The following is a 142,563-nucleotide window of genomic DNA, read 5'->3' on the forward strand; positions in this document are numbered from 1 at the left end:
TGATGCGCCAAAACTTCAGCCTACTTTGATGTCTTGCTATTTCTGAAATCCTGTATCTGTACCACACACTTTGCATTTAGCCTTACACTATTTTTCAGTGTTTTTAATTCAGTTCACACATTAATGAGTACCTTCAGTTGCCAGGAACTGTACCAGGCACTGGTTAACTATTCCATGTCCATTTGCCTATCTCTCACTTAAACTGTGCGTTCCTTGAGGCAGGGATTATAACTTATTTTGTTTTTCTGATCTTCACAGTGTCCAGAGCAACTTATTCTACATAGCAGATGTTCAATGGATCTCACTAAATGAATTGAATTGGTCTCAAACTTGGCAAGAGAAAAATGAGAAGATGAATTCCAAAGAAAACAAGGAGAGAATAGAAGGAAATTAGGAACCATCATTAGACATCTGATTGTCAGATTGATTCATACTGAACCTCAAGCAGAATAATAGCACATTATACCTTCATCACAGCAATTTTCTTCAATTTTGCCAGAGCACAGCTTTCCAGAGGGAAATAGATTTCTAAGCTATGCATGTGTGGAGAACTTAACAACACAAGGGCAGTTAAAATTCTTACACACTTAGTCCATAATATATAAAAGGTAATAGACCAAGGCTTAATTTTTAATTCTGGAAAATGCATCTATTTTTTCCCCTGTAACTGTTCGAGCTACAGGACCCTGACCTTTGACAAGCATTTAAACAATGAATTCTAAAACAGGGGGAACTTTCTCCTTCCTCAGTAGGTAACAGATGCTTTCTGTCTTTCTTTACTAGATCAATCAAAGATCTTTATTTATAGGCCTATTTCTGTTAAACCTTCTTTTAAGAATAAGAAAAAGAATATATTCTGAGAGCACCATAGAAATGTTCTGGGCCGGAGCATAATGAAATCCCTGAGGAATGGAAGAGATGCTGCATCTGATTGCCTAGCTTGTCGCTGAATCATTGCAAGATCCTAACTGACCAAGCTTAAGAGCAGGCTCAACATTTGATTTATTCAGCTCTGTCCAGGCAAAATTACCTTGAAGTAAAGCAGGAGAAATTATGCAAAGTTCTAATAAACTATTAATGACTAGACACTAGGGTTCATAAATTGCTCAGATGGTTAACAAAAAAAATGTCAGCAAAACTCAGGGCAGGACTGAGAACATCCAGTTCAAGTAGGAGAAAGGTAAGAAGTGAACCACAGTCCAAACAGGCCAGTAGAGACCTAGCCTATGGGAAATGGCGTTCAAACACTGTCAGAGCTTAAGACACCTCCTAAATTTCCTAGCATCCCCATGACAGTTTCCTCGTGCCCATTTTTATTCCCTCCCTCCATATCCTCTCAAAAGCAACCACCGATCTGCTTTTGTCACTACAGATTAATCTGCATTTTCTAGAGTTTTATATAAATTGAATCTCATAGTATGCACTATTTATAGTTTGGCCTCTTTCACTCAGAATAAGTCTTTTGATTATTACCGATATTGTTTTGAATATCCATAGGTACACAATAGGAAAAGGAATATACTTTGGTACCGTATCTAAGAAATTGCCTGATCTGGGGTTATGAATTTTTTCTATATTTTTCTTGTAGAAGTATTGTTTTAGTTGTATATTTATGTTTGTGATCAATTTTGAATTACTTCTGTTCATGGTCTGAGGTATGGAACAAAGTTGCAGGGTTGGGGGGAGGTTTTTTTGTTTCTGTGTATGGATATCTAAATTTTTCAGTGCTATTTGTTGAAAGGAAGGACCATCCTTTTACCACTAAATTGTCTTTGCACTTTGCCACTGAATTGCCTTTGCACTTTTGTCAGAAATTAGCTGTTCTTATATGTAGGGTTTATTTCTGGACTTTTCATTCTGTTTCATTGCTCTATTTGTCTGTTTTGACATGGGTACCACATAGTCTTAATAGCATTATAATATTTTTTGAAATCCTGTAGTATTCATCCTCGAACTTTGTTCTTATGCTTCAACTTTTAAAAAATATTTTAATTCTTTTGCATTTTCATATGAATTTGAGAATTAGCTTGTCAGTTTCTACAAAAACACCTTCTAGGATATTGATGGAGATTATATTGAATCAAGAGATCAATTGAGGGCAAATTATCGTCTTAACAATAATAATAAGTCTTCTGATTCATGAACGTGCTATATATCTTCATTTCCTTAGGTATTCCTTAATTTCTCTCAGAAATGTTTTATAGTTTTCAATGTATAGGTCTTTCACATCTTTTTTTATTCCAAGAAATATCTTTAACTTTTAGTATTTTAATGTAATTGTAAATGGTACTTGTAAATTTCAATTTCTGTATGTAGTATATAGAAAACAATTTAGTTTTTCATATTGACTTTGTATTTTGCATTCTTACTAAAATTGCTTATTACTTACTAAAATTGCTTATTAGTTCTAGTAGTTCTTCTGTAGATTCCATTGGATTTTCTACAGAGACAATCATGTGGTCAGCAAATAGAGTCTGGATTCCTTTTATTTCTTTTTCTTGTGGACACACACGTAATGATAAAATGTAATGATAAAAAAAAGTTCTTATATATTTACTCATGCAGTAGGCCCTCTATTATCCTTTGACATTTCTTGTAGTATGGTCTTCAGGCAATGGATTTTTTCAGCTTTTGTATGTCTGAAAAAGTCTTCATTTTATCACCATTGAAAAGATACTTTGTATGGGTAGAGAGTTCTAGTTTGATGATGTTTTCTTTCAACACCAGATATTGTTCCACTGCCATCTTGCATACATTGTTTTGTCAAGAACTTGACCGTCATGCTGATGCTTGTTCTTCTCTACATAAGACTGTTTACCTCTGGCTCCTTTCAAGATTCCCTATGTATCACTGGTTTTGAGCAAATTGATTATACTGTGCCTTGGTGTAGTTTTTTTCATGTTTTGGTTGAATATTAAGATTGGGGTCCTTTGATATTCTTGGATCTTTTAAAATCAAACTTGGGAATTTTTCTAACATTATTTCTTCAAATCCTGCTTTTGCCCCTTTCCTTTGAGGATGCCAGTTACATGTATGTTAGACCATTTGAACCGGTCACAGCTCGATGATGCACTTTTCACTGTTTTTGATTTTTTTTCCCTATCTCTGGCTTCCTTTTGGTGTAATTTATATTGCTATGTCTTGAAATGCATTAGTCTTTTCTTCTGCAGTGGCTAATCTGCTGTTAGTTCTAGCCAGCATATCTTTCATGTCACACTTTATAGTTTTCATCTCTATAAATTTGTCTTTATTAAAAATAACTTCCCTAGCTCTGCGTAATTTTTTAACACATGGACTACCACAATAATTTTTCTTTTAATATCTTTGCTAACTTTAACATATATTCTGGATCTATTTCAGTTTATGTTTTTCTCCTCATCAAGGGTCACATTTTCTTGCTTTTTAGCTGATAATCTTTGATTGAATATCAGATTTTATGAATGTTCCCTTGTTGAGTGCTCCAGCAAGGAAACGTTTATATTTCCTTAAATATTCTTGAGCTTTGTTTTAGATGTAGTTATATTATGTGGAAATAATATGATAATCCAGGGTCTTACTTTTTGCTGTGTTTGGTGCCAGTAGAGTCATATTTATTCGAAGGCTAATTATTCTCCACTACTGAGGTGAGACTTTCTGAGTACTCCACCCACTTCCCTGTGAATTATGAGGCTTTCTAGTCTGCTGGTGAAACAGCACAATTCCCAGTCCTATGTGGGCACCAGGCACCATTTACTCTAATTCTTTTGAATATGCTAAGCAGTACTCTTCTGAACACTCAAAGGGGACAGTCTACATATCCACTGAGCTTTTTGTTTGTGCATCTCCCTCTTCCACCACCCTGTCCTCCAAACTCTTACTGCCCTGGTCTCCTGGTATTCTGAGCTCCACCTTTTCTCATTATGGACTTCTCTAGGCTCTACTTAGATTCTCCCTTCTTTCACCACATCTTGGAAGCTCTCTCAAGGCAACGAGTTGGGAAAACCACAGGACTCACCTCATTTGTTACCAGTCTCTTATAGATCACTATCCTTTATTGCTTGATGTCCAGTGTTTTAAAAACCGTGTTTCAAATATTTCATTATTGTTATTTATTTCAGGCAGGAGGGTAAATTTGGTCCCTGTTATTCTATCTTGGCTGGAAGTGGAAGTCTTATTTTGCACTCTTAATGTTGATAGGGTTAGACTAAAGAATCTCTTTTCTTATAGAAACAAAGACAGTGTGTATACCTTCCAAATTTTTAAACTAAACTAAAAATTTAATTAAATACGTTTAAAGGACTCTAGCTTGTCCTTTAGATAATATCTATCAAAAAAGAATGTGTCAGGACTTCCCTGGTGGTGCAGTGGTTAAGAATCCGCCTGCCAATGTAGGGGACATGGGTTCGATCCCTGGTCCAGGAAGGTCCCACATGCTGCGGAGCAACTAAGCCCGTGTACCACAGCTACTGAGTCTGTGCTCTACAGCCTGCAAGCCACAACTACTGAGCCCCCGTGCCACAACTACTGAAGTCTGCGAGCTAAGGTTCATGCTCTGCAACAAGAGAAGCCACCACAATGAGAAGCCCACACACCACAACAAAGAGTAGCCCCCACTTGATGCCACTAAAGAAAGTCTGCGCACAGCATTGAAGACCCAATGCAGCCAAAAGTAAATTAAAAATTTTAAAAAATGAATATGTCACACATATACGAAACAAATGAGTATAACTTTTGAATATACACAGAAAATCAGGAATAAGTACAAGTTAGTAAAATTCAGCAATATATTAAACTGACAATATGTCATGACCAAGAAAGTAAAAATAATTTAGGAAATTTGTTAATACAATAGCTCTCTTGTAAAGTAGTTAACAGCATGGACTCTGAATTTAAACAAACCTGTTAAAATCTCAACAATCACTTACTGGTCATATTGGGTTGGCCAAAAATGTCGTTCAGGTTTTTCCGTAACATCTTACCCAGACAAACTTTTTGGCCAACCCAATATAATTCTGGGCATGTTCCTTAACATTGCTGATCCATACTTACTTTACCTTTATTATAAAACTGACTTCCTTGGAATTACGAGAAGAATAAATGAAACACTTTGACCCACTCAGCAAAAATGTTTTCGATACCACATAGTTTTTTAAAGTTACTTCCTGGAATATGCATGGAAATTGCAACGTTAGTAGTGATCTACTCCAATCTCCAACTCTCCAGAGATTTCTTCAGGGAGGTGTACTCAGCTTTTACTCTGCACACTCCCGGTTAAACAAATGTAGGTTTAAAAGTTCAAGGATTGCGGGTTAGGCATAAAAGCATTTTATAAATCGAAGACACTATTATATTATTAGGCCACAGGTACAATTTAATAGTTCACTCAGACATTTATAAGACTTGGCCAAGCTCTAAATGCATTCTGCATATCCAATCTACATCCATTTATAGCTAAAAAGTACCTAGCCTTTGATAACCCAGTGTCCTATCTCACTCAAGAACAGATGACCTCCTTTAGAGCAGTTCCTCCTTCTTGGAATCATTTTGGACAATAGCTTTTGATTCATTTAACCAACTCACAATTCATGCATATATTAAGTCGTGTACACAGTGAATAGATTTATAACATACATAAGAAACACTGTCTAGGCTTATGCAAAATGCTGAGTGGGATATGAAATGGCATAATATTTTCTCTCAAGAGAGACCAGATGTATAAAGATAAAATACTAATCCTATAAATGAAAAATAATAGAAAATAGAAAATGCAAGGACCAGACTAGCAACAAATAAATACTGAGCTCAGAGGAGGACAGATTGGTGTGGGGTGAAGTGGTAGAGGAAAGCTTCACATAGGAAGTAGCTGCTGAGCTAGGACCTAAAAGGTTGAGTGCAAGGTAAACTTGTGGAGATGAAGGCATGTCAGGGAAGCACCACAATGCAAGCAAAATCAAGGAGGCACGGGATGTGTGGGATGATAGAGGCAATGAGTGAACCAGGGTTGGCTCATCTGGCAGTGTATAGTGACAAGTGGGAAAGTTTTAGGGTATAGGTTTGGAAGAATAAGGTCAAGTGGAAGATTTTATCCTGCAGGTAATTAGGAATGCAGAAGAGATTGTTGGTTGACACAAATACCCACTTTCCCCTCTTTCTATTGTCATCCAATTTCCTGGTTTAACGGGTTACATGGGTATCTGGAACAAAGACTATTTCCCACCCACCCCTCCACCTATGAGATGTGAATGAAAGCCGTGTATGCTTCTGCTTCTGGGTATGTCCTCAAAGGGAAGAGACATGCCTCTTCCCCTTTCACATTCCACTTTTCTCCAGCCTGCTGCCTGAACTGTGAAAGTAGAGTGTGCCACCTGAGATCAGGTGAATGAGAGCGCCGTGGCACAGCCGAGTAGCCAGAGAGGACTCTGAGTCCTTGACACCCTTAGGCAACCAAGACTTGGGCTACTCACACACGTATGTTTTATTAAATATAAAGTCACTTCTATGTCGTGTAAGTCACTGTATATTACAGCCAACCCTGTGTGCTGAACTATTGCTTCCCTGTAGTCCTCCCTTAGCCAGGCAAGACCTAGGCTGGCCAGTCACCTCCGACCTTCATGTACCCGGAGTGTTATAGAAATGACTTCTACACTAACAAATTGAGAAGCTCTGTCTTAGTTAAAACAGGGAACCCCTGGAAGAGTCTGAGTAAGGGAGTGACTTGCTAAAAATTGTGTTTTACAAGAATTAATTTGAGTAACATATAGCAGATCAGTGTTGCCTGGGGCTAGAGGTGGGGATTGGAAGAATTTATAGCAAAGGGGCATGATGGAACTTTTTGAGATGATGAAATGTGCCATATCTTGATTGTGGTTTTGGTTATGAGTATATATATATATATATATATATATATATATTTGTCAAAACTAATACTTAAAATAGGTTATATATATGTGTATATATATATATAACCTCAATAAAATTTATTAAAGACCTTAAGTTGGCTGTGTGTGCAAAATAGGTCAATAGGAGGAGACAAGAGGTAGGGAGAACAATTTATGCCTTCAAACAAACCTTTAGATCGTTTAGACTTGTTCTGGGGAAATAGTGGGAAGAATGAAATTAATAGACAAAAGACTCATTTTGAGGGAAGAAGTAGCAGAATTTGGAGACAAATTTGCCCTGGAAATATTGATTCACATGTGGGAGGATCTGGCTTTTCTATGTAAGGCATGAGCTGAGCTTCCCCACAGGCTGGTGAAGATGCCGGATCACAAAACGGAGAGGGAGGAAGATTGAGCCCACTCACTAGTTAAATATACTTCCTCAGTCTCTCCAAGTCCCTCTTTTTCATTTGTAAAATGAGGTTAATGATGCCTATAGATTGCAAAAAAAAGTTGTGAAGAACATAGAAAAAAATGTGGAAAACACCTAGCACCCTCTGGCCTGGCACCTAGTAGGCACCCTGAATGCAAGAGATAAAGAATGGTTGTAGGGCTTCCCTGGTGGCGCAGTGGTTGAGAGTCCGCCTGCCGTTGCAGGGGACACGGGTTCGTGCCCCGGTCCGGGAAGATCCCACATGCTGGGCCCGTGAGCCATGGCTGCTGAGCCTGTGCATCCGGAGCCTGTGCTCTGCAACGGGAGAGGAGAGGCCACAACAGTGAGAGGCCCGCGTATCGCAAAAAAAAAAAAAAAAAAAAAGAATGGTTGTAATCACACATTATAATAGAAAATAAATGAGCTTCCAAGATGATACCAAACACTCTACCATTGTGGTTCTAGGAGGTGCTCGGACGTGAGAAAATAACTCAGTTAATAGGAAAGACAAATCCACTTGTAAATCATGGGATGATAGGAAGGGGCCTCGGGTGAGGCAACATGGCAGTTGGCAATATGTTTTCTAAAGGAGGAGGTTCCTTCTGCCACAGAAGTTTCAGTGGTGTATTCATTTCTCTTTACCTCCCTTGACTCACCTCCAGGAGTGGGAGTTGAGACGAAAAGAAGCTCTTGTAGCATGCTGCTTAAGATTCCCCTCATGTAAGATTTGGTTCTCAGCCCACTTTCTGTCAGGCTTCCTGAGATCTGAAAGCAATGCATAAAAATTCTCAGTCTCGGCAGTGAAGTCTCCTGAGCTCCAGACTGGAATTTACAGCCGCCTGTACACACCTCCGTCTGCACGTCCTGCAGGCAGGTCCAACCCAGCATGCCCCAAACCAAATTAATTACCCTCCCACACACCCACTCCCCCTCCCGTCTTCTGTCCACGTTAATGCCATCGCCAATTTCCCAGGTACAAAATCTAGACATTTCAGTTCTTTCGCTTCTCATCTCACACTCCCCAAGATCGATCTGCTATCATTTTTTGTGGATTCATCTGTGCTCTGCACTGTGTTTTTGACTTGTGCTGCCCTAGTGAGGATTCGTCTCTCTCCCGGACCACAGCAACAGCGATCTAGCCAGTCCCCCTCCAGAAGATCCAATGTCCTGCAACTCCAGAGTGCTCCTTACCTAGACTAGCCAAAGGATGGCCCACCCTGAAGAGCTGTGTAATGGATGTACCTGTGCCCCTGCCCCCAGCTTCTCACTTGGCTAATCCAGTTAAATTGCAGAAACACAAATCACTTCCCTTTCTGAAAATACTTCAATGACTCACCATTGAATTTACAGAACAAAGTCCCCAAAGCCAAATTTCACTCATTTCCTTTCCCATGGTATCTCTTCAAGCCTTCTATGCTCTGTCTAACCACATTGAATGGCAGGCCCTGCTCCCCAAATAATGTAACTTTTTAATCTCAGAGTCAGTGGCTCATGGAATACTCTGCACAAGCTAGCTAAGCTCTTCCTGACTCAGGTCTCCTCGATGTAGCTACCTTCATTCCACTGTCCTCCATCTCATATTCCTAGGCTGAGTGTTCCTACACTAATCTCATCGGTGGATAGCACGAGTGTCTCTCAATCAGATTTTACAGTGCTAGAGGACAAACACCGTCTCCTGTTGTCACCTCTGAATCTCCAAAGGCCCTTTGAATTGACTGAGTCAATTATTCTCACCAGTCTGAAAATAATTTATTACTTTAAGAAATGGTGATTTTTACAAAAGAAAGCTTTTAAAAGTATCAAAGAAACAGTTATTTGTTTGCAACGTACCCAAAAAGTGAATTCCCTCAACTCTACTATATTAAAGACACTTTTTAAAGTCCCTTGAAGTTTTATTATTCCAGGTGCACTGATACTATAAGAGGCCTTTGTAGTCCACTGCTATAAATGTCATTTGTTCCCATTAAGCGAGCGTATAAATGTATGAGATGGTTGTCTAAATTAATGTTAACTGTTTTAGACAGTATTAAGTCAGGTAATATATCAAAAATGTAGAAATTTATAGGCAACACCAGAAAATCTACAAACAACAATTGCTGGAGAGGGTGTGGAGAAAAGGGAACGCTCTTGCACTGTTGGTGGGAATGTAAACTGATACAGCCACTATGCAGAACAGTACGGAGGTTCCTTAAAAAACTAAAAATAGAACTACCAGACGACCCAGCAATCCCACTACTGGGCGTATACCCAGAGAAAACCATAATTCTAAAAGACACATGCACCCCAATGTTCACTGCAGCACTATTTACAATAGTCGGGTCATGGAAGCAAACTAAATGCCCATCGACAGATGAATGGATAAAGAAGATGTGGTACATATATACAATGGAATATTACTCAGCCGTAAAAAGGAACAAAATTGGGTCATTTGTAGAGACGTGGATGAACCTAGAGACTGTCATACAGAGTGAAGTAAGTCAGAAAGAGAAAACCAAATATTGTATATTAACGCATATATGTGGAATCTAGAAAAATGGTACAGATGAACCGGCTTGCAAGGCAGAAATTGAGACACAGTTGTAGAGGACAAACGTATGAACACCAAGGGGGGAAAGTGGCGGGGGTGGTGGTGGTGGTGGAATGAATTGGGAGATTGGGATTGACATATATACACTAATATGTATAAAATAGATAACTAATAAGAACCTGCTGTTTAAAAAATAAATAAAATAAAAATTTTTAAATGTAGACATTATTTATAATTTGGGCTTTTTTTTTTTTTTTACTGAGCTCAATACAATATATGCTTGTTCTTTCTGTGACTATATGTCAAAAGAGAAGCAGCCAAAGTTGACTAATTATTCAAATAATTCAAATAATACTCACAGCTGTCAATTACTTGGGCATTTTAGCGAAATTATGGGAAGCTGAGTTGTTAAGGAAATTAGAAAAAGAGATGCTTTTGGTTCCGACTGAGCAAGTTATCTACTCAATTTTTATTTAAATTATGGAAGAGATGAAATCTAGCAGTTGATTTCAAATATTGTATTCCTTAGACTCATTTTCTTTTAAAAATTACTTTAAGAAACTGGGATATGAAAACATTGAGAATATAAATTGACCTAAATGGGCATATGTTTATATTGTATCAGACAGCTACATTATCAATTAACTCAAAAACCAAACTTGAAGTGTAAATGGGCACTTTTTGTCATTTCTCAGTGAAGGCACATACTCTTTTTTTTCTGTACGCAGGTCTCTCACTGTTGTGGCCTCTCCCGTTGCAGAGCACAGGTTGCGGACGCGCAGGCTCAGCGGCCATGGCTCACGGGCCCAGCCGCTCCGCGGCATGTAGGATCCTCCCGGGCCGGGGCACGAACCCGTGTCCCCTGCATCGGCAGGTGGACTCTCAACCACTGTGCCACCAGGGAAGCCCAAGGCACATACTCTTATAGATTACTTTTGGATTTTGGAAATAGTTATTATTACTTTATTCAATCATTTCTTCTCATATTTTTCCCCTTGCTAATATTTTTGAACGGTGAAAGTGCTTACAATGTATAAAAATTAGACACAAATTTTTACTCTTTAGAAAATATTTATTGACACGTTTTAATTTTCTTTCCATTTTCTGAGAAATAAACATAATACACAAAATACAGTAAAATGCACTTTTCCCATTTCAAATAAATATAGTTTACTCTTATAAAAAATTTAATAATCTGTGTAATTCACCATAGTATCTTAATCAGTGAAATAAGGCAAAGAAAATCTCTAGCTAAATTGTCACTTATTTTTATGATTCTCTCAACTTTTTGCTGGGGAAAAGGAAAACTATTCTCTGTAGAATTATATTGAGACTTGGAGACTGCCACTTCTTGTTTGGAGAAAGCAAAGATAAGTTCCTTTACAAAGCGTTTAGTGTCAAAAAGAGTCTCAGTTTGGCAGAAAGATAATATCCAGGTCTTTGCTGAATGAACTAAGTTATATGTAAACTTTTTTGTTAATACTTCCTAGAGACCAGACTACATTCTGAATTATAATGATTCCTTTGTATCACACTAGTCATTTTTCAAAATTAGTGGTTAAGTATTTAAATTAATAGTTATGTATGTAATATAAACCCAAGACAGAATTTTAAAGCTCTATTAACAGGGAAGGTTAAAAACAATGCTTCTATACAGGACAAATGTATCCATTTCACAATTGTTATGCTTAAAGTTATAAGAACTGAAATCTACTGAATTATACAGACTTAACACAGACTCATATACACATATATCCCTGATCAATTTAAGACAATGTTTAAGTTTGCTCTTGTAAGTAGTAAGAATATTTTTATTAACCAGCAAAAATCACGTTTAGGTAGTCACCAATCTTCAGAGTGTACTTATGTAGAGCCTATTTACCCTCAAAAGAATATATCAAGTAATAAAAGTCATTAGTACTGTCTAACTTCCTATGTTAGCAGTTATTTGGAACTTTATATACTAGCAAGCTTATGGAAGTGAATCAAATTTACTGTAGCTCCAATCCCACAATAGCATGGCTCATTTACATGGATGCAGAAATGCTGGTCGAACTATGCCAAAGCATAAACCTCAAAGCATAACTGTGTCCAGTAAGAATCTTACACAGGCTATAAAGTGGGTATTAGATCAGTCCTCAGCATTATAAAGGGCATCAACTATTGTCCAGGTGGTGCCTTATAATATATATACTTTTCCCACTTTCTTTTAAAGGCTGGAACATTATGTGCTTGGGTATCCTTTTATGGCAACACTTTTATTTCTACACACTTCTGAAACAGTTAAGTGTGTGCTCAAAAAATTCACAAGTCCAATAAAATAAATTTGTGGTTTTCTTCTTTGACAGTCTTTATAATTCCTCCATCTCAAAGTGTGTGTTGAAGCTGTTTGCCATGGATGTGTGTTCAAAGATCCTTGACAGGCTTGGTTTCAACAGTTCCACTGAGTGGCAAGGCAGATGCTGAGTGGTGTCATTCTTCAGGGCCGTCATTTGGTCTGTCCCAGGCTCCCTTCTATCATAGTAGAGAGCCCAGAGCAGAGTAATGGTGAGAATCATGGCCAGGATCTGTGTCACTCCAATGGAGATCCCCAGAAACCTGAGCACCTGCAGTTGTTTGGTTCCTCTCAAAAAAGAATACATCTTCTTCCCACAACCCTGTAAAAGAAATAACACAGTCAATGTTACTTTGGATGTGTTACAGTGGGTCAAAATAGTGAAAGCAAGTCATCTGTATCAGTTAGTGGAACCAAATGACTTGAGTTATAAACTTGAAGACAGTGACTCTCAACAGGGAACCCCTATGAGCAGCTGGAGGAGAGATAGAGGTGTGCACTCTTTGAAAAGCCTGCCCATGTGATTCTGAAGAGTCTACTCCTTCTGCTGGCTTCCCCACAATCTGAAATTGAGACTGGTATAAAATACAACATCTAGAGCAGGGCTTGGCAAACTTCTTTTTGTAAAGGGCCAGACAGAAAATCGTTTAGGCTGTGCAGGTCACACGGTCTCTACTGCTATCACTTGTCTCTGCCACTGTAACAGGACACAGCTATAGACAGTATGTAAATGGATGGATGAGCCTGGGTTCCAATGAAACTTCACAGATAAAAAGACAGTAGGCCAGATTTGGGGCTTAGGCCATATAGATGGCTGACCCCCTGATACAGACCGATCTGAAATTTTTGAAAATAATGTGTCATTATTATTATTATTTGTATTCACTGTTTGATTATGGCTCATTTGGTCAGAGATTTTTCCTTAAAGATCAAGAATGTTTCCCCAGTCTGTTGCTGAAACTTGCCAGTGAATGGAAATCAATCTGTTGCCTTCCTCCTACTGCACGTGTGTGCACACACTTCTGTCCACTGCCTGTAGCAGAAGTACACATGGGGGAATTTCTATCATGACATCAAGTTTTAATTCTACCAGGTATGGGTTTGAAAGCTCCCCTTCAGGCTAGAGACAGCTGACTTCAAAAGATTAGCAAGGTTTCTGTTTGTGCTTAGTTTTAACTACAAAGGCTAAGGAGTGCCTATGGTAGATATAGAAGAGAATTCTGAAAGAAGAGGAGAGGAGGGGAAAAAAAGTAAGAGAAAGAAGAGCCATAACTGAGGAAAATGGGGGGCAGGAGGAAGCAAAGAAAAGAAGGTAGAATGGGTCTAACAATTGTCATAAGTTACATATTAGGTGACCAATGCATAGGCTACTTGCCCTGTCTCTAGTGAGCCCACAGCATAAAAAAGATAATTCACCCTTCAAAAGGGAAGCTGATTCTAAATTAAAGTGAAAAATCTAGAAAAAGTTAAAATTATAATAAAATTCACGAACTTTGAAGATTCTGAGATTTTTCTCTATTTGGATGATAACAAATTAGCCTGCCACAGTTTCATGGATGCTGCAGAAGACAGAGACAAAGGGCTTTATTACTTATAGCAATAGCAATAGCCAGGGTACATGCCAGTTCCTCAAGTCCCAAGGGCAACAAGAAGAAGGCCAGATGATGCCTGCACACACAGAGGATTACATTATGGGAAAGGAACCCCAAGCTTAGGGAGCCCTAATATTTTATAATGGGCAGTAAGTGCACCTGCCCCTCATATTGGAGAGAGACATTATCTTCATTATACTAGACAGTAAACAAACCTGCCCTCTTCTCTGAAGGGAGACACCGTCTATCTTCAAGGCTCTTTTCTATGCAAACACCCTTGAAAAGACAGTCCAGAACAAAGGCAGCCAGTGTCTCTACTTGTAAGACACATAGAAATGCAAGAGACCGATGGAAAATTATCTCCCAACAAGAACTCGACTTTTTGAAGCTTTTATTCTGAGTTTGGGGTAAAAGTGACTCAGTGCTTACCCTGCTGAGGCAGTCACATGAATAAAAGGAAACTGATAATTATTAAAATAACTGCCTTCTTGTTTTATTCCCCAGATTCCATAAGTAACTCAATCAAGGAAAGCAAGACTATTGAATCAGTTGCTAATTTGTGCATTATACTGGAGGAGAGGAATGAATAATATGTAATTCTTAGATTTCCAAAGACACTGGTCAGTAAGTGTACCCTAATAAGCCATTACTCTCAAGAAATAAAAATCATGTAGAATTAGTCACAGACCCATTTCAATAACTACCTTTTTGGTATACTATGTAATGCAAATTAACAGCAAAACATTAGCAAAGTTTCATCAATTTCACCAAAAAGGAACTTAAAATATTTATAATTAATACTACTTAACACTGGTTTCATAAAATCACTTCTCTGGTCTTCATACCTATTTAATACACACACACGTGTGTGCATGGGTGCACACGCACATGCGCGCACGCGCGCACACACACACACACACACACACACACACTGTGGGAAACCAAAATAGATGTCACAATCTCCGAAATTCAAATATTTTTCAAAGAGTTCCACTCAGGTAGTCTATCAGACCCCATTCACTCTTATGCTTATGTGTAATTCCAGCAAGCATCCTTACAGGACACCATATAGATCCTGATCTGCAGAGTCAGAATTGTGAATTCAGATCCCTCCTCTGCTACTTATAAACTATGTGACTTTGGGAATATTACTTAATCTCTCTGTGCTTCAGTTCTCTCATCTGAAAACATGAATGATAATAGTGCCTACCTGCTTGGGATGTTGGGAGAATTCAATGAACAAGCACATTTAAACACTTAGAATGTGATCTCACATATGGTAAGAGCTCAGTAGGAATCAGATGTAACTGGTACGTCAGCCCACAGAAGATTAGAAAGCACAAATTAAAAGAGAGGCAAAATCTATGAAAAGCAGGTGTTAATGGACAAGAAGGAGTACAACACCTTTTTAGAGTATAAAGTACCAAAAGCACAGCATTGTGTCACCACCGAGTATTAATGAAACAGTCCTTGCCCACAAGAGCCAAGGTGGCGGTCACTGTTTCTCAAGACAGCGATGTAACTATCCAAAATGATTTTTGCCACTGAGATGATGGATCATGAGCCTCGTCATGAAGCAGAGAAATCTTTAACATAGTTTGAAAAGAGACAACCCAAAATACTTAATTAAAAGGGTTTAGCTTCAGACATTTGGGAAATTAATTTATATTAACTTATCATTTAACATCATTGCTAAGTAATGCAGCACCAGATCATCAAATCCGTCTTTAAAGAAATTGATATAAAATGGCTTTGCATTGTTTAGTTGATTCCTTAACTATGTTTTCAGTATTTATTACAAAGTTGGTTCTTTAATGGATAAAGAATCAGCATGCGCATACCAATATGTTGGTAATAAAAATAAATTCCACAATTAAAGCTAAACTACTCACGAAATACATATGCTAATGATTCAACCCTGTGAAATGCTGTAAGTCAATTATTGTTTGATTTCCACCTTGGCAGTAGTCCCTGGTGCTTAAATTTTACCCATATAGTTCTTCCTATTGGTATAAGATCTCCCACCCCTTTAGACTAATTCACTCTAAGCTGAATGTGCAGAAAAGGTAATATTTTTTTTTAATCTGTGACTAAAACAAAGCAGAGATTGATAACTAGCTACAGTCTACTGTGTTTCATATTTTGGCATCAGGTAAAGTCTCTTTCAATTTTATTTTAAACAATCACATTTACCCAAAACAAAAGGTACAGTAAATAATATCACTAGGATGGTTTGGGAATGTGATATATTAGATAACACCGAATGTTCTAGAGTGGGAGGGGAACTTGGAAGTCAATAATTCAACTTTCTAACTTGTAAAAATATGGCTAAAAAGCACTTCTACAGTGCCATCCACAAAACGGGCAGAGAATAGTCTCTGAATAGTCTCTCCCCTACATAAACAATGAAATAGTCTCTCCCCTACGTAAACAATGAAAGCACTAGCAAAAATTCTGAGAATCAACTTTTTTAGAACTCTGGAAATTAACCAAACACTTGCAGCAATCTGGGGAGCATTTATTCAAGAAAAGCACCTGAACCTCAGTAAGAACAAAAAGCTTTGTGGCATTTCAATTTGCCTTATTCCCATCTCCCCTCCCCAGCTCTGCAGGAGCCTTGAAAACAAACAGCCGACGATTATGGTAAAAACCCGTGGTCTGGCAGCCACCAAAGGCAACAGAATAGGGTTGGAGCTCCTTCAAAGCCCCATTCTCAGAGAATTGTCATTATTTGTCCTATCTGGTGGTTCCCTGGAAGAGCTCACTTGCAAGGCTGTCTTTATTTGACTCGACTTGCAGCTCAACCAGGGCGACAGCCTTTTCCCCTGGGAATAGTTGTCAAAAGCATTTAGAGGTAACTGTTCAACACTGAGGCTGCCTGAGGTAGTGGATAACAGTTGCACACAATGGGCTAGTCAAAAGTTTAAAAGGAAAAACTGGAGAATGTGAAATCCATAGGGGGTTTGGCAGAGCTCTAACATATTTGTGGGGATCTAGAAAGTTACACATGTGAGTAGAGCTCTGCTCAAGCCCAGGGCTGTGCACAAGCTCAGGAAAGACCTAAAAAGGCCTTAAGATCTCACTTCTGGTTAACCTTGAGGCTCTGTACACCCTTGGCAAAGGCTGGGAGACTTACTGGTTCTAGGTATCTAAAGGAAACTTCAGTTCATTCATTAAGTGACCACTAAGCTGAGTGAGCCAAGATTTCAGTGGCCACACAGGACAGCGAGTACAGACTTTACAGAATTAGTTCAGAAAAGTAATTAATGAACAAACACAAACAACAAACTTTGGGGAGGGGGGAGAATCTGATTTCCAAAGTTGCCACATTATATTATTTTAAATGTCCAGTTATCAACAACAACAAGAATTATAACACATGCAAAGAAACAAAAATGTATGGCACACACACACACACACACACAAAAGCCATCAAAAAAAAAAAAAGCTCTTCTAAAGAAAAGGACTCCCTGCTCCACTAGACAGCCCTTTCCACACGTGGACAACACTAATTCTTAACAAGCATTTCCCTGTTGAAAACTGTCTTCCTAATAAGGATGCAGTAGTCCTAATTCTGCTCTTGTGACTTGTTTTCCATAAGGTAGAGAGCCATATTTGAAGTATCATCACTTTCCCTTTAACCACTCGCTTCCCTAGGCTAAATATTCCTATAGCTCTGTCATGTTTTCCAAATATAGACACTTCATCATCCTGATGATTTCTTTCTGGATGGTGTTGATTTTGTCAATGTTCCTTTGAAAATAAAACTGATTTCTAACTCTAAAAAACTAGAAAATGCAATGAAATATTAAGACAATCCAGTCTGTTGTGAATGGGTTTGGATGCCAGTGAAAAAAGCTTTTCAGTTCCACCAGAAGAGTGGACATGGGATTGTATCAATATTGCTCGGTCAGGACCTGGCCTCCTTAGAGATCGCTGGGCCCGAAGATTGTCTCCCTGTTGAGGTGGGCAAGGGTCGTTTATTCAAAGCAAAGGTTCTAGTGAGACTCCTCAGTTTTTATAAGTAAGTCAGTCTTATTACTTCCTCATTTAGTTTACAAAGATAACCCCCAAACAAGACAGAATTTTAGTATTTAGTTTAGTACTAGGTTTGTTATCGGAATTCATTACATTATATTTTATTATTCTCTATCAGGAAGTCCTCAGAAAGAGGTGTTATCTACAGATTATTTAAAATAAATGAAATCAATTGATGTCTCTAGGTACTCTAAATTGTATCCAAATGTCAAATCAGACCACCAAATTCTGCCACGCTGCAATGTATTAACCTGTGCCCCTGCATATTATTTTCCACTGAAGCGTATTTTAATGTTACTGAAGAACACCATAAGAAATTTCTCTACAAAATTTGTGAAAAATAATATTGAAGATATTTTCCTAGATAACTTAGAGTAGTAGATATAAAATCCCACTTGAAAAAAATACTTTTGGATTTTGCTCCCTTTGAAAAATTAGAATACTTGCCCTCCAAACATTAAAATGGTACAGGTGATTATGTGTCATTTCACCTGGGCTTTCAGAAAGCTCAGGGGCAAATACGAAAGTCAACCACAGTTATCCCACTTGCCTTCACATTAAGCATATCTAGCTACTCTTTCCTTAATCCTGACTTTCCATGGCTATTTATGTAGCTTTCCCTTCCAGTTTTATCAAGCTATAATTGACACACAGCACTGTATAAGTTTAGGGTGTACAGCATAATAATTTGATTTACATATATCATGAAATGATTATCACAATAAGTTTAGTGAGCATCCATCATCTCATACAGATACAAAATAAAAGAAAAAGAGGAAACATTTTTTCCTTGTGATGAGAACCCTTAGGATTACTCTCTTCACAACTTTCATACATAGCACACAGCAGCGTTAATTATATTAATCACGTGGTACATTACGTCCCTAGTACTTATTTATCTTATCCAATGCTACTTATTTGTATTATTCATCCATTGTATCCTTTTGTTGTATGTTGCATTAAATCCTTTAATAAAAACAGATACAAAGTATAAATATATAAATAAAAGCACAAATCTCTCTACATGGCACACAATTTGATATTTCTTTGGTAACTTAGGAGGCATTGTAGAAACTTGCAGCATACTAGGTATCATGCTGAATTCCAATGAACTATTTACACAATTACTTAAAGTTAAGGATTAACTTTCCAAAAGAATATTCCTCTTCCTGAGAAGACAGTATTTTTCCAGATTTCTGTGTATAAAATAATTGTCTGCCTCAGCCACTCTTTAAATTCTTCGTAGAAGCAGCTCCAGGGTTTACTGTCCATTCTGCATCACCCTCTTTGAAGTAATTCAGTCTGAACACAAGTTGTGAGCTTATTCTGAGCCAGTCAAATAATCACGCATAAGGTTTACACTTTTTCAGTGTAAACTCGGAAGTTTTTGTTGAAAAGCAAGACACTAAGTCTAGAGAAGAAAAAATGGAAATATGTCTCTGTAATCTATTGTACTGTTCATAGATATTTAGTTGCATAAACAAACATTTCTGTTGAGTGGGTCAAAAGGGGAAATAGAAATGTTAGAGTTCAAAACTGCATTCCATTTCACAAAGGTTTTTTTATTCAAAATAGGAAGGAACAGAATTGCATTTATTTGCTTTTCTCAAAATAAAATACTCTGAGGTGATTTATCCTGAATATGTTTTCTTCCTAGATAAAGCCACATTAATAACCTCAGATAATTCAAAGGTATGAATAAGACAAGTTAGCTACTTTACTTGCTGCAATATTAAGATTCTGGTCGACTGTAAATAACAACACTACCTTTTTATCAGAGAAAAATCACTAAACCCCATATTTCCTGGAATCTATTTGAAGGCATGTCAGGATGCCTCATTTCACTTGAGGAAATTATACACTTGAAATTATTCTCTGATCTGTCTCCAAAATGAGTTTCTAAAATTAGAAGAACCCCCGTGGCTTTTCGGTACTCAATATTCACAAGCCACATCAAAAAATTAGGCAGACCTCTAATGTGCTTATGAAGATAAAGTATAAATAAAATCTAGGTGCCAATACATGCCAGTATTGATATTCCTGTTGTTGATTTTTCATAATAAACATAACTCCCAAGTTTGAAACGACGTGTTAATTACCAGGTACAAATATATAATATTCAGACCTATTTATTTTAAAATTGAAAGCTGAGTGATAGCAGTTCATGAGTTCATGAGCTTTAAAGAGGTTGGAACAAAAGTTCTCCACTGATAATCATAAGCTCTGCAGGGAAATAAATCCTTCCTTAAAAAATAAAATTCAACAGCAAGTAATAAAATTTACTACAGGATTTTCTGTTCTCTTAAGAATAAAGTTAGCCAAACCCATACATAGGACATGCAGTAGAAAAAGTCTTCATGTATCTGAAAAAACAGCAGGCCCTCACATCTCATTTAATCCTCACAAGTTCCCCATTAGAGAAGCACAATCCTCAAGTTGAAATGACTGTGTTTATTGAACATTTATCATTTTCACCAGATATGTGGTTATAAAGAAACTAGCTTCAGCAAACTCAGAAGGTGGTATTCTCCCTAGGGAGGTGAGGTCCAGGGGCAGGCATTCCCTGTCTCACTGAGCAGAACATGTACAAAGCCCTCATCAGACGTCTCTCACTGGGCCCTTCTGTCCCCTAAATATTTGTCCTTAAGACGTGGGAAGGTGTGAAAACAAGCACAAGTGGGAAACCACATGAAGTCCCCAAAACTCTGACCTAAATTCTACCTTCAACCAACACAAATAGAACTAGAAAATGAGTATTTTCCTGTATTACTAGCAAAATTCTGGGCAATTTGGTTAGTTAAAAATCTAATCATAGATCACTAATTTTTCTATTTACTCTAATAAATATGTTAACAAGTTCCTGTTATTGTCATTAGCTACCACCACGCATTGAAGATTTTTGTTTATTATGTGCCTAGTGGTTTGCTAAGGGTTTCTTAAGTAGCTCTATTTATTTTTATAAAACCATAATGAGGTAGGTACTATTATTATCTCATTTAATAGACAAGAAAATTGAGGTTTAGAAGTGAAAAAAAATCTATAAACACTCAGCCTTCTCCTCACCATGTACTCCACATCTTGAAATTTTAGTGCCTAACTCAAGTATGGGCTTTGGAATCAAATAGATCTGAGTTTAGACACTTACTAGCTCTATGAAATTGGACTAGGTCACCGAGCCTCTTTGTGCCCCACATTTCTCATCTGTAAAATGGAAATAATAATACTGTACCTTCACAGAAATGTTTTAGGGCTGAAATGATGTAATGTATATAAAATGCTTGCTCACAGAGTTGTGTATGTGTCTCCTATTTGAAAAATCCAATGTGTACTTTTCAATCCCTAATTTACTTTGACTCTCAGCTATTACCGTAGTAGATACTACAAACCCGCACTATTCTAAGGGTTGTAAACATGCTAATTCACTCACCAGACAACTTGAGATGGGTACTCTGGTTATCCTCACTTTACAGGTAATAAAAATGAAGCACAGAGAGGTTTAAAACTTGCCCCAGGTCACACAGCTAATAAGGAGTAGAGGGAAGGTTTAACCCAAAGAGTCTAGTTTTGGAACCTAGCCTTAACATCTGAACCACGTTTCCTCACTAAGGAAAACTCATTCTTAGAATCCTCTCCTTCTTTGACTTTCAGGACACTGCTTTCCATTTCTTCTCTACCTACAATAGGTGCCTTCTCCACTGCCCTTATGGGTTTCCGTTTCCCAACTTCTGTCCTCTGCTGCATACCTTACGCCATCTCTTTGTGTGGTCTTACCTCCTCCTGTGCATGTATTGCCTCATACACACTGATAACACCTGTAAACTGACAGTCCCCCCCACCTGCTCTAGGCTGTTCTCTACTCTGCACGGTAGGTAGCATTTTCTAGGGGAACACAGCCTCCTAGCCAGAGACCACATTTCCCAGCTTCCCTTGCAGCTAAGCACAGACATGTGAGCCAAGAGAATGTGAGCAGAGGAGCTGAGGGCAGAGCTTCATGCACTGGACGTTCTCCTTCCTACTTCCTCCTCCTCCCGATTGACTGGAACTGGAGGAAAACAGGGGCAACTTTGGAAGACAGGTGTCATAAAAGGTGATGCTATCTCACCCCTGGGTCCCTGGGTGAACTTGTGCAGCAGGGCTGCCTGGCAGCCTGGACCAGCTGAGTGGTGCATGAGAGAGAAATACGAGTCCTACCTCATCCAAACCACTGTATCTGGAGTCAGCACTTTCCTAATTAGTGCACACAAATCCCAGATCTCTGGCTGAGTTCCGTCTCCTGAGCTTCATACTTTCTACTGGGTTTCTGCACATGGAGGACTTGACAGGAACCTTAAACCCAGCATTTTCAAAATGGAACTAATCAAATCCTATCACTCTCCTCAATGAACAGCTTTCTCATCTCTCTAGGGTCCAAGTCAATGTCAGGTGTCCTTGTCCTTGCACCTTCCCTGTCACTCACTCCCCACACCCACCCCAATCATCATTCAGTTCATTCTCCCTCTTAAATATCTTTCATATTCATCTCCTTGCCCTCCTCAGTGGCACACCTGAATTCCAGCCCTTACAATCCCTCACAGTGAATTACCTGCACAGTTTCCCACCTGATTTCCCCCCGTCAAGACCCAATTCTCACCTCAACTTCTGTTCCACAATGCCGACCTAATGATTTTTTTTTTTTTTTTTTTTTTTTTTGCGGTACGTGGGCCTCCCTCATTGCGGAGCACAGGCTCCGGATGCGCAGGCTCAGCGGCCATGGCTCACGGGCCCAGCCGCTCCACGGCATGTGGGATCTTCCCGGACCGGGGCACGAACCCGGTTCCCTGCATCGGCAGGTGGACTCTCAACCACTGCGCCACCAGGGAAGCCCAATGACCTAATGATTTTTTAAGCACATATCTAAAATTGTTACTTTGTGCAGTACTTTTTCAGGTCAAAATATTATAATGGCTTTCATATCGGTACCTTCTAAAGGCAAAGTTTGCAAGTCTCTACTAATAAAGCACAAGAGGAAAAGTTGCTTGAATACTGAATAGGTAACAGGAAGCTCACAACTGAACTATGTTGAGAAAGAGAATGAAAGAAAAGAAGAAGGCATTTGTATACCTGAAGCAAAACTGGCAGAATAGTTCAAGGCCTGATTAGATCAAGTGAAGCTTGAATATAAAAGGGATTCATCCCCCCTCCACCAAGACCAAACTCGTCCTACAGGGCTTCAGATGATAAAACAGATATCACCCCAAGTCCGAGTCAACCTGATCCCTGCCAGCAGTTACGGAGGAGATAATGAAGTCAGCAGAGAGGCACGAGGGAGGGTCTTTGCCTTTATACAAAAGAAAACTGAGAATGGAACTTCTTAGGTATATTCCATCTAAATAACCACTGGGCTTGAAAGCTGCCTATGGTTCACTATCTGGGCAGGAGATTCTTTGTGTGTTTATCTGAGAATAGAGCTTCATTATTAATAAATCAGAATCCCATGACAACTCTGTTCTCAGTTTTACTTTCCTAACAATGTCTCAAATTTGTGAACCTGTTTGTCACTTCATTCGGCAACTACTCACAGACTTCAGGATAAAATGCATGCGTTAGCAGGATATACAGGGCTCTTCATAAGCCAGCGTCTGCCCTGTCCAGCCCTCCTCACGCCTGTGCTCCCGCTGTGCTGTCTTGCTTCCAGCTCCAACTCTGCACCATTGCCTCTGCCTGAAATGCCCTTTTGGCCCCATACCCCCCAAATGATTTCTGCAACTGGCTAACACCTGCTTAGCTTTCAGATTGGAGGCCCGGTGAACTACTACCCGCTCTGTGGGCTCTCACTGCACATCTCAATCGCAAAGACAGTGGCAATGAAGGACTGCCCACCCAGTGTCAGGCTCCTTCCTGTGTCCCAATCAAGATCATCTCATTCCTACCTCTTCTTTTAGCCACTGATGCGAGGATCATTTCTATGCAGATGTGATCAACCTCACATCAGTGCAACTGGATGGTACCTGGCCAGGGGCCTAAGCTGTTACCTCTTGCTTCCTGCCTTGGGCTTCTCTTTCAACACTTGCCCCTAATTTTGTTTGGGGTGTGGAAATTTACTTGGTCCCAAGAAGAATCTCACTAGCAGCTTAAGAGCTGGATTCCCTGGGAGAAAAATAATCCATCCCACAACCAGGTAGAGATTGCCATAAGGCCACACCCCCATTTCCCCACCATGTCCTTTTGTACCCACAGTACTCTGTCATGTTTATTCCTCTGGCTCAGAAGTGCTGAGATAATATTTCTACGCATAGGATGCTGTGTGTGAAAATTATAAAAGTTGTTTCTATTAGTCAAAGCAGACATATAGTACTGACTCACCTTTCTAATTCTAACAAAGATGATGACAGGGGAAGAGTGTTAATAAAATGTGTTGAGAGCTGAGATACTTCCCCCCAAAACTGTACCTGGATTATAAAACAAATTTCATTTGCCAAGGACAGCAGCGTGCAAAGGAGGTGGGTGAGGAAGGACCTCCAGTCTGGGTGAGGGCTGAATTTTTAACTCTCAGCTCACAGAAAGGTTAATACACAGCTGAGAGAATAAAAACCTCAGACAAGCCATCCCACATGGTCACCATGAGCTGCCCCCAGCTTTAACCTGGGGGAGCACCCCTGCATGTCCATTTACTATCTGTGAGCATTGGAGACCTATACACACCATCACCATCTGGGTTCTTCATCTGGTAAGTCAGGACTCAGAAAGATCACATCCCCTTCACATTCATACCCCTGCCCTCTTCCATCTCTTTATTTTATGTAGAGGTTTTCTGTTACTCAGAAAAGAAATAAACAACCTTCTAAAGAGGCAGAAATGGCGTGGAGCAAAATCATTTGCCGCAAAGGAAATTATTAAGAGTATTTGATATTCAAACCCAATACGCCATGGAACATAGCAAGACTAAGCGTCCAAAGAAGAAGTGTCCCAAAGGCACACAGCTTCGTAGAAACCATCTTTCTGTCCGGCCCTTACATAACCTCTGTGAATAACTATTCTGAAGAAGCAGTCAATCTCTTTTAACAGTAGTTTTTCTCCTAACTACAAAACAAAGAAATGTGGTTTTGGAAGTATATTTTACTTGACTCTCTCCCTCTTGGTTTTACATTTTGAGTTGGTCCATTTGAAGTAGGGCCTGTTGTGAGCTTGTTTACATCCATTTATTTTTCTTGAGGTGGCATACAGAGGAGGAAAATGCCATTTCAGTTTCTTTGAGGAGGTGTTTTTTTCTTCCTTTCCTATCTGAGAACAAACACTGCAACTATTCCCTACAACTGTGGTTCTTCACACTTTTAGGTATGGAGCCCCAAGAAAAGCTGATGAAAGCTATAGATCCTACTCACTGAAAAATGCATATAAAATATCAAAAACAATTTCAACAATACCACTTTTCTCTTGAAGCCCATCCAAGAACACAGGTCCATGGGCAAGGGGTTAGAAGTCCCTGTTCTACCAAAACTTTTTTTCTACCAGCCTTCTTTATTCTCTCTCTCGTCTTATTCTCCAATCAAGTCTAGAACTTTAGTAACTGATATGATGGAAAACTCGGCAGGTGAAAGAAGGAAAAGACGCATCTCAGTCTTGTAGTTTACCAACTTAAACTCTGAGTCTGAGGTTTTGCTGAAGCCAAGTCTCACACCCACTATTTAGACAGTGTGGTTACACAAACGGTCCCAAATTGCAGGGTAGGAAGCAGTCAGGAATCATTGGTCCAGGCCACCTCCAGGGGGGCTTTTACACTGCAGTTCCCTAGGCTAAAAAAAATACTCTTCAATGGATCTTTGCATGGCTGGATCCTTCTCACCAACTGATCTCGGTTCAAATGCCACCTCCTAAGACAGCCTGTTCCTAAACATCCTGTCTTAAATAATTCCCTCACCAATAAAGCCATTCTTTAGCACATGACCCTGTTCAGAGTCTTCAAAGTGCTTACCGCCACCTGAAATGATTTTTTATTGCTGTTTTTTTCTTGTTAAATGTCTATATCCCTAACTAGAACATAAGTTATACTGGAGGAGAGTTTTTTGTCTGAAACATTTTCCATGGTATCTTCAGCGTTCACAATAGCACTTGGAACCCAGGAGGCACTCAAAACTGTTTGAATGAATGAATGGGATAGAACCAAATTGAGGGTCAGAGATAGTTTTATAGATTTTTAAATCTATACTTTTATACAAGATTTTATACAATCTATACTTTTAAATCTATACTTTTATACAAGTGGATAGCTCATTATGGATATTTGAGGGGCTGTGTGCCAAACCCAACAATACCACTGATGGAAATGTTTTTAAAATGTGCGATTGTTGCTATATTTCCGCTCTGTCATTTTTCACAGATTTCAAATATGACATATGGGTCAGGGACCATGCAGGCCACCAGATGGTTGAGAATGATTTATTTCCTTGATTTCAGACTACTGAAGAAAGACTACAGGAAGAAAGTCAGTTCTTATCTCTAAGCTTACAGAATATGAAAGATAAAAGGGACCTTGAAGTTCATCTAGTCCAGATTCACTCTTAATTTAAAAATCCATTCTACCCACCAATGACATAGTTATCTGACCTTGACTTTAATATTTTTAGTGATGAGACACTCACGACTTTACAAGAGAACCTTTCTCACAACTGGACGGATTTTGATGAGCAAGGTTTTCCGTCTATTGATTCAAAATTTCCTTCCTGTAACTTCTGGCCCTTGGAGCAACAATGAATAAGTCTAGTTCCTGTTCGGAATGATGAACTTTGAAGACCTCTAAAATATCTCCTTTCAGTACTTGCTACTTCAGAATAAATTTCCCAAATACCAACAGCTGTCCCTCACTTGTTCACACGTTCAGACCCCTCATCTTTCAGGTGGATGATCTCTGGGCACACTGCAACGAGGAAACGTATGTTCTCCTGGGCAAAGTGGAATTAAGTCTTATTTTTAATGATGGATTTAATTGTACTTTTGCCATAAAGCTACTTTTGTAAGTCAACTATGCATATAATTATGCACTATGTTACCAATAACAGCATCTGTTATTAACTGTAAAATGCAAAAGCAGATTACTCTCATAAAATGAACCTCTGTCTCTGCTGGAAGTCTGTCTAAAGAACGTCTCGTCACTGATAATGTCAGCTTGCTTTCCGAAGTCTTTTGATGAAAATATGAGAAAACTTTTAAAATAACACGGGCATCAATTTGCACTTGCACAATAGTGTGGTTTCTTTTAATCTTAAAATTCATGTAACAAGCAATTCTAGACATCCTGAAATTAAAGTGTCTCATTATGAATACTACTAGCAAAAGCGAATTGCATTTGTACACAAAAAAATTTTATTAAATGTTTAATTGACTGCCTTTCAACTAAATAATAAAACTGAAGTGAATCTGTCCATACTCAGACTTTGTGGGAAGATATGGTAAATTCATTCATGTTTTGTCATTCTCAGGATCAATATTGGTTATAATCATGTTACCGGTGTTGATCACTAAAGAAAGTAGAAATTATTACATATGTAGCCCAATAATTCCCCATATTGACTTGCTACTCCTAAAAACTAACAAATGGATTAAGTTCACACGAGGAAAGTGGATAGGTTTCAATTCACATGTCAACACTTACATCTATACTGTAATCCTCTGGGGTATTTTGGTTTTGGATTTTTCTGCAAAATGGTTTATTATCCCAGGAGGAGGCTCTCCCTGGGCCTTACATCTTAATAAATAAATGTCTGTTTGTAATCATCTGATTTTTAAAGCCTAGTGGTAAGTTATGTATTTGAATATCCACAATTACATCTGCACCTAATACTATCTTAGAAATATTAAGCTTGATTTCCTGTTTTATGAAATCAATAGGACTTTAACTGGTGAACTTGTTAGGTGACCATCCCTACTACAGACACCAACCAATATTTACCTTTCACTCAGAAAAAAAAATGTAACATAATCACTGAGGAACTCAGAGACACTGACTCAATAATTCTTCGTTTAATATACAATATCTTGTATATTCCTTTTCATTCAAAGCCAAAATGCTACTAAGCATAATATGTTTAAAATGATAACATCCAAACACAACACTTCCCAGTAGTGTGAGGCACGACTATAAGTATTTTGATTATCTTTTAACGTAAACACCTGAGTTATTCAGTTGCTTCAACAATTCTTGTTATGAGATAAATTTCATCCCCTCTAAATTCATATGTTAAGTCCCTAATCTCCAGTACCTCAGAACGTGATCTTATTTGGAAATAGAATCCTTGCAGATATAATTAGTTAAGATGAGGTCATACCGGAGAAGGGTGGGCCCCTAGTCTAATACGACTGGTGTCCTTATGAAAAAGGGAAATTTGGAGACAGATGCAAACAGGGAGAATGGCATGTAAAGACAAAGGCAGAGATCTGGGTGATGCTTCTACAAGCCAAGGAACACCAATGATTCCCAACAAACGGCCAGAAGCTGAGGGAGAGGCACAGGCATAGATTCTTCCTCATACGCCTCAGAAGGAACCAACCTTGCTGACACCTTGATCTCAGACTTACAGCCTTTAGAACTGTGAGACAATAAATATCTGTTGTTTAAGTTACTCACTTTGTGGTACTTTCCTGTCCTAGAAAGACTAACACAATTCTGAATCTCTTAAAGATATTTGGCACTCCTCTTTGTGGCCTGCCTTCAGAGGCCAAAGCACTTCATTTTGGGTATCCTTAAATGTGGCAAAGGCTTGTCCTCTAAGATGAACTTTTTAACAGTCAAAAGTTATTCATCTCTAAGACATGAATGAAATGAAACATTTGTGTGGGTAATCCAGCATCATTTTCAAATTCATTAATTTACACTATAAATTAATAAAACTGATTTTCGAGCATCTCTACAACTGACTTTGGCAGACAGCCTAAAAGATGTTTTGAACAAGGACAGTACTTCTAGGGAAAATCAGATGTGTGTGTGTGTGTATGTGTGTATTATATTATGAATGATATAAATTGTTACTTTATGTTAATATGATTTGTGGTACCCAGACACTTGACTGGTGATGTATCTGGGAAATGATCCCAGCCCATCAGCCTGAGCAGCTTCCCTTCCACCTGATTCACATTTTGAGCTTCCATTCTAGACCAAGACTACAATGAAAGCTTCTATAAAGATGGAACTGTCTTATATCTGTGTTGGCCTACACAGGAACTGCTAGTCCCAAGTGGCTGTTGAGCCCTTAAAATGTGGCTAGTGCAACTGAGGAAACGTAATTTTTATTTTATTTTGTTTTAATTGAAATAGCCACTTGTAGCTATTGGCTACTATACCGGAATGGTGTAGTTCTAGATTTTAATTTGAAAATAGGATTTCTCTGCTAACAAAGTTTGAAAATCACCATTAAAGATGAAGGAATAGGAAAGCTTCTGCTAACAAAGGAATAACAGATGATTCTGATGAATTCTCCCGGAAAACATAAATATGCGAGTTTCTTAGCCACTTGATAAGTGACTTTAATCCCACTGAGCATCTAACTTCATTAAATCAGCTAAAACTAACATCACTGATATTAGCCAGCAGGGGGACCTGAAGAGTCGAGGACAGCGTTTTCTCTGGAGAGTAGAAGGGTTTTGGGGGGTTTTTTGGGTTTTGTTTTTTTGGGGTTTTTTGTCCATCCCCCGCCCCCAAGTTTTAGTCTATATGGAAGCCCTAAATACACATTCTGCTCAAGAACTACAAACCTTGTCTTCCCCAATGTCCGGAGTTAGTCACACACTCTGCATGTCTGTTTTTAAAGCGCTCTTAGGAAGTGGCAATAGAGCTTGGTTCTAGACAATACAGTTCAAAATCCAATTAATTCTAAAGCCTAGTCTTTCCAAATTTCCTTTGTTAAAATGTGATTAGTATTCAGATTTTTATATTAACTTTTAGCTTTGTCTTCTTTCTCCACATTTCAGAGGAAAACAATTTTCGGGTCCCTCATATTTAGACAGAAGAGGAAAATTGCATTGGCATGTTGTTGATTCTTTACTTCCATGATAAGTTAATGACATATGGCCTTACCTCTTGATAAAGGTCACTGAGATCTTCCTGGTGGGCCTGTTTGGAACATCCTGGGAATTCCCTAACACAACAGGAATCTGGGGGCCAGTCCATTTCTGTCATTTCCAGCCAGTCGGTGAAATAGACAACGCCACAGCACTTGAACTGCAAAAGAATGACTGGTCAGGCTCAGAAACAACAAAAATATTTTCTTAACTTATGGGAGACTGAACGTTAGATTTCTTAAATATTTGCACCCAGAGCTAAAGTCACTTCTGTCATCGCCTAATGATATGTGCACATTTTATGTTGACAACAGAAATGTAATAGAGGACTCCATAATGGAACAATTCTGAACAATAATGCCCGTAACACATGAAGACAGATCAGGCATGACTGAGTCTTACCTCCCCCCAAATGTAAAATCCTCTACAAGTGATCATATAGCAGCAAAGTTAATACACACTAACAAAACAAATAGCTGAAATCTTACATTTAACATTAAACCTCTAGCTACTAGGGAATAGTTGATCAATCTATTTGCATATTGCCTAGTTACCAACTTAACTGCTTAACAAATTCAAATATTATATTAAAACTTTCCGCAATCTCTGTAGAAAGATTTTTGGCCAACAGCCCACATCACAGAGATTACCCAACTCGATTCATTAACCAGAAAATTTCCAAAAATTTCTGAGATGGAAACATAGGTTTGGTCATCAAATTTTTATTCAATTGAGTGAGAATCTTGAAAAAAACTGTCATATTCTATCACCATAATCTCAGAAGAAATGATGTGTCTTTAGTGTCAATAAAGTTGGATTTAAGACAAACTATGTTGTCTTTGTTTCTTTTTAGTCTCATTTCACCAACTGTTAACAAAAACCTTCTCTGGTCAAAGTTTAGAAATCCTGCTTAAGGACATATGTAGATTAGATTCAGAGTAATTAACTATGAAAACTTTCTGTCCTTGGGTAGAGGGCAGTTACTCTTCCATATAGTCAGAAACAAGGGTTATGTACAGGCAGTCACGGAGAAGGATTTTGCCAGGAGTGACTGGCTTTGAAAATTATGTAGCCCAACAAATCAACCTGTGCTCAGGATTAACACTGTATTGTAAAATATCACAATCCACCATTTCAAAATTTCAACTAAAATAAACTTTAAAGAATTCTGAATTTCTTACGTAAAATGAAACAAGGAAATACAAAAAATCATTTTACATTTTTTCACTTGCTTAAATATCTAATTTTTTTTTTTTTTTTTTGTGATACGTGGGCCTCTCACTGTTGCGGCCTCTCCCGCTGCGGAGCACAGGCTCCAGATGCAGAGGCTCAGCAGCCACGGCTCACGGGCCCAGCCGCTCCGCGGCATGTGGGATCTTCCCGGACCAGGGCATGAACCCGTGTCCCCTGCATCGGCAGGCGGACTCTCAACCACTGCACCACCAGGGAAGCCTAATATCTAATTTTTAAAGAGAAAAAAAAAAATGGTCATGAAGAACCTAGGGGCAAGACGGGAATAAAGAGACCTACTAGAGAATGGACTTGAGGATACGGGGAGAGGGAAGGGTAAGCTGAGACGAAGTGAGAGAGTGGCATGGACATATATACACTACCAAACGTAAAATAGATAGCTAGTGGGAAGCAGCCGCATAGCACAGGGAGATCAGCTTGGTGCTTTGTGACCACCTAGAGGGGTGGGATAGGGAGGGTGGGAGGGAGGGAGATGCAAGAGGGAAGAGATATGGGAACATATGTAAATGTATAACTGATTCACTTTGTTATAAAGCAGAAACTAACACACCATTGTAAAGCAATTATACTCCAATAAAGATGTTAAAAAATAAAAATAAATAAATAAAGAGAAAAAAATCATCCTGAGTACTATAAATGATGAAATACTGATGCTATGAGTAATACTAAAATTTTCCAAGAAACTTTAAAAATAATTTTAGTATTTCCCTCTTATAAATTTGTCCTAAAATCCACAAATATACCACAAACATCACCAATTAAGTCAAACATAAGTTAACATCATGTATTTTACGTAAGTCATTGAGTATCCATAAAAAATACATGTAGTAAAATGACCACTTTCTAAAAATCATAAACTACTACCTTTCCAAGTCAGTCTTTTTAAATCCTTGTACGCAGAAGAAACCTACTTCTCATTTCCTAATGTCATGTGTTCTTCTGTGTTGCTGACAGGAGGACAGTTCTTGGAACATGCTCACTCTGTCCACAATAGAACAGCCCATTTATCTGGCCTTCTCAGGAAGTGAGGTGCTCCACACAAATGACTTTTCCAAATAACTTATGCATAGCATGTTCTGTGCCAGATGCTTTTTTTTATTTTAATAAGTCACTGAGATATTGTTGCTTTTTACATGGTTGTTTTTCTTCATCAATAGAAGATACTGAATTGATACCGAAAATTTTCCTGGAAACTCCCTTAAGCAAACCCATTCTTAAGCCACACATGACTATGGTCTACATCTCCTTGGAGTCTTGCTGCCTCTTTTAGAGCCACATTGTGAGATGGGGCCACTCTTCTAACATGCTGTCAAACCAGAAAATTCCACCACCATTTTACATAAGCAGAACCTGAGGCTCTAAGGAACAGGACAAGTAAGTTGCCAAGATCACAGACCAGCCAGCGGTGGAGTCTGTTTGTTCTCAAGCCTATACTCCAACCTCTATGTTAGAATCAATAAATAAATACAGTTTTTAGCATCAGTTTTTTTAAAGGTATTAAATAAACATCACTAGGGCTTAAGTGAGAGTCCACTAAAGTGAAGTACATGCCCAGACCTGCACCGAATGAGGAGTCAGGAAAACTGCAGCCTGACAAGGTTGCTCTACAATTTATTTTGGGAGAAGGTGGTTAGCTGAATTGTGTCCTTCCGCCCCACCACCAAAATTCACGGTGAGGTTCTAACCTCCAGAATGTGACCATATTTGGGAAGGTCTTTACAGAAGGCATTAAAATAAGGTCATAAGGGTGGTCCTAATCCCATCTGACCTATGCCCTTGTAAGAAGAGGAAATTTAAACACAGACACAGAGGGAAGATGACGTGAAGACACAGGGAGATGACTTCGGCTGTCTACAAGCCCAGGAGAGAGGCCTCAGGAAAAAAGCAATCCTGCCGATGCCTTGATCTCAGACTTCCAGCCTCCAGAGTTGTGAGACAATAAATTTCTGTTGTTTAAGCCACCCAGCCTGTGGTACTTTGTTATGGCCGCAGCCCTAGCAAACTAATACAAGGGGCTTTTAAAAACTCTTTCAGGAGGCCCGGAGGTCTTCACCACCTCCTCTGGAGTGAAATAAGCCTATGATGTAAAGGAGGGAACTTACCATACAACAAATCTAAAAATATGTGGGCTATCATTTGTAGCGCTGTACATTATCTACCTAGGGTGGCGCCCTCTTTGTACCATTAGAAAAAAACTCATTTTGTTTTTTGACCTGGATTATCATGGTCCACATCACAATTGTCAGAAAATAAAGAGCTCTAGGAAGCTTCCACTCCGGGTAGTAGCTGAACACAGCTTATTATAAATTCCCTAACGCTTCACTTATTTTCCCTTCACGTTGTTTTTAGTACAAATGAAGAGTAAACAAACAAAGTCAGGAAGCAGTTAAATAAACAGGAAATCTGTGCTGCAGTGATAATTTTCACCATCTCAACAACTGTGACACAAAGAGCCAGATTTGGAGATTATCCTGGACTTGAACCTCTGCCTGTATCCAAGACAGAGTAACTGAGCAGGGAGCAGGACATCTATTGTGCAAGACCCTGATTCTCAAATGCTTTGGAGCCCAGCTTTAAATGCCAGTAAAAGAAAGAGATAGACTTGGTCATCTGGGAATGTCACTCCAATCGCAAGGAAACTGCTTGGGAGAAGAACTTAGTTTGAATCAATGGTTAACTTCAAGTCACCAGATTTTAAACATCTAAATATAGTCCCTGTCTGAGAGGATAATGGGATGCAGTGCTATATGGAAGGTAGGTAAGAAAAGCTAAAAGCACTTAACTTTGTAATGTTATTGTTAACAATAACTTATGATCCCATTTAATCTTCTCAGCACCTGGAGGAGGTAGGTACTTTTATTATCCCCATTTTATAGATGAGGAGACTGAAGCTTAAGGAAGTTAAGTAAATTACAGAAGCTCATGTAATAGTAAGCAGCAGCGCCAGAATTTGAACGAAGGTCATTCTGACTAGAAAGTTCGTGCTTTTAATGATATGCTGAGTCCTAATTTCCAAATAAGACCCATTATTTTAAACTTTCAAATGATGTTTAAATTACAGATAGCTCTAAAAATCATGAAAAATTATCCATTCAAATAGAGCTTGGGTAATTATCAAGGAATTCTCATTAAAAAAGGAAAATTTACTTTAGCAAAAGGGCTTTTAGAAGATTCTAAAATATATGTGAACCGTGGGAAATGAAGCGGAAATGGTGGAAGAAAAGCAGGGCATAGAGCTACTTAAAGTGTTTCTCAATAAAAAATTACACCAGTGGTAACCGAATCATCGGCTTAACTTTTCAGCACAGGGAAAGTGACCAAAGCCAAAGCTTTGAACACTTGTTTTGAAAGCGTGCCATTTATTCCATACCCTCTACCTCAGAAAAGGTAGCACTTACCTCTCTCTGAAAAAAATTCCAAGCATGAGTAAGCCAGCGGTATCTCGGTAAGCCATAATTTGTCATTCTGGCTTTCAAAGTGACCATGTCTGACCACTGTACTGGAACCTAGCGATAGAAAAGACAAAGTATCAACAACTGTAACGTGCAAACAGCCACATTCAGACACACATACATTCACAGATTCACACAAACACAATCACTCATAGACTCACCCACATACTCACACTTACTTGGAATGTACTGCCATTGCCCAACACTGCCTTAAATTTGTATTTGTTTGTGGCTTAAATTAAGCTCAGCGTTATTAAATACTTATCAAACAATCTCTACTTGTAGATTTTTGTACTAAATGAGGAAGTACTTCATATTAAGCAAAATAATGAGAAATCACTTAATGCCGATATCAAGTTCAAGGAAATCACAAGGAAAGCTGTGTGTTCTGTAGATACACCTATATGTTCTGTAGATACACCCGAGCTCCTCATAACAAGTGGTCCCTGCTGCAAAATGCCCTTTCATTTGAGTTCGTAATGCTATGAAATGGTTCTTTGAAGTGACTGCAGACTATGGTACTAAAATAAAGGGAGAAGAATTAAGGGAAAGAGTTCAGCTCAAGCCAAGCCTCACTCTAGAATAAGTCTGTAAACTTTTCAAAAAGTGGATTTTAGGGCTTCCCTGGTGGCGCAGTGATTGAGAGTCCGCCTGCCCATGCAGGGGACACAGGCTCGTGCCCCGGTCCGGGAAGATCCCACATGCCACGGAGCGGCTGGGCCCGTGAGCCATGGCCGCTGGGCCTGCGCGTCCGGAGCCTGTGCTCCGCAACGGGAGAGGCCACATCAGTGAGAGGCCCGCGTACCGCAAAAAAAAAAAAAAAAAAAAAGCAATATCAATAGTAGTTTAAAAATTCCTGGCCACAGAAAGTCTTCATTTTGTTCCTTTGTTAATTTTCTTTTTTATTACTTGGAAATGTACAATACAAAAGAAAACACCCCAACACCTGGGCACACAACTTTGTTCCCTAAATAATGGGCTGACTGGGTATACCGTGTGTTCATCTGGTTCCAACAAAGTTCAGAGAACTAACCAAAGTTCAAGCTATGCACTATAAATTCTTATTATCTCATATCCTTTTGAACATAAAATAAATAGAAGTGAAATAAACTCTCTAGAAATTTATAATCTGAAACAGTTAACATGATTGACAGATTTCCTCTAGAGAAGGAATGATGAATGGGAGGTGAACATGTATACAAAAAACAGAAATAATGGGAAAATAGGCTGCCTGATGCCCAATCTCTTGATTTGGTTATTAGAACAGTCTTATTTTTAAGTTATTTTCCAAAATAAATATAAGTTGTTTCCCACTTGTGACCACAATTGATCTGAAACCAAATATAGCAAGAAACACAGGCGGTCACTGAGGTTCGGGCACAAAATACAGTGCTCTGGCCATAAAGGAAAACACACATGTATTGGCTCCTTGTATGGAACAGAGAAGAGCACAAAGCCCATTCTATACAAAGTCTGGGTTCTGCAAAATTTCGCAGCTCATAAACTTTAACGGCACTTTTCATTCACGTTGCTATTAGTGCAAAGGCAATAACAAAAAAAAAAAAATTCTGACAAACGTTTTTCCTAAAGGACTACTTTCCACATTTCACTTTTAAACAGCCCTTGTTTTATCCTGGTGACTTAATGGGGGAAGATTTACACAAGCAAAACAGTGATGTATGCCTTCAGCGGGCACGGCAGTGTGCACCCATCTAGTACCATTGTGATACTAAAAAAATACTTGCAGATGGCCCCTTCACAGAATAGAAGCAAGTATCTAAAAAGTATCAATTCCTTTCTGTTTCCTCAAGTTCCTTAGAATTATACTAGAGTCAAAATATTTCCTTTCAAATACCTTAAATTAATTCATTTCAAACTTGTTATAATTTAGGAAATTTATCAAATATTAGTATGATATAAACACTGTTCAAGCCATTTTTTTAAATCCACTAGAAAGTAAACTCATTTTTAAAAACCTTTTAATTACCAAAAAGAACACAAAAGCTGAGATGAGGAGATCAAGAATTAATTATACAATTTACTACTCATTGCTTGAATGTTAAGGAGATCCATGTGTTTTTTGAAATTAGAAAAAATTAGTAAGACACCAAAACTGAGTCCCTGGAATCAATCACTTTTTCATTCCCTTAATATACCAAGTTTCTAGGGATGGTGTGAAAATACGATTCTCAAAGACAACAAGAGCATTCCTATTGTAAGAGGAGGTTTTGTTTTGAAGATAGTGTTTAACTTTATATTAAACTAGTTAGAACCTGCCCTGACTTTTCAATTTTTAATAGAGAAAAAAATAACCATAAATTCTCTCTTCTTACTAAGAGTTGTCACACATTGAAAGCATGAGTGTTTTCAGAGGGGTTCAGCTGTGTAGCAGTGCCAAAGCATCGTTTACATGTAGATTGAAGCATGTAGAGTACCCACTAGTCTGTAATTACCACTTAGCATTCAAAACAGTGTCACAGTACAGGAGCAGATTTACCATAGAATCTTTAATAACTGCATCAGTACCAGAGATGTCTTCAATTTTCTTACACAACTGCCAAAATGCCTCTCAGAAACAAATGTAAAAGAATCTGCTTCATGGGTGGTGGCGATGTGATGAATTGGGAGATTTTGATTGACATATATACACTACTATGTATAAAATAGATAACTAATAAGAACCTGCTGTATAAAAAATAAATTAAATTAAATTAAAAAAAAAAGAATCTGCTTCGCTTCTTAAGAGCTCTTAAATTTTAAAATGTTGAAGACTGACCTGGGGAACTTGCCACAAATGCAAATACTCAGTCGCTGCCTTTTCCTCTATTCCGATCTAGCAGCTTTGGCCTAGAGCCCTATAATGTGCATTTTAAAGAATCACCCTGGTGGACTCCTGCTGTAGACAGTCCAAAGACTACATGTTGGGGGAAAAAAAACATCATCTTCCTGAAACAGGATTACTCTACAAAGCTCACAGTGGAAGAATCTGACCTGCCACCACAAAAACAGCCAGACTTCACAGACATGCAAAGATGCTCAACCTCATTGATAATCAATGCACCAATTTTCACCAATGAAGTGAGCAAACATTAAATAAGTAATAATGCCCAATAGAGCAGAGCTGAAGTGTGAGTGGTATACCGAACATGACTGGTAAAATCTTAAGGCTAAGAAACTCTTATTCTCATTCATTCTAACACACACTTCTTAATTTGGAAGATGGTTTGGCTTGCTGCAAACAGAAGATACATGTTTCCTAGCCATCAGTGTACAGCTGCAGTCAGCATTTTATAAGGTTTTCATGTAGATTTTAAACTTTTCTCAAGTCCTGTTGCAAATGTGAATATTTCCTATTATACACTCAGAAGATGGTAAAATTATTTTAGAACATATATAATTTTCAGTCTATTATATCCATGTTTAAGCAATCTGTGGAATTAAAGATATATATAGGAATAGAGGAAATGAAAAATTACAAATTATGCTTTGGAACTATGCTTTAGACACAGAAAAGAAAATGCTACATTTCAGAAGTATTGGGAGTATTCATTGTTACCAGATAGCATGAACATTCAAATTAATAGTCATGTGCCTAACAACTCCAGAGTATCTGATTTAAAAGGCTGAACGAATATTGTTTCAGACTGTGGTTATATTCCATTTTGAACTCACCATAATTTCCTGCTCATATGTCCAAACACCACAAGCCAGTTCTACACAGAAAATGACAAGTAAACTTCCAAAATACTGTAGAAGAACAGAAAATGAATGCTGTTAGGATAGAATCAAAGTAAAATATGGTCATCAGAGACAAGCTAAATATTATTCAGTGTTGTTTATTCAAAGGACAAGAAAACGGAGGCACATGTTCAAGAAGCTCCCTCCCTTGGGAGCAGATGGGGAAAATTTCAGCAAATTTTGAGACATTGGCAGACAGCATTCAATACTCACCTAAGTGGGTCGTTTGGATGGTGCTTCATTTATCAAATGCTTTCATAATTAATTCACTCAATGGATAAGACTACCTCATTTTACAAATGAAGAAATTAATGTGAAAAGTATACAATAGGACTTGCTCAAGAACGTGCATAATAAAATAAATTTTGGAGCCCTAAAGGGACCACTGCAGCCATGTTCTTTGTGCTCTTCCTTGCCACTTCTCCAGTTGCGGAGGTCACTTTACAGAAGTAAACAGTAAAAGGGTGAGAAAGAATAGGTTCTCTGAAAGTTCACTAATTCCAGCAGAATTAAAACAACTCCACTGCTGTCATGAATCCTCCGCTCCATTTATGGTGCCAGTCAGGGTGGAAGGCTCGGGTAGTGATGATTATCGATTATTCCTCTTCACTGGAATGACAGCTCTATCAAGGGCAGAAATTTACCGTGTTCCTTGTCACAAAGTAGGTGCTCAATAAATTTTTTTTACATAATATATGAATAGATAAGAATATATGAAAACAAAGCAGAATGTGGTGTGGAGAAAAAGGAACCCTCCTACACTGTTGTGGGAATGTAAATTGGTGCAGCCACTATGGAGAGCAGTATGGAGGCTCCTTCAAAAACTAAAAATAGAGTTGCCATATGATCCTGCAATCCCATTCCTGGGCACATATCTGGAGAAAACCATAATTTGAAATGGTACATGCACCCCAAAGTTCATAGCAGTACTATTTACAACAGCCAAGACATGGAAGTAACCTAACCTGCCATCAACAGATAAATGGATAAAGAAATGTGATATATAATACAATGGAACATTAGCCACAAAAGAGAATGAAATAATTACACTTGCAGCAACATGAGTGGACCTAGAGATTATCATACTAAGTGAAGTAAGTCAGAAGTGAAGCATTTGTCTAAAGACAAATATCATATGCTTATATGTGGATTCTAAAAAAAAAATGATACAAATTAACTTATTTGCAAAACAGAACTAGACTTAGAGACATAGAAAACAAACATATGGGTACCAAAGAGGAAAGGGAGGGAGGGATAAATTAGGAGTTTGGAGTTAAAATATACATACTACTATATATAAAATAGATAACCAACAAGGACCTACTATATAGCACAGGGAACTCTACTCAATATTTTGCAATAACCTATAAGGGAAAAGAATCTGAAAAAGGATAGCTATATATATATGTATAACTGAATCACTTTGCTGTACACCTGAAACTAACACAACACTGTAAATCAACTATATTTCAATAAAAAAATTTAAAAAAAAGCAGAGTGATACAATGGAAAGAGACTGGGAGCTGCCTTGGACTGGGTGATCAGGAAAGGCCTCCATTTTTTTTTTTTTTTTTTTTTTGTGCAGTACGCGGGCCTCTCACTGTTGTGGCCTCTCCCGTTGCGGAGCACAGGCTCCGGACACATAGGCTCAGCCGCTCCGCGGCATGTGGGATCTTCCCGGACCGGGGCACGAACCCGTGTCCCCTGCATCAGCAGGCGGACCCTCAACCACTGCGCCACCAGGGAAGCCCTACGCCTACATTTTCTTTTTCAGGGAGCTCTGAGTCCTAGTCACCCTCGTGTTGATCACTGAACAGAGAATCACTCAGTCACTAGTTTAAGAGCTGGATCTGAGTGAGGCATCTATAAAACTTGGTGTTAATCCACAGTTTAAATAAAACAAAGCCAGCGAAGAATTAAGCAACAACTCCCGTTGAGCTCTGTTATGGCAGGTAGGGTACATACATATCACATTTCACTACAGAACCGTCTGCTGTCCTCAGCATTATTGAAACACGTGTATATCTCTCCTAATGACGTCAGTATGTGTCTGTCAAGTCCTTACTTTCCCAACACACGTGGTTGGCTGAGATGGTCTGTACCAAGCTAGTCTGCAGGGCAACTCACCCCTCTCCTCCATGAGTGCTGTCCTAGAACAGTGGAAAGAGCTCTGAATTTGGAGTCAGCAGACTGAAGTAACACACTGTGATCTCTGGAAAATCATTAAACTGCCCTGACTTCAGTTTGCTCATCTGTCTGATGAAGATAAAAATAAAGTCTTCTTCACTGTTATCATCTAGGCTGATTTGACACATGGGAAATTGTTTCGGAAAATTTAAAATTTTGAATTTGTAAAGCATTATACAAATGCAATTCTGAACTCATTTGTGAAATACAATTCAATATGGACTTGCCCTTTCTTCCTGGATTTGACCTTCATTCCCTACAGTGTGCCGCAGTTTCTTCTTCATCATTGTTTTCCAGTATCTCATCTCTTGTTCTTTACCATTTTACCCTTCTCCTTCCCCTTGTGTGTCAGGGTATCTCTGTCTCCTGTATATCAAGCTTCAGAGGCTTCAGCTTTTAAACCAGTCGGCTGCCTCACCCACAATTCACTGCGCTCACTAACCTGCCAGACCATCGGTTCTGGCTGGCAGGGATCTTGTTCGTAAACATTATTTTATTCCCAGTGCCGAAGCAGGACCTGTCACACAGCAGGTATTTAATAAATGTCAGTGGAAATAATGATCAGCTTACCAACTGAAAAAACCAATTTCAGGTTTCCCTGAATTTCTCTGACTAATTTGAGCTCTGAGTTTCTTGTTAACATTTGACTCCCCTTGACTTTGCTTACACATTTCTGTACTACATTGCCTCTCTGTTTTACTGTGTGTCTTTCTGGAGGATTATAGTATGATAGTCCAGTGTGCCTTTAAACATATAAGACAATTTACATAGTTAAGGATCCATATGCAGACTCTCCCCATCTTTCCTGAGCTACTATCAACTGAACATTTTAAATAAATAAAGCCTGAGAAAGTGTTTATACAAGGGACTTAGAATGCAATTATTTGCATTAACAAACTATTTTATTTGCTTTAAAAATTAGTTGATACAGACTTTCTTAAAACAGCTAAGTTCTTCTACTGTAATTAAACTAAAATTTGTGTTCTATGAATAAGTTTTATCCCTAAATATATGTTCATGCAAAAACTGCATCAAGTAAGGCAAGCTGATAATAAGATATACCCTCAAAATGATGCAATTAATTAGTGATTTTTTTTCACCAAATCTCTCAAGCCGAGAATAATTACCTTTCAGTTCAGAAATGAGTGTCCTTACTGATTTAGATAACAGAAGATTAGATAAAACACTGTAGGTGAAATTGCTTTGTTGACTTTTTTCAACTATACAAATGGAAGAACATGAGCTTTGAAATAAAATAGACCTGGCTTCAGATTCTGGCTCCTTTACATACCAGTTGGATGACCTTGAGCAAACCACTAAGCCTCAATTTCCTCATCTGTCAAATGAGAGTGTTAAAATTACCTTGCAGTGTTGCACTAAGGATTCAACCAGGTAGAGTGCTGTCCCACAGGAAGCATTACCTAAAGGGTAGCCACTATTAACCATATTGTAGTATCTATTAGAATATAAACTCCATGAGTACAAGAGATATTATGTTTTAAATACTTAACATACTGCCTGGCATAGAACATGTACTCAGTGAATATTTCTTGAATGGATGTAACTATGACTGGGGGATGACAACAAGTAAAACTGTTCATTTCCTCCTAAAGACTGTTAGCGTCACTCACTCTAAAGAGTCTTCTAAACCCACAAGTTATTTGGTAAAATCTTTAGTAAAATCCCTGTCCAGTGAGAAAATAGCTGGTATTTTTCAAAAGATCTTTATTAGGAAACGAGGGCAGGAAGGGCGTGGAGGGTGGGAAACCAAATTCTTTTTTAAAAATACTGAAATCAATTCGTCTGTTATTTTAAATAAAGCGTTGGCCACAGAATGGCAAGAATGGCACAGTTTAACTAGTCCCTTTGTCCCCTGGATGTATTTGAGGAGGAACGTAAAGGCATGAAATCCCACCTTCCTATTTAACCCTTGGTGACTTGTAAGTCAATGCATCCTCCAGTAGAAATAAGGGGGATTCATTTCCCGTATTAAAGATTATTTCATCTCATTATATGTGTACAGACAAAAGAATAAAATCTCCAGGAGGTCTTTTCTGAAAGAAACATTCATTTATAGAAATGAGCTGCTTCCCTGACACCTCCCCCACTCCCCAGGATCTCCCACTAAAGAAAGTAGATTAAACACACGCCCTTATCCCTTCTCCCTGTTGAAGTTTCACTAAAACAATAAAGGGATATTTTAAAAGACATAAACCCAGAGATAAAGGAAAAGGGAAAGAAGACAATAGCAAGTATATTTGGGAAGGTACAAAACAAACAGTTGAGTAGCAAATTTCTCAGCAGTCCCCCAAAAGCTGAATGCTTAATCGGTAGTGGAGAAAGTAGGGAACAACCTGATTCACGTACAGAGTCCCTCCAAATGCTTAGGTGCTGGAAGCCCTGGATACTTGCAGAAGTGGGTGAAAGTAGGGCTAAAAAAAGGATGATTTGTTGAAAACTTGTTTAGGAAGAAGTTAGAGCCCTCAGGTCCCCTCCCCTACATTATGTAGCTGGGTACTATCCACCCCTACCAGTAAAGAAGTTAGGGGTTATTCTGTGGAACCAGTAAAACAGTCTCAGGACTGGGGACACTAGGTATAGTTGAGGATAAAGCAGAATATGGGAAACAGAATTGGAGTTCAAATTTAAGTACCTTTTCCGCAGAGGTTCAAAACCAAAAGAGCATTGGATTTCTCAATAAAATATTGGAAGCTAGAGGCAGCAGGAGGATGTCTTCAAAATTCTGAGGAAAAAAAATGATTTCCAACCTATAATTCTATAGCCATTAGAATTAACATGGATGGACCCGGAGATTATCTTACTAAGTGAAGTTAAGTCAGACAGAGAAAGACATGTATGATATCACTCCTATGCGGAATCTAATTTTTAAGAAACGACACAAATGAACTTATTTAGAAAACAGAAACAGACTTGCAGATATTGAAAACAAGCTTATGGCTGCCCAACGGGAAATGTGGGGTGAAGGGGTAAATCAGGAGCTTGAGATTAACATACACATATATACGCTAATATGTATAAAATAGATAACTAATAAGAACCTGCTGTATAAAAAATAAAGAAATAAAATAAAATTCAAAAATAAATACACTACTTATATATAAGATGGATAACCAACAAGGACTTACTGTATAGCACAGGGAACTCTACTCAATATTCTGTGATAACCTGCATGAGAAAAGAATCTGAAAAAGAATGAATATATGTATATGTAGAAAGGAATCACTTTGCTGTACACCTGAAACGAACACAACATTGTAAATCAACTATACTCCAATAAGATTAAAATTTTTTAAAAAAAGGAATTAACCTGTAAGGGTATTTAAAGCCATTTTTAGGCATGCAGGCTTTTTAAAAAATGTATTTCCTATGTATGTTTTTCAGGAAACTACTGGAAGATATGCGACCTCAAATGAGAGACTAAACAGAGTAGGACAATGACTTGGATTCCAGGAAACAAGGGATCTAAAACAAAAGGGAGGCAAAGGAAATCTCAGAATGGTAGTAAAGGGGATATCTCGTGACGGCAGCAACTTCAGCAGTCTAGACTGGAGTGGGTCTAGAACGTGCTGAGAGATTTCTTAAAAAAAAAAAAAAATCATCGATAGAATACCCCAAGTATTTGAATATATGAAGAGAAAACGTACATCAGGGGAAGTTTAGAGTTGATTTAGACAGAAAAACATAGAAAACAAGGAGAGTTACGAATTCCAAAAAAAAAAAAACCCAAAGTATTATTCCAGAAAGAAAAAAGTAAACCTGGTAATTTACCTGGCCCATCTGTGAATAACATTTACATAGTCATGAGCATGTAAACACTGTTCTAACCAAAATGATAATATATCTGTGTCGAGCTGAGAGAGGAAGTATGCATGGGGCGGGGCTGGAGGGTGGTGCGGCACTGAGGGCAGGAAAAGATACCAGTTCCTCATCTTGCACAGACGTCAATGGATAGGGCTTAAAACTAAAAGAATGAGAAGAGTTAGATAAATATGTGATTTAGAGATATGGAAGTAAATTCCAAGGGAATCTGCAAAAAACAAAAATTGAAAGCAGTTGCCTCTTTCTTAGCAGTGGAAAATGATAAAGGTAGAGGACTACTATTTTTCATAAGAAGTATTTTGGAATTAAATTTACTCTACATTTTGTGTATGAAGCACTCTGATAAAAGTAAAAATAAAATTAAAACAAACAATAGCCCTGCCCCGAAGACTCGACAATCAAGAGGAAGACGCTGGTAGCTGGAGGATTTTATATGTTTTACACAGAAGAGGTTATTCAAAAAGGCTGAAAGTTATAAGTAGCCCAATTACACTTCATGGTTATTGGGAGTAAAGGAGGGGGTGGCAATTGGAAACTTATACTCAGGTGCTGTCATCCTTTTCCTAAATGTACCTTCAGTAGCTGGAAATAGGGATTCCGTAACAAAATGCAAAAAGTTTATATTTAAATGTGATTTACAGACCCGCCCCCCACCCCCACCCCAGAGGTCTCTTTCACTAGACCCTATTTGGAAATTTGAATGTCTCTTGCAGTATTGCTCATAAAACTACACAGGCAGTCTGCTCAAATCAATGTGAGCTGGATTATTTTCCAACTTGGAGAATTCACTTCAGTCACAAAATTTTGAAGTTTAGAACTCTATGTTATGGGCAATTTCGTTCAAGGAGGGAGGCTTGGATTTAGTTTATTTGCTCAAGAAACACACGTGTTTGTATATATAATCAAGTATTGTGAGTATACAAAATTAAAAGTATATAAAAAGTATGTAAAAATCAAGTATTCTTATAGGTATATATGTGTATGTGCAAATGTATGTATGTACATTTATTAGGTCAAAGGTATATATATACATTGTGTAAGTTATTCCCCAAAACATATTACAAAAATATCATTAGCTGTATGTTTGAAAAGAGAAAATGGAGCTAGGTACATTGAGAGGCAACAGAACACTAAGTTTGTCAGAGCATAGTTCCTGGATTCAGATCCCAGCTCTACCACTTCGTAGTTGGGCAAATCACTTAACCTTTCTGTGTCTCCGTGTCTTCATCTATAAAGTGGAGATAACAATCGTGGCAACCTTATAGTATAGTTGGGAGAATTTAATGATCCAATACACATAAAGCACATACAATAGTGGCTGGCACATAGTACATATTATATCACGGATGTTGGCAGTGGTGTTAGCAATACCTCACGATCCATCATCTATAGACTCCCCCACTACTGAACACAAATGCACACAAGTATATGTTCACACAGGTATTTACAAAACCTTTCTTGTCTTTGAATTAAAACACCTACATTCCCATCTCTGACCTTTTCCAGTAGGGAAAAAAAAAAAAAAAGACTACCAGTAATATCAAAATTTTAAGGATGGCAAAAAAATTCCTTTTTCCCTCCTCCAAATAATGCCTAATTAAAGGCACAAATGCTGCTTTAACTACTATATCAAATTCCTTGACACTTTATCTCAGTAATTCCAGCTCTTTTTATGTTTTGACCTTACATTAAATCAGTCAGATCAGCTTCTTTTAAAGTTAATAGTAAAATTAACTTTTGTTCTTATTCATATCTTACAATTTTCATAATGAAATATATTGAACTTTCATAAAAACACTAATAAATGAAATAAGTATTACTTATGTACTGTTAATAATTGATTTAATAAAATTTCAAAGAAAGTAATGTTTCTTTTGTACAAAATATTTCAAATAATTTTCACTTTGGGGAAAATAGATTTATTTAAAATTTTTCCTTTCTAACTTCTATCAATCTAATGAAAAGAAGAAAGCAATCTGCCCTAACAAAGCCAATCAATTTATTGAGAATATTAAACTTTATAAGCAGTTGAGAAGTATAGGAAAAGATACTTTCAATTACTAAGAGCTTTTTAATAGGAACTATGTTCTATTGATATAAAACTTATCCTCATCATATCCAGTCTTATGGATAGAGGACTCTGCGATATATACTATCTAAAGGAAACAAAAAATCCTATATCCAACCTACGATAAATAGACAAAACAGTTATTCTCCAAACTGTTTTCCTGTATAAATGCCATCTGGAAAAGAATTTTTACATTAACACAAAATTGTAATGTCTTCCACGAAACACTTACATATATAAATTTCTCTGTGTGAGCAAAGCAGATAATAAACCACATATCACAGAACCTCCTCAGTGAGAATATATTTCACTGGGTGAGAAGTAAAAAGTATAAACACTGTAAAAGTTATTTTAATCTGCTAGTCTCTTAATTCATAACTAAAAACTCAGATTGTTTTCTCATAAGTAACATTCAACATAATTTAAAACCACAAAAGTCAGATTTGCTTATCTTGGAACATTAATACAACCTGAGACTCACCTCTCCACAAATAAAAACTATTTCAAAATATAACATACTTTACTGGACATTTGAATATTTTAAAAACACGGTGCCTTTTGACTCCTACCTACGTGCTACATAACCAACTCTTTTAATAAACAAAAAGTTTGATGAAAGGCCTGCATTCACTAAATGATAAATGATAAACTCCAGTCTCTACCCTGTCAAATGCTAAACTCTGCAAGCTTTCAGTGCTAAGTATCTCTATGTCAGTTGTTTATTTTTCCTTTCCCAGTGATTGGAGGTTTAAAAATATTATATTACTTAAAGTTAGTAAATAAGAGAATTCCAGTGCCAAATATTTGTACAAGATAATGGAACGGCTGACATTCTGTTAAGAATCCACCGGGACTAAACTACTAACAGTCCAAGAGCACTTGTGCTTAGAACACACGTCCACACAAAGCCTCTGTTTTAGCCAAGTCTCAAAACGATGTCATAGCAGACACAGGCTTGGTACTTTCTGAAGGCCAACTATTCATCATGTTCTGTGTGTCTTTACAAAATTTTCCAAGAAAAGGCAGCATTAAATTTCCTTTCATTTAAGAATTATAAATGAGATGAGTTCAGTCTAATTTAGAAAAAGCTAGAACTATAAACCAGTTTTTGAAGAAACAAAGTCTTGGCATTCCTGAGCCCATGCAGAAAGGTGAGCTAAAGTAAGAAAGTATCGGTATGCTGTGGTCCTTTGTTCATGCTTACATTTGAATAAATACATAGAAGCATCTTTGTAATAATGTATCTTAATTTACTCCCCTTTTCCAATTTATTTACACGGGTAATTTGTTGAGCTAGTTTCTCTATCAAAGATGTTGGTGAAGTTCAGATTAATAAGCTTTTACTTCACACGCTGTTCAAACTCTGAGACAGAGAAACGTATTATGCCAAAATCAGAGGGACTTAGCCAGGGGCCACGGGTTCTCGGGGGCAGAGATGTATATTGTGACAGGTAACACGTTAAGGGTAAGGCAATAAAGCAACTGGACACGCTAGACAGGTCACCATGTATAAAGCTTCTGTTGCTTTGTAAGCCAGGTCAGCTAAAGTCTGCATGCTCGGCCCCATTGCAAAAGATTTACAGGGTGTTTCTGGTCTCGGAAGAGGTTGTTTCTATGTATTACTGGGCTATTCCTCAGAACGCAAGACAGGAGTCCCCATCACCAGAACCTCGGCAGGAAAGTACAGAGGAAGTACCCTAAGCAACACAGTCAAAGAACACCAGACTCAATTTTGATCCAACTCATGCCTCTCAGACGCAAACGCGGCCAGATACCTCACAAACACAAGAGGAGTGAGTTCATTACCACCGGCGTCTTTAGGACAACATCATTTACAAGACAACAGATTAGGAAATTGGAAATTTTAAAGGATTTTATTAGGTAGGAAGGGAATTCATACTTTAATATCTGCAATAACTTTTGAATCATTCTATAACTATATTTGTGAAAGTATCTTCTAAATCACTTTCTTTTGTTTTACCTTTATTTTCAGACAAGATATACATTTTAACTTACCTTTGTACATTCTCCAGAAAAACCTCAAACCTATTTGTTAAAAGAGTATTAAAGGGAAATCTTTCCATTAAATTTTATAAATCCACGAATACAAATATTTATTATAAGTGAAGAGGTTCATTCTTTTTTTTCTTCTTGATAAATCTATTCCAGCAAAAACACTTTCTTCCTGAACCAAAAATATGTATTTTCTTTTTTAAAATAATAAAGTAGAAGAACACAAGCTGATCCACAGTCATGCTTAATGTTCAAAGAAAGAAAACCATATGTGAATAATGATAAAATCACTAAATTGTCACCAAAGTTGCCCAAACATCAGTAATTCAGTCTAATTGGTAGAAGGAACAATTTGAATTAAATAGCATGAATTACAGATCAATTTTAGAGAAATGCTTGCTTGTTACAACAAATATTTTAGCTATAAGAATATTGAAAATTGATAAGCAGATCCTTAAAGACCTGCTTTTATAAACAGATTAATGATGATTTGAAAGGAGCATATCCATTATCTGTAGGTAAGTGCTTCTAACATGCTTAAAAAGTTTGTTCTCAAACAAGTTAAGCGGTTCTACAACAATCCTCTGCTACTAGTCAATTGTTTATGGAACGTTTTTTTCCCCTGAGCCTGGGAAATTGTGGCAGCATTCCAAAGAACTACTGTTCTAACCATTCCACAAGAGCCCTTGGCTGGCTGGTCTCCCTAAGGGCATCCTAGCCCCACACCCAGTTTCCTGGTGCCTACTTTAGCTTACTAACTATAATTTTGCTATTAAACCTGAATTAAATACATCCAGATTAATAAAATTTTGTTTACAACTGGGAAAAAAATTCTAAAGCATTAGCTAGACTGCCCCACCTGAAAACCTTTATTCCTTCATCAGTAAAGGCACATTGTTAGAATAAAATACGTCTTCCATTCTCTCTTCCATCATTAAAAAGGGTTCTCTAAATGTGAAGCCCCCTTAGCCCAGAATGGCAGGACCAGGTAGCTATCTTCTCCCAGGTAAATGAGAAAAAGGCCCAGAAGAAAGCAAGAACAGACACTGCTTCCTGGGTTATGTAGCAAAAGAGATATCCCATCACTCTGCAGCTCCCAAAACTTCACACTGCAGAGTATGTGCACAAGATATATTCAAGACATCTCCATAATTTGGCCCTAGGTCACACAGCCAAGTCTCAGCCTTGTAAGACTGGCACACGTCTATCCAATGACCTACACATGTCCTTTGCCAAGCACTCCATGAGCTTCTGAGTCTTTTCACAACTGCTCCCTCCACTAGCCTTTCAATTCCTCAAAGTCCCTTGCTTCCCCTGCAAAGGCCCTTCTCCCACCTCTGCCCATGAATCACCAGCCACCCAAATTCTGCCCTCCCCCTCAGATCTCAGTTCAAATGATTCCTCATGTCATTTTATTAAATGCTCTTGGTAGAACAAGGCTATCTATTGTTCCTTACAGTTCTTTTAAAGTACTTTAATAACACAAAAGAGAACTTTTAGAATTAAAATATTTTAATTACAAAAGGCAAACTTCTCCAAACTTGTTAAAAGTTATCAGTCTGTGTCTTCAACTCGGCTGTGTAAACCCTGCACAGAACCTGAAAATTTATAATATTTTAAATGCTTGTTTCCTAGAAGAGGCACTGAAAAGATTCATATTTTTACTTAACTAGCAACAATTCTTACATTGGCACGTATCATCTAATAAAATTCCAACTTTCTTAAAGATGTTTCTAAAATGTCTTCATGGTTGTAACCATATTGCGGAAATTTGTAGTTTCCAAATTTTAAAGATTTAAAACTAAAATAATGGTAACCTAAAGAAAGTTCAGGGATAATCACTTATTTCTGAATAATTCAAATATAGTGCTTAAGAGGAATACTAAGTGATACAACTACAGTGTTTATACATTTTAAATAAAATTTAAATTAGTGTTTCTGTCATGTGAGCTGAGAAGATTCATCTTAATCTGAGCACATAATTGGAGCCTGTAATAACCCTTTATCTGAATAAAGGGGGAAATGGGGACTTCCCTGTTGGTCCAGTGGTTAAGACTCCATGCTTCCACTGCAGGGGGCACAGGTTCAATCCCTGGTCAGGGAACTAAGATCCCACATGCCAGGCAGCGAGGCCAAAAAAAAAAAAAATCCCTGCTATGAATAAAGGGGGAAATATATGGATCACAATTCTGAAAAAGTAGGTGTTTTTAATTTAGGAAATTTCATGAAAAAAACCTTTAATTCATAAGCTATTATTTAGTCATCAAATTCATCAGATATTGCATATTAAGTAAATATTCAACATCATTTTTCTATACAGGTTTTCTGAAAGCTACTTTCCTCATTATAGCTTAAGCGACTTAATTCTCTCGTCTTCTACATGTGTCATTTGCTTGTCTATTGATTTAACTCTGTTTCCTGAGTCATCTAGACACTGATATGATTTTGAATGAATAGCTACTGTTTTACCTTGGCCAAAGGAAGTCAATAGGTGTTGGACCCAGATGTGAAAGCAAAAACTCTACACAATTGCTGAATTAACCTCAAGGTAGCATTTGCTGAACCTGTAACCAGCATCCACAGTAGAATCACCCCTTCAGAGCACGTGCTGCCTGAGAAATATCTGTCACTGAACTCTGAACAGACTAGGGATATTCACCAAATCAATGGGTATAGATTTATATGGCTTATATTTAACCAAAGCTATCGCAAATATATATAATAAGAAACAATATATAACAAAGCTTAAAATGCGTACCATGACAGAGTATACCTAAATTATACCAAAGTCAGAAATACAAAACCTTGAGCCATTCATACTTCAAACCCTAAAGGAAGCAAAAAGTCCAAAGAACACTCAAGATCCTGTCACAAAGACCCACCACTAAGGGCATGAATATCATGACATTTCCTTTTAGAGACGTCTGCTTGTGTGCTTTTCTGGGGTATAATTAGAGACAGTCAAACCAACATCACTGAAGAAACAGAAAGGTTAATGGAACTCTGTCCTGGGCTTTGTGTGCATACAAAACCGAGATGTGCAAGCTGAGCCTCCGGATGCAGAAATGCCTACATCATCTTCAGTTTCCTCTGATTGAAATTTTTGTGAGTTTAACAACTAAATTTTAAAGCTATAGCTCTAAAAGAATTCTAGTTAACATGTCAAAATAAAATGCTTATATTGAAGGGATATGTTTCTATTAGATGAAAAACGCATACATATTGAATAATACCCCGTTTCCTCATGTCAAGTAATACAAACATTACTATCATGTGCAAAAATTCTATCTCAGCAAAGTCTGCTGAATTCAGCTGCCTTCCACTCAGTCCTCAAACTCTAGTCTTAGTCTAGACCCCGTGCATGGCTTCCAAAGACTAGGGTATAACCACTAACCAGCCTTCCCAATGCCTCCAGCCCTTAATGTTACCATTTCATTAAATGCTGGAAACACCCATTGACTCTCTATAGTCCAAGGGATAACATCAGACTCTCCTACAAAGACCTTCATGGTTGGACTACTTCATGCGCTTTTCACTGACACCATAGTTACACGGAACTTCTAAGTTTTGCCTAAACTTGCCATGTTCTTTCACTCTTCTGTATCTTTGCACATACTCTTCATGTGGCTTCCCTCCTCCACCAGAAAACTCTTACACATTTTCAACATCCAGCTCAAATAAAGACTCTCCTGCCAAACCTACTGGAAATCTCCAACCGCTCCTTGTTCAGGGTTCCCACACTAATTTATTTATAACCTTAATACTGTATCATGCTGTGATATTTTCTTTGCAGTCGCCCATTTCATCTTTGTATCTCATGTCTATCACAGACTGAGTACTCAGTATATGTTTACAGAGGGAAAAAGGAAAGAGAGGGGAAGGACAGAGGGCAGAAAGGGAAAGAGAAGTTGTTTGATTCTTGGACGGGATAAGGGAGAACGATGGTCGAATTTTTAGAGTTCCTTCCTTAATAAGGACATTAAAAGATTATATTTTTAAAAGTTGAATGACTACTGAATACCTTGGATTACAGATGAAGCATATTTAAGTTTTATAGAAATAGTGCCAGTAATTAATTAAATGTATTCCAGTCACTGGGTGTTGGAATGAAACACGTATAGACACAGAGCATAAGTTGAATCTGAATGCTAATGAAATAAGCTAGCAGTGTGTATCTTCAGGCATCCTACTTCCCCTCAGGTGTAAAATAAGTCTAACCATATAAAGTTGCTATAAGTGTTTTCTGAGAAAACAGAGTGAAACTCTGGGTAGATGCTGAACATGCAATCAATGATATGATGGACTTTGATTTAGAAATAAAGGTGCTAGGCTATCAACCAAAACTATAAATAGCAAATAATAAAGATATTTAACTTAATAATTTAATTTTAACTTAATGGGTTATAAGGAGCTGTATAATTATTAAATGTATAACTACTTAAAAGAAAGACTTAAACAGAGTTAGTAGAAAATTAACTACTATTTAAAGATATTCCTGTTTTGCATTATGATTTTAAATAACAGAAAACTGAGGATGGTTAATTTCTCCATGGCCATTAAAAACGTACTTGATTTCTCTTAAGAGAATCATTTCAAATCTGGTTCAACCACTGGATATTTTAAGAAAGCTTTAAAAGTGCTTCCACACAATCACTAGCTATGTGCAAATTCTCTGGGATAATAAAAGTGAAAAAAAAGAAAAGAAAACCTTCCCTTTTAAATACAAGGTACTGATCTTAAACATGTAAGGCGCAGGCAACTTAATTTCTGACCAGTGGCTGACAAGTTGTGGTTTGCTGACAGCCGAGCATATATTAGCATCACTCTCTGACAAATGACGATCTCCTGATGGTGACATTCAGCTGTTGTCGATATTGTAAACATGTCTGTTCAATCTGTTTACATTCCCCCTGAGCTGGCACTGCTTTCCTAATGCCTCTGTTAATAGCAAGGTAGAACTGCAATAACAAATGAATTTCATTTAGTCTACAGCTAAAAGCCTTGGGAAGTACCCATCTAAAGCTTGAAACGAATTTCCATTTAGCTTTAATTTCTCTTGTAAAGAGAAAAGGAATTTCTGTTACCGAAATTACTTTGAAAGTCATGGCACATTCAAGCTTATCTTCCTATTCATTTTGGCTTGTTTTCCCAATATAATTAGAATTTAATTACTTGTAATATCCTCCTATATGTATATAAAAGTTGCTGTTCTGTGACAGTTTCATACTTATTAAGAACAAATCTGGTTAGAGTAGGGTTGCCAAATTCAGCAAGTAAAAATACAAGATGCTCATTTAAATCTGAGTTTCAGACAAAAAATAATGTTTTAGTAGATGTATATCCTAAATATTGCATGGGACAAACTTATACGAAACTATTATTTGTCATCTATCTGAAATACAAGTTTTATTGGATGTCCTGTAGTTTATTTAGGAAACTTAAATTAGGGTGTTTTAGCAATCTGCATCTATAATTCAATAAAAGGGTCGACTTCATGACCAAGGTTCACCAGAAATGTTTTCCTACAGGTGGTCTCTTAGCCTGCAGTTGTTTTGTTGGAGGGGTGAGCGTGGGAAGGCAGGTCGGTTATAAAGATCTGTTTTGAGCCTCTCTCACTTTTTCTTGATCAGTCTGATGAATAATGGCATTTTGACTTTTGCTTAAACAGCACCATAGCCCAGTTGCCAGACCTTTTCTTAGTAATCATTCAAGAGCTGTGGCAGCTCTCAGAGATACTGGTGGTCTTTTTTTTTTTTAAAAAAAAAAAAAAGCTTTTTTCTCTAATCTGGTTTTACAGGTCTTAAAAGTGAAGCACAATTTTGAGTACAAGGAAATGGACAAGTTGGATTGAATGCATTGGGCTTATTTAAACATTTGCATCCAAAATTAAGGAACCTCCTAATTAAAAAAAAAAAAAATTAGGATAAAAAGCTAAAGGATAAGAGGCCCGCATACCACAAAAAAAAAAGCTAAAGGACATAAAGGAAGAAATCACGTGAGTTTCGTTGCAAATATTTGCCAAAGACCTAACATCCTGTCATATCCTGCGTTAGTGCTCACCCCTTTAACAGGCCACTGTTGTCAAAACCTATGTAACAGCCAGGCTCCTCCCTTAAAATCTCATCCTCTTCACTGCCTTCCAGACACCATCCTCCCTATCTGATGTGCTGGCCACTTCGACTCACACTGTTCTAATTTCCTGTCTATTACTCGATTTCATAAAAAGTTATTAAAGCAATAGGCAAGATGAATGGTTCATATTATCAAGTTGTTTGTAGTCCGGCAGTTTGGGCTGGTTATAAAAAAAGGGAAATTTATAATAGGAGAAACGCACTGGACTTCAAAAGTTGAGACATATCTGTTGGAGACATCGGTAAAGGCCCAATGAGAATGGGCTTGGCAGTCAGAAACACAGAGGTCTGAATCAAAGCTTTACCTGCTAGTGCTGAGTGACCTTGGACATATTACTGAACCTCTCTGAACCTCATTTGTAGTCATCTCTCTTAGATGATTGTTGTTGAGTTTAAAATGAAAGATCATAGGGAAAATGTTTTATACAATGTGAGATGCCTAACCCTTAAGATATACTAAGTATTAATAATTAAATAATACTAAGATACTTAAGCATTTAAGAAAAGGCAGCAATTACAGAGTAAAATAGTGAAGTTGTTGCAAACATGTTGTTCAAACTAGACTGTGATGATCTGAATACCATATACTCCATTTACTAGCTATGCAAACAGGCAAATCACTGAGCCAACCTGTGCTTCCTTTCCTCATCTATATTATGGGAATAATTATAGTATCTGTCTCGAAATTGATTAATTAATGTAAAGCCCTTCATATAAAAATTTCATTTAAACCTCTATGAATCTGAAAGCATTACAGTTTGTCAACACATGAGAAATGTTAACTACTTTGATTATCATCATCATCTTTGTCATTATTACAATTTCAGGAGGTAGTATTTCAGGCAAATTGTAATGGGCTGGTAGTACTGAAACAAAAGCATTAAGAAGAAATTCCCAGCTAAGGGACAGCAGGAGTAAGAGCAGGAAAGAACAGTCAGAAAATGAAGTAGGTAAGAGAGCTAAAAATGGCAGATGGTTTGATTGCAGAAGAGCTTGTTGCAAGATTGAAGTGTCTCTAAACACTTCATTACCCAACCAGAAGTCTTTCAAGGTTTCGGAACAGAGGAGTAATGTGATCACTGTTGCACTGTATTAACGGGGAGTACTGGTTTGGGGTAAATTAGGAGACAACAGAGGCAGGAAGTTTAGTTAGGGGGCTCTGCACTGTTTCAGCAAGAAGTCAGGAGAGGGACCTCCCTGGTGGCACAATGGTTAAGAATCCGCCTGCCAGTGCCGGGGACACGGGTTCAATCCCTGGTCCAGGAAGATCCCACATGCCGCAGAGCAACTAAGCCCGTGTGTAACAACTACTGAGCCTGCGCTCTGGAGCCCGCAAGCCATAACTGCTGAAGCCCGCACACCTAGAGCTCGTGCCCCGCAACAAGAGAAGCCACTGCGATGAGAACCTTGCGCACTGCAATGAAGAGTAGCCCCCACTCACGGCAACTAGAGAAAGCCTGTGTGCAGCAACGAAGACTCAACGTAGCCAAAAATTTAAAAATAAGTAAAATAAAAAAAGTCAGGAGAGCCTGAACCTGGGCATTCCAAATAAGAAAAGAAGGGACGGGATCCTGAGATTGTAAAACTAGAACCTACAGGATTTGACAACTGTTTAGAGAAGGAGGCTATGGAAAGAAAGGCAGAGAAAAAACTGCCTGAGAAGCAGATCAGATGCAGATCAGTTACGAGCAACAGGTAATTGGGAGCTGAGACCACAAATCATTCTTCAAGCAAAGGAAAGGCTGTGCTGGGTTTAGACAGAGTAACATCTAGGAACTTGCTAAGAGGAGACAGGCAGCCCGATGGGAATGGGGAATAAACTGCCACAGATAGTCAACGGGAAGGAACAACCAAGAGCTGACGGCAGCCAGGGACATGTGGAACAGCAATGCACCAAAAGCTGCTTTGTGGACAAGAGTACATCCACCAAAAGGGGCGGGATGGGATAAAGCAGTATCAATCTACGCCAGTCATCCTCCTGGAGGAGAGGCTGACCCCTTGGGACTGAGCTTGGAGCTCTTCTCTAGCCTCAGTACTCAGAGTAAATCTTATTAGAGGTCTTGTCAGACAGTAGTGAAATTGCCTATCCACTGTGTATACACTGGTCTGATGGCAAAGGCTAATAGTGCCTATATTCTCCATAAATGTTAAATTCTCCATAAATATTCTCCATAAACTTAGAACCTCAGTCCTCCACGTCACCTGTGCAGCATAAGGTTCTTTCCAACATCACAAACTAGCTCCCATGCACAAGTCTCTATGACTCATCCTGCCCCAAGGAGAGCCCAAATTACCTCGTTATTTGTCAAATTGTTTTACTTGCATTCAAGTGATCTAATGGAATGCGTAAATGGTTTTCAAAATATGTTCCTAAAAGTCTTTGAAGTTCCATGAAATACGCTATCCTACCCCACCCCACCTCTACAGTCCAGGGACCATCCAGAATCATACCAGTTGGGAGGAGGAAGAACAGCAGCTATATTTAAATTGGTTGTATACATAGGACATCGTTGTAAGATTGTGGTTTTAAAAAAGGATTCTGAGGTTTTTTTTTTGAGTTTCAATACCTTATCCATCCCTTAAACTGTAAGTTTCATATAAAGTAAGTACTTTAGTTTGTTTAAATTATTGTCCAAATTTCTTGAATTGCAACATAGGTTCCAAACCCTTCCACCTCCTCTCCCCTGAGAGAAGAAAATTAATGACATATTATAAATAAAATACAGTCAAAAGCATTGTATACCAAAGTGAACAGAAGTAAGGCAATGGGCATGTCCCCTTTCTCTGCAGCATTTTCTGTTTTCCAATCATGGACCTAAAGAGTTATCCTCCACGAAGCCAAGTAATACATTAACACGGGTTGTTCTTGTGAAATGCAAAGCTTTAGTTCAGCTTCACACTAAGAGTCTGTTTTAATGGGCTTGGGACGGGAGCTAGTCAAGCCCTGGCGTGCGGGAGCTGTCTCCTGAGAGCCAATCTGTGCTCATCTCTCCCCAGCTCTGCATTCAGTAATGGCAAGTTGGTAGCCTGAAATCGACCATGCTGGGAGTATTTACATCACAGAAATCTTCAAATGCTACAAATCAGGGCTTTTTTTCTGCTCAGATATCCAGCTTATCAGCACACCATAAAAAAACCTTTTTTTAAGTTCCCTACAAGAAATGAGTGCACAGATACCATTGAGAACTACGGCAAAGAAAGGAATATACTCAATGAATTACTTTTTAGGAATCTGATATGTCTGCAATTACATGTTAGCAGCCTCAACCCCCTGGGGCCGTTAACATATAATATTTTATACAATCAATGAGCTTCAAAACTCTATCTGTAAACTGTATTTTTAATTGACTCAAGTTTTTAATGTTAAAAGAGGGTTTGCTAATTTTTGAATTAAAGGCATAATCATAGATTTTGGAATCATAGAGCTTGAGTGCTGAAGGGAATTTAAGAAGTAATTTAGTCCAACTGTTCCAGAATTTTAAAAAAAACAAAACACTAAAACTATAGAAACTGAGACTCATATCCATTAACCTATGTAAAGGCAGTGCCAGGATTATGATGTTTGTTTGCTACCTCACCACCTGAATTTCCACATGGGTTTAAGTGGCGGGTTTGCTTAAAACAAGAAAAGAGAGAAAGAAACAGAGTTCCATTATGACGTCTCAGTTCTAGTCCCGAGGGGCCTGTTGGAGTGGTAATAAGGCCTGTGACACTAGAAAAAATTTGTACTTTCAAATGAAAATGTCAACACATTGCCTGAGTGAAATAATTAAATAGTGTACATATTTCCACACCTCATCTTCTGAGTACAGCAAATACTTGTACTGAAATCGTCTCTCATGGAAAGAACGCTTCCCTTCTCACAGGATGTTGAACAATGAGCACAGATTAGGGAACCGCTATCACAGTTCCCTAAGCATGTAATCTTGTGCACTGATGAACCAATTATACATTACTGGTCTTTTTAACCACAATAAAGAATAGATATAAACACCGTACCCATGCAAGAAGCAAGAGATTTCTTTTTACTGTTCCACAGTATCCTAACATCCCCACGATGATCAGGAAACAGCAAACAGCAATCATGACCGGATGAACCACAGGAAAATAAGTCAAGATGACAGCCTCCTCTACCCTGAAAGAAGAACAATAATGTCATATTATAAATAAAATATAACCAAAATGCACCCAAGACATAGTACAAGACACAACTGACTTGTGTTAATAATCTTTAAATCATCATGCCTCAAAGCTGAAGACTGGATTTCTATTTCAGAATCACTGAACAATCACCAATTTGCTTGCTTGTTTTATTTTTTGTCTTGTTTGGTTTAGTTTTTTATACAAGTGGTAGCCTTCCTACCTCAGCTCATTTAAAATATAAGATAGAGGTTGTCAGTAAAAAGTCGATCTAATATTAGCTCTGAAGCCTTAACCTGAGGAAACCACATGAGACTTTTCACTATTTCTTTTTTTGTTTATAAATTTATTTATTTATTTATCTATTTATTTATTTTTGGCTGCATTGGGTCTTTGTTGTTGCGCACGGGCTTCCTCTAGTTGCGGCAAACAGGGACTACTCTTCGTTGCGGTGCACGGGCTTCTCATTTTGGTGGCTTCTCATTTTGGTGGCTTCTCTTGTTGCGGAGCACAGGCTATAGGTGTGTGGGCTTCCGTAGTTGTGGCACACAGGCTTAGTTGCTCTGTGGCATGTGGGATCTTCCTGGACCAGGGCTCAAACCCATGCCCCTGCACTGGCAGGCGGATTCTTAACCACCGTGCCACCAGGAAAACCCTTTTCAACATTTCTTAACTGAGAAGACTCCCCCTACTCTTCTCTGGTCTGGGACTCCATAGGCAGTGTGCACTTTCTCCCCAACAAATGACCTTTCCCAAAGATGTGAAACACTGCTATGGAAGGGAAATTGGTCTGAATTAAAAGGAAGGGAGGAAAATGCTTTCTGCTAAGACTATGAAAAAATTATTAACTAGAGCCATAACAGTACGAGTAATAATTAAGATAACAAAAAACGACCATTACAAAGTGCTTACTAAGCTCCATCGTGTTAAGGACTTTATAGAAATGTATCACAGTTAGTCCTTAGGAAAATTCAGAGTGGTATTTAATACAATCCCCATTCAGAAATGAAGAAACTGAGGCTCAGAGAAGTTAAGTAATTTGCCCTTTGAGATGTTAGTGAGTCAATCCTTGAAACTGGGTAAGAAAATGACATTTGGGGTTTGGTTTTCATTAGCTCAGGAATATGAAGGCAAGAAGAAGTTGGCAATCATTTTCTTAAGGAAAAGTAGCTGTGTCGTCCTTTATACACAAATATGACACGGCTGGCACACTGTCAGAAGGACAGGCGAGCGGTATTACCGTAACCAGAAGTGTCCTCTAGAACCAGTGGCACACCTTAATGAGATGCTAGAAAATGCAAGTGTTGCCATGGGCAGGAAAAACTTTCCAAACGATCGTGGATGAGCACTACCGTCTAAACACCCTAAGGCAATGTTACTTAGAAACTAGTGTCTGAGGAAACCCTAATGAAAGAAATCAATCTTTTTTTTTTTTTTTTTTTGCGGTACGTAGGCCTCTCACTGTTGTGGCCTCTCCCGTTGCGGAGCACAGGCTCCGGACGCGCAGGCTCAGCGGCCACGGCTCACGAAGCTAGCCGCTCCGCGGCATGTGGGATTTCCCAGACCGGGGCACGAACCCCTGTCCCCTGCATCGGCAGGCGGACTCTCAACAGCTGCGCCACCAGGGAAGCCCTAAAAATCAATCATTAATCATAAAGCCTACCTTGTTTCTGCAGTTAAAGTCAGAACATTATTTAGGTAGTCCCTCATCCAAGCGGAAACTGCCAACACGCTGATGGACATTAACTGGGGGAAAAAAAAATACAGACTGGTGACGAAGGATTTATGCACCATGCTCTGCAGGACTCATAATAAAAAATTAGGGATTTTATTTACATAATCATTATGTTTTTTCCTAATTACCATTTACCACCTGTTGAAATTTACTATTACTACAAGTATCTGCCATTCTGTTTTGTGATCATGTCACAGCTGCTAAATAGAATGTCACTAAACAGTATACAGACAGCGGAACTGTTAGATACGGTAGTTCAGGACAGGAATTGTACAGAACAACTGAATTATCCAATGTACAACATAAGCCTAAAACACGCCATATGTAAAAGCAAGGGAGCAATCAAATACTACTGATGTTGTCCAAAAACATCACAGGAGCTAACCTCAAAGGACTTCCACTGGCTAAAGTTAAACAATTTGAGCGTGAAAATAATAGTCATAATAATAATAATAAATGCAACGGTTTAAAACATCCAATATGCTAAAATCTATGAATTCACAATAATAGTTAAACAAAACTCATTAGCCAGCTTTGGAGGATGTTGGATATTCAACTCATTATTCAGAAAACTGATAAGAATCCAATATTTATCCAATCTTTCCTATACGAACTAAAGAAAAGAACCAAAGACTTAATGAAAGTTTTTAATGGGAGAATGTCTGCTAATAAGTACAGAAAGCATGACAGAATGTTACTATTGGATAATCTTTTCTGAAATAATGGCTCTCTTGGCAAAGATCCTCAACGACTGCCAAAATTATCAAGTCAGTGGCTCTCAGTCCTGTCTGTACATCAGAATCAACCAGGACTCTTAAAAAAATTACTGAGCCCAGATCCACCCTGAATCAATTCTTGGAAGTGGGGTCTGGGCATCAAAAGTGGATAAAGGCTCCACAGATATTCTAATGGGTAGTAAGGGCTGAGAACTACTGCATTAAGTGAAAGGCTGATGGGGACTTTTAGAATGGAGAGATAAGGTTGACATAAAATACCAGATGCCCTGATCAATCTTAGTATCATAAAAAGAGGCAACTGGATATAATAATGTCCCCAAAATGATGCAATCAGAAGTACTCAGAGATACCTTTGAGGTTAATTTAACCAAAAAGTCAAACCTGAATCTAATCAAGCCTCCAGCTCTATCAGTTTATAGGAAATACAGGGAACAGATTTAAACTTGTTAAATGTCACCATACAGATGCAATCAACAAAATCAAGAATATAAGAAATTTTACAGAACAAATGATCTGGTTTCTTCAATTTAAAAAGCTGGCAGGTGGAACAAAAAGAAGGAAGGAGAAACTGTTATAAATTAAAAGAGATTTAAGAGATTGTCCAAGGCAATGTCAGGATCTTGGTTTGGATCCTGATTTAAATGAACCAACCACAAAGAGCCATTTATGAGAAGACTGGCGATATTGGATATTTGAAAATATTTACAATAGCCAGGTCATGGAAGCAGCCTAAATGCCCATTGACAGACGAATGGATAAAGAAGATGTGGTACATATATACAATGGAATATTACTCAGCCATAAAAAGGAACAAAAATGGGTCATTTGTAGAGATGTGGATGGACCTAGAGACTGTCATACAGAGTGAAGTAAGTCAGAAAGAGAAAAACAAATATCATATATTAATGCATATATGTGGAATCTAGAAAAATGATACAGATGAACCGGTTTGCAAGGCAGAAATAGACACAGATGTTGAGAACAAACATATGGACACCAAGGGAGGAAAGCGGTGGGGAGGGGGTGGTGGAATGAATTGGGAGATTGGGATTGACATATATACACTAATATGCATAAAATAGATAACTAATAAGAACTTGCTGTATAAAAAAATAAATAAAATAAAAAACATTGATATCATAAAATAAATTATTGTTTATTATTTTAGATATGACAATAGTATTATATTTTTTTAAGAATCCTTACCTTTTACAGATACATGCTGAATGGTTTAATGAACAATCACGATGCATGGGGGTTAAGTGAGAAGTGGAGGCTGTGTTGGTAACTGGGGATTAATTATACTCTGCTTTCTACTTCTGTATGTTTTTAATTGTCCATAATTTTAAAAAAGATTTTTTTTTAAACAGCAACTATCTAGAACACATTCAAAATGAGTCTTCCTGGGAGGCTTTTCTAAAAGCTGAAGGTTAACCCTAAGTTCTGAAGGCCTTTCCTATTTTGATGGAAATTTTTCTCAAATTGTGCCTTATACTTATCTTCTTAAGTGCAGTATAATGAATTTCAGCTTAATTTGATTTTTAATAATTTCTGGCATCTTAATGAACATTGATTACTATTATGTTACAGGTTTTCTGTAAATGCTGAAATAATGAACATACAAGATAGGAATGAGTCTTTACTGACTCAAGGAGTGGCTGTAAACATGCTTTCTGGATAAGGGCTCCTAGGTCAGCAGAGCACGTGGAGCCCTGTGACCTCTTGTACAGTGAAGCATGGCCACCTGCTTGGAAAAGCAGCTAGCGAATTCACGCATCTTTCATCCAGTTGCAAATACAGTAGATCCCCGCCTTGTCCGAGGCGGATATTTTCCAAGAACCCCACTGGATGCCTGAAACCTTAGAGAGTACCAAACCCTATATATACTAATGTTTTTTTCTATAATAATGGGCGGGTAGCATCTACACCTTGGATACAGTGGACAAAGGGATGATTCACATCCTGGGCCTGACAGTGGGAGGTTTCATCACGCTTCTCAGAACCGCACACAATATAAAACTTATGAATTGTTGATTTCTGGAATTTTCCATTTTATATTTTTGGAACACTGTTGACCATGGGTAACTGAAACTACAGAAAGTGAAAGCGAGGATAAGGGGAACTACTGCATTTACTCAGCCCCAACCATCTGCCTTGTACTGTCTGTGCTAGAGTCACAGACCCAATAATGCATAAAAGAAGCAAGATGTCAGCCTTTGTGGGGCTTCTTACAGAACACAAGGAATAAATATGTAAACCAGATAATGACAGACTGTAAAAAGTGACATGAAGCACGGAAAAGTGAAGTAACCTTTTCAAGGTCTTGCAGATTCTAAATGGCAGGGCTGGATTCAAATCCAGGCCTTCATCTTTGAAGCTTCAGGGTTAGTCACTAAATGCCTTCCAAGTTTAGAAACGAGCCTTATATTCCCCAAACAGCGAGGAGATGCACCTGCATAGCATCTTAAAACAAGGGAGGGGTGGGGTTGCAGGGGGAGGTCCTCTGTAGGGGTCAGGCTCAGTCTGAATGTCTGAACTACTTTCTTTGCTGAACGAGGGCTCAGGGCTCAATGGCTTAAAACAGGTTAAGAACCCTGGGATCACAGTTCAGAGGAGAATTAGGCCACTTATTACTATCCTCGTTCCTGTTGGGAATGAAGAACAGATTGTAAACCTCATAAAAGTTACCCAGTGGATCAGCCACAGTGTATTAAACATGCTTCTAGCTTCGTAAACTTGATGCTTTAACATCTGTTCTACATGCTTATGCTGGACACACCTTGGTCTGGACAAACTGATAATATGCCTGAGTCACCTTGCCTTGGCCACCTTCCACCCGCCCTTGTGAGAAGTCCTTCTTCAGGGCCCACAGTTTTCATTTTCAAATACAAACCAACCAATCCGGAGCCCACACTCCCAACCACCCCTTTATTGAGCTCTCTCATTCCAGGCCACCCTACACATGCCCGAATCACCGCAAGGTCCAGATGCCAGACAACTAGGGACAGAGGCTGCTGAAATTATTCAAACTAGGCAAAACCTACTTATCCTGCCTTGCCAGTTCCTCCTTGAAGAAGCCCCAATGAAAGCACTTGCTCAGTCTCCCTCTCTCCCTGCCTCGCTATGGACCCCACCATGAGGAGACCTGTACTCTATCTCTTAGGATCTGTGAGTGTAATGGACTATCTTTTCAATGGCAGCTGTCTCCTGATCTGTCGATCTTACCAAACCTCAATAATCACAGTACCTATTACAACACACAGGGCTAGCAGGGGACCATGGACTGCTTGATTAAATCTGAGGCTAAGTGGTCTCCCTCTACTTGGCTATATGTGGGTCTTCAAATACCTTATATGTTTCAGGGGAACGGGAAAGTCTACTAATGTGCCATTTTATTTAATTACCTTAATTCTTTTGCAGTTATAAATAATTCTCCCCTCTCTTTATCATTCTTCGAAATAATAACCGATCTTGATTTCTCCATCCTTTAATTTCTCGCAGGCTGTTTAGCCAATTTTCAATATCATAGCTCTAAGACAGCTATCAATAAATTATCAGATTCTTCATTTTGCATGATATAGTATCAGTGGTTGTCATTATATACACAGTACTTCCATTCATAACAAAAATGTCATTTTTTAAAACGGCATATTCCAAAACATTTCTAGTACTGTAAAACAGTTAAGAGCATGGGTTCTGAAAACCCATGGGTTTCTGAAAAGAAAGTTATTCTTTCTTTCAAAAAATATGTATCGATCAGCTGCTCTTTGTCAGGTACTGTGCAATGTGCTAGAGGTATATACTGATCGGCAATAACAGGCACCAGCTCGATTCTATGATGAAATTTACTAAGTGAAGAGATCACGTGTTAGTCAACTCAGCAGAGACACAAATGTGTAACTGCAAAGTGTAATAAGTACTAGGAAGGAATAATACAAGTTGCTGTAAGAACTTCTTTTGGGGGACTTCCCTGGTGGTCCGGTGGCTAAGACTCCAGGCTCCCAATGCAGGGGGCCCAGGTTCTATCCCTGGTCAGGGAACTAGATCCCTTATGATGCAACTAAAAGATCCTGCATGCCACAACGAAGATCCCGCACATGCCATGAAGACCCCGCGTGCTGCAACTAAGACCCAGCTCAGCCAAATAAATAAATCAATTTAAAAAAAATAATAAATATTAAAACAAAATCCTTTTGGGGTGACTGACCTATTCCATGGGGTCAAGGGGACTTCTCCAGACAGCTAAGATCTGAAAGATAATTATCAAGTTCATTAGGGAAAGGGAGGTTGAAAATAACATTCCAGTCAGAAAGAACAGCAAAGGTCCCGGGGTGGAAGGCAGCATGATATGTGCAAGGAAGGGAAACCGGCAGGGAGCAAGAATGGAAAGCCAGGCAGGGGTCAGAGCACATGGTCTTAGAGGTCATCGTGAGGCATATGGTCTTGACCACAATGACCATAAGAAGCCATTGTATCAAAAAGCCTTGGTTTGGGCTTCCCTGGTGGCGCAGTGGTTGGGAGTCCGCCTGCCGATGCGGGGGAAGCGGGTTCGTGCCCCGGTCCGGGAGGATCCCACATGCCGCGGAGCGACTGGGCCCGTGGGCCATGGCCGCTGAGCCTGCGCGTCCGGAGCCTGTGCTCCGCAGCAGGAGAGGCCGCAGCAGTGGGAGGCCCGCGTACCGCAAAAAAAAAAAAAAGGCTTGGTTTGAATTTGAATTCCAGCTCTGCTCCTTTTCATCTATATGACTTCAGGTATGTCATTTAATCTTCCCTAAGCTTCAGTTTCCTCCTATATAAAATGTTATAATAGCAAGTCCAACTTCATAGAGCATTCATAGGATGAAAAAAGCGTAGGATTCTTACACATATTCCCTGTTACTATCTTATACATATTACCTATTCCTTTTGACCTCAGGCCTTTCTCTTAACCTTTCTCAGTTTAGGAGACAACTCTTAAATCAGTTCATAGATGTAATCTTCGGATATTTGAAGGTCTAACAAATGGACGGGAAAGGCCGCTCTGGATAGAACTGTCTATTGGACTTCCATAGCCATTCTTACTTTTGACATCTCTAAAACTGAACTCATTTTCATTCTTCTCGAAACCTGTGTGTCCCTCCCACTGTTTTTCCTGTCTCGGTATATGGTATAATCAATGCTTCAGTCACATCCACTGGCACCTTGGCAAGCAGCCTGAACCTCTCCCTCTTCCTCAGTCCTACATCTAATTGCTTTCAAGTCCAACGGATTGTTCCTGCAACACACCTGATAAATCTTCCCCCTTTCCTGCCATTCTGGCTAGTTCAAGCCCTCAGTCTCTTGCCAGGCAATTATAATCACCTTATAATAGAACTCTCCAGCTCACAGATTCCACCTCAAATTCACCCTTCAGTTAGCTTTATAAAACACAGATCGAGCGATTCTGCTTATAAAGCTCTAATAGCTGCCCCTCCCCATCTCTCACTTCCACTTCCCCCAACTCTCTCTTAGAGAATAAGTTTAAACTCTACAGCAGGACACACAGGCCCTCTTCAGTCACCCTTTGACCTATCTCTTCAACTTATTTCCTGCCAACTCCTTCCCACACACATTCTGTCCTTGGATGACAAAAGTCCTGCTTGTGCTTCTCTGATATGCACCACACAGACCTCCCAAACCTATGGCTTTGCCCATGCAGTTCCCTCTGCCTGGAATGCAATCCTGCCCCAGCCTTTCCATATCATGAGCAGAGCAACCTTATCCTTAAAGACCAGCTCAAACATCAGCTAGAATGTAAAGTTTTCCTCCCAGCTCCCTCCTTACCCAGAGTCAACACTCTTGTCTAGACTTCACAGAGCAGTTATCTACCGTCTCCTATTTTTACCCACCCATCTCATTCCACTAGAGGACACAGACCACTGCCTCTAGCCCCATCTCACAGTAGAGTACCAGGCCCAGTAGTAAGACCTGATACATATTAGATGAATGAATGAGAAAATAATTAAAGAAAGATGATTTCAACTTGCCAGATAAGCTAACTATTGGAGAACTTTAGCAAAATGAGGAGATGCTTTAAGTAGAACTGAGCTTTCTATCACTGGAAGTTTTCCAGTAGAGAGATGCTTGCTGAATTACATGATGAAAAATTTATATATCAGGTCAGAAGCTGGCTTAAGTGTTCTCAAAAGTCGTTTAAACTACAAATGTTGCATTCTACTTAGCCCCGCTGTTTTTTTCACTGTAGTCACCGAAGCATTGTAGCTGTGCAGAGAACATCAGTAGAAATAAATAATATCAACACAAAGCTTTATCTCACAGTAAACAAGCAATTCTGAAAATACACTGCTTTTTATTATGACCTTATTTCCAGCCGCATTAAATGGCTGAGAACAGTTCAATTCTCAAAGAGTGATTTTACTTACTGTTGAGAAAATAATAACAGTAACAACAAATACAGTGCATGCTATAGCAAGGAACTAAGCTAAAATGAGACAAGGTCGCTTCAATAACTAATCCTAATGCTATTAAATCTAGAAGGACAAATTATGCAACCAATTCAGGACTCCATACAAATAATGGTATTTTCTACTAACTTTCCAAATTAAAATAATTCTTCAACTGTCATTCATGATGATTAAATTATTAGGACACTGTAGTTATCGCATGTAACTAGGTTTATAGCTCCTTACATCTTCTCCAGTATTGCAAAATATTATCTGTAGTTCAAGGAAATATTTAGAAAATAATACAAAGATTACTTTAGAGAAATATATTTAATATACTACTTGGCAGGACCTCTGCCACCTTCTGTCTTGCAAAAAACATTCAGAAAATGCTAGCTCTCAACAAATATTTATAAAAATGAAATTTGCTGTGTTGCAGATATATTCTGGTTTTGCTTGAATTTAATCATGTAAAAAAAATAACAAGAATCAAGTTGTTTCCTATATCAGAATTTATTATGAAATGTATACCTATAGTTTCCAGGAAGTAAGGTTGCAGTCAAAAAATAGACATTTACATCCTTCAACTGTCTGGCATATATAATATATAGTCTTATATAAGGTGACAGTAACACTAATCATTTCTGCTCAAGGCAGACAGATGTCTAAAGCCAGCCACCTAAACTTTTCTTTTTATGTCAAATCTGTTAGCAAAGAGCAGAATGTGGAAGAGAGACCAGGAACTTAGTTACATTTCTGTCTCTACAGAGAACTTGGACGAGTAATTCAAACTTTTAGAAACTCTTTTCGCTCATGATGAAAATGGAAAAATTGAACTAGATGCTTTTAAAATTCCCTTTTTTTCTTAAAAACAAAAGGATTCCAATTATTATTTATTAAAATGTAAAGGTAAATCAATGTTTTTTGTTTTTTTTGCGGTACGCAGGCCTCTCACTGTCGTGCCCTCTCCCGTTGCGGAGCACAGGCTCCGGACACGCAGGCTCAGCGGCCATGGCTCACGGGTCCAGCCGCTCCGCGGCATGTGGGATCTTCCCGGACCGGGGCACGGACCCGTATCCCCTGCATCGGCGGGCGGACTCTCAACCACTGCGCCACCAAGGAAGCCCGGTAAATCAATTTTTGATAATTTGGAGGCTAGCAGCCCAAGGCAAGTACTTCCCAGGAACATGTCTGTCTCAGTTCCCAAGCCTGCTCCCATTCACCTTTTAATCAGTTCATGCCTCAACCAGCTTCCCTTCTGGGGGTCTGGGGGGGGAGCCGGGAGCAGCAGAAAAAAGCAAACAGATCAGACTATTTGCCTGAAAGCACGGGCACTGTAAATGATGGCTGAAACAAGTTCCGAAGATTCCTTGTGGGTATCATTTAAGCACGAATATCTACTAATTAAGGATGAATAAATCAATAGCACCTTGGAGCTGTGCTGACTAATAGTTTTTATAGATCATGTTGTCCTGCAGACAGGGTGACCATACATCCGGCTCTGACCAGGATGGTTCCACTTTAAGCCTCTGTTGTCCTGTCATCATTATTAATAGAGACAACCCCTTATAACTTCACTCTCAAAATTGTCCTGATTTCCACAATAAATGATCTGGTCACCCTATAGGCAATGCAGGCAAAAGAAGGGTGAAAGGCCTCATTCTACACCGTAGTTTCTGTGCAGCCCAATGGCCCAGCCTGTGACTGTCCTGAGTGGGGAACAATGCCTGAGGGGTCTGTGAGTCCAGTTGGCAGCAAGGCTGGGCCCCAAGGAAGCCTCCACGCCCTTCTCCTTCTCGAAATGCTTCCTTAAGAAGCATGCAGTGGCCTGTCTTTGCTCAGCTGAGCCAACCGCATTAAGAAAAGTGTATTAGCTTTGCCCCTGAGACTAAAGCTTATTTAATGTTTATTTTTAAAAAGCACTAACATTTCTCGAAGGGCTCTCCTTTATTCCTTAGGAAGAGTTAAAGTAAACTGGAATGCCTTTCATAGTACAAAATTGTGGGAGGGGTGGAGAGCAACAATTTAAAAAGTAGTATTTTAACATGAGTATATAAATGCTGTGTGAATGCAAATACCCACTTGCCAAGAATCTCTTCAGGGTCTACGGGGGTCAGACACCTAAGGTTCACTATAGAAAACCGGAGAAAAAGAAACAGAACATTGAGTCTTCTGTTTTCTTCATCTAGCTTGCATATGTCCCAAAAGTGTGAACCAGATTTCCTGTCTGCTTTTTAGGCTTTCTTTTATAAGCTTCTTTTCATATTTTGCCGAGGGTAGTTCCTCTCTCTTGCTACTCTTTGGTAATGGTAAGTGAAAGACAATGGCTCTTATCTGCTGGTGAGAAAAGAGAGTTTAAAACTACAGGTGGGATATTATACTTTTAGAAAATAATGAACAAACGTGATGAATGTTAAGTGTTCACCAATTTCAAGAATTTCCAAAAAGAACCATATGTATCCATTTTTCCATCAGCAGAAAATTATCATCTAAGAATGGCAAACACTCACATCATAAAGCCACAGGAGTTGTCTTTAAAATGGAGGAAAGCTTTCATTTATGAAATACTATGGCATTTAAAAAGTAAGTGTGATACATTTGAAGTAAAAATAACCCATTTCCTTGCTCTATCGTGGCCAGAATATGAATCATGGTCTCCAAAGAGCTCTCAGGGCAGTTTACTCACGTGCACTGTGTCTCATGTGCCTTTTCCCATTACAAATCCACAAAACTCATGACAAACCTCGAAGGTCCAGTATCTGTCTGCCAGCCCCAGTAGAGCTGAACTGGGATCATGCTTCTTTACAAGTGAAAGAGCCACTTCAACAGATGGCAAATCAAGGTGACCGGATCCACAGCAATGAAAGAATGCAGTGCATCTGTGATCTTGAATATTCTGTGGATTGTTTCCTCTTAGACAGGTCTATCCCTCCCACTTAAAAAAATTAAATATGCAAGATACACGTTTTTACTGAAAAAAAAAAAATCACTGTTTGATATTCAACTCCCAGAACAGAAAAACAAAATTGTATAAGTCCTCAGTGTTTTTCCAAATAAGATTTATTTTTCTTTCCCTAAAATCTTTGTTGGGTAGAGAAGGGGAGAGGGTACCAGTATAGTAGAAATAGATAAGAAAAAGTCTATTTCGGATGCTAGGAGAAGAGTAAAAGGATACAGCTTTTGATCCTGCAATTAATGAGTGCAGGTATCTCAATCCCACAAAACTAGAGGCCAGTACAGTCGCCCTCTCCACACTCAGGATGAGCTCAGGTTCACGCCACACTAGTTTGTTCTCCTTCTAATTCCAATGAGAACTAAAAGCAAGGACTAAAGCCTTGCTCCTCCAGATGGGGCACTCAGACCAGCAGCAACAGTGTCACAGAGGGGCTTTTGAGAAATGCAGACTCTCAGGCCCAGCCCCAGACATACTGAATCAGAATTTGCATTTTAACGAGATGCCCAGGTGATCTGTATGCACGTGGAGGTTTGAGAAGCACTGCTCTAGGGGACTTGGAATGAGCAGGTGGACAGCTAATCCCTTCCTACTGAAGATGTTTATTTCTCTGCTGCAAATAAATTCAGCACCGTTTCCAATAGTACAACTTCTGCCGCACTTAGAGAAAAAAAAATTGGACTTTGAATCCCTGTTCTGCTACTTACTGGCAAGTTAATGAGCTTCACTGAGTAACTTCTCTTTACCACCACCCGCCATTTTCCAGGCGGAAAATGAGAATTAGATGAAAGAGTAGTGTAAGGATGCCCAGGAATGTGTGAGGCACAAGTAAGGAAATATAGGATCTGCAAACACTGCTTTAACATTGAAAGAATAACACCAATGTCCCCAAAGTTAGCATATACATTTCATATAATTCCAAAAACTCCTGACAGATATTTTAATTTTATAAAATAATCTCAAAGAAAAAGAAACCTTAATCAAGACAAGAAAGGCAGGTGCTTTAAAAGAACAGAAGAATAAAAAAAGATTATATAAAATTCTAGAGAAAAATTCTACCAAAAAAACATATAAAAATTTGTTTATATAAAGTGATGCTCAAGCTCAGTGATAGTGGGGGAGGTAAAGAATAAAGTAACAGTGAAATAACACTTTAAACCTCTTAGATTGGTAAAAATTTTAAAGTTTCATAAGATGGCAGCAACATTATATGTATATGATGTACATATAATGAGGTATATTGGTGCTTCTATTTCTAGGGGATAGATTCCCAGGACAGGATTACTGGGTCAAAGGAATGGAGGAGTGGTAGCAATAGTAGCAGTATTAATCACAACAATAACCATTACTACTACAAGGATTCCTTTGACTCATCAATCCATCTCCTGGTAATCTACTTATTACAGTAAACTATTCGTGAGCATCATTATTGTAGTAGTAGTAACGACTGCGGGTACTACAGCTACTATTGCTACCGCTACGACATAGATAGTGCTTATTAAGTGCCACTGTTCAAGCACTTCACATATATTGAGTCTAATCCCCCAACAACTCTAAAAAACTCTAAAAAATAGGAACTACCATTCCTATTTTGCAGAATAGGAAACTGAGACACTTAAACGTGCCTGGCAAACATAGTAAGAACTACATAAATGTTCGCTATTTTGTTGTCATCATTACATATCCTCTGACATAGCAATCCCGCTCCTGCAACTCTAACCAAATGAGAAAAACAACCTAACAAAAAATGTCATGAATGTCTATATGAATGTACATGAATGGGTATACGTGGACAGGTATGAGTAAATACATCTTTGTATGAAATAAAGAAAAATAGGCCTTCCCTGGTGGCGCAGTGGTTGAGAGTCCACCTGCTGATGCAGGGGACACGGGTTCGTGCCCCAGTCCAGGAGGATCCCACATGCCGCGGAGCGGTTGGCCCTGTGAGCCATGGCCGCTGAGCCTGCGCGTCCGGAGCCTGTGCTCCGCAACGGGAGAGGCCACAACAGTGAGAGGCCCGCGTACAGCAAAATAAAAAAAATAATAATAATAATAATAAAATAAAGAAAAATACAGAGGGATGCTGAGTAGGCAGTAAACTCGGATTATTTTGTTGGTGGGGAGATGATATTTGGAGAAGAGGAGGGCTGGAGAAAGGGGGAAGCAATTTTAATAAATCAGAACACACAGAAAGTGAGAGTGTTGAAGCACAGGATAACAACAAAGAAATAACATTTTACATTCTTTGGGGACACAAAGAGCCCTGGAGGAGTTTAAGGAATAGGCATTTTTAAGCAAATGTCATTACTCAGAAGAGTAATATTTTTGTTAAGTGATTTGGGTTCCCCTCCACACACACACATAATACAAGTTATTGAGAAAATTTCCAAAACATTATTCTATGTTGCACAAAATAGTCCTAGTAATTCCAAGGTTCGAACACAGTAATCGTCCATGTTAAGGCACTGTCTAGGGGCAAGAAAGCTGAGTTCTGCTCCCGGCACTGTCACCATTGGGCCATCTGACCTTTGGCTTCCCGTCACTAACCTACACTTAGTTTTCTCATTCCCAAAGTAAGGAAGTTCGACCAGATCATCTTAAATCCCCTTTTAGTTATAAAAATGTGATGATTCTGTAATTAAAAACAATAAAGTAGAAAAGTGAAAAACTAATAAACAGAAGTGACAATTATCACACATTTTAAAGGAACAAAGTTCAAAATCTTAATACCCTATAGCTAAGCAGGTAATTTAATGACCTTAATTAAATTAAGTTTGTACATTTAAATTAAATGTACATTTAATTTGTACATTTTTAGAATTAAAAACTGCAATAAGATCAGTTAGGTATTTTATATTTCCAAGTGGTGAATATAACAACTCAATGCTTTAAGTTTCATGTTGAGAAAAAAAGTTGCCAGTTTAGATATCTTTCAGATTACTTCCTGACGTAAGGCTTAATTTGTCACCTTAAAATGGAGCCATCCATAAGGAGTAGTTCAACCAAAATGTCATTCTCTAGAGACCACATGTCATAACCCTACAAAAAAAAAGCTGGTAAATGCCAGCTAGTCAGCCAAATAAATAAATTACTCATTAAAAACTGTAACAGAATGTTTTGAATATAAATTATTAATAGAGCACAAATTTGGGGGAAAAAAACTAACTGCTTAAGCAGGACAGCTTCCTGAAGCAACATTCAACGTTTAAATTTTTAGAGTTTCCTCAAAAGTTTTGTAAATAACAATGTGATTATTAATAACACTTAATGAAAATTTATGCCTGGGTGCAATGCATAAAAAGTCACTAACTCACAGGGCATAAAGATTTCCATGAGCTTGCTTAAATTTTATGTATTTTATTTCCTTAAATGGTTATGGGATTTTCCAAAAGCATACACAAAATTCCTTAAAGCTTTGCCAACTTAGAAATAGTTACACGGAAACCACCTTTTCAGACTATATGGAATCTCCCAGAAAAATCTACTTAGTCTTTTGATAGGATATCTGGGTATGAATTCCTACAAAAACATAGTAAGACTTCTGCCCCCACCAGATTTTATAGGATGACGTAAGGAAACAATTTATGGCTTGCACAGTTATCTGAAATTCCTGAAAACAAGCAGTTCCCTAAGTAGTGTGTCAAAATTTTCTTATCTACAAGCACAAGCACGTGCATTTATTTATATCCCCAGATTAACTTCAAGTCTAATTTTACTGCCACTAGTATCCAGCGGTGGATTTCTTTTTTCTAATTACAAATGGAACTTGAGCTAGATCAAAGGCATTTTAAGGTCAAAATTTACTTCTCTGAAAAATAGAGGGTGTGATCCCATGTAATTAATTAATGCTTAGCCATGCCCTTTGGCGCATTATGTGGTGGCTATAGGAAACCGAGTCCAGCCGTCCCCACCTGTTGGTGCAGTGGACTGCTTGACTTACCCAAAAGAGCAGATTGAGCGCGTAGAGCAGGCAGCGCAAACACTTCACAGAATCTTCTCTGGCCATTGTGAGCCCCGGGAGGGAGAAGCCCCATCCTTTCACCACATCCTACCCCCACGGGCAAAACAGCAGCGATCTGCAGAGGGCGGGGGATAACAGGGGACTTCTCACCACCGCGCTCCTCACCCCCAGCCCATCCCTCCTCTGCCAGCCCTCAGCTGGGTGCAGGTCTGGTCCGAAGCCTAGTTCATTCGAGACATCGCTTCATCGAAAATCATTTGTTAAAGTTATAATAGTAACCTAAACTCCCCAAAGTTCCAAACAGGCTTCAGATAACACCTGCTGGGAAGAGAAAAGATTGTCTCCCCGGATGAATGAAGGCGCGCAGTAAACTCGGGTTCTCAGGGGACACGCGGCGGTGTCCTCTGAATTCTGATGAGACGCTCTTTAAAACCTCCCTCAGTCCACGCCCCTCCTCGGGGAGAGCTCTGCTCCGAACTGTCCCGAAGGTTGGAAACCACACTCCCGCCCCCCCCCCCGGAGATGTCACAGACGCCGCGGGCGACACCGAAGGTGAGAGTGTTCCTCTCACTGGGACAGTTCCTGGGCACCCCACCTCCGCACCCCCTTCGCCATCCCGCAGCTCGGGTGTGAACGCGGGGCACTGGAGGGGGCGCAGCGCTGAGCTGGGATTCCGCCCGGCGACTAGGGTTTCTCCGGGAGAACACGAGAAATGATGTTTGGGCCCCGGAATGATGGATTAGCCGGGGGCGGCGGGCGGGGAGCGGGGAGGGGCGCACGGGAATTAGGGCCGGTGCAGCTGTGCAGACGCCGGGTTAGTCATTCACGTCCCCCTCCCCCGGCCCCGGCCCCGGCCGCGACCCGGCTCGCCCAGCCGCCCGAGGAGCACAAAGCCGAGCGCGGTCAGCCGCCCCGCCACCGGGGCGCGCGCCCCCGGCAGGGCGCGCGGGGAAGCGCCGGCGGCGGGGAGCCCCGAAGCCAGCACTCTAAGTAGTTTAGCACACAGCGCCGGGGGCAGCCGCCGCCGGCGGGCTGGCGGGACAGCGGGCAGGAAGGACGAGAGACGCGCGGCCACTCACCGTCGGCGCTGGGCTCCGCGCCCCGATCCCGCCGGGGGACAGTCGGGGACGCACTGCGGGGGCTCATCGGGGCAGCGACGCTCCTCCTGGAAAGCCGCAGGGCTGCATTGACTCAAACTGGAGAAGCTTCCTTCTCTTCCTCTCCCCCCGCCGCCGCCGTCGCCGCCTCCTGGGAAAAGGGGGAAAAAAAAAGTCCTGGGCAGCAGTTGCTGGAAAGTCTCTGCTAAGCCACCTCCCAGCGCCGCTGTCCCTCCCAAGTCCTCGCCAAGTCCGGACGAGGCAGCGGCGGCAGCCAGGGCCAGCTGCACGAACTCTCAGCGCATGCTCGGGCCGCCGGCTGCCCGGGTTGGATCCTAATGGGTGTTTCTGGTCCCCTCACGCGGCGTGAGTCCCCGAAGGGACGCCTCACCTCTACAAGGGCCAGAGGGAGAAAAAACCTAGGGACTTTGGAGAAGTCCGTGCAGCAAGCCCCTTAAAAATGGTGGTGTCGGAGGAGGGGAGGCTGGGTTATAACCATAGGGAACAGGCTTTTATTATATGAAAATATTTGTGTTTGAGAAGGGGGGTGAAGGAGTGGCCCAACCCGATTCCTGCAATGAGAAACTAGTTTTCACAACCTTTCTAGAACCACCTCCTGCGATTTGTCACTAACATGGTGCCCTGTGCTCCTTCTTATTTCTTTGTTGCCCTCCCTGATTTAAAAAAAAACAGTTCTTTCCCACTTCCATGGTGCACTAATAGCATTTACTTACACCCCAGGGTAGACATGTGGAGATCTGACGGCCAGAATAGGAAGAACATGTTTAACTCTTTCACAAGTAATGCAAAGTTTCAAAAATTTTCTCCCAATAGGATTGTTTGAGCTTTAACAGGGTAATTTATCTTGAATTGTGTATATGGTAATGGGTTTTGAATTTTTTAAACAAAATTCAGGAAGTATTCATAGTAGGAGACTATACTTCTAAAAGTACCTTCCCTTTTGAAAGTAAGAAATTTCAGACATAAAATATGGTGGAATTTTGATGTTTTATGCCTTGTGATAGTCCACATTTATGACTACTTCTGTGTGCATTGTGTGGCAAATAAAACTTCACTAACAAATGTGAATTACTTGAAATATAAACATCTTTGAGAAAACCTAATAATAGGAGTCCTCCTTAAATTTCCTTGGGGGGTGGGGAATAAAATGGAGTCCTGTGTCCATCACCGCCTATCTAGAGTCAGTTGCTACAAGACCAGGGTGACGAAGAAACACACACTCTCATGTGGAGAGAAGTAAAATTAAGACCTAAAGAGAACTTGAGTGTCCTGGGTTATGGGAGGAAATGTCTTGGCAAGCAAGTCACTAAGCTGTGTGTAAGGCAGCAAGCTCCAAAGAGCACGAAAGCCATCAACTCCAAATACCAAGAAAAATGTCCAGTCATCCATCAAATGACACTACCTCTGGCAACAGAGTATCTTCTGGAGTCATAGAGAAGAGCAAAGAAACCCACTTTAATCCTCAGTTACTGCTCAAATTAGGGTGTATGCCAGTTACAAGCAGAGGGCTGCAGAAACCACCCACCATCTGAATGCTGTTGGTGCCACACATTCCTCTAAGTGATAGAAAAATCCCCACATTGAGGGCAGTCTATGACTGCCATTAAAACTGACAGAAAGAGTGCAAATCATTCCCAGGTCACCGAACAGAGATCCTCTTCTATTTCTAGAAAGCAGTGAAGTACCTTTTAAGTCATAAACCTTGAAGGGCCCTAGAATAATAAAATTTTAGAGGAAGATGCTTTAGAAGTACATCTCCCACCACCCCCACCCGCTTTTAGTAAATGAGGAATATAGAGCCACGAGAAGTTTTTAAAGTTGCTCATTTACACCTCTAGTTAAATCAGATCCCAAGCTAAAATCCAGAATCATACTCTCTAACTAGTTCAGTGATTCTCAAAATTGCTGTATATTAGAACCCCTTAGGGAGTTTTGGACAAATCCTAATGCTCAGGCTATCACCCACACTAATTAAATTGGAATCTCTGCAGATGTGGCCTGGGCGTCCAGATTTTTCAAAGTTTGCAGGGTAATTCTACTCTGCAGCAAAGTTTGAAAACCACTGCAACTAACACTTTACAGATGCCTTAAAACTAGCAAAGGAGTTTCTTCAGGTTTAGTTGGATCAAATCCCTCACCTGTGAATTGATACCTGGGATTATTCCTATGTTAGAAGTTAAGAAGAAAACAGAGCTGCAGTTACTGTTCTAATATTCCTGAAGCATGGTATATCAAAGTCTGTGATCAACATCTCAGCAGGGGAGACCTCACCACGTTTGAGGCATTGCAGAACTGGGTAGTTTTAATAGCTTAAACCTGACCATACCTCCCTATAACTGGTACCACTCAACTCTAGTTCTTCTGCCTTTTGGAATCCACAGCATGAGCAATCCTTCTCCCATATGACAGCCCTTCAACTCCCTGAGGGCAGCTTCTAGTCCCCTCCTCTCTAAGTCTTCTCTTCTCTAGGATCATAGAAGCGCAGTAAGACTTGACATCACAGCTGTCATTCCGTCGGCTCTACATTTTTCTCTGTGAGAATAACGTTTTTGTGCACAAAGGTAGGATAGAAAAATCCCCAAATGGGCATTACAGTTTGAATGTAGAATAACACATTAGGAAGGCGGAATGGTCTGTTCATTGCCCGTGAAGTAGGAACCCAGTTCTCTGGCCATGTATACTTCACTCAGTACCTTTGAGTGTGTGGCCACATGCTGAAGATATTAAGAATAAGATGGGTCCCTGTCCTTCAAGAAAAGGCAAAACTCTTCTTTTCAGTTTAGAAAACAATAGCAGCTACTATCTACGAGCAGTCTCATGTGTGTCATTCCTACAGTCAGGAGCAAAACTCAGCTAGCTAAGCAGTAATGTAATACAAGTTCTTCAGTCCACAAGGCAGCTCATTTGTCTACATCTTATTGCACTCATTCTGCTCAAGTTGTGCAGAGGGAAGGAGCTGCATAGGTATTTGGTAGGATGACTGAATTTCTGTTGCTTCTTGGTATAATACCCTTACAGTACACCTGCAACGGTCCTTCACAATCAAAACAGGAAAGATGTTTTGAGAAGTATTATGTTTTGAGAAGTATTATGTGTCTGACATAATAGATGCTTCTCATAAAATGTCTTATTAATTCCTCATAACGACACAGTTGGATACTGAGACTCGGAGAGTTGATTTCTCCAGGGCCATACTGGTAGTAAGAAAAGAAAGTGAGATTCTAAGATCGGTCTGACTCTTTCCACTGTTAATCTGCATTACAATAATATTTCAAATCTTGGTGGGAATTCACTGGCAAGCTTCAAGAATAAAAATATTCTAGGCAATTATTATTACTTCTTGAGCATATGAGGCTGAATTTCAAATATGTATACTCTAACTATGACTGGCGAATCTACTTTCACCTTTTACTTCTGAAAGAGTATACTCAGTCAGACCCGAGAAAAGCCTTTCGGCACTGAATGACGTAGACTTCACTCACTACAGGCTTAAGGTTGGCAAATATAAAATGCAGGATGCCCGTTTAGATTTGCATTTCAGGTCAACAACAAATAACTTTTCAGCATAAGGATGTCCCAAATATTACATGGGACAAGTATAACATTGGACAAACACATACTAAAAAATTATTCATTGTTTATCTGAAATTCAAATTTAACTGTGCATCCTACATTTTTATTTGCTAATTCTGACAATCCTATGCAAACTAGAAAATTCAACTCAAAGTACTACAATAAGGATATAAGTAAATATATAATTTCACATAACAGTGTGTGTTCAAAAATAGCAATCTATCCAGTCAGCAATGACATCAGTTCTTTTTCCAGCTTGCTCTTTTGATATATACAGTGTGTCAACTAATGTCCTTGGGCTACATCTTCTCATACTCACAAGATAACTGTGCAAATCCAGGCACTACGTACAGTTATCACTTCTTCTAGAGAAGGAAGAAACTCTTCCCACCTATGGCTCTCCCTTATGATCAAGGAACCCTCTCCCAGAAGTTTTGCAGCAGGTTATCTGTTATGATTCATTAGCTAGAACCCTGTCACATACTGATGTATGCATGGATTATTGGCAAGGCTATGGGTCAGCCATGACTGGTTTAAAGCAATCAAGATGCCTTCCTTGTGCCTGGAGCGACTCTTCTCTGAAGCGCACAGCCAAACAGAGGAGGGTAGATAATAGAAAATAATCAGATTTTTGAAACAACCCAGCTCTCAGCCAACAATTTCTGTGGCACTACTCAGCAAAGGCCCTTAGTTCCTGAGAGAACCACTGAAGCAGGAACCTCCTGGCAACAGCGAAGAACCCTAAGAAAACCCAGATCACATCATTTCCATCCCATGCCATCAGCTTACATCCTGTACCCACATTTGCCTTTGTACACCATATGATTGAATAGAGAACTGTCCAGGAGCGAGCATGACCATCTGAATGAGAAAGCAGGTTCTGGCAGCGGTGCCCCACTCTGCCCAGCCCGTCCCACGGGTTCTGCGGGCCGGTGTGGAGAAGTGCCCTTCTGGGGGCTTTTCTGCCCCTCGCCAGGTTTTGAAGTTGGAGTCACAGGGGCCAATAACTCATCACGCCAGCACTTTGGAGGCTGCTGCTCTGCTGGCGACTCCGTGGAGTCCTTCATCTCCCGAACGCTCAAAGCTGAGCAGGGAAGGAAACACGGCTGGGAAGAGTGTAGCCCTGGGACTGGGACAGTGGATTTGGGTCAGAAGACATGAATTTGCAAACTACTATTTTCTAGTAGCCTCTTTGAACTCATGCTTAATGATGTATGACTTATAGGGCTATTGTAAGGATCATTTTTTAAAGAAATACAAGATATAAATGGAGACAGACCTTCAAGATGGTGGAAGAGTAAGACGTGGAGATCGCGTTCCTCCCCACAAATACATCAGAAATACATCTACATGTGGAACAGCTCCTAGAGAATACCTGCTGAATGCTGGCAGAAGACCTCAGACCTCCCAAAAGGCAAGAAACTCCCCACGTACCTGGGTAGGGCCAAAGAAAAAAGAAAAATCAGAGACATAAGAATAGGGACGGGACCTGCACCAGTGGGAGGGAGCTGTGAAGGAGGAAAGGTTTCCACACACTAGGAAGCCCCTTCACGGGCGGAGACTGCAAGTGGTGGAGGGGGAAAGCTTCGGGGCCACGGAGGAGAGCGCAGCAACAGGGGTGCGGAGGGCAAAGCGGAGAGATTCCCGCACAGAGGATCGGTGCCGACCAGCACTCACCAGCCCAAGAGGCTTGTCTGCTCACCCGCTGGGACGGGTGGAGGCTGGGAGCTGAGGCTCGGGCTTTGGAGGTCGGATCCCAAGGAGAGGACTGGGGCTGGCTGCATGAACACAGCCTGCAGGGGGCTAGTGCGCCACGGCTAGCTGGGAGGGAGTCCGGGAAAAAGTCTGGAGCTGCCTAAGAGGCAACAGACCATTGTTTCAGGGTTCGTGAGGAGAGGGGTTTCAGAGCTCCGCCTAAACGAGCTCCAGAGACGGGCGCGAGCCGCGGCTACCAATGCGGACGCCAGAGACGGGCATGAGACGCTAAGGCTGCTGCTGCCGCCACCAAGAAGGCTGTGTGCAAGCATACGCCTCCCTTCCCAGGAGCCTGTGTAGCCCGCCACTGGGGTCCCGGGATCCAGGGACAACTTCTCCAGGAGAACACACGGCGTGCCTCACGCTGGTGCAACGTCACACCGGCCTCTGCCACCGCAGGCTCACCCCGCAACCATACCCCTCCCTCCCCCTGGCCTGAGTGAGCCAGAGCCCCCGAATCAGCTGCTCCTTTAACCCTATCCTGTCTGAGCGAAGAACAGATGCCCTCAGGCGACCTACATGCAGAGGCAGGTCCAAATCCAAAGCTGAGCCCCAGGAGCTGTGCGAACAAAGAAGAGAAAGGGAAATCTCTCCCAGCAGCCTCAGGAGAAGTGGATTAAATCTCCACAATCAACTTGATGTAACCTGCAACTGTGGAATACCTGAATAGACAACAAATCATCCCAAATTGAGGCGGTGGACTTTGGGAGCAATGATATACATTTTTTTTTCCTTTTTCTCTTTTTGTGAGTGTGTATGTGTATGCTACTTTGTGTGATTTTGTCTGTATAGCTTTGCTTTTACCATTTGTCCTAGGGTTCTGTCTGTCCGTTTTCTTGTTGGTGTTTTGTTTTGGTTTGTCTTTGTTTTTGTTTTTAGTATAGTTTTTAGTGCTTGTTATCATTGGTGGATTTGTTTTGGGTTTCTTTGCTCTCTTCTTTCTTCTTATGTTTTCTTTTTTAAATTACTTTTTTATTTCTTAAAATTATTTTGTAATTTTTATTTTAATAACTTTATTTTATTTTATTTATTTTTCTCTTCCTTTTCTTCTGAGCTGTGTGGCTGACAGGGTCTTGGTGCTCTGGCCAGGTGTCAGGCTTCTGCCTCTGAGGTAGGAGAGTCGAGTTCAGGACATGGTTCCACCAGAGACCTCCCAGCTCCACGTAATATCCAACAGTGAAAACTCTCCCAGAGATCTCCATCTCAACACTAAGACCCAGCTCCACTCAACGACCAGCAAGCTACAGTGCTGGTCCAGCTGGACCAGCAAGACAGAACGCAAAACCACCTATTAGCCGAGATGCTGCCTAAATTCATAAAAAAGGTCACAGACACCCCCAAACACACCACCGGATGCAGTCCTGCACACCAGAAAGACAAGATCCAGCCTCATCCACCACAACACAGGCAATAGTCCCCTCCACCAGGAAGCCTACACAGCCCACTGAACCAACCTTAGCCACTGGGGACAGACACAAAAAACAATGGGAACTATGAACCTGCAGCCTGCAAAAAGTAAGTTAAGCAAAATGAGAAGACAGAAAAACACACAGCAGATGAAGGAGCAAGGTAAAAACCCACCAGACCAAACAAATGAAGAGAAAATAGGCAGTCTACCTGAAAAACAATTCAGAGTAATGATACCAAAGATGATCCGAAATCTTGGAAATACAATGGAAAAAATACAAGAAACGTTTAACAAGGACCTAGAGACCTAAAGAGCAAACAAAAAATGATGAACAACACAATAAATGAAATTAGAAATTCTCTAGAAGGCATCAATAGCAGAATAACGGAGGCAGAAGGACGGATAAGTGACCTGGAAGATAAAATAGTGGAAATAACTACTGCAGAGCAGAATAAAGAAAAAAGAATGAAAAGAATTGAGGATAGTCTCAGAGACCTCTGGGAAAACATTAAACACACCAACATTCGAATTATAGGGGTCCCAGAAGAAGAGAAAAAGAAAGGGAAGGAGAAAATATTTGAAGAGATTATAGATGAAAATTTCCCTAATATGGGAAAGGAAATAGTTAAGTCCAGGAAGCACAGAGAGTCCCATACAGGATAAATCCAAGGAGAAACACGGCAAGACACATATTAATCAAACTATAAAAATTAACAACAAAGAAAAAATATTAAAAGCAGCAAGGGAAAAACAAGAAATAGCATACAAGGGAATGCCCATAAGGTTAAAAAGCTGATCTTTCAGCAGAAACTCTGCAAGCCAGAAGGGACTGGCAGGACATATTTGAAGTGATGAAAGGGAAAAACCTACAACAAAGATTACTCTACCCAGCAAGGATCTCACTCAGATTTGACAGAGAAATTAAAACCTTTACAGATAAGCAAAACTAAGAGAATTCAGCACCACCAAACCAGCTTTACCACAAATGATAAACGAACTTCTCTAGGCAGGAAACACAAGAGAAGGAAAAGACCTACAATAACAAACCCAAAACAATTAAGAAAATGGTAATAGGAACATACATATCGATAATTACCTTAAATTTAAATGGATTAAATGCTCCAACCAAAAGACCTAGACTGGCCTAAGACATAGACATAGACTGAAAGTGAGGGGATGGAAAAAGATATTCCATGCAAATGGAAATCAAAAGAAAGCTGGAGTACCAATTCTCATATCACACAAAATAGACTTTAAAATAAAGACTATTACAAGAGACAAAGAAGGACACTGCATAACGATCAAGGGATCAGTCCAAGAAGAAGATATAACAATTGTAAAATTTATGCATCCAACATAGGAGCACCTCAGTACCTAAGGCAAATGCTAACAGCCATAAAAGGGGAAATTGACAGTAACACAATCATAGTAGAGGACTTTAACACCCCATTTTCACCAATGGACAGATCATCAAAAATGTAAATAAATAAGGAATCACAAGCATTAAATGGCACATTAAGCAAGATGGACTTAATTGATATTTATAGGACAGTAAATCCAAAAACAACAGAACACACTTTCTTCTCAAGTGCTCAAGGGACATTCTCCAGGATAGATCATATCTTGGGTCACAAATCAAGCCTTGGTAAATTTAAGAAAATTGAAACCGTATCAAGTATCTTTTCCAAGCCTTGGTAAATTTAAGAAAATTGAAATCGTATCAAGTATCTTTTCCAACCACAACGCTATGAGACTAGATATCAATTACAGGGAAAAAATCTGTAAAAAATACAAACACATGGAGGCTAAACAATACACTACTTAATAACCAAGAGATCACTGAACAAATCAAAGAGGAAATTAAAAAATACCTAGAAACAAATGACAATGAAAACACAACAACCCAAAACCTGTGGGATGCAGTAGAAGCAGTTCTAAGAGGGAAGTTTATAGCAATACAATCCTACCTCAACAAACAAGAAACATCTCAAATAAACAACCTAACCTTACACCTAAAGCAATTAGAGAAAGAAGAAGAAAAAACCCCAAAGTTAGCAGAAGGAAAGAAATCATAAAGATCAGATCAGAAATAAATGAAAAAGAAATGAAGGAAACGATAGCAAAGATCAATAACACTAAAAGCTGTTTCTTTGGGAAGATAAACAAAATTGATAAACCATTAGCTAGTCTAATTAAGAAAAAAATGGAGAAGACTCAAATCAATAGAATTAGAAATGAAAAAGGAGAAGTAACAACTGACACTGCAGAAATTCAAAGGATCATGAGAGATTACTACAAGAAACTCTATGCCAATAAAATGGACAACCTGCAAGAAATGGACAAATTCTTAGAAAAGCACAACCTTCTGAGAATGAACCAGGAAGAAATAGAAAATATAAACAGACAAATCACAAGCAGTGAAATTGAGACTGTGATTAAAAATCTTCCAAAAAACAACAGCCCAGGACCAGATGGCTTCACAGGCAAATTCTATCAAACAGTTTGAGAAGAGCTAACACTTATCCTTCTCAAACTCTTCCAAAATATAGTAGAGGGATGAACACTCCCAAACTCATTCTACAAGGCCACCTTCACCCTGATACCAAAACCAGACAAAGATGTCACAAAGAAAACTACAGGCTGATGTCACTGATGAACATAGATGCAAAATCCTCAACAAAATACTAGCAAACAGAATCCAACAGCACATTAAAAGGATTGTATACCATGATCAAGTGGGGTTTATCCCAGGAATGCAAAGATTCTTCAATATACGCAAATCAATCAACGTGATACACCATATTAACAAATTGAAGGAGAAAAACCATATGATCATCTCAATAGATTCAGAAAAAGCTTTTAACAAAATCCAACACCTATTTATGATAAAAAAAACCCCAGAGAGTAGGCACAAAGAGAACTTACCTCAAAATAATAAAGCCCATATATGACAAACCCACAGCCAACATCGTTCTCAATGGTGAAAAACTGAAACCATTTCCACTAAGATCAGGAACAAGACAAGGTTGCCCACTCTCACCACTCTTATTCAACAGAGTTTTGGAAGTTTTAGCCACAGCAATCAGAGAAGAAAAAGAAATAAAAGGAATCCAAATCAGTAAAGAAGAAGTAAAGCTGTCACTGTTTGCAGATGACATGATACCATACATAGACAATCCTAAAGATGCTACCAGAAAACTACTAGAGCTAATCAATGAATTTGGTAAAGTAGCAGGATACAAAATTAATGCACAGAAATCTCTTGCACTCCTATACACTAATGATGAAATATCTGAAAGAGAAATAAAGGAAACACTCCCATTTGCCACTGCAACAAAAAGAATAAAATACCTAGGTATAAACCTACCTAAGGAGACAAAAGACCTGTATGCAGAACACTATAAGACACTGATGAAAGAAATTAAAGATGCTACAGATGGAGAGATATACCATGTTCTTGGATTGGAAGAACAACATTGTGAAAATGAGTGTAGTACCCAAAGCAATCTACAGATTCAATGCAATCCCTATCAAACTACCAATGGCATTTTTCATAGAACTAGAACAAAAAACTTCACAATCTGTATGGAAACACAAAAGACCCCGAATAGCCAAAGCAATCTTGAGAAAGAAAAATGGAGCTGGAGGAATCAGGCTGCCGGACTTCAGACTATACTACAAAGCTACAGTAACCAAGATAGTTTGGTACTGACACAAAAACAGAAATATAGATCAATGGAACAGGATAGAAAGCCAGGAGATAAACCTATGCACATATGGTCACCTTATCTTTAATAAATGAGGCAAGAATATACAAAGGAGAAAAGACATCATCTTCAGTAAGTAGTGCTGGGAAAACTGGACAGCTACATAAAAAAGAATGAAATTAAAACACTCCTTAACACCATACACAAAAATAAACTCAAAATGGATTAAAGACTTAAACGTAAGGCCAGACACTATAAAACTCTTAGAGGAAAACATAAGCAGAACACTCTATGACATAAATCACAGCAAGCTCCTTTTTGACCCACCTCTTAGAGAAATGGAAATAAAAACAAAGATAAACAAATGGGACCTAATGAAACTTAAAGCTTTTGCACAGCAAAGGAAACCATAAACAAGACGAAAAGACAACCCTCAGAATGGGAGAAAATATTTGAAAATGAAGCAACTGACAAAGAATTAATCTCCAAAGCTTACAAGCAGCTCATGCAGCTCAATATCAGAAAAACAAACAACCCAATCTAAAACTGGACAGAAGACATAAATAGATATTTCTCTAAAGAAGATATACGGATTGCCAACAAACACATGAAAGAATGCTCAACATCACTAATCATTAGAGAAATGCAAATCAAACTACAATGAGGTATCACCTCACACCAGTCAGAATGGCCATCAACAAAAAATCTACAAAAAATAAATGCTGGAGAGAGTGTGGAGAAAAGGGAACCCTCTTGCACTGTTGGTGGGAATGTAAATTGATACAGCCACTATGGAGAACAGTATGGAGGTTCCTTAAAAAACTAAAAATAGAACTACCATATGACCCAGCAATCCCACTACTGGTCATACACCCTGAGAAAACCATAATTCAAAAAGAGTCATGTGCCAAAATGTTCATTGCAGCTCTATTTACAATAGCCAGGACATGGAAGCAACCTAAGTGTCCATCAACAGATGAATGGATAAAGAAGATGTGGTGCATATATACAGTGGAATATTACTCAGCCATAAAAAGAAACGAAATTGAGTTATTTGTAGTGATGTGGATGGACCTAGAGTCTGTCATGCAGAGTGAAGTAAGTCAGAAAGAGAAAAACAAATAACGTATGGTAACACATATATATGGAATCTAAAAAAAAAAAAAATTGGTTATGAAGAACCTAGGGGCAGGACAAGAATAAGACGCAGACGTAGAGAATGGACTTGAGGACACGGGGAGGGGGAAGGGTAAGCTGGGATGAAGTGAGAGAGTGGCATGGACTTATATATACTACCAAATGTAAAATAGATAGCTAGTGGGAAGCAGCCACATAGCACAGGGAGATTAGCTCGGTGCTTTGTGACCACCTAGAGGGGCGGGATAGGGAGGGTGGAGGGAGATGCAAGAGGGAGGAGATATGGGGATATAGGTATAGGTGTAGCTGATTCACTTTGTTATAAAGCAGAAACTAACACACCATTGTAAAGCAATTATATTCCAATAAAGATGTTAAAAAAATTTTGTCCAAATTAGCACTCTGGTATAAAGTCCTAGAAGAATTTCCTCTTAACGTTTATCCAAACCCATCCTCTGTACAAATTTCAGAGATTTGGATTCATTTCACTGGCTAACATTTGTACAAATAATCCAGTCCTATTCAGTAAATATTTATTGAATTGTTACTACAAACTCAGAACTATGCTAGGAGATAGCAAAAGTTCTAACATAACTTTGCCTCTCAAAGAACTTATAACATCATCAGCATACTTTCTCTTCAGAAAGTGAAACTTACAGAACTTAAGAACTCTTTCCCCTTATAAAAAGTCTTAATTGACAGTTCTTTGAAACAAACTATAAAGAAAAGGAAGGAATATAGCTTCCATTTACAAACAGCTGCCAAACCCTACTTTTCTTAGAAAGATCCCTCAGGAGTTACTCCATTATCTGATGACATCAGCTTCTTATCATGTCCCCAATACAACAACTAGGAGAAATAAACCAATATTTACCATGAATATTAGACATTTGTCTTCATCTGCCGCCCCTTCAATTCACTTGCCATGTTTTAAAACTTTTAGTTTACTCCAACATGGCATTAATAAGACATTTATTTATTTATGCTAGATACAAATATTTAATTTTTAAAATTATTTGCAGTCAGCTAATCCAAACTCTCGAGTGTCCTCAACCTACCACATATAAACTATGTAACAAAAACAACTGTGATCTTGTGATTATAATTCAGCCTTTACAAAAGTTCTATCGTTGAAATTTAGACTTTCTATTTTTATGTTATTATTGTGTGTATGTGTATTAGCCACAACCACGGGTGGCAAACTAGAGATGTAGTGAATTTTCATTTCATATTTCATGGTATGAATGTGTGAAGGATTGACTGATGAATATGAAAAAAAGCTAGCATTCCTGCTTTCTTTCAGTGAGGGTACTGCTTTTTCTTTTTTCACTCCTAAGAACTATCAATTGCCATTATGTTTTACTATCTTTGTATTGTCACTATTCTTTCTTAGAAAGTAGTCTCAGAGGGTTAGTATTCACAGTAATAAAGAAAAAGATATCATGACAGGGACATAAGTCAACCATACATAACTCATACAGGTAGTTTTAATAACTTACAAGCATTTCTATTATCTTAATATATTTCTTAGCTTTATCAGGAATATTACTCACTGTAACTGACTAGAAAAAAAGACTTGGGATGTAATATGGTTGTTTTAGAAAACGTATACATATCTTCCAAAATGACTAGTAGGAACTGAATTATGTGTTTTCCTTGTGAGCTTTATACTGATGGTGTTTCATGAGCCCCAGTCACCTTAGCATTGGGTCACAGAAAGGAAACTTCTAAGTCTGCCAAGGTGGAAATGAGTTGGTTCTCACTTTAGAGAAAGTGGCTTCAAATGTGGCAGCAGCCAGCATGGGCTGCAAGACTGACCATATGTTAACTTAATTAACTAGGTCCCAAGATCCATTCCTTAGATCAGACATAAAAATGAGAATGTAACAACTGAAAGCTTATGTTACTTAAGTTTACTCTCTGTCTCGATCTTTTCTTTCTTTTACGGTCCCCAACTTGCATGCATACTAAGAACATTATAATCATTTCTCCTCTTCCCTCCCCTCCACAAAGTTCACTCTATTCAGGCCGGTGTCGCCAACTATCCCATGAACTTAACGTATTTGCTGTACATCCAAAGTTTCACAGACGTGCCTCATTCAGTTATGGGAGTGGACGGGGATGGCCAGAACCTGAAAATTAGACCAATCAATTAGAGTGTGACTGGAACTTGAGTGAAGAACCATCAAAGGGCAATGTAAATTCAGGCAGCCAAGCGGAACCAAGAATGAGGGGAATTATTGGCAAGGGCGAGGTGGAAATCTCAGCAGGAAGACAGATGGCAGCATCAGAGAGGTCCAGCAAATGGTAACAGGCAGGTGCCCTGGCAGACAGACAGAACCCAGTGGCACAGGAGTTGGGCAGCAAAAACACGAAAAGTTTCCCAGAACAAGAAGAGGACCTGCCTCCCCCACACACATCAAGGTGATTTAGCTACTCTCTGCCAAGTCCCAGTCGGTGAGGCTGGTCCACAGAGATGAACGCAGGTTCCTAGAAAAGCATGATTCAAGAACAAGAACCACAGTTCCAGAGAAATTCCTCTAGTTTCTACTTTTAAGAGTCATAATATTAAGATTACAAAAGTTTCTGGTTTCCAGATTAAGGAAGATCTTACATGCTGGGCTAAGGAGTTGGCCCTTTATTCAGAGGCAATGGCAGTCACTGAAGGGTTTTGACGTGATCAGAAGAATAATATAACCAACAACAGCAGGGGTTTAGAGTCAGACCCAGATTGGAATGCTGGCTTCTCACTCGCTGGGCTGGTAATGTGATAATGAGCAAATGACCTCACCTCCATAGGTCTCAGTTTCTTCATCTGTATACCTACCTCCTAAAGTGGTCATGAGTATTATGTCATATGTGAGGGGCCTAAATTTAGCCGGGGTCACACTGTCCTTTGAGGTTGAAGTAGAATAGGCTGAGCCTCTTTCCCGCAAGCAGTGGGTAAATTTGTTTTCCCCTTGTCATCCCTCTGGAGATTCTTGAGATGGGAAAAGAAGGGGAAACAGTCCTTCTAGAGTTCTGAATCAGTTTACAGGTCACCTTGTCACCCCATGTATTCTTTTCTCTAAGGGCGACGACCTTCAGAAAAAAGATCCCTTCTCTCTCAAAGTATCACCAGTACAAACCTCCATTCATAGCTGCCTTTGAAGTCTCAAAGAATCTGAGAGGATTTTTGTAGCAGCATCACATACAACTCAGAAACAAATATTAGAAATCCTGTGGCTATTCTAGTACTACTTATTTCTTCCTGGTTGACTTTTCCTGAAGTTTCCATGTTGACTGACTCCCTCTTCTCTATTCTGCTCTCCCTCTGTTTATACTCCAACCACAAATTCCTAGTCATTTCCCATGCAGACGACATAGCTATCTTTTTTGTCTTATAGTCTTCTATCAAACTCTGCTCTAGAGGTCTCAGCTTTCAGACAATTCTTTTCCTAAGAGAAATTCTGATGCAAGGAAATTAGCAAGAGATTAGCAGATCAGATTAAGATACAGCCTAGAGTATAGACAGCTAGTTTTCGGAAGAGAACCTGGGATTAAGATAGCTGCGAGGACGGTGTCCCTGATGGCGCAGTGGTTGAGAGTCCGCCTGCCGATGCAGGGGACACGGGTTCGTACCCCGGTCCAGGAAGATCCCACAGGCCGCGCCCGCGTACTGCAAAAAAAAAAAAAAAGATAGCTGGGAGGAGTCATTCTGGGATCAGAACAAATAGCAGACCCTAACCTTGGAAATTTCCTTCCAAGAAGCTACATTTTGATTGGATTAGGTTATAGAGGACTATTTGCCTGGTGGCATTACTGAAAACAGTATAGGCAACAGCAGCCAATTCGTGGAGTTTACCAGCTGTCTGTGGTCAAGGACAGAGCAGAAGAGAGCCCTACCCGTCCCACTGTCACCCCAGGCTGGCGGGGGCACACCCAGAGCTGTGCCATCCTGAGGAGCAACATGAGAGGCTTAACACCATGCCGGGAAATGGACTTCACTCAAATGATCCAGGCAATCCCTCAACAAATAAACAAGCAAATAACAATAACAAGCCCCAAAGTGGGAGGGAGTGACCAGAACCTAGAGTTGCACAGTGAATTATCTAAAATACCTAGTTTCCAACAACAAAAAAAAATGTTGAGGCCTGAAAAGAAACAGGAAAGTGTGACTCATACACCAGGGACAAAAAGCAGACAACAGAAACTGCTTGTGACAGTGACCTGATGTTGGGTCTAACAGAAAAAGATGTCAAAGTAGCCATTATAAATATGCTCACAGCACAAAAGGAAGTACGGCTAGAGAAGTACAGGAAGGAGTGACGGCAGTGTCACATCATATAGATAACATCAATCAAAAGATATAAATGATAAAAGCCAAATGTTTTTAAGTGCTCTAGTCTCAATGATACATTTTATATTTATACATATAAATACATTTCATATAAACAAAAAATATATATAAAACAACACATTATATCCATGAAATGTGTTGTTGGTCCCATGACATATAGAAATATTATTGTAATATGTTGGCCAATAACAGCAGAAGGAGGTGGGTGGGAGCAAAACTATAACAGGCTAAGGAAATGACTATAGGTGATAAAGTAATTATTTTACAAGATAGAAAGGAAAGAAGGAAGGGAGGAAGGGATTCCCCTGTCTATTTCATCAAAGATATTGACACCAGCCCCTATCTTCCTTAGCAGTTACTTGCTAAGTTCCTGATGCCCTTCTGAGTTCTCAACCCCACTCTGGTGCTGAAACAAGCCTGAAGTCACAGTGCAGATGGTATAACAGGAAGGCCAAGCCTATTTGCTACCAGAGCTTCTGAGATTCCCTTTGTCCCCCAGCTGTGGCCTGTCCCTATTGTCCCGACACTCCTGGTCCAGTACTAATTATGAGCTCCTGCCTACTTTCCCCACCTGACATTCCAATTTGGATTCTTATTTAGAGTCAGAAATCCTTCCCTAAACCCTATCTTCTTGGCTAGGCCCTAATACTATTCTTAATCTCTTTCTCTAGAGGCTAGACCTAGCTCCCTATATTTCATTTGCTTTCTTACTTTTCCGGGACCCATTGGGAACGGACCCTTAAACCACTACAGTGCTCCAACCTGCTCAACTTGGAATTTTCTTGATGTTCTTCAAGATCCCCCCACCCCCATCAGCTCCCCACCACCATCACCACCCTCCAACACACATACATACACACACTCACACACACACATTGTTTGACCTTCTTGGATACTAAAACCCGCAAGAAGCAAGTCTGGGTCTGCCTTGACCCCTCAGACATGTACCTCAACCCCTAGAGCTGGGGCACGTCCCCAGATCTTTCTGATATTGACCTGTAAAGATTTGATGGCTTCTGTGTCTCTGCGTTTGGCCCAAAGTTGCATGAGTTTAACAGTGAATATTTTAAAGTCTCTTTTCAGGACTGATCTCACAGCTTATGGAAGTAAGCAGGTTATTAGCTTCACTCCTGAGTGAGCTTGTGACATAACTGTCTCCTTACTGTCAGGCTGGTTTTTGTTGGTTTGTTTGTTATTTTTGCTGGTTGTAGCAGGCTTGCAACAAGCTACATAGCTCTCCCCTTGCCTATACCTTGCTCTCTTTCCTGTCAAAAGCAAAGGAAGAAATCTTCTAATCTACTTTGAGCAGAAAATCAGGAGAAGCAAGATGATAGAATGGAACTCAGAGTCAGAGGAAATATACTCCAATGGGAGTCTAGAAAAATGCATGAGCTTTAGTGTAAGGATTTCATGTTGTCTGTTTTTGCATAAGGAGTGTGTGAGTGCATGTGCACATGTATGTGTTTTATCCATCTATGTTCTGTGTAGTTAAGGTTCTAAAATCAGTAACTCTGGTCATGTCATGAAAGTATTACTGAACTAACCTTTTGAAAAAAGTCTCTGAGAAAATATTTGAAGGAAAATTTACTTTTCGCAGATTGTGATATTCCAAATCTAATTTTGTTCTGAGCTACTTCAAGCCTATCTGGTGAGTGAAATGACCAGTGAACTGGGAAGCAGAAGACTGAGGTTCTCATCCAGATTTTTTCTGAGCCAGGAAGCCTAGAATTGTTTAATGGCTCTCTACCTGGAGAGGTGGAAAGTTTTTCATCCCTAACATTCTATTAACTTCTTTCATTTTAATATTATAGTTCCAACATTGAGCGATTGGACCACATATTTTAAAATTCTGTCCTTTTGAGTTCTGACAAAAATTACTAGCAATGGTAGGTGTTTTAGAGGCAAAATATTCATGACCTAATATCCTTTACTTAAATCTAACACAAAGTGCTGATATGGAGAATGTCCTTCAATTCTATTGATAACAATAGTTCAGCGTTTTGATATTATTATGACAAATCACATCTCAATTGTTAAAGTTCAAAGTTACAACATTAGTTTACATGTTATCTTTGGTTAAAAAAACGAAAAACAATCTCCTGCTTCTCAGAGGCTTTAAAATGGTTCTCGTGTTACATAAATCAAATACTTATATCTGCTCTAGGTGTATCTAGAATTTTAAGTGTTAAATTTGCTTTCTTTCTATTCTTTTATCTTTCAAGTTTGAAGGTGGCTGTGAATTAAAACATACAATTGTATTATGCACCCACATTCATACTTAATCTTATAATTTTTTTGAACATTGGACATTCATAGAAGGCAAAATTGTAGTTTATTAATCTGTGCTAATTTGTAGTTACAAATTTCCTCTGTTCATTCAGATTCAAGACCATAAATCATGATTCATTTTAACCCATTATTATTTCATTTACAGGATAAAAGTGACAATATTATATGATTTTTATGACTTAATAATCATCACAAAATAATTAGTACAGCAGTAATCAATTATAGTTCAGTATAAGTACATTTGAGATTCTTAATTGAACAGAATGAGGGAAAGTTCTGATTTTCAAAAGATATGTTTTCTGCTAAAACGAATGGTAGTGCCAAATGTTTTAGAATTTTTTGCCATGCAGATAATAAAACTGCAGCGATTGGACTAGAAATGTCAAACTCATTTCAATAACTGGCTCATTCTTAAGACACACTTCCCACTTTGCGTTCTGCATCCTCTACATGAATACTGAAAAGGAAACACTTAACGAGCCCTGATGAATACAACAATTATAACACAAAAGAAATCATTAATGCATCAGAACAGAAGAGTATGGTTAAAATTAGGCTTTGGCTGTAATTATCCTCCATTTGAGAAATCTTCTTAATGTAAAAATGATTAAACAAATCATGAGTATTTACTTAGTCTAATTAGTTAGCAGCACTAAGGCACATTTAATTTAATCTGTGCCCTTTTTATATCCTCTGTTCTAATGATCTATAGAAGATCTGAATATTTTACCACTTTAAACCTTTTACAATACCCACATCATAAAATCTTTCTTCTACACCCTTAGCTCCGATGCCCACAAAACTCCCCCAGACCGATTTCCCACATTGTGCTTGGTTACTTGTGCTGAAGCGTTAAAAGAGGGAAAGGATTAAGGAAGCATTGTGTGACTGGAGTTAGAACCGAAGGGGAATGAGGGAGGGAAGGAAGCAGGAAAGGGGGAGGGACACGAGGAGGGAGGGGGAGAAGATGAAGAGATATTGAGGGGAGAAAGAAGAGAAGGAGAGGGGAAGGGAGGGTATGGGAAGAGGGGGAAGGGGAGAGAGGCGAGGAGGTTGAAATAAAAAAGAAAGAAAGAAGAATCAGAAAAGGAAGAGTTAATGAGATGGCTGAACTGGAGAGAAGCAGAAACACAAAGATGGTTTTGCACTCATATCACTCATCCATGAGCCAAGCCTATGTTTTAAAATTATCTGTCTATCTACTTATCTATCTGGCAGCAGATTTTTTTTTTTTAGTCATCCTTTTTTTCTCTGGGATAAAACACCTGAAGATAGGACTAAATTCTGCCAATAATTCTCCAAAACAGAAAATTCTCCAAGTTCCTTAATAATTTTTTCTGTCCTTCCATAACCAAGGAAAGTCCGGGCAACCCAGTTGGACTGAGAGTCTATCCTGTTTCTCAGGATCATGAGTTCTTGCTGCCCTCTGGAAATGTGGCCCTTAATCAACAGAGGGCTAGTAGGAGGGTTGGAACAAACAACCTGGGTGCTGGAAAGCAACTTAACGTGTGTACTCTCTGTTGGATATCCACTCCATTTAGATAGGCAGGCAGAGTTGACTCGTATCCAAATCAGTTTCTTCCCCTGGTCGCATCAATGGCAAAAAAAAAATTTTTAAATCAATCTTTCCTATTAGTACTTTAAAAAATAACTTATGGTCGGCAGTTTATTTGCTGATTACCTTTTTAAAAACCATGCTTAGAAAAGCTGTGCTAAATGAGTTCTTCCCGAATCTTTATGTATAATGATCCCGAGATAGTTCAAGTGCATGCGTACACTAAAACGTTGTTTCTATATACGAATGAAATCATGATTTGGATCTATAAAAACCATTTGACAATAATTCAATTTTGATTAGAGATCTGAGGTAGAAAGTAACTCTCAAAATAAGTAGCTCCAAAATCTTTTCTATCACCAAAATTAATGTGTAGTAAAATAAATACCTGATGATCAAGGAATCATGCTCAGATTCATTATTGAACCAAAATATTAAAAAAAAAATATGCTGCACACCATTGATTCAAGTTTTCAAGAGGGAGGAAACATTTGGGAACTCATCTAATTTCATCAGAGTTTATATTTATCTGGCAAGCATGGATATGGCTCTACTGGTCATTAACATATGAAATGCTTCTGAAATAGCTGCTGCTCTGAGCCCTTGGCTCCCCAGCTACCTGGCCCACACTCCCACAATCTTTGACCATCTAGAAAATAAAGCATTAAGGCTGGGGCAGCACTTGCCCTCCAGGAACTATGGAACAGCCATTCTAGTTTGTTGTCGTCTGGACAATAATGGTATTAAGTATTTTAAGTGCAATCTCTGAATGGAATACATGCTGCCATTTTTCATCAATAGGAGAGAATATGTTTGCAGGGGAAGGAGTGATATGATAACCGTAGTCTTCTGTCTGTTTGTTTTTAAACTGCAAGCTTTTACACACTTATTTCCTTCAACGAGGGCCAGCCTATCTCACCCTGTCCCTGGATATCATTAGAACTTGCTCTATATACAGGCACCAATACGGTGACTCAACTTCCATTGCCAATGCTGTGCTCCATTTCCGTACGCTGTTGCTCCTGGTGATGTAGGCATGACTGCACTGTCATTGTGCCTCCCTTCTTCTCACGGTTTTGTCCACTACTCCCTTGGTTGAAGTAGAAGAATGATATGCATGTGGAGGGCTGAGCCAGTCCTCCTCCATCCAGCGTAACAATTCTTTTAAGAGGTTCGCGATTAGAGCGGTTTGTGACCCCAGTATTTTCCTGTGCAAATTTTCATTTGCATATTTGAATATTCATTCGAATATTTTATTTAGTTTCCTGAGGCAAGCTTCCTTTGGCGCTGGGTTGAAGGTAGCACTTCTAACAGAGATCAACTCTCCTCACCAATAATTACACTGACAAGTCTAAAATGGGACAGCTTTGCTCTCTCCCCTTTTCAAATTGAGTTCCCTGGGATGAGGACCACTGTTGAGAGAAACCCCTCCTTCCTCCAGCGGTGCATCCCAAAGGCCTTGGTTCAGTTCCACAGTGTCAGGGCACCATATCGCTTCCAGAAGGTAAATGAAGCCTTCTTGGCGCCATCTAGGTGTGAGATGGTGTTCAGGAGATGAAAAGCCGTTTTCATCTCCACCGCATGCACACAATGGGTCAGGCTACAGGAATGTACTTCCTTTCCCTATCTTCCTTACTATCTTTAGCATCTTCTCAATTATTATTCTTAATTGTTCCATCCTAATCAAAAATATATCCAAAATAATTGTTTGAGTTTCTATTTTACATGAAACAGTACTGAGGTGCTGAATAAAATAGCACCATCTCTTCTTTCTCCATTTTGTGAAAAAAAAAATTTTTGCTGATGTAAACTCTCCTCATTTTGGATTCATTATTTTGTTTTCTCCCTCTTCTCTGAGGTAAAAGGGCTTTGGGTGAGAAGTGATCGAACATTGATGTGTCACATGAAACTTTCCCTTTTCCACTCAGCACTAATGAAAATATTTGCCTTCTACTTAACTAACAGGTCTTTTCTTTAAAACTTGCTGAACTTGTTTTTTAACGTAGTAACTTCGGTGCAGACCATAATAGGGATGCTTCAGATTTTCAACTCTTTCATTCCTTAGGGAAGAAAGAAAGAAAGGAAAAAAAATCCCCAAGCTTACAGGCTGAATAAGGAGAATGAAAAAAAGATTCTTAGTTCATAAAATAATCATTCAAAACTTTCATTGGCTTATTAAATTATTGCTTTCCATTAAATACCAAACAAAAAAAGCACTTACTGTCACAGACATAATAGATGCAAATTGCCAATATAATTTTATTTTATTTTATAATCATGTGGAAAGCACAAATAGAAATGATCATCCATCATTAACAGGTATATAGTGCTTTAGAATTTTAACGGTAATATTTACTGATTGGGCTAACTCAAACTGAACATACGGCATACCCAAGTTTTTTATACCTTTAAAATATCTCAATTCTACCTGGAAATGCCCTTCTGTAAATCTACCCATGCAATTTTTAAAAATTGGTAAGACATAAAGGTATATACAGTCAGCATAAGAATATTTTAAACTGTTTCATCTATTTCACAAAATTATTCCACTGAAGCTAAATAAATAGTCATCAAATTACTACCCAGAAGAGTCAGCAGCTGCTTCTATTTAAGGCTTTCATATATGTCTCTACTGTCCCCTCCCTGCTCCCCTAAATTAACCCTGGAAGGAGACAGCAGGATTCGTTTCAAGAGCTCTTTCTCCCTGCAGGGCACTGGGAGATGATGGAATGGGGAACAGCTGCATTTCCTGAGCCCACTTTGCCCCTTCTTGTTATTTTTCTTCCTTTTCTTTCCCGCCAGTCTCACCCTACCCTTGTACCATCTCAATTAGTTCTCAAGCTTTAAATTACATTGATATCTTGACGACTCCTATAAGTACATCTCTAGGCCAGAACGCTTCTACTGGGAACTCCAGATTCTAGCATCCAACCAGATACAGGTTATGTCAAGTTCATGTGTGCAAAATGGAACTCTTAGCAATGGAACACTACACCACTTCTGAACAAGTAGTAAGTGGGATCACCATTGATTCGAACCATTTTTCAACCAGAAATCTAGATTTTTATCCTTGATTCGTTCTTTTATATCGACACTGTATTCACTCTAATGGAAAGTTCTATCAATTCTACTGCAAAGCATACTGCAAATCCATCTCATTTTCTGTCCCCATTGCCACCAACCTAGTCAAACAAACTGCAGTCTCTCAACTGGACTACTCCCTCAGCCTTTGGCACATTAACATTTGCTCCCCTCAATCCATTCTCCATAAAAATACAGTAGGAATTACTGTCCTATTATGACAGAAAAGGGAAGTGAGGTTCCCGATGGTAAATAAATTTGCCCAAGGCTACATGGCAATAAAGGATAGAGCTAGAATTTTAAGCCAGGTGGATCACGCCAGAAGCTCAGCAATTTATCCCATTCCATATAACTACAAAATGGATCTAGCTAGTTCAGATTTTAAATTCTTTTTACTAAACTATATTGCTACTCTATATTTAAAGGAAGAGTGACCAGAGGGATACTTTTCATGTCTCTGAAATTAAAATGGGCCAGAAAACTCATACATGCGTATATACATATATATATATATATGTATACACATCTCTGTTATTCAATTTAAAAGGTGCTTTAGACAAAGACTTAATTGAAAAAGAGTGAATTTCAGTAAGACTGTCATTGGAGATCTTTTCCCTTTCATAGAGCTCTCTTTAAAAACCTCAGTCTTTTTGCATCCAAATGTTGTCACCATTTTTGACCTCTCTCTCTCTCTCTCTCTCTCTCTCTCACGCTCTCTCTCTCTCTCTCTCTCTCTCTCAGATCATCCTATTTGATTCTTTTAACATTGTTTAGAGTTGGAGCCTGATATAAAATGCCTCTTTCAGAATTTCAGCAGCCACAACAGTACGTAGAAGACAACCCTTTTTATAGTTTCCACAAGTTTTAAAGTCTGACCTTTTGCCTCAGATAATCATGGGGGGGGCGGTTAAAAAAATAAAAACAAGCATCTACTGGCTGTATGAAAAAAATGAACACTAGGGCATGTGGCTGGTGAGTGAAGGAGACCTTAAGGAATTAAATAGGCAACCCAAGATCTATAGGGACAATTGCTGGGCTTAGGGATTTTTCTCACTCCAATGGGGCATAGGATATGTGATCTCTGGGAGATTGTATGAGGGCAGAGCTTCAATCCCACGAAGTCTGAAGTTCGAGTTTTTGCAGGGTATCATTTACACTCTGCAGATCATCGCCTAACTTTGCACAAGGGTCTTTGGAGCCTCTGTTTGGCAGCCAGCCATGATTCACCGCAGCAGCATATTGTCAAGGCAGCTGGTCCTTGATCTGCACACACATCTACACACACACACAGCCCACTGCAGAAATTAACCCTTTCTCACCTAACAACACATACACACCCTTGTTTTTACACTACCTATAAAAATCACATCTGTTATTCCATTGAGGGCCAGTTGTGTACCAACTCTTTTCGTATAATATCTCTAAGCTTTTCAACAACCCTATAAGATAGATATCATCATTTTCAATTTATAGATGAGAAGACTAAGAGGTTGAATATCTTTCCCAAGGTCTCAGATCTAGTGTAAGGCTGAACTGTAATTCAAACCAAGATCTGTCTGGTTCCCAAACGCTCTTGCCATTGATAACTAGAGATCTATTCATGCATCACACAATAGGACTTAGAGAAGGGGCAAAAGCTCTTTTGAAGTGCAAACTCATGAAAAGTCATTAGGAAGTTAGGTAAATTCCATTATTAAGGTTACAAGTCTGTCTTCATTATTACCAGAGCTGACTTGCTTGAGAAACATAAAAACCAATGATTACTTAAAGTGTGTGCTTTAATCACAAGGATATGTCATATTTTAAATATTCAGTACTTTAAGGAAACAGCGTATTTTAATAAAGCACTAAAAAAGTTATAGATGTTCCAGAAAAGGAAGGGAATTGGCAATAATGTGGTCAGAATGTAGTAGATTCAAGGTCGGTTGCCTAACTCTCAACGGGCCATTCTAGGTTGGCATTCTCTAGTGAATTTACCTAATCTAGACACTGACATCGACTTTTTGATATCACAATTTTGATCTGTGTCTAATACTACAAGTGATTCCTACTAAATGAGAATTTGGGTTCCTCCAGATTGGTTTTCATGTGGAAAAAAATTCATTAATAGATTATTAGTTAAAAAAATATTCAATTTAGTATAGTTATATGTAAAAAAGGATTAGTTCTTTTCAGTTTTCAGTTATTTTATAAACCTATTATCCCATGTAGAAAGCTAACACATTTTCACAGTCCATTTAAAGGAGGTCTTTGGTTACTGTCTGGAACCAGTTATAAGTCTTGTTAATTAAACTCCTTTTAAACATTTTAAACTACACTAATGCATTTAATATGCTCAATTTTTTTCTATGCATATATGAATTATCTAACAAACTTAATCAAGTATTTGAGGAATACTTAGAAAATTAATAAATGAAACTTTAAAAATGGTTTAAAGTTTTCTTAAATCTTCAAATACTGCTGGGTTGGCCAAAAAGTTCTCTGGGGTTTTTCCATGTGGAAAAACCCCAACAAACTTTTTGGCTGACCCAATATTATAAAATTGATTATATTCAGTCTAGACACATGATTCTATATCACTTCTCATTTAGACATTTTAAAATAATATTACAAGCTTGAGCTGTTTTTCTAACACGTAATGCCTCTTAGGCATTACAGATACTTAATTTAGTGAGTATGCACACATTAATTAATGTAAAAAATTAATATTTCATTTTGGTTCTCTTGAATATTCCTACAATTAATTCCAAATCTTTCAGATATGAAAAATTCTTTCCCACAAAGGAAACATATCATCTCACAAAATTTTAAGGGTTATTTCCCCATATGACTTTTGGAGCTGTCTTCTAATCTGCTCAGTGACCTCAGGCAAGTCCTGGGATAAACCTGGATCCTGTCTGTGCAGGGCTGGAATGTACCGAACCCTGTAGATTATAGCAGCCTATAATAAGGACTTCCACTGTGAAAGAAGAAAACTTCATGTGGCTCATATCCATTAGAAGTGAATTACATCGTTATCTAATTTTCAAGTCAGGTTAGGGTCTCCAACTCCCACCCAGGTGGCCATACCTCTTAATTGGATTTTACTTTCCTGAGTTCTTAAGACAAGTAAATGTATTCACATCTAGGTATAATGACATTGGATTGTAAGGCAATCCTGCATTTTCTCACATTAATCAAACCACCCAACTCTTCCCAGTATTAAAACACATTAAATTGAATTCTGAAATGTCTTGGAGCCTTGTCTGACTCTACTGCTCACAATTTCCAAGGTCATTCTATTGACAGACTCACCTCTTAAGGGCAGATGCACATTAACCAGGCTCACAAAAGTAAAGTGTCAAAACAAAATGCCAATGTATTAATTTACAAGGAGAAACAGAACTGGTAAGGAAGCCGTGCACGTAAAATCCTCTGGTGCACACATTATTTTCCTATAAACAAGCCTCGTAAAGAGGTGAGCTTTTATCTGAAGGCTGCTTGGTGAGTACAGAATCAGAACAAGAGGAATTAAATATATGATTTGGATAACTAAGGACATCAGCACAAGACAATCTGATATACCTGCCAGGGTTTAAAGGAGCCTAATAGATAGCATCCCTTTCTACCCTGTAAGTTTGGTACCAACTGAAAGGCAAATATGCAGTCAAACAGATGGAGCTGTTACTGATAAAGGCTAGAGTGAAGACACAGCTTTAGCTATGCAACTAAACGCACTTGATAATATTTCTCCATTGAATTAGACCAACTGACATTGTCATTGGTACAGCTGCTCAATCCTAGGTACCACCACAGCCAGGTGTCTGACTACAAGGAAGTAGACAGACCAAAATTGCATGTATACTATGGGAAGGTTGGTTTCCATATAGGGAAGAGAGATATAGAAAGAGAGAGAGATGGGGACAAAGAGAGACATCTTTCTCTTCCAAATTTCACTTATTAGGTAAGACATTTCTTCTCCTGTGGGAAGAAGTAAACAAGGAAAAGAAGGGCCAACAGGGTTTCCCTTAGGGAATCCTTCTCAATTCTACATACAGAATAGGAGATAAGTGCCCTACAAGCCCTGGCAATACCCACCTCCATGTGAGGGATTGCTCTGCTCTGCTGAAGGGCCAGGAAAGGGTTGTATACCTGGATCAGGACAGCTTCTACCTCTGATGGAGTCAGGATGGGCACAGCCCATGAGAAAGATTCTCATTTTCCCATCCTTCTACTGAAGATCTATCACTTTTCTCACCTGTAGTTTTTTTTTTTTAAGTTCTTTTAATATAAAAAATCAGGTTGATGTCAAGCTTCATGGGCCTGAAAGCTAGTCTGCCTTTCAAAATACTCTGCATGTCTCTGCTCTGATCTGTTATTATATTTCAATCTTAATTCCCTCAACTCCAAATTCAGGAAGGATGACCCTGTCTCCCACCAGCCCAAATCATAAGAGAAGTACTGAATAGACTCTGTGGAGATAAAACTCCACCACGAGACGGAGAGGTTCTTTTCTGTTTACGTGCTCTTGGGAACCTTCATTTAATAGCAGTAATTGCTTTCTTTTTACAGATAAATCTGGCTTGCTGCTCAGTTTTTCAAAGCTAAAAAAAATTGCTTAGGAATAAATATATGAGTGCTGAGTTTATTTTTTAAGCAAGGGAAGATTAATATAAAAGTTAAGAAAGTAGTTACTCCTGGGAATAGAGGAGGGGAAATGCAATTGGTAAGGAACACAGGGGACTTTCAAGTACAGTTAAATGTTACATTCCTTAATCTGAGTTATGGGTACAGAGGTGTTTATTGTTATTGCGTATACACTAGTTATATGTTTTAGTATTTTATATATGAATAGTACATTTCAAAATTAAAAATAATTTACTGAATAAAAATGGTAAGTGTAACGATTCCATTTATGTAAAATTTTATGTATGAGTGTGTATGTGTAAAAATAGAGATGTGTAAAATAACAATCATTAAAATATCAATAGAAGATCTCTCCAGATGGTGAGACTTCAGATGTTTTTGGTTTGTTTATGTTTGGAGGGTTTTTTCTGAATTGTTCTTATTAAAATAATTAGAAAAATCAATAAAGCACAATTCTCATTGTGAACCAAGAAGAAATATAACTCCTGCACATAAAAATTATTAAATAAAATTGTATATGTAGCATTGTTTTTTCACATTTATTATTAAATTGTATTCCTAAACATGTATTTTTCTCAGGTTAAAGAAAAAATAATATCTGGTATATTGTATGCTACATGGGTTCAAACCTCACTCTTGGTACCAAAATCTGTATTGTTTTTCTATTGCTGCTGTAACGAGTGACTACAAACTAAATGACTTAAAACAGCACCAGTTTATTATCTTATAATACAGAAACTCAGACGTCCAACACAGGTCTCATGAGGTTGAAATCAAGATGTTTGCAGGGCTGCATGCCTTTCTTGAGGCTCTACAAGAGGATCCATTTCTTTGTCTTTTTCAACTTCTAAAGACCATCCATGCTTGGTGGCCTATAGACTCTTTCCTCCATCTCTCTAACCATTTTGCCCTCTGATTCTCTCTTCAGTCTGAGAGGGTCTTACAAGCTCTCACATGATTAGGTTGGGCCCACATGGATAATCCAGGTATTGTCCCCACCTCAAGGTCCTTAAGATTAACTATATCTTCAAAGTGGCTTTATCCATGTAAGATAACACAGATAGTCACAGGTTCCAGGAATTAGAACAGGGACATATTTAGGTGGCCATAATTCCACCTAGAGTAGCTGGCTTGCAGATACAGAAATGTAATTCTGATCATTCTATGTTTATACATATATAATTTTCCTCTAACTTTTAAAAAGATATATTGAGAAATTTCTTTTAATCTTCAGAAAGCACATCATCAAATGTGACCCTAATTTGAATTTATTCAAAATAACTTCTAAACAAAAAATGGAAAACATTGTTTATGATAATGACCCAGTCGAAAAATAGGTACTTTTTTAATTGCCAAAGAGAAATTCAGTCACAAAAATACTGAAAGCCCAAACTTTATAGATCATTTAGGGATGTAATAAAATAAGGTTTCTTCAACAAACTTTTAAAAAGATGATATAACAAAACTGCCACAAAGCTGAAGTAAGAATTATTGCACATATTATATATATACTTCAACCAGGGTTAGCTTTCCAAATGGGTGACAAGAAAGCCAGTGAGAGCCAACTGCTGCACCCTACTCAGACCACTTCTTACACCCCATCTATTATTTGTGTAGAAAATTCCTCCAAGAGAGATTCATTCCTTTGGGTTCAAAACGTCTATTAAAATGCCAGTGCTAAGAATATAAGCTAAATATTAGCAAAAACCTCGGCTTGGATTTGTTAAAAACTAGTATAAAAATTGACATTTGAGGAGAAAAGTGAACCAGAGGAAATCTACTAGAAGCTAGGAGTGAGTCATTAAAAAGGAAAATGCAACAATCTAACTTTACCTATTTTCTAATTTTTAATGCACCATCCTCTACCAATAATAAGACAAGTCATGTCAACCAGCCAGGGGATGATAAAAATGTAAGAATATACAGGAATTTTTATTAAATTAAAAAAATGTAATGTCCTGACCAGAGAGAAGAGTGACAAGGAATTCTTGATGAAATAATACAAAAGCTAGATATAACTTTCAAGAAATGGAAATAAATATATGCAGCCTATCATAAATCATTGATCATATTTATGCCTAATGTTCTATAATATTTTCCCAGCAGTACCCATTGTTTATTCATATTAATAAAGAATCACCTGAAATTAGTGCCAAATGCCCTATGAAAATACTGCAAAGCAAGGACATTACTTATAAGATTACTTCTGCTTCTGGTCAAAAGAGTTTGAAAGCTTTACATCACTCAGTGGCATATTTCATTTTAAGCAGCCTTGTCTACTTTCATCTTTGTGCTATGTATAGCATGCTGGACTATCTTCTTAAGATCAAAGGGAAACTCACTGTACTTTATTTACAAAGGCAATTTTAATGGGTAACAAGGGTACTTATTTTACTACACTGGCTAGTCCCTTTGAACTACTATCTTCACTGATCCATAGACCAAGCTCAAATGTGGAGAAGGCTTCCTTGAATCTGGAAAATGTTCTTAGCCTAATTGGTGCACTTTCTTTGAACTGCATGCCATTGATTTTACCAGGCAGTAAGTGCACAACAGAGGTTCCTTCAGGACACACAAGGGCTAAAATCCTTTTGAAAACAAAAACCAGAACAAATAAAAAATATACCAACACTGCAAGATAGAAAATATTGGATCTCAATATCAAAACTGGATAAGAATAACTCCTTCCAAAGTCTATGATTATGATATTAGTAGTTTTTACAGTAATTGGCACAGTTCTTTGTGTTATCTGGCTATCGGATAACTTACAATGCTCACTTCTACTTTGATGTAAGTAGAAAATATGTTTGTTCTGTGTGTGACATTGATACCAATGTGATAGTGAATATATGTGAGGCAAGGTGTTGCAATGGAAAGAAAATAGATTTAGGAATTTTGCATTCCAATATATCACATAGGTAGAGGGTGATTTTGCCTAAGTTGTTAATATCTCTGAATCTCAGATTCCTTACGTTCAAAATAGGAAGTCCCTTTTTGTGATAGACATCAATGCTGCTCACCAGAATTTCTGGCTCTCCTGCTTTGAGGCACATGAGGAAGTTACATTCTGTTCCCCACTGAAGTGACACATGCTGCTGTAATTTGCTTTGACCAGTGAAATGTGAGTGGAAGTAACATGTCATTTCTGGGAAGAAACATTAAGTGGCATTATGAAACTTTACAGAAGTATCTTTGTTTTCAATTTTGGAAGGATGTATTGATATGATATGGAATTGCAAGTCTGAGCAGTCACAGGGAAAGGAGCTGCCTTTGAGAATTACCTAGATCTAGGCTGTTTTAAGCCACTGAGAGTTGTTATTATAGGATAACCTAACCTATCCTGACTAAACATCTTTGTGAGATGAATGAAAGGATGAAGTAAATTTTATATGTATATACAAAGCACCTAGCTGAGTGCTTAGCACATTTTATTTGATTAACAAACACTGCAACAAAAGCCCAGGACCAGATGGCTTCACAGGCGAATTCTATCAAACATTTAGAGAAGAGCTAACACATATCCTTCTCAAACTCTTCCAAAATATAGCAGAGGTTGGAACACTCCCAAACTCATTCTACGAGACCACCATCACCCTGATACCAAAACCAGTCAAAGATGTCACAAAGAAAGAAAACTACAGGCCAATATCACTGATGAACACAGATGCAAAAACCCTCAATGAAACACTAGCAAACAGAATCCAACAGCACATTAAAAGGATCATACACCATTATCAAGTGGGGTTTATCCCAGGAATGCAAAGATTCTTCAATATCAATGATTCTTCAAATCAATCAATGTGATACACCATATTAACAAATTGAAGGATAAAAACCATATGATTGTCTCAATAGATGCAGAAAAAGCTTTTGACAAAATTCAACACTCATTTATGATTAAAAACCCTCCAGAAAGTAGGCATAGAGGGAACTTACCTCAATATAGTAAAGCCCATATATGACAAACCCACAGCCAACATCGTCCTCAATGGTGAAAAACTGAAACCATTTCCACTAAGATCAGGAACAAGACAAGGTTTCCAAGTCTCACCACTATTATTTAACATAGTTTTGGAAGTTTTAGCCACAGCAATCAGAGAAGAAAAGGAAATAAAAGGAATCCAAATTGGAAAAGAAGAACTAAAGCTGTCACTGTTTGCAGATGACATGATATTATAGAGAGAGAATCCTAAAGACTCTACCAGAAAACTACTAGAGCTAATCAATGAATTTGGCAAAGTAGAAGGATACAAAATTAATGCACAGAAATCTCTTGCATTCCTATACATTAATGACGAAAAATCTGAAAGAGAAATTAAGGAGACACTCCCATTTACCATTTCAACAAAAAGAATAAACTACCTAGGAATAAACCTACTTAAGGAGACAAAAGACCTGTATGCAGAAAACTATAAGACACTGATGAAAGAATTAAAGATGATACAAACAGATGGAGAGATATACCATGTTCTTGGATTGGAAGAATAAACATTGTGAAAATGACTATACTACCCAAAGCAATCTACAGATTCAGTGCAATACCTATCAAACTACCAATGGCATTTTTCACAAAACTAGAAGAAAAAATGTCACAATTTGTATGGAAACACAAAAGACTCCGAATAGCCAAAACAATCTTGAGAAAGAAAAACAGAGCTAGAGGAATCAGGCTCCCTGACTTCAGACTATACTACAAAGCTACAGTAATCAAGACAGTATGGTACTGGCATAAAAACAGAAATATCGATCAATGGAACAGCAGCTCAATATCAAAAAAACAAACAACCCAGTCCAAAAATGGGTAGAAGAGCTAAATAGACATTTCTCCAAAGTACATATACAGATTGCCAACAAACACATGAAAGAATGCTCAACATCACTAGTCATTAGAGAAATGCAAATCAAAACTACAATGAGGTGTCAACTCACACCAGTCAGAATGGCCATCATCCAAAAATCTACAAACTATAAATGCTGGAGAGGGTGTGGAGAAAGGGGAACCCTCTTGCACTGTTAGTGGGAATGTAAATTGATACAGCCACTATGGAGAACAGTATGGAGGTTCCTTAAAAAACTAAAAATAGAACTACCATATGACCCAGCAATCCCACTACTGGGCATATACCCTGAGAAAACCATAATTCAAAAAGAGTCACACCAGAATGTTCATTGCAGCACTATTTACAGTAGCCAGGACATGGAAGCAACCTAAGTGTCCATTGGCAGATGAATGGATAAAGAAGATGTGGCACATATATACAATGGCATATTACTCAGTCATAAAAAGAAATGAAATTGAGTTATTTGTAGTGAGGTGGATGGACCTAGAGTCTGTCATACAGAGTGAAGTAAGTCAGAGAGAAAAACAAATACCGTTTGCTAACACATATATATGGAATCTAAAAAAAAAAATCGTTATGAAGAACCTAGGGGCAGGACAGGAATAAAGACACAGACATAGAGAATGGACTTGAGGACACGGGGAGGGGGAAGGGTAAGCTGGGACGAAGTGAGAGCGTGACGTGGACTTATATAAACCACCAAATGTAAAATAGATAACTAGTGGGAAGCAGCCGCATAGCACAGGGAGATCAGCTCAGTGCTTTGTGACCACCTAGAGGGGTGAGATAAGGAGGGTGGAGGGAAACGCAAGAGGGAGGAGATATGGGGATATAATGTATAGCTGATTTACTTTGTTATAAAGCAGAAACTAACACACCATTGTAAAGCAATTATACTCCAATAAGGATGTTAAGAAAAAAAAAACACTGCTTCTTTTCCTTCTCTTTTTCTTCAATCTTGTGCACTTTTAGAAAAGTGAGCCTGCAGTTATAAACTTATTTAAAACAGTACAAAGTTAAAGATTTCCCCTCACCCCTTCCATGTTTTCCTATTACCTTATCACCTCTCCTGCCTCTTTTCCCTGATTCACAACAACCAGCCATTAGAGGCAGAGGTAAAAAAAGTACTTCATAACAATTTCCTCACTCCTCATAGTGGCAGTTTAAAGAAAGAGAATTTAAAGATTGTTTAAGGGCTTCCCTGGTGGTGCAGTGGTTGGGAATCTCCCTCCCAATGCAGGGGACACGGGTTCAACCCCTGGTCCAGGAAGATCCCACATGCCGCGGAGCAACTAAGCCCGTGTACCACAACTACTGAGCCTGTGCTCTAGAGCCCACGAGCCACAAATACTGAGCCCACGTGCCACAACTACTGAAGCCCACGCGCCTAGAGCCCGTGCTCTGCCACAAGAGAAGCCACCGAAATGAGAAGCCCACGCACCACAGCGAAGAGTAGCCCCTGCTCGCTGCAACCAGAGAAAAGCCCACACACAGCAACGAAGACCCAATACAGCCAAAAACAATAAATAAATAAAATAATAAAATAAAATAAATTTATTTTAAAAAATAACGATTGCTTAAAATTACCTGCAATTGCTATTTTTGTCTTTCAGAAGCTGCAAGAGTAGTCCTCTCTGGGTTATTATTTTCTTTTTTGATGCTCTCACCTTTGATTACTTCTTAAGAACCATGGCAGTTCTGAAGAGTATTTTCCATTATGTTTACTTCAGGGTCACAATTTCCCTTGGTCTAATTGGTCTGAGCATTAGCTATCATTTTGTTTAAATTATCTTGGTCTTAAATCGATTTTCTCAAATTTACTACTGGACCTAGAAAATGGAAACATACAGAAACAATAAAACAATTTTTCTAGCTCAGTGGATTCAAGAAATGGCCCTGAACATAGTTTATATCATTAGTGGCCAGCATATGTAGACCAGTGACTTTGTGCCAGGAACTTTGCTGAGTATTTTGCAAGCCACCCTTTATGTAATCTTCTTTGCAATCCTATGAAGTAGGCACTGCAATCAAGAATGATGAAGTTGAGCTTAGAGAAACTAACTCATCAACGTCTCTATGTAGTATTGAGTGGAGCAGGTGTCCATATGATTAGTCTCCCAACAAGCCATTCTGTAAGTTACCAACCCATATGGTTGTAGGCGTACAGAAACAGACCATTCTAAATTGGTTTCTTATATACCAAGCACCACTTGATAACTCCACCACATCCCACATTCGTCCATAATAAATGGAATGCCTACATCTACATACAGGAATATCACACACAGAGAATATTTGTGTCTGTAAATTTCCTGGAAAGCAGAGGGAGGAACAAGAGGAGTGTACTTTTATTTTCTCTTTGTCATCCAAGGCTGAAGTAGCAATTATTTGTTTATTGTACTTGGGTTATTTACGAGTTATTTTTAATCCATATTTATTGAATTACTGGATATGGTTAGATAAATGATATTTATGAATGACTATTTATGAATTCATGAATATCATGAGTATTTATAAAACGTAGAAGTCTGATCCTTGTCTCTCAAAGCTCAGTTTCAGAAGGGGAAATGGTTGAAATATATACTAGATTTTTGCTGTTGTGTAGCTGTTGTCACCTGGTGTGATGGGGAAGAGAGTAATACAGCTCTAGTTTTCTTTGCAGAATACTTCAATTTCATTCCATGGTTAAGTTAATTTAAACTGCTATGGAAAAGTATCTCTAGTGCCTTATACTTCCTAACCTCAACGTTAATTTTTTATTGTAAGGAGGCTGCTTACAGCACTTCGAAAGTTTTGAAATAGAAAGCAAGTATTACATAAAATGAACCGAAAGAGAACAGGGACAAAATCAAGGAGCAAATGAATAGTTATAAATGTTGTTTTCAGATTAGCAAACAATATTGTTTCAAATGGCAACTAGCTTCTTTATTTTCTCACATCATCTTTATTTCTACCTCAATTTGTACATATATGTATTCATGGAAATTTTCTAGATTCATGGAAAATTTCTTGAAAGTCCATCATTCACTCGATTCAGTTGTAAAATACTAATTCTACAGAGACAAACAGAGTTAAATGGGAGAAAAATATTGGGGGCTAAAATGTGCCACATAGTTTCATATAATGTAGTTGAATAAATATTCATATGACTATAAGTATATGTACCAAGTCAGAAGGAACTTGGGAGGACATCTCGTTCATACCATGCCTCTAGGTAGGGGAGTCTTTAAATTACCAAAGGCAGACAGTTATTAAGAACTTTTCCTTGATTAGCCATAAATTTGCTGCAGGGAAAAGAGCTCGTGATAAGGAAGCTGATGTTTCCTCAGACAGCGATTTTAAATTTTAATTTTGTTAAGTGTCGGTAAATTACAACAGGAACACATTCTAATTATAGCCACGGAACCAAGCAAAAGTTATACAAAGATAAAGGAAGATACACTACCCCATGTTTTTTTTTTTTTTTTTTTTTTTGCGGTACGCGGGCCTCTCACTGTCGTGGCCTCTCCCGTTGCGGAGCACAGGCTCCGGACGCGCAGGCTCAGCGGCCATGGTTCACGGGCCCAGCCGCTCCGCGGCACGTGGGATCTTCCTGGACCGGGGCACGAACCCGTGTCCCCTGCATCGGCGGGCGGACTCTCAGCCACTGCGCCACCAGGGAAGCCCTACTCCATGTTTTAAATACCCTTCCACCCACGTAACAGGGATAACCTGCATTTCCACATGACCACTCAAACCAGTGTAAACACATACACTCAGCCACTCTCTCCCTCTCCTCTCTCTCGCTCTCTCTGCCATTCTCTCCCACTCTCTCCCTCTCTCTCTTTTTCATTCACATGTTTTGTTTATTGTTTTACAAAAAGTGGAGTAACACTATTGTATATATTTACATTAACATGCAATCTGATTTTTTCCTTTAAAAATACATCCTTCTGAGTCAATAAATATAAATAGAATTCATACTTTTGAATAGCTACATTGTGTAGATGTACTGAAATTTACTTACCCATTCTTCTATTAATAACACTCAAATTTTTATAGTTTTTGACCATTAAAAAATCTTTCAATAAATTTTCTTATGTGCAAATATTTACAAACTGATTATCTTTATTTCTATATAATAAATTCCTCAAGGTGATTTTGGCCTAATAATTATTTTTTGTAATAAATACTTCCAATATTAATCTCAGGTCCTGAAATCAATGACTTTCTAAGTAACTCATCTATAGCTGGTTTGCTTATAAGCATTTCCCTTAATGATCAATTTGTCTAAAACAAAGTCATATTGAGGCACATGGTAGACCATGTAAGTGCCTCATTTGGCTCCCCTTCTTAAGTATTTCTTCAATATTAATTTTGTGGGAGAAAATATCAACTAATGATTATTAAATACCAACTTTAGGTTCAAAAGAAAAATTTATATTATATATCCTAAATATCACAAAGCATCTTAATTTTTTGTAACTTTCATTTATAAATCTCTTTCCCATAATTCTTTCAATTGTATTTTTTTTCACTGTGAAAGAACTCCAAAATAATCTGAGTAACTCATCAGGAGACATGTTAAAGGTTTGTAAACTTAGATAATAAAATATATCACTTTTTTTCCTGGACTTAGTATATGTCTGTAGAATTAGAGCATGGAAAATTAAAATAGAAAGAAGAAAATAGAAAAATATTTAGTAAGTCAAAAGGTGTGACTTCTTAATGTGGGAAAAGAAGTGGAGTGAAGGATAGTATGGTACACTGATGTTTCTTCCTTGGAGTCTCGCTGTATATATACACATATGCATATTAATGCATTATTTTTTCTATTCACTGAAACCATTACGCACAAAGCGCTAGATGATATGGTGTACTACATAGCTGAGAAGACATAGACTCTGTCTCATACACATATAGTGCTGATTTATTTTGGTCTTGGTCAACTGCTCTTAGAAAAAGAATACGCTACCCTTCTTTTATTTTATGCATCTCTGATCACTTTGTCATTAAATTCTCTCTTGCCTAGCCAAAGGTCTTCTGATTCCTATCATATTGTTTGTTTTTAAAGAGCAAACATAGAATGATTTTAATAGTTTATATACATGTTATGTAATCTGAGGACAACTGAGTCCCAAATGGATCAGGCCTAAGTCACTGTGGTAAAGAATTCCTAGATGACAGAGATATCACACAAGAAATACTTACCTATACCTTGATCATAGGTAATATATTGCATTTTGATGAAACTGTCTCCAAAAGAACTACTGTAATGCTTTGGTAGGAGTGACTTGTTATACCATTACCATTTCTATGAATTCATCCTCACTCCAATTGGAGATTTAGGAAGATAAGAAAAATACATTAAATGTTTATAGAAGTTTTATATAATTGCCAAAAATTGGAAACAAGCTACATCACCTTCAGCTGATGAAGGAATTAACAACCTATGGTACGCCCATCAATGGAATACCACCCAGTTATTCAAGGGAATACACTTCTGATAAACACAAAACGTGGATCAATCTCAAATGCGTTATGCTAAATAAAAAGAATCTGACTCAAAAAGTTACATAGTTTCTGATTCTATTTATATGGCATTCTAAAAATGGCAAAACTATACGGACAGAAACAAAGCTTTGTATACCAGGGATTCAGTCTGGTAAAAGAGGATAATGACAAAAGGGATATAAGTTAATTTGAGAGGAGGACAGAACTGTACTCTGTCTTGATTGTGGTGCATTTTTCAAAATGCAAAAAGAATGACTTGCCTTGTATGCAAATTATACCTCAATAAAAAACAAATACCACCACCACCAAAAAGGAAACTATTTTCTAGTAATTACAAAGCATACTGCCATTAAGTGGAATACACTAACTCTACCAACACCTAATGTATTAATTTTTATGGATTGCCCTAAGGTGAAAGATATAACTATGGTTTGGGACAGAACATTTTTGGAATTTAATTCACAAATGCCTACATAAACATGATATAAAGCCCATATGTCTGCCTCTTTAACATTGTATGTTTTTTTCAGCATAAGCAGCGAGTTGATGGCTTGGCAGCTGTTAGCATTTGTTCAGTTTTCATTATTTGATGAAATGAGAAATAAATCTATTCTCTTGTCAGAGTAGCAAAAAGGTTCCAATTTTATTAAATAATTAGTTTAAAAAATATTTTTCCAATTAGAAAGACCAAACAAACCTATGTCATGGTTTTTAAAATAAGGGAAGTAATTAACAATGGTATTTAAATTAAACATACATGATAATTTTAGTAAAAGAAAAATAGAATCTTTCAGGAGAAACTAATATAAAATACAAATAATTGCTATAAGATAAAAAAGACATATACCAAAAAAGCACTTGTTGTATAAATCTGTTAGGAAAGTAGAAATATCACTTTAGAAAAGAAGCGATAACATGGAATGAGGCCATCAGGAATAGACATTTATTAGATTTCTGGAATTTTTGACCCTTTTCTCTCCTTCTTAAACTGACTGTGTGATCCATTGCCAGCCAGGGCCCCAATCCATACACATACAGAGCAGATAATACCAAATTCTATCCTGCATAATTCTTTCTAGCAAAGCACACTTAAAAATACTTTAATGACTTCTCACAGTGATATTATTATATCACTTATAATACCTAAGCAGGCATTAATATTTTTTCTTTTCTGAGCATGTTTTAAGAAAATGTATCACTGAATTAACTTGGTTAACTAAAATAAAATATTGCTAGCATGTGGATTTATTTATTGTTTATTTCCACTTGTGATTCTTAAAAATTTTACAATCTATTTCAAATCAAATTAAATTATCATGCATCTGTTTTTCCATTAGCAAACTGACTCCAAGGGAACTTCACCAAAATCTAAAATATATGATAAAATAAAGTTTCTTATAAAAATTGAGATAATCCATGAGATTTTCAATTTTTCTAAAAATGAATTTATAAGAATGCTAATTTTCGTTTTATGACTTTTTAAGCCTATATTTAGTTTTTACTTAGTAGCAATCTTTTAATTGAAAAAAGAGCATCATATGTAAGATATTAAGAGCATGTGCTAATATATTGTTTAACAAAGTAGTGAAAATTGGATACATGCAAATGATTCATCAATGCCATGTTAATCATAGAGGAGAGAGTTGTCTCTTATTCTGTGATGACTGAAATGTGGACCTGAGTAACTCATGGATCCCTCACATAGGTGGACTCTGTGGAAGGTCTGTCTCTCAGGGCTCGCAAGTCCTACTTCTGCAGTAACAGTCTGAAAACTTTTACCTCATCCCAGGAGGTGAGGAGAAGATGCCCATTATCAGATTAAGCCCTCATACTCAAACCCCACCCAAATGAAATAGAATGACATGGTCTCATACCCTTGCAAGTGGTGGAAAATATTGACGTGAGCCAGCAAAATTCAGTGTAAGAAAACACTATGCGCTTCTGAGTGGCATGGCTCCCCACTGAATAGAGGTATAGAGGTCAAAATTAAGTGTCATGGTTGCATTATTCTTTCCAGAAAAATCATATACACAAGGAAATTGGAAATGGGGGAAACAGGAAGACTAATGGAAAGGTAAGTTGCCTTGGGAAGCAAAACTAGACAGACACACTCTTATTAAAAGAATGACCAAAGAGTGAGAGATTATGCTTCTGGTTCAGATGAACAAAGGTGTCCCCAACCCCACAAGTGTTCATTTGGGAGAACCTAAAGTCTCTGGGGTTTGAACTGCTTACTCTCAAGAGGGAAGAAAAGGATAATTTGTGACACTACATCTCCCCCTTACCAAGGGTTCCAAAAGCTGTGATGGTGCTGAAGTGATACCTTAGCCAAGATGCAGGGGTCAGTGCTCTGCCTCTGCCCAAGGCTGAGAAAAGAACAAGAACTCTCTCTAAAGTTATTCCACAAATTCTTAATTGTCATGGTAGAAAATCATCTTCCTGAAAGTGATTTTTAATTAAAATCAAGGCTGAGGCTGTATTTTTGAGGGTGTAGGATGAGTAAAATTGAACTGAACTTGTGAAGCATACCTCAGGGAAACTTTCTGATGGGGCTACTGTGGGAGTTCCAGGGAGAATTAGGAATTTGAGTGTAAAGAAAAACTCTTGTCAGAGAGAGTAAAGAGTTCATCTTGGTTGACTAGTCTACACTCGTGGAAAAGCAAAAACCTAGGGAAACAGGATTTTGTTAGTATTTCTCATAGTGCAGATCAGTTGATCTCACCATCTTCAGAAAGGTTTAATTGCATAAGAGAATTGAAAGGAGAAGAAATTTGCAATAGCAAATTATGTGTTTATAAAATATATTACAGACAGAATTTGCGGAAACTTTTATATCCATTATCAAAATCCCAAAGGAAACTTAATTGAGGTTGACTTTGTATTTGGAGCTAATGCAAAGGGCAAACTCTGGAGGTGCCCTTGATATTTACTCTTTTTGAACCGAACACTTGGGTCACAGAACATGGGTGCACATACAGATAACTTGTCCAGTTTATACTGACAAAGATTCTCCCCATGATTGAACTTTAGTCAGGCTCTTCTGTGAGCTCTTTTTCAACTAGAAGTCGAGTTTGGGGCTTCTGTTTTCATCCCTGTATTGTTCAATTTTAGCAAGAATCCTGCGAAATTGGTTTAACCAGAATTCCTCATCCTCCATATCTTATCACCCTCAATCATCCTCCAAGATGTCTGATCACCCTGGCATGACTTTACCAAGAACCGTATTAAGTCAGTTTAGCCAGAATCCCCCTTTGCTCCTGATATTTCCTCTTAGTAATTCTCCATCCAGCAACCCCCAGCTTGCTCCCTGGATAAAAATTCCCACTTTTCCTGGTTGTATTCAGAATTGAGCCAGTTCTACACTGAGGTCTCTTTCCCCAGTTGCCAAAGTTTTTCTGAATAAAATCTGTTTTTATGGCCTTAGCTACTGTCCAGGTCTGGTTTTTCTTTAACACCTAGTTAATGGGAAGGATGCTCCACACTAGATGTTGCTGTTGGAGAAGAGACCTTGCAAATATCTCTGGGCTGGACCTGAGCAGGCACTCTTCCAAATAGTTGCTTCTCCAGCAGGGCTCAGATGATAGTTATTCAATGCTGTGTTTCCCCTGCAGCATTTATGGCATAAACAGTCTTTACATATTCGGGATCCAAGTAGTCATAAATACAGCCATTGGAAGCTAGGCTCTTTCACTATAGCTAGGTCTCTTATCAAGCTTACTCCGTTCAGGCAATATTCAAGGTGCATTGTGCCGGGGCATCCAGGCCTTCACTAATTGCTTTTTAAACCACATGATCCTTTTCATAATGGCTAAAACTGTAAGGCTCAAATAAGAACTGCCATCAACTCTTTGGCTTTGGCAGAGGGAAATGTGTTATTAATCTTTCTTATTGCCACTTTTTTAGTTGTGCCAATAAATAAACAAAGTGTGTGAGTGAGTGTGTGTGTGTGTGTGTGTGTGAATGTATAAAAGAAAGAGAAAAAAGGAGACAGAGATGGGTGGGAGTGGGGCGACCGGGGCAGGTGGGCACATCTTCATACAAGTCTGGTTATTTGTAGGTTGATGTATCTGTGTCTGAAATCCAGGTGTGGAAAGACAGAACTGTATGGTTGAGGTGAACAATAAAATTTATGAAAAATAAAATTTTCAAAAACTACAAAAGTAGCTCCCTAACTGTAGAGGCCATGTCTTTGAAAATTCCTGTGTAGGAGAATTTAGAGTTGAGAAAAATAGAAAAGAGTAAGCGAAGTCAGAAATTAACCAATTAAAGCTGTTAGACTTTTATGTTCATGACACAGAGTGGAAAAGAATCTATTATCCCTAAGGGTAAGATCAATGACAATGAATGAAAGCAAGTAATAATTTGATCTGTACTGGTTTCTTTGATTTGCCACCCAAACCACTATCAAATCATGAGGTCCAGGATCAGATCAGCAATGCAGTCACAACCAAAGAGACCATTTTAAAGTAATTTAAGCTCTTCACATGTATTTCTTAAAGTCCATGAAGGTGGCATATTTCTACTGCAGTGCTTAAAATTCTCCTCCCTCCCCGATCAGCATCTCTCTCATATGGTAGCTGCTGTGCCCCTCCCTTCAAAATTCCTCTGAAAAACTTCCATGAAACTTTTATGCCTCAAGCCACTCTAGTACTCAAATTGTTCTCTTTCAGCCCACATTCCTTCTTTTAATAGTTCATCACGAAAGCGCCAAAGACAAGTGGAACAAGACAGGACCATTTTTGGAGATCAGCAGAAGTCTGGTGGAGGGTGAGGGGATGGGGAACTGACTAGATAAAGCCAGAATTTATTTTTGTAGATAAGAGGGAGGAGAAAGGCCAGTATCACTCATTGTTTAATACATTTGCCATCTCACATTGAGAAGACATTTTTTTATCCAAATGCTTAATGTTTTTCTGATTTCATGGCTTAGAGATGCTGACATCTGCATGCCAATCCCTTCCCTCCTGCTTTCCTGTCCCTATATCCTTCGTTCATCTCCATCAGCTTTTTCTTGTACAGGACCCAGTACATGCCTCTTCTGCGGACTAAGTTTTCTTTCCTTTAACATTCTTTATCTTTTCCAAGTCTTAATTGCAAAAGAAAGTGTACTTTCTCTACTATTTGGTTGACTTCTTTTTCTCTTCCTAACCTTATTCTCTATTTTTTATTGAAGCATAGTTGATTTATAATACTATATTAGTTTCAGGTGTACAACATAGTGATTCAAGATTTTTATAGATTATGCTCCATTTAAAATTATTTTAAAATAATGGCTCTATTTCCCTGTGCTGTACAATATATCCTTGTTGCTTATTTGTTTTATACATAGCAGTTTGTGTCTCTTAATCCCATACCTTCACCTCACGCCTCCTTCCTTCCCTCTCCACTAACCACTAGTTTGTTCTCCATATCTGTGAGTCTGTTTCTGTTTTGTTATATACATTCATTTTATATTCCACATATAAGTGATAACATAGAGTATTTGTCTTCTCTGTCTGATTTATTTCACCAAGCATGATACACTCAATATAAAGAAATATTACTCAGCCTGAGCTTATTCCCTAATTATTAACAAGAGTAATTTGAAAAAGCACATATTGGGTAATTTACATAAATATATAAATAAATTTTAAAATGCTCAAATTTTGCCAAAGGAGAATTTTTATTGGGAAATGACTGCTGTATTTCCGAGTCTGCCTTCACTTATTCAAGTAAACTCTTAATCAAAAAGATCATGTTTTGTTCAAGGCATTATTGCATTACTTGACCTTGGCTTGAACAATTTGCTACGTGTTTCTTCTGCTCACTGGTTGCAAATGTCCCCTTGCAGCTTACTGCAACAGCTGCTTCAACATCCTGTTCACAGTAGTGTTAGGTTGCATCAAGGATCACTGAATGCCAGAATACTGGCTGTGGTCCAGGATCTTGGTAGTGGTGATATTATCTGGTCATTTTAGATAAAGTATGGCTTCAGTCGATGGTGATGAAATATATTTCAAGTATAAGATACAGTAATTATGACAAGTGAGATCTTACAAATATGCAACAGGTCACAATCTACCACTGTTCTTTTAGACCTTTAGCTTGCTTAGGAATCTGAAGCCAATATCACAGATTACTCTGCCTTCCAGCACAGCTGTTTCTGACGAAATGTTTCACTTAGTGCACTATTTCACAATATCCTCTGCCTAGGCATATCTGTAGTGATAGCCTAAATTCTAATTTGGCTGACACAATGCATGCAATGTATCAGTGATTCAATAAATGCCACATTAACCCTTCAAAATGGTTGTTTTAATGCTCAGTGAAATAGACTGAACCTGTTTTTTCATAATTGTTGCCATGCTTTGTGTCATATGTCCCTGAAAACCTGGCCAAAACTTTGCATCTTGCATGTATCAATACCTGACCCAAAGAAGACCTGGCCCGGCAACTTCTAGGAACTCTGCCAGTCAGAGAAGCTATAGTTTGGTTAGAGACCCCCTTTCTGAGATCACCTGACCCCCTTTCTGAGAATATGAATGCAACAAGGAGGCTGCAGTTAGTAAAAAACAACAGAAGCAGACATTGGTGCAGCAGAAGTAGTAGAGACAAAGCATTAGGGAGAATGCGACCACACAGTCAAGGTCCAAATAAACACTTTGTCATTTACTAAGGCTACACACAGGAAGGAATAAGGAGCCAGCCACAAGCTGAGGTTCCTTGACTGGCCTTCCTAGGGATTATGGTTAATATCCATCAAAGACGTGAGGGATTTTATGTCACAAAGCATGTTGATCATAGCAACATCTGTGATCCTGACTTTTGAAAAGTTTTTTTCCAAAGAATAAAGAAACTGGGAAAATACCTAAAGCTTTTTAAAATGAAATATTTACATGCTATTTGTAAATTTTTGTGATAAATATGCATAATCTAAATTTACCATTTTAATCATTTTTTAAGTATACAATTCAGTAGCATTAAGTGCATTCAAAACATTGGGCAAACTAAACCACAGCAGGGCAAAGAGGGGTAAGGTTGGTTGGAATAACCTCCTGCCCATAATTTTTTTTTTTTTTTACATCTTTATTGGAGTATAATTGCTTTACAATGGTGTGTTAGTTTCTGCTTTATAACAAACTGAATCAGTTATACATATACATATGTTCCCATATCTCCTCCCTCTTGCATCTCCCTCCCTCCCACCCTCCTTATCCCACCCATCCGGGTGGTCACAAAGCACCGAGCTGATCCCCCTGTGCTATGCGGCTGCTTCCCACTAGCTATCTATTTTACGTTTGGTAGCGTATATATGTCCATGTCACTCTCTCACTTTGTCACATCTTACCCTTCCCCCTCCCCATACCCTCAAGTCCATTCTCTAGTAGGTCTGCGTCTTTATTCCCATCTTACCCCTAGGTTCTTCATGACATTTTTTTTTCTTAGATTCCATATATATGTGTTAGCATATGGTATTTCTCTTTCTCTTTCTGACTAACTTCACTCTGTATGACAGACCCTAGGACCATCCACCTCACTACAAATAACTCAATTTCATTTCTTTTTATGGCTGAGTAATATTCCATTGTATATATGTGCCACATCTTCTTTATCCATTCATCTGTCGATGGGCACTTAGGTTGCTTCCATGTCCTAGCTATTGTAAATAGAGCTGCAATGAACATTGTGGTACATGACTCCTTTTGAATTATGGTTTTCTCAGGGTATATGCCCAGTAGTGGGATTGCTGGGTCATATGATAGTTCTATTTGTAGTTTTTTAAGGAACCTCCATACTGTTCTCCACAGTGGCTGTATCAATTTACACTCCCACCAACAGTGTAAGAGGGTTCCCTTTTCTCCACACCCTCTCCAGCATTTATTGTTTCTAGATTTTTTGATGATGGCCATTCTGACTGGTGTGAGATGATATCTCATTGTAGTTTTGATTTGCATTTCTCTAATGATTAATGTTGTTGAGCATTCTTTCATGTGTTTGTTGGCAGTCTGTATATCTTCTTTGAAGAAATGTCTATTTAGGTCTTCTGCCCATTTTTGGATTGGGTTGTTTGTCTTTTTGTTATTGAGCTGCATGAGCTGCTTATAAATTTTGGAGATTAATGCTTTGTCAGTTGCTTCATTTGCAATTATTTTCTCCCATTCTGAGGGTTGTCTTTTGGTCTTGTTTATGGTCTCATTTGCTGTGCAAAAGCTTTGCAGTTTCATTAGGTCCCATTTGTTTATTTTTGTTTTTATTTCCATTTCTCTAGGAGGTGGATCAAAAAGGATCTTGCTGTGATTTATGTCATAGGGTTTTCTGCTTACGTTTTCCCCTAAGAGTTTGATAGTTTCTGGCCTGACATTTAGATCTTTAATCCATTTTGAGCTTATTTTTGTGTATGGTGTTAGGGAGTGTTCTAATCTCATTCTTTTACATATACCTGTCCAGTTTTCCCACCACCACTTATTGAAGAGGCTGTCCTTTCTCCACTGTATATTCCTGCCTTCTTTATCAAAGACAAGGTGACCATATGTGCATGGGTTTATCTCTGGGCTTTCTATCCTGTTCCATTGATCTATCTTTCTGTCTTTGTGCCAGTACCATACTGTCTTGATTACTGTAGCTTTGTAGTATAGTCTGAAGTCAGGGAGCCTGATTCCTCTAGCTCCGTTTTTCCTTCTCAAGATTGCTTTGGCTATTTGGGGTCTTTTGTGTTTCCATACAAATTGCGAAATTTTTTGTTCTAGTTCTGTGAAAAATGCCAGTGGTAGTTTGATAGGGATTGCATTGACTCTGTAGACTGCTTTGAGTAGTACAGTCATTTTCACACTGTTGATTCTTCCAATCCAAGAACATGGTATATCTCTCCATCTATTTTTATCATCTTTAATTTCTTTCATCAGTGTCATAATTTTATGCATACAGGTCTTTTGTCTCCTTAGGTAGGTTTATTCCTAGATATTTTATTCTTTTTGTTGCAATGGTAAATGGGAGTGTTTTCTTGATTTCACTTTCAGATTTTTCATCATTGGTGTTTAGGAATGCAAGAGATTTCTGTGCATTAATTTTGTATCCTGCTACTTTACCAAATTCATTGATTAGCTCTAGTAGTTTTCTGGTAGCATCCTTAGGAATCTCTATGTATAGTATCATGTCATCTGCAAACAGTGACAGCTTTAGTTCTTCTTTTCCAATTTGGATTCCTTTTATTTCCTTTTCTTCTCTGATTGCTGTGGCTAAAACTTCCAAAACTATGTTGAATAAGAGTGGTGAGAGTGGGCAACCTTGTCTTGTTCCTGATCTTAGTGGAAATGCTTTCAGTTTTTCACCATTGAGGACGATGTTGGCTGTGGGTTTGTCATATATGGCCTTTATTATGTTGAGGTAAGTTCCCTCTATGCCTACTTTCTGCAGGGTTTTTATCATAAATGGGTGTTGAATTTTCTCAAAAGCTTTCTCTGCGTCTATTGAGATGACCACATGGTTTTCTCCTTCAATTTGTTAATATGATGTATCACGTAGATTGATTTGCATATATTGAAGAATCCTTGCATTCCTGGAATAAACCCCACTTGATCATGGTGTATGATCCTTTTAATGTGCTGCTGGATTCTGTTTGCTAGCATTTTGTTGAGGATTTTTGCATCTATGTTCATCAGTGATATTGGCCTGTAGTTTTCTTTCTTTGTGACATCCTTGTCTTGTTTCGGTATCAGGGTGAAGGTGGCCTCGTAGAATGAGTTTGGGAGTGTTCCTCCCTCTGCTATATTTTGGAAGAGTTTGAGAAGGATAGGTGTTAGCTCTTCTCTAAATGTTTGATAGAACTCACCTGTGAAGCCACCTGGTCCTGGGCTTTTGTTTGCTGGAAGATTTTTAATCACAGTTTCAATCTCAGTGCTTGTGATTGGTCTGTTCATCTTTTCTATTTCTTCCTGATTCAGTCTTGTCAGGTTGTGTATTTCTAAGAATTTTTCCATTTCTTCCAGGATGTCCACTTTATTGGCATAGAGTTGCTTCTAGTAATCTCTCATGATCTTTTGTATTTCTGCAGTGTCAGTTGTTACTTCTCCTTTTTCATTTCTAATTCTACTGATTTGAGTCTTCTCCCTTTTTTTCTTGATGAGTCTGGCTAATGGTTTATCAATTTTGTTTATCTTCTCAAAGAACCAGCTTTTAGTTTTATTGATCTTTGCTATCATTTCCTTCATTTCTTTTTCATTTATTTCTGATCTGATCTTTATGACTTCATTCCTTCTGCTAACTTTGGGGTTTTTTCTGTTCTTCTTTCTCTAATTGCTTTAGGTGCAAGGTTAGGTTGTTTATTCGAGATGTTTCCTGTCTCTTAAGGGAGGATTGTATTGCTATAAACTTCCCTCTTAGAACTGCTTTTGCTGCATCCCATAGATTTTGGGTCAATAATGTCTCCATTGTCATTTGTTTCTAGGTATTTTTTAATTTCCTCTTTGATTTCTTCAGTGATCACTTGGTTATTAAGTAGTGTATTGTTTAGCCTCCATGTGTTTGTATGTTTTATAGATCTTCTCCTGTAATTGATATCTAGTCTCATAGTGTTGTGGTCGGAAAAGATACTTGATACAATTTCAATTTTCTTAAATTTACCAAGGCTTGATTTGTGACCCAAGATATGATCTATCCTGGAGAATGTTCCATGAGCACTTGAGAAAAATGTGTATTCTGTTGTTTTTGGGTGGAATGTCCCATAAATATCAATTAAGTCCATCTTGTTTAATGTATCATTTAAAGCTTGTGTTTCCTTATTTATTTTAATTTTGGATGATCTTTCCATTGGTGAAGGTGGGGTGTTAAAGTCCCCTACTATGAATGTATTACTGTCGATCTCCTCTTTTATGGCTGTTAGTATTTGCCTTATGTATTGAGGTGCTCCTATGTTGGGTACATAAATATTTACAATTGTTGGATCAATCCCTTGATCATTATGTAGTGTCCTTCTTTGTCTCTTCTAATAGTCTTTATTTTAAAGTCTATTTTGTCTGATATGAGAATTGCTACTCCAGCTTTCTTTTGGTTTCCATTTGCATGGAATATCTTTTTCCATCCCCTTACTTTCAGTCTGTATGTATCTCTAGGTCTGAAGTGGGTCCCTTGTAGACAGTATATATATGGGTCTTGTTTTTGTATCCATTCAGCCAATCTGTGTCTTTTGGTGGGAGCACTTAATCCATTTACATTTAAGGTAATTATCGATATGTATGTTCCTATTCCCATTTTCTTAATTGTTTTGGGTTTGTTATTGTAGGTCTTTTCCTTCTCTTGTGTTTCTTGCCTAGGGAAGTTCCTTTAGCATTTGTTGTAAAGCTGGTTTGGTGGTGCTGAACTCTCTCATCTTTTGCTTGTCTGTAAAGATTTTAATTTCTCCATCAAATCTGAATGAGATCCTTGCTGGGTAGAGTAATCCTGGTTGTAGGGTTTTCTCCTTCATCACTTTAAATATGTCCTGCCAGTCCCTTCTGGTTTGCAGAGTTTCTGCTGAAAGATCAGCTGTTAACCTTATGGGGAGTCCCCAGTGTGTTATTTGTTGTTTTTCCCTTGCTGCTTTTAATATGTTTTCTTTGTATTTATTTTTGACAGTTTGATTAATATGTGTCTTGGTGTGTTTCCTTGGATTTATCCTGTATGGGACTCTGTGTGCTTCCTGGACTGATTAACTATTTCCTTTCCCATATTAGGGAAGTTTTCAACTATAACATCTTCAAATATTTTCTCAGTCCCTTTCTTTTTCTCTTGTTCTTCTGGAACCCCCCTAATTCGAATGTTGGTGCTTTTAATGTTGTCCCAGAGGTCTCTGAGACTGTCCTCAGTTCTTTTCATTCTTTTTTCTTTATTCTGCTCTGCAGTAGTTATTTCCACTACTTTATCTTCCAGGTCACTTAACCATTCTTCTGCCTCATTTATTCTGCTTTGATCCCAACTCGAGGATTTTTAATTTCATTTATTGTGCTGTTCATCGTTGCTTGTTTCATCTTTAGTTCTTCTAGGTCCTTGTTAAATGTTTCTTGCATTTTCTCTATTCTATTTCCAAGATTTTGGATCATCTTTACTATCATTATTCTGAATTCTTTTTCAGGCAGACTGCCTATTTCCTCTTCATTTGTTAGGCCTGGTGGATTTTTATCTTGCTCCTTCTCTGCTGTGTGTTTTTCTGTCTTCTCATTTTGCTTATCTTACTGTGTTTGGGGTCTCCTTTTTGCAGGCTGCAGGTTCGTAGTTCCCATTGTTTTTGGTGTCTGTCCCCAGTGGCTAAAGTTGGTTCAGTGGGTTGTGTAGGCTTCCTGGTGGAGGAGACTAGTGCCTGTGTTGTGGTGGATGAGGCTGGATCTTGTCTTTCTGGTGGGGAGGTCCACGTCTGGTGGTATGTTTTGGGGTGTCTGTGGACTTATTATGATTTTACGCAGCCTCTCTGCTAATGGGTGCGGTTGTGTTCCTGTCTTGCTACTTGTTTGGCATAGGGTGTCCAGCACTGTAGCTTGCCGGTCGTTGAGTGAAGCTGGGTGCTGGTGTTGAGATGGAGATCTCTGGGAGATTTTTGCCATTTGTTATTATGTGGAGCTGGGAGGTCTCTTGTGGACCAGTGTCCTGAAGTTGGCTCTCTCACCTCAGAGGCACAGCACTGACTCCTGGCTGAAGCACCACGAGCCTTTCATCCACACGGCTCAGAATAAAAGGGAGAAAAAGTAGAAAGAAAGGAAGGAGGAAAGAAAGAGGATAAAATAAAATAATTAAAATAAATAATAATTATTAAGAAAAAAATTAAAAAAAAAAACGGACGTATAGAACCCTAGGACAAATGGTGACAGCAAAGCTATACAGACAAAATCGCACACAGAAGCATACACATACACACTCACAAAAAGAGAAAAGAAGCATACACATACACACTCACAAAAAGAGAAAATAATAAATCTTGCTCTCAAAGTCCACCTCCTCAATTTGGGATGATTCGTTTTTTATTCATATATTCCACAGATGCAGGGTACATCATTTGATTGTGGAGCTTTAATCCGCTGCTTCTGAGGCTGCTGGGGCTCAGCTTTGGATTTGGCCCCGCCTCTGCGTGTAGGTCGGCGGAGGGCGTCTGTTCTTCGCTCAGAAAGGACGGGGTTAAAGGAGCCGCTCATTCCGGGTCTCTGGCGCACTCAGGCGGGGGTGGGGGGGGGGAGGAGCACGGAGTGCAGGGCGGGCCTGCGGCGGCAGAGGCCGGTGTGACGTTGCACCAGCCTGAGGCGCGCCGTGCGTTCTCCCAGGGAAGTTGTCCCTGGATCCCGGGCCCCTGGCAGCGGCGGGCTGCATAAGCTCCCCGGAAGGGGGGTGTGGATAGTGACCTGTGCTCGCACACAGGCTTCTTGGTGGCGGCAGCAGCAGCCTTAGCGTCTCATGCCCGTCTCTGGGGTCCGCTCTGTTAGCCGCGGCTCGCGCCCGTCTCTGGAGCTCCTTTAAGCACCGCTCTTAATCCCCTCTACTCGCGCACCATGAAACAAAGAGGTAAGAAAAAGTCTCCTGCCTCTTCGGCAGGTTCAGACTTTTCCCCGGACTCCCTCCCGGCTAGCCGTGGCGCACTAACCCCCTGCAGGCTGTGTTCACGCCGCCAACCCCAGTCCTCTCCGTGTGCTCCGACCGAAGCCGGAGCCTCAGCTCCCAGACCCGCCCGCCCTGGCGGGTGAGCAGACAAGTCTCTCAGGCACCGTTCCTCTTTGCGGGAATCTTTCCGCTTTGCCCTCCGCACCCCTGTGGCTGTGGTCTCCTCCGCGGCTCCGAAGCTTCCCCCCTCCGCCACCCGCAGTCTCTGCCCGGCGCCCGCCGCCCGCGAAGGGGCTTCCTAGTGTGAGGAAACCTTTCGTCCTTCACAGCTCCCTCCCACTGGTGCAGGTCCCGTCCCTATTCTTTTGTCTCCATTTTTCCTTTTTTCTTTTGCCCCACTCAGGTACGTGGGGAGTTTCTTGCCTTTTGGGAGGTCTGAGGTCTTCTGCCAGCGTTCAGTAGGTGTTCTGTAGGAGTTGTTCCACGTGTATATGTATTTCTGGTGTATCTGTGGGGAGGAAGGTGATCTTCGTGTCTTACTCTTCCGCCATCTTCCCCCTCTCCTCTGCCCATAATTTTTATTGCTTAACAACCAGGGCTTTTGCTACTAGGCAGGATTTAAAACTACCATTCTAAAAAAGTACCTGTGGGGCTTCCCTGGTGGCGCAGTGGTTGAGAGTCCGCCTGCTGATGTAGGGGACACGGGTTCATGCCCCGGTCCGGGAAAATCCCACATGCCGCGGAGCGGCTGGGCCCGTGAGCCATGGCCACTGAGTCTGCGCGTATGAGCCATGGCCACTGAGTCTGCGCGTATGGAGCCTGTGCTCCGCAACGGGACAGGCCACAACAGTGAGAGGCCCGCGTACCGCAAAAAAAAAAAAAAAAAAAAAAAGTACCTGTGATAATTAAGCTACTTATTTATTATTTGGCCTGTGGGCTGTTCTTATCAAACTAAAAACTACATTTATTTTGAGCCTCAGACCATGCTAGAAAATATAGCTCTTGATCAAAGCCACTTAGTTCATATATGTTTTAACTACATACAAATACATACATATAGTCATTCAGGAAAAAAAATCAAACTCAAATATTGTGTATTTTTACCAATAAGTGCTTCATTTTGTAAAATCAAGTACTTTTTATTTGATTGTAGAGCAAGCACTTATTCAAACAATCACAATTAGAGAATAAAAGATTTCTGAACATCCTTTTAATTGTAAAAACTATGTTTTTATGAGTCATAGTGCTAGGGGCTCTTTTGAGAGAATAAGTCCTGCATCTATACATCAAAGATAACTTCCTGTGTTAAAACAGTACTGCAAACATTTATACATATTCAAATTTCAGTATCTATTCAACATATCTTTATGGGTGGGTGACATTGAAGCATGTAGTTTTGAGGCTTAGTCTTCCACTAATCTGGAATAGATCCTCTGCAATTTTTTGTTGTGTTTTGTTTTGTCTTGCATGATCTTGACAATTTTTCAAGACTATAGGCCACTTACTTTGTAAAATATCCTCAACTTGGGCTTGTCTGATATTCTTTCACAATTAGATTCAGGTTCTACATTTTTGGCAGGAGTACTACAGAAGCAATGTTGGGTTTTTCCAAAGCATTATGTCAAGAGGCATATGATATTAATTTGCTTCATTTCTGTTGGTATTAGTATCAGTCATGTGTTTAGGTAGTGTCTACCAGATTTCTCAAAATTATGATATTTCTCTTTTCACTGATTAGCATTTGGGCAGCGATACTTTGGGACTACTTAAATGTCCTATTTCTCATCACACTGGTACCCATTTGTTCTAGCTTCCATTGATGATTTTTGCCTGAACTGATTGTTGCCAAATGGTTACTTTCAAACTTCATTATTCCTTCAACATTTAACAGTTGACATTTCTACTTAACTTTGCCTCCTCAGTCATTTATCATTCCCAGATTTGGCTAGCGAGAGCCCCTTTAAACTGGTTCGTAAGGACAGATTAACTTTTTATTGTGTCTAATAGGAAAGACATGAGATGCATAGGTGTGGTATAATAAAAAAACATATTTGATCTTTGTCCTTAGTTCCTGACACAGAGGTAGTACAACTCTTGGACTTCCTGAGTGATATGCATATCTTTTATTTTTCATAACAAGCTCTTTTCAACCATACCTGATTTTTGCTGAGATGACTTGACAGGCCCCTAGATGGCTTCCAAATAATCGGGACTAATCACAAGAAAACTCAACCAGGTAATGAGAGGGTTAGGACTTGCAGCGTCGCCCTTCAACCTCCAGGCAAGGGAGAGGGACTGGAGACTGAGTTTAATCATCAGTGGCCAATAATTTAATCTGTCACATTTATGTAATAAAATCTCAATTAAAAAAAAAACACAAAACTAAACAACAGGGTTTGGAAAGCTTCCAGGTTGGTGAACAAATCGAGGTGCTGGGAGGGTGATGTGCCCTGAGAAGGCATGGAAGCTCCCTGCCACCCCTAACACTTGCATCTTGCCTGATGGATCTCTTCCATATGGATGTTCTTGAGTTGTATCCTTTATAATAAGCCTTTAAGAAAGGTCTTTTCCTGATTTCTGAGAGTCATTCTAATGAATTATTGAGCCTGAATGGGATAGGGAGTTGTGACAGTCTCACAATTTGCAGCCACATGAGACGAAATTACAGTTAACCTGGGGACTTAAGACTTGGGACTGGTATCTGAGGTGAGGGCAGCCTTGTGGGACTGAATCCTTAAATCTGTGGAGTCTGATGCTAACTTTGGGTGGTTAACGTCAGAATAGAATTGAATTGTAAGACACCCAGTTGGTGTCAGAGAATTGCAGAATTGCTTGATTCTTAAAGACCACGGAGTAGGGATCAGCCAGTCTCCCAAGAGCTGGATGCATGGAATTAATTTATAATATTTAACTAAAATAACAAAATCTTTGAATAAAAATCAGATCTAGGATGAAAATAACCTCAACAACCCTGGACAGGAACAGGGAAACGAGGAAAAAGAAATGAAAGTAAGACAGTAGGGAGTTTCACCTTTCACATCTGGTCCTCTGATGCCCTGATGTCTCCTCTGCTGTTCTCAGGATCTCATGATCCTCCCACGTCTTCACCAAATTGTCATGGAAAATAAGATGACAGGCTCCAATTTTATAGCTGGACTTCATCAATCACAAGGATGCAAAAATGAGAGAGACACACACAAACTCAATGTGACTCCTGGCCAAACCTCATTTCCTTAATTGGACTTGCTAGAAGTGCAATTTATATTCAAAAAAGAGTCAAGGGATTTTCTTTAGGTACATTAAGTCATAAAGCAAACTGTTCATGGCATTTAGGCTAACTTATGATAGGTTAGCAATCTTGGAGAGTTATTTAAAAGAGTGCTGATAGTGCATTTTAAAAGTGGCCCCAAGGGCTTCCCTGGTGGCGCAGTGGTTGGGGGTCCGCCTGCCGATGCAGGGGACGTGGGTTCGTGCCCCTGTCCGGGAGGATCCCGCGTGCCATGGAGCGGCTGGGCCCGTGAGCCATGGCCGCTGCGCCTGCGTGTCCAGAGCCTGTGCTCCGCAGCGGGAGAGCTCACATTGGTGAGGGGCCCACATACCGAAAAAAAAATAAAAAATAAAAAAAAAGTGGCCCCAGTATGTTTGTCCAGGGGAAATAAAACACAAGGATTTCATCAGTTCATTGAGCTCATAACTACATACATGGTTATACAGTTTCGACTATTATGGAGATTGATTTCTTCTTCTAGAGAAAAGAGAGGAGGTTGAGTCTTAGAATGAACAAGACATTATACAAAACAGAGCTACTTTTAAGGGTAAAATTGCTGTGGTTGTTATTAAAACATAATGGCCTCTAAAGAAAGTGTCCTGGAATGGAGAGGACAGAGTTTCCCTAATAATCCCCAACTCTCCTGCTCCCTGAGTGATAGTCACACCCTTACTAGGTTTATAATAACTATTCGGTTAGCAGAAGATTAAATGATGCCACTTTGATCAAGTTTAAGGATATGTTATTGGTTGATGTACTCTCTTTCTTTCCGTAGCAGGCTCCTCGTTGTTACTATAACACACCAGGCACACTCCTCCCTCAGGGCTTTTTACTATCTGTTCCCTTTACATAGAACCTTCTTCCCAGAGGTATCTGCCTATATTAGTCACCTTCGGCTGCTATACACATAAAGTGCCATATACTGGGTGGCTTAAACGATAGATATTTATTTCTCACAGTTCTGGAAGCTGGGAAGTCTGAAATCAGGTACAGATTTGGTGTCTGGTGAGAACTCTCTGCCTGATATGTAGATAGCTACTTTCTCACGTGATAGAGAGAAAGAGTGCTCCCGTCTCCTCTTCTTCTAAAAACACTAATCCCCACATGGGGGCCCCACCCCCATGACCTCAACTAAACCTAATTATCCTCCCCAAAGCCTTACCTCCAGATCCCATCATATTGGGGATTAGGGCTTCAACATATGAATTTTGGGGTACACAAATATTCAGTCTATAGCACAACTTCTAAGCAGGTTTTAATTGCTCCAAGTGAGCTTACTGCCTTCTTCTTCTTCACTTCTTCTTATTGGCCACCTTCTCATATGATCTTTTCTTTGATTATCACCTTCCTAACTCTAAAGGGCAAATTGTTAAAAGACCAGCTGGATCCAGACTGCAAGCTTAGAGCTAATGGAAAGGAAAGGGAAAGTATTTCACTTCCTTTCCCATTTTTAATTTTGTGTTCTTCAAGAATACTGGGCTTCCTGGTGGCACAGTGGTTGAGAATCTGCCTGCCAATGCAGGGGACACGGGTTCAAGCCCTGGTCAGGGAAGATCCCACATGGGGTGGAGCAACTAAACCCGTGGGCCACAACTACTGAGCCTGTGCTCTAGAGCCCGTGAGCCACAACTGCTGAGCCCACGTGTCACAACTGCTGAAGCCCATGAGCCTAGAGCCCGTGATCCGCAACAAGAGAAGCCACCGCAATGAGAAGCCCACGCACTGCAACAAAGAGTAGCCCCCACCCACCACAACTAGAGAAAGCCCGCATGCAACAATGAAGACCTAACGCAGCCAAAAATAAATTAATTAATTAAAAAAATACTTTACTAGAAATTACCAGAAGTAAACTTATATAGCTTGCCCAATGAGCTGTTACAGGAATTTTAAATGGGAAATGCTATCTCCTGTGAATTTCACTGAGTCACTGATATATAGTTTAATAATATCTTCTAAGGATTCCAACTTTAAAGCAGGGACCTACTTCTTAAAAAATTTGTTTTGCTCTGCTTTAATGTGTATTAAGAGATTTTAATTAAAATTACAGTAAATAAAATTAACTATAAGAATCAATTAATTTACACTAGCTATTGTAGTACATTTATTCTAAAATATACATTTAGAACAATTTTAGGTCATTAATTACTGTTTATTCAGGTTCTGAAATTTAATAACTGCTCAATAATTCTGCAAATCGAAATCCAAAATAATTCATTTACATAATTTGCCTTTCATTGTAATTTTTGTTTTAGAGAATTAAAAAACAATGTTTTGTTCTGAAAGTATTATATGAATTACAATATTCTTTGTGTAAATATCTCTGCTTATAGAAATCTGTGTCATTAATCATGACACTCTTTGGTTAAATCAGTTATATAATTATCATTTTACCACATTCTTGAATAAGTACTTTGGCTTATAGAGCTATGTGCCATTCGTTAGTCCACTGTTATGTACAATTGCTTTTTATCAAGGAAAACTTATACTTCAATCAATAAGAATACCAGAAACCTACTTTTAACAAAAACAAACAATAACCTCCTCCATGTAAAACTTGTTCTCTAGAGTAAACCTGGGGTAGAGAGTCACATTCTATAACCCAGATAAATAATAATTTTAAGGAAAACAAGTGGAGAAGTACAGCCTGGAAAAACAAAAAGTTCCATCATTATGGTTAACCATATAATATACATTTCCATGAAGTTAATATTATTTCTCTTATTTCCATACATATTTTATCCAAGAGAAGTTTATAATACTCCTACTGACTATGAAAAGGCTTACACTGACCAGTGTAATGTTATTAAGCTTGAAAAGGGGCAAGGGATACTCTAAGTTCACCAACAAATGATTCACTGAGAGTCAAAACTGGTTACTAATTCCTGGATGATTTAATTGAGAAGTATGTTCTAGTAGGACTTGCATTTCTTGGGTTCTAGTTTAGCTGGATGGTGAAAACTAGGAGTAGCCAGAATCTGGATTTATAATAAATCACTAAGGCTGAAAAGACAGGCCCAGGCTTATCTACAGTTGTTGGAAAATAGAAAAGCCCAGTTCAAGAGACATAAAATAGTGTCTAGTATTGGCCAACAGATCATATACTTATACTGTGTGGTAAGCAGCCTCCAAGATGGCCCCCAATGATTCTCCTCTCCTGGTAGTCAGTCCCTTGTGTGCTCTCCTCCCCCATTGAATCAGGGCTGCTATGGATGACAAACAGAGAAAGGTAGAGGTGGGAGTGTGTGACTTCTGAGGTTCGTAAAGGGCTCTGTGGCTTCTGCTTTGTTCTCTTGGATTGCTTGTGCTGAGGGAAGCCAGCCATCACGCAGCAGGGACACTCAAATCCATGGATCTTGGAAAGATTCATGTGGAGAGAAACTGAGATTTGCTGTCAAAAACTGGCACCAATTTACCATCCATGTGAGAGAACCTTCTCAGAAACACATCCTCCAGCCCCAGTCAAGCCTTCAGATGACTGTATCCCTGGCAGACATCTTTACTGCAACCTCATGAGAGACCCTGAGCCAGAATTGTTGCCCATCAAGCAGCTCCTGAATTCCTGACAAAGTAACTGTGAGAGCTAATAAATGTTTACTGGTGTTTTAAGTCACAAACTTTTAACTTGTTGTGAAACAATAGCTAAATAATGCATATTGTAATCATTATTAAGATAGTAAAGAGGCAGACAGAGCAATAACATTGTCTTAGGAACATTTAATATTGAAAGCACAAGCGTCACTATGACAGTGACTCAGATCTGTGGCACAAGCTCAGAGTTACATCAGCAGCAAGAACTTTGAGAAAAAAATGCCTAAATACATCCTATTGAAAATGTTGTGCTTTGACCACAGTACTATAGGGGGAGGGGGAGTACAGATGAGAAACTAGTAATTTATGGAGAGAAATCTAAGAAGCTTAAGCCTCTGAATTAGTCATAATCATAAGAATTCTTCTAATGTGTATATAGTACAAATATGAATAAAAATTACTCCACTTGCTTTTTCAGATGGAACTTTAATGTGATTTCTGTGAGTCATGCTCCTATTTATACTGACCTCTAGTCCTGAGTTTGAGCTTTTTTTCCAAGAGGTTATTTTTAGCCATTGTAAAACAGGAACTATTTTAAAGTTGCAATTTCTTGATCTGTAAATTAACACAAATTTACAATAATTCTGTGTTCAATTCTTTTTATCTTGCTGTGTCTGCAAAATATAAGTATTTGCCAAAACAATGATTTCCTTTTGTATTTTACTATTTTTTTTAACATCTTTATTGGAGTATAATTGCTTTACAATGGTGTGCTGGTTTCTGCTTTATAACAAAGTGAATCAGCTATACATATACGTATATCCCCATATTTCCTTTTTAAATTTAAAGGAAATTAGTTGTTACTTTCTGAGCTTCCCAGGACCAGATAAATGGATTGTACCTGCCAAAAATCATTTGGATTTTTAAAATACCCTTCACTCATTCACTGTTTCTCATTCAAACTGTATAGTGCCTTACTCTCACTTAGCTGTTAAGAGGTAATGAATAAACCAATTCCCAAAATACACTCATTTCTGACAACTCCCAAGGAATAGGCATTTTTATAAAAAATAATTTTAATGGTGGCTTGTTTATGAAGAAACTACTTTTGGAAGGAAAGCCTCCCACATAGACATTTGCCTGCCCTGCATGAACTCAGGCTTGGGTGTGAGGATCAGCATGGAACTAGTATTTGGACAAAGGAGGACATTTAGACCAGTTAAACTTTGGAGTAAGGAAAGAGTAACACAGAGTTGTGTTAATTCAAGTCAAAGAGATTTTCATTCCTGCCTACCTTCCTCCACAGACTGGCACTTAAGGAAATTATACTCTTTATACACCTAAAAATACAATGGAATATAAACTAACTTCCTTCCTTCCTTCCTTCCTTACTCTCTCCCTCCCCCTTTCTTTCTTTCTTTTTCTTTCTTTCTTTCTTTCTTTCTTTCTTTCTTTCTTTCTTTCTTTCTTTCTTTCTTTTTCTTTCTTTCTATCTCTTTTCTTTCTTCCTTCCTTCCTTTTTTCTTTCTTTCTTGCTTTCCCCCTTTCTTTCTTTCCCTTTCTTTCTTTCTTTGTTTTTCTTTCTGTCTCTCTTTCTCCCTTTCTTCCTTCCTTTCTCTCTCTCTTTCTCCCTCTCGTTCATTCTTTCTTTCTTCCTTTCTTCCTTCCTTCCTTCCTTTCTTTATTTCTTTCTTTCTTTCTTTCTTTCTTTCACCTACCGTCACTTTAACACACAAACTTGCTCTTTGGTTTCTGTCAAAATATATATATAAAAGACTGTCTGAAACATATTTGGAGTCTTTGGGTACCATTAATTGAGTGCTTACCACATGGTAGGTATTATGATAACTTTTCATCTAATGTAGCCAAGTATGTATTATTACCCTCACTTAACAAATAGGGAAATAGGAGTTTGGAGGAGAGAGCAAATAAATGACTTGCCAGTGCCACACTGAAAATATAAGGTAGCCCTGGGATTGGTTCCCAGGTCTGCCCAGCTCCAGTGCCATGATTTTAATGACTACACTATATACTGCGGAGAAATGTAGCTGCTGTATTGTAGTGCTTACAAATGTCAGGGCTTCCTCTGAGAACTTTACATACAGCTACTCTTTTATTCTTCACAACAGCCTTATGAAGTAGGAACTATTATTATCCCTATTTTCCAGCTAAGTAAACAGAGACAAGGAGAGATTAAGTAACAGCCAATGAGTTATGGAGAAGGCACTTGATTCCATACTGTCCAACTCCTAAGCACATACTACAAACCAATACATCAACAAAAGTTAAAGAAAAAAAAAAAGCACAGTGTATTTTGAAGACACTACAATATAAAAGGTTTTGAGAAAAATTAAAGTTAAAAATTATCTCTAAATCTATTGCCATAACAATAAAAGCAATAAACAATATCTTATCAACAGCTTTGAATAAGAATCAGGCTTTGGAGACATTTCAACATTTTAATGATCCAAAAGTAACCTTTCAAAATTGCATTGTATGTTTTTGAAAGGTTCAAATGCATCTTTTTATTTTTAATTTTTTTAATTTTAATTTTATATTGGAGTATAGTTGGTTAACAATGTTGTGTTAGTTTCAGATGTACAGCAATGTGATCTAGTTATACATATCATGTATCTATTCTTTTTCAAATTATTTTCTCATTTAGCTTACTCCAGAGTATTGAGCAGAGTTCCCTGTGCTATACAGTAGGTCCTTGTTGGTTATCTGTTTTAAATATAGCAGTGTGTACATGTCAATCCCAAACTCCCAATCTATTCCTCCCCACCCCCCACCCCAGTAACCATAAATTTGTTCTCTAAGCCTGTATGTTTCTGTTTTGTATATAAGTTCATTTGTATCATTCTTTTTTAGTGTCCACATATAAGTGATATCATATATTTGTCTTTCTCTGTCTGACTTACTTCACTTAGTATGATAATCTCCAGGTCCACTCATGTTGCTGCAAATGGCATTATTTCATTCTTTTTTTTTTTTTTTTTTTTTTTGATACGCGGGCCTCTCACTGTTGTGGCCTCTCCCATTGCGGAGCACAGGCTCAGCGGCCATGGCTCACAGGCCTAGCTGCTCTGCAGCATGTGGGATCTTCCTGGACCAGGGCACGAACCCGTGTCCCCTGCATCGGCAGGCGGACTCTCAACCACTGTGCCACCAGGGAAGCCCTATTTCATTCTTTTTAAAGGCTGAGTAATATTCCATTGTATATATGTACCACATCTTCTTTATCCATTCCTCTGTTGATGGACATTTAGGTTGCTTCCATGTCTTGGCTATTGTAAATAGCACTGCAATGAACATTGGGGTGCATGTATCCTTTTGAACCATGTTTTTCTCTAGATATATGCCCAGGAATGGGATTCAAAATTGCATTATGTTTTAATTCATTTAAAACAATTGAAAAGATGAGTCTTCAAAATTTGCGGTTTTTACTGCACACACAAATAAAATGTTAAGTTAAAATTGATCTTTTTAACTTTCACTTGTCTAAGGGTTGATCATTTTTAAAGATCTTTATGCTAACAAGAGTAGATAAGGATAACGTAAGTTAATTCAAAACAAATTTTTGAGAAAATGGAAATTAAATGGTTAATAGCTGATGATGTTTTTGCGGACTGTAAAGAAACAAAAAGGAAATTATGACTAATTCAGCTCTAAATGAAATGAACTAAGAGAGAAGGTGTGTATTTCTCTAAATCTGGGCTGAAAGTCAAATTTGAAGGTATACGGAAATTCCATTTTCCTGTTGGTGAACCAAGTAATGAATAATCTTGATTTTGAAATAGATAAGTTGCCACCCATAAATTATTTCTTGGGTTAAAAATAGATGCATAGTTTAAAGTAAATTTTTTCATAAGAATGATAAAGAACTACTTATTCAGTATTTATCATCATCAAATTGCATGCATTGACATAGCTATCTCTAAGGGTCTGCAGTGAAGATTGTTAACACTCATGCTTACTACTGAGAAAAGAATGTATGATTGCAGAATCCTAAAAACCAAGCTGTGCATATGTGTGTTTATAACGCAGGCTGGGAAGGGAAGGAAGGAGGAGAGAAGAGAGGCATGAGTCCTATTAAGTTTATGTAAATGGTAAGATTTTAAGAAAAGTTAAAGATTTTCTTAAATAATTTAATGAACCTTGATTTTAAAGTTCTGAGCCTTAAAGGAATGAGAAGGATGATACATATGAACAAATAACTCTTTAAGAAAACAGACAAAAACTAGGAAAAGATAACTTTGAACATTTTGGACACACATAGGTCATCATGAACTCTTATTCTACCAGATGGCATTAAAGTGGAAAGCATTGTGAATGGGAGAGAGAAAGAAAGCAGTTCCTTCCATGAAGAAGTTAATTTGGAGGACTCATAAGGGAAAATAGTGTCTTATATTTGATATATCAGCAGAAATACATCCAAAATGCTCAATCAAATGTTGGAGTTAGGAAACTGGGGACATAATACATGACTCTGGGGACACTAAGAAAGGCTCATGGTTAGTGATCTTAATGTAAATGAGCCAGAGTTAAGCTGTAATTGTTGCAACTCATGACGAGGGAGCAAACCATTTTTTCATCTCTTAAAATTGGACTCTAAATCTTTTTCTTGGCAAATCATTAAAAAAAAAAAGGGAACACTAAAAACAGAAAACAAAAAATGTGATCAGAACTAAATTTTGACATATATTTCATAAGTGAAATAGAACACATTAATCTATTAGATTGCCTGCAAAATTATAACCAACCAGATATAAGATACATAGTTAAAATAAAATGATTCAAGAAAGGTTGAAAGAAAAAAGCAAACAAATACTAATCATATGGGGAAAAATAAGATTTGCAATATTAATATTAGGCAATTATTAAGTTAAAGCAAAAAGTATTAAAGAAAAAAATACTTTAAAATAATAAAGACTGAAATCCACAGTAAATACCTCTCAAGGATCTTTATGAACCAAATAACAGCTTCAAAATGAAAAAAGGCAAAGCTGTAGGAAATACAAGTAGACATAGAAAAATAACAACAATAACAATACTTAGCATATGATAGATTAAGTAGATAGAAAAATAGTAAGACTATAAAGACCCTCAGTAACAATATCATAGAACTTATAAGTATTGAATATATATTGAAATCAATATCCTCAAAAACACAACCACAACTTTTCAAAAATTGCTTTAAGCATTCACAAAAATTTACCACACGTTAAGCTATAAAAATTCAATAAATTCTAAAATGTAGAACACCAAATCAATTTAGGAAAATTAGAAGTCAACAAAAATAGAAACAGTAGCAACATAAAATCCTCACAACTATCTAGAAATTCAAAATTCTCTGGTAAAACAATTTTGGGAGTAAAAGGATATCAAAATCAACATTTTATAATATTTGCCATGTATAGTAATAACAATGAAAAAATAAAGCAATGCTTAAAGGAAATGTTAGTATTATGCATATACATTACTACATAAGAAAGAATAGAAATAAATCTTTTAATCTCAAGAATTTGAAAAGGAACAATTAGATAAAATGAAAAAGAATTGTTTCAGTAAGGTTTTTGGTTGAAACCAATAGATACTAGGTCTGATAAGTTTAGGTAGTTAATGAGTTAATCAGAGGAAACATTGGGTAGCTCACCAACTCTCTGGTAGGACCTGTGAACCAGGCTTAGAAGCTTCACAACTAAGAACAATATAAAAAAAAAAAAATCACAGCACTGAATTGAACATACGTATACAGTCACCACTAACTATGGAAAGTGCAGACTGTACCACCAGCTCTGCATGCTGCAAGCGCTGGATGTGGACACCATCACATTTATCAGAATGAATTCCTCACAGTGCTGGCTTCATCATCAGTTTCTAATTTCTGATTTGATCCACTATGGGTTCATCTTATTGGCAGAGCTGAGATCACACGCTGTAAGGAAATCTGTGAAAGCAATCATCTACATGGCTTTTATTCCCATAAGATAAAGAATTCCCCAAACATAGGCAGTACATTCAATGAGCACTCAAAAATATGACAAATATCACCACAGCCCAATGCATTAGCTGCCTAACATTACACACACTCTTTTTTCAAAGCTGAACTTCTGAAAATTACATCAGTAAAAGCAGCCTAAAATAATGCAACATAATTACATTATCCCCTCATATAAGTGAAAACCTCTGCTTAAAAAGAGGCCCTCTAAAATCTTATAAATTTCTACATCTAAACCAGCAGAGTCAGAAAGCTGGAAATCAAATATTTGAGAAGAGGGTCACTCTCACTTGAATTACATTCCAGGACTCACCACTTGAAGAAGTAACACTATATATGGGTCCCTGGTTTAGAGCAGATAGTACATCCCATCAGATAGTACATGAAATGTGATCGTCAATTGGCCATTCTACCAATCCATAGGGACAGATTCTTTTAGGATTGTTATATGGTAAGATTTGTGAATCCTATGAATCAAAACTGACTTTATTCTCTAAGGAAAAAAATTATTGCCACTTCAAACTTGGAAGATCTCCAACATATTCACTCTATCACAAAGTTGCCTGGGCCTCATAGGCTAAGATCTGGTTCCTGTTGCTGTCAAATTTGACACATAGTTGTGGCAGTGACCAACTCAATCTTGATGAGAAAAGTTTTTGCTGTTGAGCCCAAACAAAATCTCTGTCCTTGCCCCAGTGCCCACTAAGCCAGCCTTGGAGTTGAACCTGCAAAGTAACTGACTGACATCCACAGAAATGAGCATCTTTCTCATCTGATTATGGAAAGCTTATTTTGCAGTGGGGGTCTTTTGTGAACATTCATATGAGACACAAATATTCTCACTTGTTGGATCATTACCCCAAGCCCTTTGTTACCAATCTTCCAAACTGTCTTTCTTCAAGTCACAAATCATTTTGTCAAACAATTAACCATATCATGAATTGATACATCTAACTCCTTACCTCGTCACCCCACTGCACAATTCTTTAATTAGCATTGCTTCCATGCTCTTCAGACTCCACAGCCACAGCCCATCCTAATATCTCACCTTCCGTCTGACTTTATCACAGGAGAAATTCTCAGTAGCACAATGATACTCCATATAGGTTTATTACCACACCGCTCATCACCCTCTGACCAGGTAATAACCAATTCCAAAATTATACTTTAATGGCATGCTCTTTAAAGTTACTTCTGGTACCAACTGTCTCAGCTTGGGTTTCCCAGAAAGCAGAGCCAATAGGAGGATGAGTTTTTGACCTGGCCACTGCTTGTTCTCAAGAAGTGTATAAAGTGCATTTCCAGATAGTCAGATGCATGCAGCATGGGCTGGAGGTAAGAACTGCACGGTCTAGGGGAAAGGGAAGACGCACATTGTGTGAGAAAGACGCAAGGCACCTGTCTGTTTGTGCCCTGGTGAGGTCAGCCAGAGCTCAGGCAGCTTAGAACAAGAAACAGGTGACGCCAGAGGCTCTGAAGGTGTTCATAAACGGTGTCTGATATACAAGGACTCTAAAATATCTGTAAGTTCTTGATATTCAGTTCTTGGCTGCATTATTTCATTAATATCGTGAGCCAGCATAATATCTAGTAAGATGTTGAGATAATCAATGTCCCTATGGATTATATTGTGGCATGGAGCTGAAGCAAGATAGAGGAGGTTCACTGCTATCCCCTCTAGATGAAAGAGAACTTCTGATGTTCTCGCTTGAAATATAGAAAAAATCATTTCACAGATCAAGAGCTGCATTACAGGTGCTGGAGGATGGGCTGACTTTCTCCTGGAAGTAGACCACATCTGAAACAACAGTAGCATGACAGGTATGTGTAAGGAACAGTAAGGAAGTCTTCATGACTATAGTGTAGTGAGTGAAGTGAGAAAGCAGAGGAAAATGACACTGCAAAGGTAACAGGACCAATCACTCTGGACTTTGTAGACCATTGTAAAGACGTTGTCTTTTTTTGTGTGTGTGTGTGGTACGTGAGCCTCTCACTGTTGTGGCCTCTCCCGTTGCGGAGCACAGGCTCCGGACATGCAGACTCAGCGGCCGTGGCTCACGGGCCCAGCCGCTCCGCGGCATGCAGGATTTTCCCGGACCGGGGCACGAACCCGTGTTCCCTGCATCGGCAGGCGGACTCTCAACCACTGCGCCACCAGGGAAGCCCAAGATTTTGTCTTTTACTGTGACTGAAATGGTATACCATTGGAGGGTTCTGAGCAGAGGAGAAAAATCATTGGCCTTATCTTAAAGATAACTCTGCCAGTCACGTAGAGAATGGACCCTAGAGAGGAAGGGGGTGGAGGGAAACATAGAGGCTAGTTAGCATTCTATTACACACACACTACAAACCAATAACCAAACAGAGAGATGATGGTCAATTTTCCCAGGCAGACATCTTTCAATTTTTAATGGTAGGATTCATCTCTCTGACATTCCTGAAATGTATATCATTTTTGATAATTGGAAGTTTTAGGGTGCAAGATAAAGTTTCCACTTGACCCTTTGTACTACTGTTACCAAATGGGGATTTTCCCAGTTGCTCAATATATCTATTTCAACATTATATTATGGAACAGGGAAAATTATCCCAGACTGAGTTCAGAGTAGCATGGGGCCCACTGTGAGGCAAAGTCAGTTGAAAACTCTACTAATTACATGAATTCTATAAGCACTTATTTTCATTTGTGGACTATAGCATTCTTTGTATCCAAAGATTAACAATTAGTTGAGAGAAATATCCAAGTCCCAGAAAATACACTTAAGTGTATTCCCTTAAGTGCCTATTGTTTTTTTGGGAAAGTTAGTAAGAAAATTGATGGCATTGATTTATAATGATGCGAGGTCCCTTCTCTAGTGTACCAACCTC

At 38.6% G+C, this 142,563-nt stretch overlaps 1 protein-coding gene across 1 annotated transcript; it reads right to left on the bottom strand.

Moving 5' to 3' along the window:
* Positions 1-10,868: 10,868 nt before the first annotated feature.
* On the bottom strand, positions 10,869-75,998 carry TSPAN12 (tetraspanin 12). Its single transcript, XM_029234182.1, has 9 exons — positions 75,929-75,998; positions 75,520-75,688; positions 74,420-74,555; positions 60,296-60,378; positions 58,492-58,627; positions 38,188-38,262; positions 34,462-34,569; positions 29,829-29,972; positions 10,869-12,474 (listed from the first exon to the last, which is right to left on the bottom strand). The coding sequence occupies exons 3-9, from the start codon at positions 74,483-74,485 to the stop codon at positions 12,169-12,171; spliced, it is 918 nt and encodes a 305-aa protein (XP_029090015.1). The 5' UTR covers positions 74,486-74,555; positions 75,520-75,688; positions 75,929-75,998; the 3' UTR covers positions 10,869-12,168.
* Between the last annotated feature and the right edge of the window lie 66,565 nt (positions 75,999-142,563).

The sequence above is a fragment of the Monodon monoceros genome, unplaced genomic scaffold (genome assembly GCF_005190385.1).
Source record: "Monodon monoceros isolate NGI ecotype Baffin Bay Population unplaced genomic scaffold, NGI_Narwhal_1 Super_Scaffold_2, whole genome shotgun sequence".
NCBI lineage: Eukaryota > Metazoa > Chordata > Mammalia > Artiodactyla > Monodontidae > Monodon > Monodon monoceros.

What these genes read in the sequence shown, in the direction of transcription:
- TSPAN12 (XM_029234182.1), bottom strand. Translation starts at nt 74,485, where the DNA reads ATGGCCAGAGAAGATTCTGTGAAGTGTTTGCGCTGCCTGCTCTACGCG. An exon ending in CGCTCAATCTGCTCTTTTGG is followed by an intron (nt 60,379 to 74,419) that starts GTAAGTCAAGCA and finishes TTTTTCCCCCAG; the next exon opens with TTAATGTCCATCAGCGTGTT. An exon ending in ATCTCTTGCTTCTTGCATGG is followed by an intron (nt 38,263 to 58,491) that starts GTACGGTGTTTA and finishes GTTCTTCTACAG; the next exon opens with TATTTTGGAAGTTTACTTGT.